At 39.6% G+C, this 143,144-nt stretch overlaps 9 protein-coding genes and 1 long non-coding RNA gene across 16 annotated transcripts in view; 8 read left to right on the forward strand and 2 right to left on the reverse strand.

The window, feature by feature from the left end:
- The window catches only part of chrna8 (cholinergic receptor, nicotinic, alpha 8), a 35,563-nt gene extending 34,666 nt beyond the window's left edge, over positions 1–897 (forward strand). Inside the window, exon 12 of the mRNA XM_042098789.1 lies at positions 503–897. Coding sequence (XP_041954723.1) covers positions 503–694 — 192 coding nt within the window. The 3' untranslated portion in view covers positions 695–897. The remainder of the gene's footprint in view (positions 1–502) is intronic.
- A 23,584-nt stretch (positions 898–24,481) lies between these two features.
- On the forward strand, positions 24,482–35,301 carry bpnt2 (3'(2'), 5'-bisphosphate nucleotidase 2). The gene is made up of 5 exons (XM_042103494.1): positions 24,482–25,342; positions 26,795–26,951; positions 31,473–31,568; positions 32,806–32,967; positions 33,642–35,301. Exons 1-5 carry the CDS (start codon positions 25,004–25,006, stop codon positions 33,908–33,910), a joined length of 1,023 nt encoding a protein of 340 aa, XP_041959428.1. The 5' UTR covers positions 24,482–25,003; the 3' UTR covers positions 33,911–35,301.
- A 13,772-nt stretch (positions 35,302–49,073) lies between these two features.
- Positions 49,074–53,433, forward strand: penka (proenkephalin a). Its single transcript, XM_042102498.1, has 3 exons — positions 49,074–49,241; positions 49,622–49,756; positions 52,388–53,433. Exons 2-3 carry the CDS (start codon positions 49,625–49,627, stop codon positions 52,982–52,984), a joined length of 729 nt encoding a protein of 242 aa, XP_041958432.1. The 5' UTR covers positions 49,074–49,241; positions 49,622–49,624; the 3' UTR covers positions 52,985–53,433.
- Positions 53,434–56,644: 3,211 nt separating this feature from the next.
- sdr16c5a (short chain dehydrogenase/reductase family 16C, member 5a) lies at positions 56,645–80,185 on the forward strand. Of its 3 annotated transcripts, XR_006032709.1 has the most exons (8): positions 56,645–56,769; positions 57,071–57,408; positions 60,103–60,234; positions 60,404–60,503; positions 62,951–63,095; positions 63,934–64,059; positions 79,336–79,506; positions 79,858–80,185. XR_006032709.1 is itself a non-coding variant. In XM_042097172.1 (7 exons), exons 2-7 carry the CDS (start codon positions 57,088–57,090, stop codon positions 79,430–79,432), a joined length of 921 nt encoding a protein of 306 aa, XP_041953106.1. In that variant the 5' UTR covers positions 56,645–56,769; positions 57,071–57,087; the 3' UTR covers positions 79,433–80,185. The 3 variants fall into 3 exon arrangements, 2 of the variants coding, with proteins under 2 accessions (XP_041953106.1, XP_041953097.1); XM_042097172.1 differs by having other exon boundaries at positions 79,336–80,185; XM_042097163.1 differs by lacking the exons at positions 79,336–79,506; positions 79,858–80,185 and adding an exon at positions 75,825–76,199.
- Positions 80,186–82,500: 2,315 nt separating this feature from the next.
- On the forward strand, positions 82,501–103,572 carry slc44a5a (solute carrier family 44 member 5a). 2 transcript variants are annotated; one of them, XM_042097089.1, is made up of 23 exons: positions 82,501–82,673; positions 87,180–87,228; positions 88,991–89,064; positions 91,108–91,192; positions 94,305–94,389; positions 95,192–95,320; positions 95,451–95,511; positions 95,956–96,079; positions 96,278–96,361; positions 96,664–96,776; positions 96,865–96,996; positions 97,316–97,415; positions 97,499–97,591; positions 99,073–99,160; positions 99,272–99,534; positions 99,711–99,805; positions 100,069–100,172; positions 100,373–100,446; positions 100,568–100,638; positions 100,780–100,868; positions 100,983–101,067; positions 102,785–103,051; positions 103,229–103,572. In XM_042097089.1, the coding sequence occupies exons 1-22, from the start codon at positions 82,637–82,639 to the stop codon at positions 102,898–102,900; spliced, it is 2,151 nt and encodes a 716-aa protein (XP_041953023.1). In that variant the 5' UTR covers positions 82,501–82,636; the 3' UTR covers positions 102,901–103,051; positions 103,229–103,572. The 2 variants fall into 2 exon arrangements, with proteins under 2 accessions (XP_041953023.1, XP_041953033.1); XM_042097099.1 differs by lacking the exons at positions 102,785–103,051; positions 103,229–103,572 and adding an exon at positions 101,434–102,778.
- On the reverse strand, positions 88,076–92,489 carry LOC121713020. Its single transcript, XR_006032717.1, has 3 exons — positions 91,988–92,489; positions 88,475–88,633; positions 88,076–88,378 (listed from the first exon to the last, which is right to left on the reverse strand). It is a non-coding gene; the product is annotated as an uncharacterized LOC121713020 (long non-coding RNA).
- A 462-nt stretch (positions 103,573–104,034) lies between the features above and the next one.
- On the forward strand, positions 104,035–109,601 carry cryz (crystallin, zeta (quinone reductase)). Of its 2 annotated transcripts, XM_042097138.1 has the most exons (8): positions 104,035–104,399; positions 105,100–105,252; positions 106,468–106,631; positions 107,458–107,509; positions 107,612–107,761; positions 108,524–108,625; positions 108,736–108,831; positions 109,205–109,601. In XM_042097138.1, exons 1-8 carry the CDS (start codon positions 104,292–104,294, stop codon positions 109,364–109,366), a joined length of 987 nt encoding a protein of 328 aa, XP_041953072.1. In that variant the 5' UTR covers positions 104,035–104,291; the 3' UTR covers positions 109,367–109,601. The 2 variants fall into 2 exon arrangements, with proteins under 2 accessions (XP_041953072.1, XP_041953081.1); XM_042097147.1 differs by lacking the exon at positions 105,100–105,252.
- Positions 109,602–128,706: 19,105 nt separating this feature from the next.
- On the forward strand, positions 128,707–135,533 carry si:ch211-113e8.10 (E3 ubiquitin-protein ligase ZFP91). Of its 3 annotated transcripts, none has more exons than XM_042097059.1 (12): positions 128,708–129,499; positions 130,174–130,208; positions 130,315–130,431; positions 130,547–130,586; positions 130,836–130,946; positions 131,194–131,280; positions 131,386–131,541; positions 132,480–132,530; positions 132,773–132,851; positions 133,003–133,117; positions 133,571–133,670; positions 133,905–135,533. In XM_042097059.1, the coding sequence occupies exons 1-12, from the start codon at positions 129,087–129,089 to the stop codon at positions 134,983–134,985; spliced, it is 2,385 nt and encodes a 794-aa protein (XP_041952993.1). In that variant the 5' UTR covers positions 128,708–129,086; the 3' UTR covers positions 134,986–135,533. The 3 variants fall into 3 exon arrangements, with proteins under 3 accessions (XP_041953000.1, XP_041952993.1, XP_041953008.1); XM_042097074.1 differs by having other exon boundaries at positions 129,128–129,499; positions 130,179–130,208; XM_042097066.1 differs by lacking the exon at positions 131,194–131,280 and having other exon boundaries at positions 128,707–129,499.
- Positions 135,534–136,002: 469 nt separating this feature from the next.
- Positions 136,003–138,221, reverse strand: si:ch211-113e8.11. The gene is made up of 2 exons (XM_042097213.1): positions 137,894–138,221; positions 136,003–137,733 (listed from the first exon to the last, which is right to left on the reverse strand). The coding sequence occupies exons 1-2, from the start codon at positions 137,965–137,967 to the stop codon at positions 137,037–137,039; spliced, it is 771 nt and encodes a 256-aa protein (XP_041953147.1). The 5' UTR covers positions 137,968–138,221; the 3' UTR covers positions 136,003–137,036.
- Positions 138,222–139,034: 813 nt separating this feature from the next.
- The window catches only part of cntf (ciliary neurotrophic factor), a 4,314-nt gene continuing 204 nt past the window's right edge, over positions 139,035–143,144 (forward strand). The window contains exons 1-3 of the mRNA XM_042097246.1: positions 139,035–139,454; positions 140,778–141,098; positions 142,787–143,144. The exon at positions 142,787–143,144 is cut by the window's right edge and continues 204 nt beyond it. Coding sequence (XP_041953180.1) covers positions 139,338–139,454; positions 140,778–141,098; positions 142,787–142,963 — 615 coding nt within the window. The 5' untranslated portion in view covers positions 139,035–139,337 and the 3' untranslated portion in view covers positions 142,964–143,144. The remainder of the gene's footprint in view (positions 139,455–140,777; positions 141,099–142,786) is intronic.

The following is a 143,144-nucleotide window of genomic DNA, read 5'->3' on the forward strand; positions in this document are numbered from 1 at the left end:
AGTTGAGAAATGGAAATCTCTCTCCCAACCAATGGGGGCGATCCCCTAACCTCTGTTCGTCTTCATCTCATGGGTGCCTTTCTGTCATACAGGCCACTCTTAGCTTAGCTGATCCCTAGCTCACTGTCGTGCACTCTTAGCTGATCCCTCTTAGCTTACTGTTGTGCAGCCAGACAAGTGGTAGTGCCAGTGCCATCACAACAGGCCCTGTTGTCACTGTATGTCACCACAGACGTATTCCCTGTCACTACAGTCCCATTATTGAGCCACACAGTATACATTCATCAGAAAAAGCAGGTCATATTATGTCATGGCTTTGCAAAACAAATCTAAAGCTACATCTATGAAGTTGCCAAATACAAAATAGAATGGCATGAAATATAGGAAGTTCTGTCTCACTGTGTGGATTCATTGGTTAGTGGTGCTTCATATGTTTCACTTTCAGTGTGTTAACTACTGTGTGTGTGTGTGTGTGTGTGCGTGCGTGTGGGTGTTGTGGCAGGTGTCTTACATTGCCCAGCGGTTCCGTGAGCAGGACGAGGGCGAGGCGGTGTGCAGCGAGTGGAAGTTTGCGGCGGCCGTGGTGGACCGCCTCTGCCTGGTGGCCTTCAGCCTCTTCTCCATCATCTGCACCTTCACCATCCTCATGTCTGCGCCCAATTTCATCGAGGCTGTCTCCAAGGACTTCACTTAACTACAACACCTCCTTTTTTGGTTCTCTCTCTCTTTCTTTCTTTCTCTCTCTGTCTCTCTTCTTTGTCTCTATCTGATCAAATGCACACATTAAGTGTTTGGAGTGGAAAGAAACATTATGTCTCTCAATTAGTATGAATGGAGATCTTCAGATAAGGTGTGTGTGTGTGTGTGTGTGTGTGTGTGTGTGTGTGTGTGTGTGTGTGTGTGTGTGTGTGTGTGTGTGTGTGTGTGTGTGTGTGTGTGCGTGCGTGTGCGTGTTCATGAGCGTGCACGTGTTTCAGTTAGAAACAAGCTACTGCTGCCTTTGGTGTATGTCTGACTTTAATCATGTTCTCCATCACATTGCCTCTGTCCTTATATGATCAAATCAGTTTGGACATGTTTAGGTTATGTTGTTTAAAAGGGTGTGCGACTCTAAGTGTAAAAATGAGTGAGAGCGTCTTTGTTTCCTATACAGAGTGGCTCTCTTTAGCACTCACTAGATCTCAAATAGGTGTTAAACTTACCAGACAGAATAAACAGTGAAATTATTTTGTAAATCATTTGGGCTGCCCACTGTTCTTGCCAGGCGTCAAACCCTCTTGGGAAAACCTTCAGACACAAGACAGGCTCTTAGGAATGTTGGTAGGTGGCCATTAGTTGGAGAGGATGCACACTGTGAACCCAACACTCGTCCAAATGCAATAGACTCACTGTGAACTCAACAACACTGTGAACTCTGCAATCAGAGTGCTCTGCTCCAGTCGTCCTCTCCCTGGTAGATGCAGGTGCTTTTCCTCACGGCGTGTTTCTCTGGGGGCAAATCAGGAAATGAAATGGCCTCTGTGTGATGAGGACGGGCGCTCAAGCTGTCTCCCACACTACAAGATTGTAGCCTGCTGTTGTTCTGTTGAGGACGTCTATTTGTTGGCAATGTAACATACTAAAATGTATTACAAATTCTACTTGTTATTTTTCTATATGTGTACATATCCTAGTTATTTAATCCTCTGTTCCTCCATTGACCCTTTGTAAAATAGCAGAGAATCACATGAAGACCATAAGGATGACGTATCAGCTGTATGATATCCAGAGGTATGGTCTTCTGGGCTGGAGAGCCGTCCGTCTCTATTGTGTGTTTGTCGTTCTGTTGACCTCTCCTGTGTAAAGTGTGCTGTGTCCTCATCAGTATGGTCAGTACTGGACATACTCTGGCGCTTAAGCGTGTCCTTGCGTCTCTTTGCTTACATTTCTTTTCGTGGCCTCTTTGTATCCAGCTCTGCTATACATTGGTCTCAGAATCTGGGGGTAACCACCGAGGAGTACAGTACACAACACAGGATGTTTTGGTAGAAAAACTAGACTTTAAAAAGAAAACCAAATAAATTTTCTTCTGATGCACAGTGTCTGAAATGCCTTCTTTACCAAAAATGGGTGGTCTGAAATTGACATAGCATTGCATTAAAGGAGAATTCCGGTGTGATATTGACCTAAGGTGTGTTGAAACATGATACCGAGTGTGAACGTATGTCTCATAGCCCATCTCAGCTTGTCCCCTGCACTCCAAAATCTGGCGCTAGTTAGCCGATGCTACCAACAGCTTTTTCAATGGTGGTGCTTCGGCATCGGGCTAGCCATGCAAATAAATCACTGTTTTACACCATTTACGAGGCTCAATGTATCTCCACACTTCATTGGTAGACTTCCGAGGGCCCTGACATTTAAAACGAGACATTGAGAACTTTAAAAAAGCACTGGTAGTTTACTTACGAGACGATTTATACAGACAGTATCTTCACGAAGTTTAGCGTTTGCAGCCATCTTGAATTTAGTCACGATAAGTCGAGCGAGTCAGATTCCAAAAATAATTCCGTGGAAATGCATGGATTCCAGTTGCTGCTACTGGAAGAAACTGGAATCCATGCATTTCCACTAAATTATTTTTGGAATCTGATCCCTTATCATACCTGTTCATTCTTACTCGTCGCTCGACTTATCGTGACTAAATTCAAGATGGCTGCAAACGCTAAACTTCGTTAAGATACTGTCTGCATAAATCGTCTTGTATGAAATTCTTAGGCTAAGTGCCTGGTCAAGCTGGCTGTAGAGGTCTAGCTCAGTCCCTGTGATGTGGTTGTGCTTACCTGACCACCCTCTTCAGAGCCATACCAAGTGGTGATGCTGTCACTCAGAATACTTTAATGGTACAGCGGTAAAGGTCAGCGAGTATTCTGGAGTTCATGCCAAACCTCCTTAGCAGAGCCGCTGTCTCGCTGCCTTCATGCCATTCACACCTATGCAGTGTGACCAACTCAGAGCCTTGGGAATCTGAAGCAGCTGACTCCACTGCTGAACCCCAAATGTGTATGCGGGTGGTCTCATCCCTGCAGCCTCCTGTGGTCTCTGATCAGCCCCTTTAACTGCACCTCTTAGTGTAATAACACAGCTGAAATAAATGCAAGCCATCATCACTGACCTCAGAACAAAACACTTGAAATAGAGCATCACAGGAATTTAAAATTCACACAAAACAGGCATATCAAAATGCTCTTCTCTCTGAAACAAAACAGCACTTATGCCAGCCTTTGGGCAATTTCCTTAAAAGCATCAGACGTGCCGCACTCAATACACATACAAACACACACACACAAACACATAGTTGAGTTGTGTGTCTTACATGAGTGAAAAAGAAGTTTGAGGTGAATTCACGTTCACAGTTGTCACGTTCACAGTCTTCAGTCTGACATGCACAATTATTGTACCCTTTACTATACCCTTTATTATACCCCCTGCCCGCCCCCCACCCCCATGATCAACCTAAAGGGGCCATTTTCTCAATTATTTTTAAGAACTGTGTGCCTACAACAAGACCAAATCCATAAAAGCACATGAAAGTATAAGAATACATTGATGACATCTATTACATTAATCACAATTAGATAATTTTAAGAAACCGATTGAGCCAGAGGAAAGTTTCTGTTTCACACGCACTTCAGAGTCTAAGCCCACCCCCGCATAAGAACCTCAGGGAGGAATAACAAAGGAGATGCGGAATGCTAAAACATAAATATACTAAAAATAAAGATTCAACAAACGCATCCCAACTTCTCTCTCTCTCTCTCTCTCTCTCTCTCTCTCTCTTACACACACACACGCGCACACACACACATACACATACACTGATAAACCCAATTTTCCACACATATCTAATCTGATAATAAGCAGGAGTTAATAATATTAAGTGGGCTACTCTCTTCCTAGGATTGGGCCTGCTGGTGTTTCTGCTGGCAGCCAATTCTTGATAGATCTCATTAGGTAACACACACGCACACACACACACCTTGCACACCTCACACAAACACATGCTATATCTCTGGCACACACACACACACACCATGCACACCTCACACAAACACATACTATCATTCACAGACACGCACACACATCTCACCTTACACACGCTGTCTCTCTCTCACACACACCATGCACACCTCGTCTTACACAAACACACGCTGTCTCTCACTCCCAAAATACATGCACATTGTGCACATATAATGACAGCAATCATCTTATAAAATTTGACTGCTTGAATGATTGGGTTAGTGGATGGGCTTGAGGTCTGTTGAACATGCCAAACCAGTCACAAGGCATCTGTCAGCTTCTGATACAGCAGTGCCATCTCCTCTCCCCTAGTCACGTCCTCTATAGAATAGTGAGTCAGTTCTTTCACAGACAATAGCAAATGTCACATCTGAAGTCATATAAATATGGGGCTATGTTAAACTGTATCAAAATTAGAAGTTAATCTCTGACAAGTCTTCTTTGAAGGGCACAGATTTCATCTCTCACAGCAGCAATGTCTCCATCCATCTGTGTCTGCCCTGTCCCTTGGATGGATGGATGATGGAGAGTGAAATGCAATCTCTTCTGTCAAATTACTGTGACACACTGTGCTCTGGAGACAGTCTCTCTCTCTCTCTCTCTCTCTTTCTCTCTCTCGCTCTCTCTCTCTCTATATATATATATATATATATATATATATATGTGTGTCCAAACTATGACTGAGATTCTAAATAGTGTAAGTATGAATACCCAGGAGATTCTCACACACCCTGCAGAGAACGAAAACTTTCTCTGTTCCTCTATCTCTTTGTCTTAGAAATGCTGTGGCCTACTGGTTAGCGCTTCAGACCTGTAACCGGAGGATTGCCGGTACGAACCCCAACCAGTAGGAGCGGCTGAAGTGCCCTTGGCAAGTGAAGGGCAAGGCACCTAACCCCTCACTGCTCCCCGAGCGCCGCTGTTGTAGCAGGCAGCTCATTGCGCCGGGATTAGTGTGTGCTTCACCTCACTGTGTGCTGAATGTGTTTCACTAATTCACGGATTGGGATAAATGCAGAGACAAAATTTCCCTCACGGGATCAAAAGAGTACATATACTTATACTTAAACATCATCCATAACTCACTATGACATCCTCTGTCCTATGCAATAAATAAAAAATAAAAAACGTCCACAATCTGAACGCAATATCCCACAGAGCATCTGCTAAACACTGAGCATTTACCAGGCATCTGCCAATCCACAAAGCTGTTTGTCTCTTTCTTAATTACCACCAGTGGGTCTCTCTAAACACAGATGGAATATTGTGGTAGAGGGACAGAGGTCAGATTGCTGGAGGAACGGGCCAGACATCACTGGTAGCAATAGACAGGAGACAAAAAGGGGCAGTGCAATATATAATACAATTCTCCATCAAACCTACATCTTGCTCACCCTTCTGTCCTTGAAAAAATTGACCCACTCTTTCAAGTCCACCTTTATGTGGTCAATAATAGTTACTATGACAACGCAAGCCTTGCTTGTCCAGGTGACCAGCAGACCTTGAAAGTCTCATCAGATTGGCTGGGCACCAAGCTTAGGGTTTTATTTTTATTTCGACACGTTCTTTTAATGCAGTTGGCTGGAGGTGAATATGATGATACATGATATATAAACCAGCAGTGGAGTACTGAAGTGTGTGTGTGTGTGTGTGTGTGCCTGTGAGTAGAAGGGAGAGTTGATGAAGGTAAGCGATGAGGTGTGGGGAGGGAGATGTTAGCGTTGGTGTGTCATCAAGCCCTGGAGGCCCCAAGACAGACATCATCTATTCTTGTCAGAAAGCACACCTTAACAGGCATGGTGTGTGCATGCTTCTGTTTATGCGTGGGTGAGGAAGACTGAAATAGATAGCACCAGGCTTGGCTGGCTCGTCCGATTACATCTACACACCAAAGTCAAATGATGGCAAAATAAACACAGACATGCGCACACACACACACACACACACACACACACACAACAGTGTCAACAGATTTTGTTTGTGGAAAAACAAAATTCTTTCATTAATTCATGCACCAGTATTTTCAGAAAAGGTACTGATATGGAGCAGAATTGAACTGATATGGAGCAGAATTCTTTAAAGGGCAGTATGTGTAGTATTTTACAGTTTAAAATATTGTAAGGAAATAACAAAATGTAGAGAATGTAAAGAAAGGTTTGTAAACAACAGTTTTGATATAATACAACATCCTAAGTGTTTGGCTCAAATCATGTATCTCTCAGACTGTAGTCCACACAGCCTAGGCATTTCTTTATCAACTGTCCTCTCTTTGTAGACTTTGCGGACTTCATCAGGTATGATATTCAACTGTTTGTCAGAGGAAATGTGCTAGGCATGTCTTCTGTTCTCACTATCCTCTTCCCCTACGGATCCTCACAGCCTGAAACGAGTCGTTCAAAATAGCATCTTGTCACATCTCACTTACTTTCAGTGCAGTTCTCTTTTGCATCTAATTTTTGCTGTTTTAATGAGTATTAGAACAAAGAGAAAACATTTGAAGAATTCAGATGTCACTGTGGCCTAATACAGTCACTTCTATTTACTGTATTTCCAGAATTGAATCGCCTCTTTCTTTATGTGACAGAGAATACAGATGAGTCAAAACAGTTTAATAGAAAAAATGCAGCTGTAATAGCACCCTGACCTGAGAGATTTCATCGTAAATAATAAATATTTTGATGACACTCATGATACTGTAAATCTCTCAAAATGACACAGAACTCAAAATTTGAAGTTTTAAGCAAGTTACGGTAATCATGGGAAAATTCATGAGTAGACGTGCATATGTGTTTGATGAGACATGCAAGCAGCACAAGAAAGAACAGGTTGTTTAAAACTGCAAGGCCATCAGTTCTTCCAACACTTACAAAGATCAAAGTTAAAACAAACTGTTTATAGAAATGACCCTTAAATAGACCACTCTTACTCTCTCTACATCTGTTTCCTTTTATTGAATGTGTGGGATTCATTCGCCTGATATAAAGTGCAAATAACATGTACATACATACAATCATGCGTTAATAAAAATAATGCTATACATTAATGCTATACAAAATAATGCTATACATACATAATAACCATACATTTTCATTATGCAACAATAATCAACCAAGGTCATACCTCATAAAGTCCTTGAATCCTTGAATTTCCCCTGGGGATAAATAAAATCTATCTATCTATCTATCTATCTATCTATCTATCTAAGTTAAATACTTAGTCTAGGATTTGCATTGATTTGGTGAGCCTTATGTGAGTTCCAAGTAACATCTACTTATATTTCATTTTACATAAAGTGGATATGAGAATATAGACACACACACACACACACACACACACACACACACACACGCCTTTGTCTCCATCACATAGCCATGATGCTATAACACTCCTTTTTTAATTGAGATTAGTAGACCTAGCCCCAGCTACAGCAAACAGCCTGCAGAGATCAGTCACCAGTCAACGCTCATTTAATTACAGACTAGAACACAAGAAACAAGGCAGGAAGATGAAGAGGAGGATAGACAGAGAGAAAACAGAGGGAGAAAGTGAAGATGAAGATCATCCAGCACAATGCATGACATAATGAGGAGGCCTGGGGCCCACTGTCCTAATGAGTATCAAAGACAAGCCTCCCCATACTGCTGACACACCACATTTAAGCATCCTGTTATGAAATTACATAATTCAATCATTCAGCGTATGCAGCTGTCAATCTCTGTCATTAATACAGCATCTCAAACTTTTCAGTCGGCCACTGTGTGCCGTTATGCAATCACTTTAATAAGAGTAGACAAGTGAGAGTGGATCATTTCCCTTCTAGCATTTTTTCTATAACATTTTCTCATCTCACAACACACACAGCCCAGGACTAACTGGTTGTGGTACATTGGGGTACATTCATTGCCCCCCCCCCCCCCCCCCTTTATTCAGGGTCAATGTTTATTCAAAATCACATTATTGTGTGCGTGCGTGTGTGTGTGTGTGTGTGTGTGTGTGTGTGTGTGTGTGTGTGTGTGTGTACAGTGTATGTGCACCCGCATGCATGTGTGCGAGGGAATGTTTGCCATGCAGATGGGAAATCAAATATTTTCATATTTACTAGCCATGGGTAGATTTTTGCCAAAGCAAATAACTGAATTTTCTGAGAGCATTTTCAAGACACAAGCCCTTGGAAAGTGGATGCGGAATAGCATGCTCCTTTAACCTGCATGCACATTCTCTACTCCTGCTGCTGACCTCAGAGATAAAGTACAGTTTCTCTATTTTGGTCACACTAAAATTAGATCTCCAGTTTGAATGGCCTGTTTGTAAAAAACAAAACTGACAAATATCTCTTTGTTTCAATTCTCTGTAAAAGTCAGGTCAGAATCTAAGAGCCTTTGTTGCAACTTATTTGATCTTACACATAAAGGCTGATATGAAGGTTGGAAGACTGAATGAAGAGTAGGAAGAATGACATCACACACATGACCAAGACAGTGATAAAATCAGGGGTGTGATTGGCAAAGGTAAAAAAAAAGGAAAATCCCCCCCCCCGATGGTTAGAGTACTCTAGTGTACTATAGTGTTGGCTACCGTATATATTTACATCACCTACACTTCATAAGCCAAATACTAGGGGGGTCCGGCGGCATGCCCCCCCTCCCCGGAAGACACAAGACCAATAACCCTTTAAATGATGACATCTGATGACTTTTATGGGAAGTATTGATACATATATTTCAAAAATTATAGCATAATTACAATACAGCCCATAAGGCCTAAAGCAAACTAATTTATAATAGAGCAAAGTAGCTATAGGCCTACACTAAACCAAATATGGCTGAAATACAGTAGGCCATCATGATCATTTTGCCAACAGTGACACAGAACCATGGATTTTTTCCATTTATAACATGTTTTGTTTATAACTTAAACCAAGATTGAGTTAAAATGTTGACTAAATGATTTACTATCGGCCTACTTGATAATATATAGCCTGCCCCTAACAGTTATCTGAGCTTACGTACAAAATAGTGAATAATGTGCTAGGCCTACTGATATTGATGCTGATAGTGAAGTGGTTGCAACTTGAAGGTTGTTGGTATTTCAGTTCCAAAGGGAATCAAATTATATCGATTCCTCTCCTCCCAAAGTAACACTGTAGGTCCTACACCTCTCCTCCTAAAATAAATTGTAGGCTCTGTTTTAAGCAACTGCACCAGGATTGTCTAGGCTAAGCGGCTACAACACTAGTTTTACAAGCGCACATAAATGGAGAGCTAGGGTTAAAATGCGGACTGCGCCTTTAAATTGGCGACTTTTTATCTATCAGCACAATGCTACAGTAGGCTATTTACACTAAATATTCAGCTCAATATTATGTGCAAGACCAATATTTACTAAGTATGCCAAAGCTTTGATCTCTCACTGTCACCATTAACGTTACGTTTTCTCATGGTGAGATGGCATCCCGAAATATGTTTTAGACTAGTTTGGGGAGCAATGTTCACGGAGGTGAACGGCTGGACAAACACGAAAAGACAAGGTGTTAACTAAACAATGTAGTAGGCCTAAGGTAGACAGGCTTTGTGGTTAAAACTATGAAAACTTGTAAGGTTAGGCTAGTCTGTCACAGCTGACTTCAAGCACAGCTACACGCGCAGAAATTAAAATTCAATATCAGCATCGAGATTAATTATTGGAAAATCCTGACAGCGAACCCGATGCAAAGCCAAAACGAGAAAAAACAACTTCATACATGATGTCTTTTTAAATCAATGTGTTGACCTTTACCGTTTCATGGCTTCTGCTGAAAAACTAGTTCGCCACACACACTGACAACTTGAATCAAGCATTCTTCAGAACACAGCTGATCAACCCGTCTACTGAATAGCCTATAGAAATATAGCCTACATCTGACCGACAGACCCCCCCTAAAAATTCCGTTTAAAAACGGAAGAATCACACCCCTGTAAAATATCTACCATGCGTGTGTATGAGTTCTATAGACTCTAGTCACTATGAAACATGACAATTAGGTAGCCGCCCAACTTCCTTATTTATGTTTCACCTTAAACTTCAATATTTATAATACCTAATCTGACAACACAAATTTCAATAACACTTAATGGGCTACATTCTTAAAATGAGATGTTATAGATCCATCGACCAACAATGAGCAAAAAAGAAAGGAATATAAATTCAATAACAAGAAAAACCCTGTATTTATGCCCTGTACTTTCTTGGGCAGCTGGACATATGTCTTCAGGTCTTGCCTAGGCATTATATTTGTGTCATAAAAACTAACTATTTTGACAGCAGAAAAAAAACCCACATGATACAAACCTGCAGCGACAGGGAGATGGAGGGGGCACCACTAGACATTGGACTTTGGGACACCAGTGGAGAGATACTGCCATCAGGTGGAAAGGCAGTGAAATTGCATTGCAAAAATTAAAATATAATCTTTTAGTCAGGGTCCATTTTCCAAAATGTTTCCAAATTTCCAATTCTTCAAATCTTTTCCAATTTTTCCAGTTTTAGTCAGGGTCAATTTTCCAAATTTTAACTGTAATTCCATAAACATGACAGAGGTTTTCTCGAGACCTGACAGCTCTTCATCTGAGCAGAGGTGGTGGGAAGTAACAAAGTACAAATACTTAAGTGGTGATTCTGTACCTAAGTAAAATTGTCAGGTATCTGTACTTTACTTTTTTTTGTACTCCCCTACATTTTTACAGAAATATCTGTACTTTCTACCCCTTACATTTTGCAAAACTGGCTTGTTACTTTTGTGTTACTGCGTTTGAGGCGAGTTATCAATTACTTTTATTTGAGGTCATTGTGTGCTTTCCCAACAAAAAGGCTGATTTCAACCTAATGGAAGGGAAATAGAAAGCGACAACAACAGCGATGCAGAAAGGGGGCTGACTTCTGTAAGGGTGCCACCTAGGGCAGCACCAAAACAGTGGTTACATGATAATGGAAAACATCTTTGTCGAATTCAGTGTTTTGTATACAGATAACAAAACATCCTATTCTTTGTTTGCTTTTCCTCCTTAAAAAATTGTGGGAGAACTGTCATTTTCCTACCAGGCCTATTCTGTCAGTGAGATTACCTCAAACAGAATGTTTGTTTCTCTGCAAGTATCCTTGGCTTGGTATAGGCAACAAGCTTGCTTGAATTTTTCTATGAAATACCATAAGGACAGTGAAATAGTTGTTAAGGAGTTACAGTCATTAAATTAGAATTATCATTTTAGGCTACAGTCCGCAGTTCAGAAACAACTGGTAAAATAGTCCTGCGAAAAGGCTAGCATACTTTTTCATATATAATTACTTGAATAAACAAGATAATTCACTATTTATTCTTTTACTAGTCTTTTTTTACAGAAGTATACTTCTACCTGAATGTGTGTAGACCTACTTTTAGACCCTTTTACATCTCTGTAGGTGATTCTGAGACATGACTGACTGCAATTCCGTAAACTTCACAGAGGGTTTCCTGAGACCTGATGTCTTTTCATCGGATATCTGGGGATATCTGACCTGACATTTGAGGATAACAGTTAGAATAGGTGGCATGGGTAGTTTTATATAAAGAGACACAAAACACCACAATAAAACAATACAAACATCCCCTTCCAGTTTCAGTTTCTTCAGTCAGACCACAACTAATACTATCCACAACTATAGCCTTAATGGTCCGTGTAAGGTCCGTGTAACGCTTTGCAGTGCTTTGTTCTATTTGCTCCATCCATCTGATCCAAATAAAAACTGTGTTCAATAATCCAATTTTGAATTTTTTTTAACTGGTCAGCAAATAGGGCCTAGATAATTGCAACTATTTTCTAAATGTGTCATTAGTCACGCAAGATAAAGAAAACAGAAACTGGATTGGAAACAAAAGTAAAATTCAGTTAATATTGGATTTTTGCCAGGTTTTTTTTACTGTTTTTGTTGGGCTGAACCACGCGTGGGGGGGGGGGGCTGATACATATTGCGGTGGTGGTAATCACATTTTATCAGCGGATGTAGAGATAGAGGGCTATCAAACACAGTTCAGCTTGCATCAAGGTGCCAAGCGATTGATAATGTCAGCTCGAGATCAGAACCTTAGATGCAGAGGGAGACATTGCTGCATCCTGACACTTATGAGTAGGCCTACGTGTTCTAGCCTATGTTCTGGGAGGCTTTGAAGACCTACATGAGCATTACCAATGGACTTGAGCCCTAGCCTACAGGCCAATGTAGGCTATTTGCTGTTGAAATTAATAACTGGATAAACTGATAAATTAGGCTCACTGTTATGTCTTCGTTTAGCCTAATGAAACCTAGTCTAGCGTAAAGCGTTAAATAAGCAAAAATGCCATGTCAAACAGTGCTTGGGGTAGCCTGTATAGCCCGGTATAGCCAAGACGTCGATGGCAAAGCATTCTGCTCTGGGGAATTTGGTATGGCATGGCCATGGTATTCAAATATACAGTAGGCTAGGGCCTACTGTAGATATGTTCAACATAGGCTGAAAGTTATGTTTAATGTACCTTGTTTTAGTTATTAATCTCTAAAGTAATGTCAAAATCACAAACAACTTCAGGCGGCGCTCTCTTTCACCATCTAGCCTGGCCCAGCTAGATGGTGTTCTCCCCCCGGTGCTCGTGGTTCAGTCCAACCACAAGGGCAAAAAAGGGAAATTAGAAAATTGACGCATCATTTCAATTTTTAACTTCTGAACAGAAAACCGTAACTGTGCTCAATTGAAAATCAAAATAAGCAACAATAACCCATTTACTGTGCCGTCCTAAAGAATGGATAACGGATTTTAAGCCTATTTTTATATTTTTTCATGTGAATTCTGCAAATAGAACATAGCACTGCAAAGCGTATGTTCTATGTTCAATGACCCTCAAGTAGCAAATGAAAATAAGCTAAAATTAAAATATAAATTGAAATAATAGCTAAAATTCAGTATGACGTTTAGAAGCAAAATAGATTCCTTGATAATAAATTGATAGAATAGTAGGTGACTGCTCATTTTTCTGTAGAAAGTACTTTGTCACTATTATCTATTATGTTTGAGGGTTGCTGAACAGTGGTATGGAGATTGCATTATTTGCAAAACATTTAGACAAGATATCCTTTATAGTGCAACAAAAAGAAACATTCTCCAGTGCATCATATGATGCTGAAAGGAAAGTGGACCTAGGACAAATCCTCAGCTATGAACTGATTAATGTCCCTGTACTGTAGCTATTGCAGATAGCGATGGTTATTTATTTAATGGTTATTAATAAGTCTATCCTCACTCACGTGCTGTCAAGCAATGTGGAATGTCCAGTAGTGATCACTGCAAAAACTGCTCATTCAACACTGGTAATAGATGCTCAAGATCTAGTTATGTCTTTAGGAAACCCATCTGACTGCAGCACATTTAAGAAGTGCGGAAAGTTTGTAAGAAACTTTTGTATTGTTATTTGGTATTTGTTATGTGGTAGCAAATTATGTTGACTATCAAAGAAATAGACCTAATGTAGGAATGCACACATATAGGATGTAGAATATTGCAACAGATACGCTCAGGCCAATCCAAACTTTTCTCATCTGTTGTTCCTCGTTGGTGGAACACACTGCCAGTTCCACAGGGCAGGGTCATCCCTCTCCATTTTCAAAAAACTCCTGAAAGACCCAGCTCTTTAGAGAACATCTACTTTCATAGCACCACTTACAACAAGTCTTGCTGATCCTAGCACTTACCACCCATCTTGAACTGACACTCAACTGTTTAAAAACAGCCCTCACTGATGCACTTATTCTTACTCTACCGTTTTTAAATTGTCCTAAAATTGTTGAGAGAATTGCTTTAAAACTTAACTGTTACCATGTTGTTAGTCGCTTTGGTTAAAAATGCGTCAGCCAAATGTAATGTAATGTAATGTAATAATGGTGTAGGCCTATCTGATTAAGACCCAAAGAGTGGTTGAAACGTACTTAATAAATTACACTGGGAGCAAAGAAGACTATCTTCACTTTTATCCCTTTGCAACTGTCAAAGAAATCCCATAAACACAGGAAGGCCTAGGGTATCCTACATCAGATGGCCTAAAGATTAGGCTCTTCTGTATAGCATTAAGTGATTTGCATGCAGTAATTTGAACACTGACCTTGATCTAGCCTACTTTGGCTATTTAAAGGTAATTTATTGCCAAAACATCACACAATATAAATGAGCTATAACAAACAATAAAGGACTTAATCACACACAAACTACTATTTTACTGACTACAAAAATAATAATTATGTAGAAAGTTTAGAAGTTTAAAACCCAGAATAGACTAAAAGTGCACCAAATCCAACACAAATGACTCAATACACTTGGAGGAGGCCTGCGTCCTTTCTTTTCCAGATATTTTAGGATTTGGATATAGTTTCAGTATCGAGTATCAAGATATTTATGGCAGGTATTGTATCGAAGTCATAATTTTGGTATCGTGACAATACTATGACAGAGCCATTCTGTTTTCTAGATGTCGAGGATCGGAGGCTCTACCACCAACAAGTGATGCTGCTCAATGGCATATTAGAAGAGCACATTATCAAGCTCTAGTATGGAGGCAAGCACACATACCAAATCCAGTGTTACTAGAAGTAAAATGTTTTTTGTCGGTTGTTGCTGACGGTAGATGCAGTTATGCATTAGGCTTATTCCCGCTATCTAAGTTCATATGTACTGTAGGATATATTCTGAGTTGAAGGTTATCTGTGCAATTTGTTATTGTGATGAAACACCACGAGTGACTCACTATGTTAGCAATAAAAATATGGTTGTGTTTTGATTAGAATTTCCGAGTTTATTACATGTTAACTGTAATCATGTTATGGTTATGGTTATGGATTTAGCAGACGCCTTTGTCCAAAGCGACACATAAATACAACACAACATAATAATATTTAAAATTGAACAGGGAACAGATTAGAATGTAGGTCAAATATAATAAGGAGAATAGTTATAATACACAATAATATCAATTCAATCAATAGCCTGATAAAAAACAATAGAAAAAAAGGGGAAAGGCAATAATAAAACAATAATGTCCATTCAATCAATAATATAAAAACAATGACATGCTAAGACTACATTAAGGAGAATATCAATAAAAACAATAATGTCAAATTAATAAAATTATTAAAACAATAATTAACAGCCCAATTAAAATAAAACAACATTATGCAAACCATACCACATAAGCGCTTAAACAACTAAGTATATGTTGAATAGGAATGTCTTTAGACCCCTCTTAAACGACCCAAAACTACTACAGGAACGGAGAGCACTGGGCAATTCATTCCACCAACATGGAACCACTGAAGAAAAGAGTCTGGAATTAGACCCAGTTTTCATGACTGGTCGACACAACAGACACTCACCAGAAGACCGCAGTGGGCGGTTGGGGATGTAAGGCTTGATTATTGAATTAAAATAACTAGGAGCAGATCCAGTTAGTGTCCTATAGGCCAAAGTGAGAGATTAAATTTAATTCTGGCTACTATAGGGAGCCAATAGAGAGTAACTAGGAGAGGAGTTACATGTGTCCTCTTTGGCTGATTGAAGACCAGGCGTGCTCCAGCATTCTGAATCAGCTGTAATGATCTTGTTACACAAGCAGGTAAGCCAGCTAATAGTGAATTACAATAGTCCACCTTAGAGATGACCATGGTCTGAACAAGAAGTTGTGTGGAATCTTGTGTCAGATAACGTCTGATCTTCCTAATGTTGTAAAGCATAAACCGACATGATTTTGCAATAGAAGCTATATGCTCAGAGAAGTTAAGTCGGTCATCAATTACAACGCCCAAGTTTCGTGCCGATCTAGTTGGGGTCAGTGAAGTTGAGTCAAGCTGGATGTTAATCTGTTGGGGAATAGCTGTTTTAGCTGGAAACACCAAAAACTCTGTTTTTGAGAGATTAAGCTGAAGGTGCCGATCTTTCATCCAGGCTGAAATATCCTTAAGGCATGCAGAAATCCGGTGGGAAACACTAGAGTCATCAGGTGGGAAAGACAGGTAAAGTTGAGTGTTGGGAGCGAATGGTATCACCTAAGGAAGTGGTGTAAATAGAGAAAAGCAAGGGTCCTAATACTGATCCCTGAGGCACACCTGTGGCAGGGCCGTAGTCACCATAGACATTGAGGGGGACGTGTCCCCCCCAATATTCAAATATGACCAAAATGTCCCCCCCAATATTTGGACATAGAAAAATAAAGAAAGAATAAAGCGCTATACTAGGAAACCAACACGTATCTGAAATGTAATCAAACGTAAATAACGCACAAATTAGTGACCTATGGTTCCAGAGTAGCCTACACCCCTGAGTGGTTTGTCCTGGTGATTTTCCGTTTTTCGTTAGTGGCGTGCGCCATCAAAAGCTTCCATTTACTGCATTTACTGCACCCTACTGTGGTGAGGTAGGGCTGTCAATTGGTAGGGCGGTACAATTTTCACAAAACTTCTTGGAAAGGTGTAGCACAGGCTAAGGAAATCCCATACATGTTTGGACCCGATCAGACTGAAAGGGAACATTTTCCATATTGTAGCCTATTCTCGCAATGATGGCAAAAGTGAAACGTTTTATTTTAAATGATGAATTTGTGCAAGCCTGTGTCATTTCTTTCATGTCTTTCAACATAAATAATGCATTCATATGCTAGTAGTAATGCCAGAAATTACCGTGTATAGGCCTCTTAGAAATGATTGTTGCATCTTGCATATTTAGATGCGCACTCAATCACGCATCCATGCAGGAAAAACGTGATCAAATGTGGCGACGTTTACAATACGTGATAGCCTGTTAATGTGAATCGCGGACAATAACCAAAGAAAGGAATTTGCACCTCCATTCACCTCCAAGTATACATTTTGAACACAAATGGAGTCACGGGTCCAGGGATGGACCAGTGAAGTTGCTTCTTCTCCACCCTTCTCTTTTCACAAAACTCACCGGGGGGGGGGGGGGGGGCATCTGTGTCCAGGGGTTCATAATCCATGCCATGCCTATGTCCGTCAAAAGTTTGGGATAACCTAATTGACTGACCTAACTAACAACTTGTTTGTGATTTTTAATAATTGTTTTGCATGGTAGGAAATGTATCGAAATTCTGTTTGGGGGTCCCTCAGACCCCACCACAGATTTGGTCCCCCCCAATGTTGACATCATGACTACGGCCTTGACCTGTGGTGAGGTCATGAGACTCAGATACCTGTCCCTGCCAAGACACGTTGAAAGAACGCCCTTTAATGTTCCCATTAAATATGTTAATAAACTATAGTATGGCTTCTTTAATGCTCAAACATGTATTTAGAGAACACTTTTATTTGGGTTTTAGTGATTACTTTTGAAATCAACCCAATTTAGAGAAAAATAAGCAAAAATAATAGCTATTTTATGTTAAAATGCTGATTATGCGGCTCAGAACTCAGAATTGAGCTTGGTAAACAAAATATTCAGAATCAGCACCCTTAAATTAGGTAAGAAGGGTGGTTTACCAACTTTTCCTCAAATTTGCCGTCAGAAGTTCTCTTCTGTGAAGTTGCTCTTCCTCTGGAGCTGGTAAGTCCCGCTCTTTCCGATATCCCCGCTGGACCTCTAGATTGAAAAATCGTTAATGCAAGCAGAGAATGTCTAATAAAGGGCTCTGATGCAAGTGAATTTGAGAAAATAATTATTTTCTGGTCCCGTTTGAATTTTGACATGAATGTGAACATATGTTGTCTGTGAATTTTTAATATACATTTTCGTGTAAAGAATGCTAGAGCGGGTAGAAGTTTGATGCGGTTAAACTTTGTGTGAGAGCACTTTGTGGACTAGCTTCTACAACTTTCCGCTAGACGACAGGTCACTAGTTTCCCATAACAACCATCAGTTGGTCGAGATGTAGAGGGTTATTAAGATCGACTTTGAACACAGTGAACCATACAACTTTACAATCACACTGTATCATAGTGTTAATGTGTTGAGTGAAGCTAGACATGTTTCAAATATTTTTGTTACCATGTGTGTTTATTCCTGCCGTTACAAAAACGAGCATCTCAGCTAATAGCGATTAGCTCACGTCACAGGCGACATTTAGTCTTTCTCGTGTCCAGTGACGCCACTTCCATTTGCCTCCATGGGACCTATCTTTCAAAAAATTTTGAACGCCAGTCTATGGCGAAAAAGAAATTATTTTCTGGTCCCGGTTGACTTGTGCCTTGAATTACCCATATGATGTTTGTCAATTTTAAAGAGAATTTTTCATGTAAAGACATTTGCAGTTTGTTTCGTAACTATTGAATTACAACATTGTGAAAGATCGTAATTCCCACGACTACAAACCCATCAGTCGCGCAAGTGACGTTAGCTCATTCACAGCCACACTAGATTGTACAAGCATACCAGCAACAGGTCTTAATTGGGCTTTCCTTGCCGATGAAAATACCATGAGTCAGAGGATTAAACACATCAGGTAAGTTGTATTCGTCCATAGACTGTACATTAGATACTGTTAAGTGATATTGCAGGCAGCGAGATGCAACAGTTAACTAGCATAACAGCTAATCTTATAGTTAATTACGTTGGTGATGTACATCGTTCGAGACGAGAGATGTAGTCAAAGATCCTTGATTATTAGCTTTAACCCTCTCTGATGTAGTCCACTGAGCGGATTCGCACAAAACCAACATAACTTTTGAAGTCTATCGAACAACAGTACTTTCTTGACGTGAAAAATTATCTTTTAAATTCACACACATCATATGTAAAATTCGTGGTACAATTCAAACTGGACCAAAAAATAATTGTTATCTCTCCATTAACTCCCGTTCATATTTTTTTGAAAGATAGGTCCCTTGTAGCGGAAGTAAAACGGAAGTCACTGGGACACCAAAGATCCTTGATTACTAGCTCCGCTTTAACCCTCTCTGGGGACACTCTATGTCTTTTCCACAACTGATAGCCGAAGAATCATAGCCTAGAAATCTAGACGCGCCCCTAGCGGCAGCAAATTACAAATTACATTACAACTACATTTTAATGTGGGTTGTGGAAAGATGGCGGACTGGGCACATATCGTCCGTTAAACGAGATTTTATTTGTCCCAATTATTTTATTTAAACACTGTCCAGCGCCTATTCAATGGGTTCTCCTTAACTGCCAGTATACCACCTATGCCTAGATTGCAATTTGAACGAAGAACGGCACCATGATGTCAAAGAAACAGAATGCTGCGAAACAAGTCAATGCTGCACATGAAGGTGCAGCTAATAACGGACATAACTATGCTAGCAAGGGCCACATTTCCACCGACTCCAACAAGAGAAAAGAGTGCTCCTCCCCAGCGAAGATTTTACCTGCTGCTAAAAAGAAGGGCGAAGACACCGAACAAGTTGAAGGTATGACTGCAGTTTTGGATGCATTAAAAATGTTGAGCGAAAAAGTGGACACAATTGGTACGCAACTGCAACAGAACTCTATCATGCTAACAACAATAACTAAAGCAGTTGAATTCAACGCAGCAGAGATTAAAGATTGCAAAGATCACATTAAAGCAACAGATAATGATGTCTCTGAATTGAAGAAAGTTAATGCAGATCTACAAGAGCGTGTTCTGGAGCTTGAGCGTTATAAACGCAGGTGGAATCTTAGGATCAAAGGGATGAAAGAATCTGACAATGAGGACACACGTGCGATGGTCCTTAGCTTGCTGGTGAAGATTTTTCCATCGTGGTCTGCAAACATTAACCACATCGTCGACTCTGTGCACCGCCTCGGCAGACGTGAAAAGAACAAAACAAGAATGATCATCATCCAGTTTACTCAGAGGCTTCACCGTGACAGTATTTGGAAGATGACCAAGGATTGTGAAGTCTGCCAGAAAGAGAAGATCCACTTCATGGAAGACCTTTGCAAACCTGACAGGGAATCACGAGAGAAGCTGTGGCCAAAGATAGCTGCAGCCAGAGAGGCTGGAAAACGGGCATACTACAGAGGTGGTGATGGTTATATTGATGGAGTTAAAATTACTTAGACAAAAACCGTTATACATTGGTTAGGTTCTCCATACTACCATTAGTTCTATCTTTAAAATGGGTTGGATGGTTTTCTCATTTTGAATCAGTTGGGACAATAATTCCTCATTTTGGAATTAAGCTAACCTTAATTCTTTGTTACCTTGTTGGACTTACTTCGCTAGCAATTGCTAGCTTTCTATGTTTGTTTCTTTTTCTTGTATTTCACTCAATGCTAGGGGCTTAAGAGATATTACTAAAAGAAAATCTATTTTTTTATTTTGTAAGGGCGAAAAAGCTAACTTTATTTTATTACAAGAAACTCATTCAACTACAGAGGACCAAAAATTCTGGGTCAGTCAATGGGGTGACAAAATTTTGTTTGATCATGGCTCTTCAAGAGCTGCTGGCGTGGCAATTCTGTTTCACAAAATTCAAGCCAAAGTGGTAATGTCTAAATCAAGCAATTCTGGCCATTGGTTAGTATGCGTCTTAGACCTTAATGATCATTATAACATACTTGTCAATGTCTACGGTTTCAATAACCTAACTCAAAATAGACAGATGATATCTGACATTTCTGCAACCATTGCACATTGTAAACTCTCTTATCCAACAGCTACTATTGTTATAGGCGGAGATTTTAACATGGTCCTTGATGAACACCTTGATAGATACCCTCCCAAACCTCAAAACCACTCCCATAACTCTATTCTATCAGAAATCTGTCGCTCTTATAATCTTTTGGATCCATGGCGACACAGATATCCAAACACCATGCAATATTCCTGGTTCAAGCCAAACCACACTGTCAAATCAAGAATTGATTTCTGGCTGGTCTCACTCTCCATGATTGACACCATTTCAGATTGCTATATTTCAGCTGCTCCACTCACAGATCACGCAGTTATTAAACTGAGTGTAAAACCCTCTAATGTCAGCTATTGCAATAAGGGTTATTGGAAATTTAACTGTAGCCTGCTAAAGTCCCAAGCGTTTGATAATGGTGTGAAAGCCATCATTACACAAGTGATATCAGATTACTCCATAGCATCTTATCTTTCTAAATGGGAATTCATTAAATTTAAAATAAGAGAGTACTGTATATCCTATGGAAAAAAGATTAATAGAGACAACAAGTCATTAGAACTCAGTTTAATTAAAGAAATAAACTTGCTCTGTCAAAGTACGCCCCCTACTGATGTGGACAGACAAAGACTACAAACCTTGTCCTCTGAACTTGATCAAATCTATCTCAGAAAGGCAGAAGGAGCCTATGTAAGGTCCAGAGCAAAGTGGATAGAGGAAGGGGAGAAAAGCACATCCTATTTCTGCCAGCTAGAAAAAAGAAGGCAAGAAAAAAACTCAATAAAATCTTTACTAATAAAGGGAGAGGAGAATAAAGATCCAGTTGTGATCACAAAGGAAGTGGTTTCTTTCTACCAGAAATTGTACTCTTCTGCATATTCTTGTGCTGATGCAAACTGTTTCTTCAGTAATATCCAGCATCTTATTCCTCGTATAGATACTGATTTTGCTGAATTGTGTGACTCTGACTTTTCTGTTGAGGAACTTGATAAAGCGGTAGAAGGTTTATCCTTAAACAAATCTCCTGGAATTGATGGTCTTACTGCCAACTTTTATAAACACTTCTGGGATTCACTGAAAGGCCCTTTCCTTCTTATGTTAAAGGAAGCGACAGATATTATGACATTCCCCCCCACCATGAAACAGGGTATAATAACCTTAATTCCCAAACATGGCAAAGACCCCAAACTGCTAGATAATTGGAGACCAATTACTTTATTAAATAATGACTATAAAATTATAACTCTTGTTTATGCTAACAGATTAAAAAAGAAAATCCACACCATTATAAGTGATTCCCAATCTGGTTTTATGAAGGGTAGATCTATCCACAATAACATTCGCTTGGTACTTGATGTACTAGACTACAAACACTTGATTGAGGATGAGGGCTTCTTGTTATTTCTTGATTTTTACAAGGCCTTTGACTCTATTGAGCATCCTTTTATTTTTCAATGTTTAAAACTATTAGGTTTTGGTGATAAATTCAGAAATAGTATAGCTTCCCTATATAACAATACTAACAGCTCCATCTCCTTACCAGGGGGCACTTCACCCCGTTTTAATATCGGACGTGGAATCAAACAAGGCTGTCCTATTTCTCCCCTTCTTTTCATAATTGCAACAGAAATGCTCTCTATTCTTATAAAAAACTCAAATATTGCCCCACTTGACGTTTTAGGATTGCCAGTTGTAATTAGCCAGCTGGCAGATGACACAACTATTTTTATGAAGCATCTGGCCGAGACACCAAAAGTTTTGAAGACGATTGAGTCTTTCTCTAAAGCCTCTGGTCTGAAATTGAATTTAAATAAGTGTGAGTTAATGCCTATCCACCAGTGCAATCTAACCGAAGCCTATAACATTCCCATAAAATCTACAGTTAAATATTTAGGTATACTTATTTCTAGTGATCCAACAGAAAGGGAGAACATGAATGTGTCAAGGATAACCAAGGATTGTCAGGCTAAACTTAATTCATGGTTACTGAGAGATATTAGCTTACTGGGTAGAGTCTTTCTAACAAAAATGGAGAGTATCTCAAGGTGTATATATCCTGCTTATTCAATGGCTATTTCCAAGAGAGCCATTAAAAAAATCAATCAAATAAACTTTGACTACATATGGAAGAAAAGGGTTCACTATGTTAAAAGATCAGAAATCATAAAAGACATCAGAGATGGAGGGTTGGAGGCCATCGATATTGACTCCATAAACGGAACATTAAAAATCAAGTGGTTGAAATCATTTTTAAACAACAGTACCAGCTTCTGGTACCATATACCCCATGAAATATTCAAAAAAATAGGTGGTATAGATTTTTTCCTTAAATGTGACTTCTGTATTCAGAAACTGCCCATCAAATTATCCCTCTTCCATCAGCAGGTTGCTCTATACTGGAAGATTCTGTACAATCATAATTTTACCCCTCACAATACACCTATCTGGAACAACAGATACATTACTGTAAAGAAGTCATCCTTGTTTATCAAGGACTGGCTAGAGAAGGGCATCTGGTCAGTCCTGCATTTAATTGATTCTAATGGATGTCTCTTAACATATCAAAGCTTTTGTTTGAAGTATGAGTTAACCTGCAACATTGATACATATCATTCTGTATTTGATGCCATACCTGACTCCATTTTAGGCCTAATAAGAGGAATAATTTCAGATCCCAATATTTGTCCTTCCCTACCACAGCTCTTTGTTGAAGGTTGTGACTTTAAGAGTTTTAGATGCTCCAACAAATGTCTTAGAAACCTATTTATCAACCGGTCTTACCCCTTATTAACATATAGAAATTCTATTTTAAAAGTTTTTCCAAAGAATCGTATACAGCTTTTGCGAACTAAATACATGAGATATCCCATAATGCCTAAGGCCAAAGAGCTACATTTCAAAACTTTGAATGGAATATACCCCTCCAACGATTTAATCCAAAGGCGCTTTGGGATTGAAACTGATAATTGTGTATTTTGTAATGGGCTGGAAACCGCTGAGCATCTGTTTGTCGAATGTGTTTATGTTAAAACCTTGTGGCTTGACCTTCATAACTGGCTCAGTCCTAAATGTTTTATGTTAGATAACTTTGACTTGAAGGACATTATATATGGACTCTTTACTGTGAATGATAACGATGATCTCTTAGTAAATGTGATTGTTATTCTCTGTAAATTTTTTATACATAAATGTAAATACTCAAAGGTTAAGCCCACTTTTAGTGGGTTTTACAATGATTTCCTTTATTATACAAAAGCCCTTAAAGCTATGAAGTCTAAGAAAGCAGTACAACTTTTGAACAGTGTTACAGAATATGATTTAATGACTAAGCCCTAGTTATATGTTTTTTTTTTTTTTTTTTTTTTTTTTTTTTTTTTTTCTGTTTTGTTTATTATTTTATTTTTTTTTCTCTTGCTTCCTCCTTTTAATTACACCTGATCCTGTACATAGATGGATTCCTTATGGATTGTTTTGACCCATGCTTATTGTACTTGAATTACCAATAAATAAAAAAAAAAAAAAAAAAAATGTGGGTCTGGCTCGCCAGGCTAGAAGAATCATATAATATACTGTCAAACTCGTAACATGAAAAATTATATTACAAATTCACAGACAACATATGTTCACATTCATGGCACAATTCAAACGGGACCAGAAAATTATTATTTTCTCACATTCACTTGCATTGACGATTTTTCAATCTAGATGTCCACTGGGGGTTTAGCGGATGGGCGGGACTTGGTTGAAATCACTGACTAATTGCAACAGTAGGGATGTTCACCAGCCCAGACGATGGCGGTAATGCACCGATTAGTTGGTCTCCCAACCACTATTCCTCTATTCAAGAACAAGACATGGTTTCACCTCTGACCCCCATGTAGGCTATCTACCGGGGACGTGGAGCAAACAAGTCAAGTTTACGTGGCAGCTATGTAACGTTATTTTATACTTCCCTTTGCTTAGTTTTCATTAGTTGGTCATTATAACGTTAGCATAGCGTTGCGAATCGAAGTGTTTTTGGTCGCAAGGTAACGTTAATGCCTTGCTACATAACGTTAGCTATCTATCCAACAAACAAACGTTAACGTTTGACGGACGGTCGCCAAAGGCTCCTCAATAAGTTTCGTTGACTCTGTCAGCTTCTTAGCGTTAACGCTACAATTTGGTCTTTAATATAGACCTGTTGGGTGATGCCTTGGTAAAATTAAGATGTTTACTCAAAGTCAAATTCAGTGTAGTATCAGCTAGCCCTAGCTAAATTGTTGACAGCCACCGAGTCTGTAAGTTAGATCTACGCTAGTATAACTTCCAGTTAACGTTACGTTGCCTTTCCTCACCAATGGCACCTATGGGTATCCGGTTGTCCCCCCTTGGAGTGGCTGTGTTTTGCTTGTTAGGGCTTGGTGTGATCTATCACCTTTATGCAGGAGTGATCTCAAGCCGAATAAATTCCTTTAGACAGCAGAAAAATGTGGATTTACGCGACTTATTAGCTCTTTCTATCGAAGCTGCTGTCGAAGGTGGACGTGAAGTAAAAAAAATCCGTGAGGACAACACTCTAGAGGAGAGATCGAAGGGGAAAACTAAGGAGGGGGTCAGTGAAAAGCTGACGTTGGGAGATTTGAATTCTCACCGAAAGATGTTTTACCTCTTTAAAAACACCTATCCATTTCTGCAGGTAAGATCTGGCTCCACCCGTTGACTTCGTGCTCTTGTCCTTAAATCTCTGAAGGTGATGATTGCAAGCCACCTTTTTGAGCATTGTTGCTGTTGACAGTCACATAACCAGTAGGCTATTTCTCAATGACAGGAACGTCTTTCTGTGTATTTGTATGGGTGTTTGTATGTTCGTATCTATCTATCTATCTATCTATCTATCTATCTAGTCGCATATCTGTGGAACCGTTCGTCGATTTCAAACTCGATAAGGCTTGAGTGCAGTGCCAAGTTCACGTTGTTTGAATAAGAAAGTATTATTCCTAGCCTGCCCCAACGTTGTAGGATGGGAGACAAACAGGTTATTGTATGACTGGACCAAACTTAAGCTTGTAGACTAGCTTCTACTGGTGTGAAGGGAATGTTGGGAAGTTTGGTCCCGTCATACAGAGAACATAAAAAAATCTAGACCAGAGTAACTCAAAGATACTTCGGCTACTTAGTTGCTGTATAGTTATGCCTTTTCATTCCCGTCACTGAGGTAAAACAATTATTTTAACTCTTATCTAATATATAGTAGGTACAACATTGGCACTTTGTTCCCTAAATGTCTATACATAGATTTCCATGTGTCTATTAGCTTATACTAGATTAGTATAGTTTGTACTACACTTAATGTCACTTTTTACTAATCCAGAGCCTCGTAGAAAATCAATGAGCATGCTAAGCTTTTAATGGGTTTAGTCAGACTTGAGAACATTTTTGTCTTCTATTCTACAAAGTTTGGGCTGGCTATGAATAATACCTGTAAAACATTGCTTTTACATTTACATTGCTGTAAAATGAAGGGCTGAAAAATCTGAAGACAGATTTGAACAGAATTTATTTTACATGCTTTGGTTTTGGGACCAATTCATGATATAGTTTGAGCAAAATATAAGATGGTGCAGCAACAACCTTATCCGATTGACATGGGATGATCCCTACAGAATTCTCTAAACACAAACACAATGCAAAGAAAATGGTTGTTTACCAGAGCTAGAAATATTGACTGCAATAGTCTGCATCTATCCAATGCAGAGGGTGTCAATATTGAGCGAGTAGCTGAATATAAATATCTTGGCATGATCTGTATGTAATGGTAGGTTAAGGTTTAGGTATACAGATTATCAATCTGTAGCAATAGAGATTATTATCTTCACAATAATTGAGACAGGAGATTGGTTTCTTACAGAAACAAATCAATCTTTCCATTGTTCTGCAGAAAAAGGATTGTTATTCCCATGGTGGATTATGGTGATGTGATGTATTGGACCGCTGCTCCTTCACCCTGAAGGTCTTAGGCACAATCTGCCATCAAATAACCGAGAATGAAAGAAAGTCTGAATGAATGATTTCTGAAATGACTTGATTAAGAGTTTATTATTCGACTGACGATGCTGGAGGTTGATTTTGGCTTGGGCTTCCCACATAGGTGAATTCAGAGGAGCATGACGAAGTAAAGGAAAACCCTGCCGTGTGGTCCCGTGAAATTCCAGAAGATGTCCTTCAGAAGGTCAAAGTAAGGGAGGTGGCTGCAGATAGGATCACTGTTTGGATTGATCCACTGGATGCCACACAGGAGTACACAGGTAGGAGTCTATTTGCAGATAGCAATATTTATGTCTACAGTAGGCTACAGCATCATTATCAGTTACATTGATAATGATGCAGCCAGTGAATATGTTTACAGGCACGCTAATCTTATCATGTTTTATTATTATTGGAACAGTGTTGACATGGAAACAGTGTAACCCAATCATTCTAATCCTACATGATTACTGCCTATTAAAACATTAACTGCACTGGCTGACCATACTGTACGTAACTCCATTTCTTAACAACATCAATACAAAGGAACCTTGTGTTGCATTTTAAACTGATATTCTAAGACATGCGAGGGCTATCCCTTCAATCACATTGTGAAGAATCTTACGTCTTTATCATCTGTAATTAACAACCGTAAACAGTAAAAAGTAAGGTTCAGTAGGTAAAAAGTCATCAGATCAATTGTATTCAAGAGACCACGTGTCACATACCTGAAGTAGAATAAACTAAGTTGATCCAGGCCACCTTGCCACAACATTGCGATTTCATCATATTCCTATAGACCCTTTCAAGAGTTCCATTATCAGCATCATAGTTGGCCCCACAAGACTTCCTTTTTAACATTCCATATGTTATCTTAATGCAGAGGAAGTAGATTGAATGACGTCATTGACACATTTGAAAGGCTTTTTAGAACAATTAAGTGACTTTAAAAAATATAATACTCAACCAAGTGTATTTTCTTTGCCTCCCTTTTCAAATACAATACTCAAATTACTTGAAAAAATAATATCCCGAGAAAAGTGGATTTTGAGGGGTACAGCTCCATAGACCCCCATGCATTCTGCACTAGTGGATGAGCGCCCTCATGTGGAACCACAGAAGGAACTGCAACCAGTTCAGAAACCGGACGTTTTCCGAGAGTGGCAGTTCTCCCCTTATTAGACATTCTCTGGCTATAGTGATGATGCGTTGTAGGGCCTTCCTGTTGTCCACGGTGCAGCCAGGATACCAAGTGGTGATGCAGTATGTGATGATGCACTCAATGGTACATCTGTAGAAGTTGATTAGCAGCTGTTTTGGGAGATCAGGCACCTTAGGAAGTACATTCTCTGGTGCCCCTTCTTTGCCATGGCTTTGGTGTTGGTAGACCATGTCAGGTCACAGCTGAGTTGTACTCCCAGGTACTTAAATGCCTGAACCACCTCACCGTTGATGCTGATGGGACGGTGACAATCTTTTCTATGCCTCCTGAAGTCCAGAATAATTTCTTTTGTTTTCCTAGAATTGAGAACCAGACTGTTGTTTTGGCTCCATTCCACTAGGTTTTCCACCTCCCTCCAGTAGGCCTCCTCGTCGTTGTTGTTTATATGTCCAATCACGATGGTGTCATCTGCAAACTTGATTATGATGTTGGAGTCATCAGTGGTTACAGTTTTGCGCGAAGAGGGAGAAAAGTAGTGGGCTCAGAACACAACCCTGGGGGGCCCCAGTGCTCAGTGTTATGAAGGAGGAGAGGTGCTTACCCATGCACACTGTTTGTGGTCTGTTGGTCAGGATGTCTAGGACCCAGTTGCACAGATGAGAGTTGATTTCAAGGTTTTTGAGTTTGACAGCCAGGGTATTGGGGAGGTTGGAGTTGAAGGCAGACCTGTAGTCCACAAACAGCATGTGCACGTAGCTGTTCTGCTGTTCAAGATGTGACATTGCAGTGTGGAGGGCCAATGAAACAGCATCTTCGGTTGACCTGTATGCTCGGTAGGCAAACTGGTGTAGGTCCAAGAAAGAGGGTATTTTGATATCAACTGTGAATGTGAAAGATGGCGTACTCAACATTTTTGTGCGTACGCAAGCTTTGTAGCCCCCTGTTCTTTTTAAACTGTTCACAGATTATACACAATAACTAAAAAGGAATTCATAGAACATTTCTTGTAGCCCCCAAACATGTGGTAGTGTATATTCATACTCAACACGTTCCAGGAAGATTGCTCGGTCTGGGATTGATTGATTTATTGAACAAACTGACCACTATTGCTTCTCAACATTTTTGTCCATTTTCAGGACCTATAAAACACACTAATAGCATATTCAAAAAATCTGATCTTGATCAGGGCTTGTATGGTCTCTCTAAATTGTATGGTCTCTCTAAATCTCTAAACCTATTTATAAAACTGATAAAATCAACTTTTACCTAGAATAACTCAAGTGTCAGGCATGAATTGGCTTTCAGTGACCATGGTGATTGGTTGATGAGAGTCTACTTACTACTTGCACTACTTGCTGCAAAGAGTAAAGTAAGCAAGTAAAGTAAATCTAAAAGTGTGTGTGTATGTGCATGTTAATGCATTTGTTTGTCAGTGAGTTGCCTGTGAGAAAGTCACTAAATAGGATGGTAACAAACCAGTAACTTTAAACCACCTGCTTTATAAATGAAAAACAAAAACGTACCAATGAAGCTGTCTATGTATTGACAATGGAAGCCAACTACAGTAGATAGATTGTATAAATTGCAGTGGTGAGTAGAATACCCAGACTTCGTTATAAAGCGTGTGCAGAGAGATAAACAGAGTCTAATGAGTGCAACACCCCGACCAGTAGGCACGGCTGAAGTGCCCTTGAGCAAGGCACCTAACCCCTCACTGCTCCCCGAGCGCCGCTGTTATTGCAGGCAGCTCACTGCGCCGGGATTAGTGTGTGCTTCACCTAAATGTGTGTTCACTGTGTGCGGAGTGTGTTTCACTAATTTACGGATTGGGATAAATGCAGAGACCAAATTTCCCTCACGGGATCAAAAATCAAAAGAGTATATATGCCTACAATCTTTGAATTTCTCAACATCCCCTACTGGCAACCCTCTGCTTAACACCACCATCTACAGGCAGATGGGTGTATTGCATGACCCCCCCCCCCAGCCGCTTTAATCACTAGTGGTGATCACATCGGCATGTTTCATGTTTTTGCTTTTTTTGTCATTTTTGACTGGGGAATGCAACACCACAAATGAGTGGTTATGGGCTAAGTTGATGCAACCCCTTGAGACCAACATACCACAAACAAATCGTCATCTTAGATGCAACGCCTCTGTAGTTATTCAGCAAAAACTGCATTCAACTTCTTTTCCATATCAGCCTAGTGGGGCTACATTCCCAAGATGCATGTGCAGCGGTCATAATAAGGAAGTAAAGTAGTTTAAATATAAAATACAGAGAGTAGCATATCTCAGAAGTTTCAAAATGTAACTTGTTCCAAATTCAACATGGCCATACACAAGATCAAGAATGTAGTTGTAATAGGTCTTATAGGAGCATACTAGGTGTGTGTTTTTTATCTGATCAGATAAATCTTGTATAGTGATATTAGCATTATCTTTGTTTTCAGTTTCATTTATGTGATAATTATATAGTCTGTACAGTAGGACAGCCTTGTCATATTTTCTTCACTCCTGAAAGATATTACGGCTTCTACACACAGTTGTGTTCCGTCAAGGCATGTCAGTGGGTATTCCCGACGATAGCTATGTAAATGACTTGAAGTATAACCGTAATTTGATTGGTTGGTGCCGTCCGTTGATTGGCTTGATTGGCCGGTGCCGTCTGTCGATGCAGCAACAGCTGAACTTCTCAACGCGAGCGACGGGAGAAACGCGATGCAACAGACCCACAATTCAGTTCGGCAACGGATGACGTGAGCCTATGTAAAGTGAATGGGATGCGTCTCCAGCACTGCAACGCACACAACTGTGTGTAGAAGCCAAAGTTACTCTTTGGCTGCTAATGTAGGATAAATATACCCTCTCATTAACTTAATTTCCAAGAGGTTGCTTGTATGTTGGACTGCTGTGTATGTCTGAGATTGAAGGTTAAATGTCAGTTTATTTATAAAACACATTTTAAAACAACAAAAAACTACCTTGACTCGTCTTCTAACTTCAGGAAAAGTATGTACAAATCAATGGACTTGGTCGACTTTGTGCCCCACTGTGCAGATCCGGCTGAATGTTGCGTTTTGCATTGTAAACATGCATCACGTTCAGCGTTTTACAGCATGCATTGTAAACATGCATCACGTTCAGCCAGATCTGCACAATGCTGCATAAAGTCAAATATACTACATACCACATACTACATACGTATTTACTTTTCCTCAAGATGATCAAGATGAATTAAGTTCTCCCAGTTAAATTGTGGATAACTTTCTCTACCTTGCTTTGGATGGAAGCATTTGCTTAATGAATAACGGTAAATTAATAAATGAATAACAAATGAACACCCCAGCACCGTGTTTAGTCCCAGTTGGCTGTGTCAACAAAGAAAGATGCACCTGATTATTGGTTAGATATGAAGATCGTATCAGATGTTGGAGAGTAACATGCCCCAGCTCTGTCTTTTTAAAGTTGTGTTTTTATGATGTAATTGGATTGCTTATGAGCATTTCCACTTAGTTGGTAGACCCTAGTTTTGGTCAAGACATGTCAAAATGGGATCCTCTCATGTTAAATTTGTGATGCACTGCTTTGTCAGGTGCCAGTCAGTTGCCATGGTCATATGCCCTTTTTTTCTTTACAGAGAACCTCAAAAAGTATGTAACAACAATGGTCTGTGTAGCTGTGGATGGCGAGCCTGTCATTGGTGTTATTCATAAACCTTTTACGGGATACACTGGTAGGTACTGGCTATAAATTTCACACATATAATACTATAAACTATAATAAATACATTTAGCAGACAAACAGTTAATTTTCATGGTAGTCTTTTTGTTAAGGTTAACTTGGCTTATGACTTTTGTCAACTTCAGCAGAAGTAAAATTTAAATTTTGTTGATATTCTGGGTTTTACCTTCCAACGACACTGACAGATTTACTGTTTAGTGTTACTCTTTACTGTTAGTATGTAGCACACTGTTTTATATACCGGTACTTTTTATTCTGGGAATCTTCATACATTTTAAGCATCACATAACAAAATGATCAACAACTTTTGCTTGAAACTCATACCTTCGGGGTTTTTTTTATAATTGCTTTCCCATGTGAATTAAGAAGTACATCAAAAACCCATAGGAACTAATTGTTAGTCATCAGCGTCATATATATATATAGGGGCCACTTAGAAATGTCCATTCCACTCCATTATAGACAGAATACCAGCTGAGATCAGTTGCGGTTTTTTTTTTATCAGGGCAGCAGTTTTCAGATTACATTATGTGCATTATTGCAAAAAGGTTCTCGGCTGTTGTAGAAAGACATTTCTGATCTTTAAATGCAATATCTACATTGCCCATATTCAGCAACCATGCATCCAATGTTCCAAAGGCACATTCTGTTTATCAAATTATTTATAATTTGATCTCCTTTTAAAGGCTAACTGAAAAAAACATTGGAGAACCCTTGCAATTATGCAAGAATATGATGTAATCTGAAAGCTGCTGCCCTGATTAAAAAAACAATGCAACTGATCTCAGCTGGTATTCTGTCTATAATGGAGTGGAATGGAAATTTCTAAGTGTCTCCAAACTTTTGACTGGTAGTGTCTCCAAACTTTTGACTGGTAGTGTGTATGTATGTGTGTGTGTGTGTGTGTGTGTGTGTGTGTGTGTATATACACACACACACACACACACACACACACACACACACACACATACATACACACTACCAGTCAAAATTACGCACTAATTTTTTTAATCAGTTATTTTTTCTCAAATTAATTAATCGAAATTAATCAGTTATTTTGACAGCCCTAATATATATATATATATATATATATATATATATATATATATATATATATATAATACAGTATATGTATATATACAGTATATGTATGTATGCATGTGCTGTACATATCTTTATAACTGCTGTAAATGAATGTCCAGATCAGTGTTGTATTTGCTTCTTTTCAGCTTGGGCTTTGGTTGGTGACGGTGCCAATGTGGCCCCGCGTTCTGAGTACAGCATCAGTGCGCCCAAGGTCATCGTTTCCCGGTCCCATGCAGGCAAAGTGAAGGGCATCATTGAGGAAGCATTCGGAAATAATACGGTCATCATCCCAGCAGGGGGAGCAGGTACATCACCTTTGCTCACACTTACTTTTTACTCTACACCCTGGAGCCATCAAATATAAAACATAAGCATGGTAGTATTGACATAAACCTAATAATTCCACTGTCAAATGCAATTGTTGTTTAAGTATATCAACAACATGTGTCACAACAACCTGTTTTCTTATTTGAAAAATATACCCATATTTTCCCAACCTTTTTATTTGTTTTTTAAAGAAAAATCTCTGTACACACTAGAACACAAAATTGACCTCAAACTATTGTCTGTCTCATGCTCAAACTATCTTGACCCATCAGTAGGTGGTGATGAAAGTTACATTAAAAACTAGAGAAGAAACTTTCTGAGATAAAATTTGAAAATAAGTAGCCTTTAGTTCAGACCGACGGAACAAAGAGACGAAACAAAACATGTCAGAAACTAAATCAAAATGTGATTTCTATGTATGGACGGACAGGTGACATGGTTGAATTATTATTGAATGTCATGTTACAGTTCAAAACCCAAAAAAGCCCAGGAGGTTATGGACTGGAAGTCAAATAAATAATAATAATAAAAAACTATCAGAGGATGCCAAAGTGTATTATGTGCCTCCCAACTCTAGAGTTTAAGAAATGCCTTTGAAATATTTTACACATTGTGGAGAGATATATGTTGATGGTGTCTGTGATCCTTACAGGTTACAAGGTGCTTGCGCTTCTTGACCCTCCTGATGAGGATTATGAAGAGGCAGATATCTACGTCCATGTCACTTTTATCAAAAAGTGGGACATATGTGCAGGCAATGCAATTCTAAAGGCACTAGGTGGTCACATGACCACTCTGAAAGGAGTAGAGATTGACTACTCGGGGTCTGAGAGAAATGATGGTGGATTGCTTGCTAGTGTCAAAGTGGACCATAAAACGCTCGTGGAGCGGCTATCTAGCGTTGAGAAGGAGAAACACTAGATATTCTGAGCACACACAAGATGGATAAAAATGTCTGATAAACTGATGAAGCAACCACCAAACACTCTTGAGCCTATACATACATATTAGTCCTTTTGTATAATGATAATGTAACATAGAGATTACCCCTACATGATCTACATGTTCTATATTGATTCTGTGAACTGCAAGGGTGAAAGAAAATTATTAATGTTTTTGTCTTTGTTTGTCTGGATGTTTGCTTTGTTTGTGAGTGCCTTTGGCATACAAAGATGGAAAGGGGTTCAACTGCATTAAGACTGGTACTTATATACACATATTGAGTTGGTTGTAGAATCTTGAGAACTCTGAGAAGTGTTTGTTTCAGAATTTGAATAACTGAAGAAAACAAATAACCAGGCATGCTCAGAGTAGGCTAGTTGCTAGCATTTGATGCTATGTTGCATTTGGGTCTTAAAACATGACATACAATTATCTGGACATCTATACTCTGCCAATGTTTGCTGTAGATTATTAGCTGTATCCTGGAGGTAGTGTTTTATGTTACAGCTCTGAATAGAAAAAAAAAATGATTTGATTCATTTGGCAATACTCTTAACTCAGACTTCACATCCATATCTTCAGAGGGTTTAACTTGTGGGTATTTGTACCTAATATGAACATGATTGGGTGAGAGACATTAATAAGGCTACTTCCTTTAAAATGTGTAGGGTGTTTACATTCATGATAAAATGTGCAGTTACAGAATGCTTATGTCTATTGGTGGATGTTGCCTAACTACTGCGTTAGACCCTTGTTTTTTCAAGCTGTCTGTAATTTCTCTCCCTACCCATCTGCGGCTGGATGACTTATGCTGTATGTATGCTTTTTAGATGTAGCACTCAAGTGAAGAATACGTCTGCCAAGTAAACACAAATTGAAGGATACCTGTGCACATCAAAACTATTGACGACGCTTTAGATACACTTTTCTCATTAGCCTAGCAGGTACAGTGCTTCTGTTGCTGTTTCAATAGTGGCTTCAGCAGCTTTCAGGAGTTTCAGTATTTGTAAATTATTTCATGCAATTATAATATAATATGTTTAATATATTTGATCCATTCTCACAACAATACAATTAAAGTCTGTTATTTGATCATTCTGTTGATGTAACGTATAACCGTAAACATAATAGGTCAATCTGATGTCACGGCACCTTTGAACACATAAACTCACTGTGATGATTATGATTTAATAATGTCAAGCTTTTTTTTGGAGCATTTTTGAACATCTGTATGTCTGCATTGAAGCTGTGGTGAATATATAGCCATATGTATGTCTTCTGTGTGTTGTGTGCATGAAATATGAATGACAAATCAGAGGATGTAGTGTTTTCAGTTTTTGATTAAAAAAAATATTTAAATAGTGCATGAACTCTTTGAAGATACAAGCGTGTTGAAAATCACAGAATGCCACCAACCAATTATTTTAGTAAACTAACATCATGCATGTCTTTAATTGTCAGTTAAAGGTGTACATCAAATTTAAGATTTGTTTAGCTATTTTTGCACATGTATTTTAGTGAAGCCTTGTCATGCCCTGAATATTTCTGGCATGTTGACAGGAGTATAGCCTGATTTGTGTTAAACGAAAATGAGCACAACAGATATGGTTATTATGATCGTTCTCAATTGCCTTTTTAATGGCTTAATATCATTCATTCTCTTTGACCTTTTTGTGATGTGGAAGGTGAATTATATTGTAGTAGAGTGTGAAGGACTGTGGGTGGAACGATGTCCCAGCCAGATATGGGCTCGCGGATGCCTGTAGTCCTAAAACAAACACCGTATGCCAGAAAGAAAGTCATAGTTTGTAGGCTTATCATGGTGAAACTGAGCATCCACATAGAAAGCCATTGAGGAATCAACCCATATAAATAGTGCTGCTTTCTCTACCGCCATTCTGTCACTGTCACTGCACAGACTGTTGAAAAAGGATGAGGAGGAGGTTGAAGGTGAACATTCAATTGCTTAAATAGCCTTCTGCAGAGGCTGTAGAAGATGATTGATAGAAGTACCGTTTTTGTTCGCTTTCCTTTTGTATGTCTAATCGTTCTACGTACCTCCAATATCTTTCTTAGATGAATTGTAAAGCAGCTTGGATAGGCACCACTGATTTCACACATATTTTATTCACCTCTTACATCGTTCCAGATACATTCCATTAATGAGCCCTGATGAAAATCTCAACCCGTAAGAGCCAATCTTATGTTGAGAGCTTTCATTATTTGACTCAACAGTGTCCATTGTGACTGCTAGAATAAGAATTCATGTGATGAGATGCTGGTGGAGGAAATATAATATGAAGTATGCATATGAAACATGAGGTGAACTGATTCACTTTTCCTGTCTATGTCCTCTCAGTTCATTTTTAGATGTTGATGTCTAAAAAATGATATTCCATAATATGAGTCATTTTGTGTACACTAATGCAAACACTGTGCAATATATACTGTAATAACTGTAAGGTCATCTTTGGGGAATTTTTTGTTTATTGTCAGCTGACCTGATTTAACCAGAAATGCAACTGAACATTGTACTCTAGAATAATTCTACAGGTAGATATCGCATAGTACACCAATACTTTACACCCCTCACAGAGGTTAAAAATTATCTTAGCTAAACTTTCAACTGCAGTCTGGTGATCAAAATGGTTCTGTATTTTGTGTACACCCCAAAAAAACATTTCATACACAAACAAATCTATCAGACTTATATTTTATTAATTTCAGTGATGTTTTTGTATTATGCATAGAACTGATTGGAGATGGACTTTAGGGTGATCTGTGCTTCCAGAGCTCTACAGAGGGCCAATAAGGCCATCTTCAACTCAACACTTCAAAGACCAAGGAGATGGTGGTGGATTTACGCAGGTCTAAGCCCACTCTGCTACCAGTCCACATTGATGGGGTCAATGTGGAGGTGGTTAGCACCTACAAGTATCTGGGTCTCCACCTGGACAATAAACTTGACTGGTCAGCCAACACTGATGCACTCTACAAGAAAGGGCAGAGCAGGCTGTACTTCCTGAGGAGGCTGCGCTCCTTCAATGTGTGCAGCAAGCTCCTCAGGATGTTCTACCAGTCTGTTGTTGCCAGCGTCCTCTTCTATGCAGTAGTATGCTGGGGAGGAAGCACAAGGAAGAAGGATGCGGGGCGAATTGACAGGCTGGTAAGGAAAGCTGGCTCTGTAGTGGGAGCTGAACTGGAGTGCATCACTTCACTATCTGACAAAAGGACCCTGAACAAACTGATCAACCTCTTGGACAATGAGTGTCACCCACTCCACAGCACTATTGTTAAGCAGAAGAGCTTGATCAGCTGGAGACTTCGCTCACTGCCTTGCACAACAGACAGACTGAGGAAGTCATTTGTCCCCAGGGCCATTGAACTGTTCAATGCTTCACTTAAGGGAAGATGAGAGATAGACTTCTCTGCATAGTCTGTCTGCCTCTTCACCCCCTCCATGTTTGGATACTGTCTGTCCACTAGCCACTTTTACCACTGTCTTTCTGCCTCACTGTTTGCGTGCTATATTAGCACATATGCATAACCCCTCCCTCCATGCCACAGCCGAACTGTGGCCACACTTATACCTTTTCTTAAAATAGTTAAATATATAGATATATAGACTTTACTTTACTTTATTTCTGCATTGTTGCACTGTTGGACTGACACTCATTCACACAGAGCACCTTACCTTACCTTACTATGCACAGAGAATCACAGGCTCAGTCCCTGCCTCAGTGATTGCAAGCGCCTCTGATTGATTAATCACCACTATGTGGATACTGTTTTTAGAATTGATTTAGATTAAGTGTTAGTTAGTATAATTTGTATTTTAGTATATTTAGCATATTCTTTATCTTCTACTGTCCTTATTGCTTAGTTGTGTTTTTATATTATATACTTTAATTACTTTTTCTGCTGTTAAAGAATGTGTTTGTGTTGTTTGTATGCTGCTGAGACCTTGAATTTCCCCTGGGGATCAATAAAGTATCTATCTATCTATCTATCTATCTAAGGCGATCTGGTTGGCATGGTTATGGTTATGGGATTTGGCAGACGCTTTTGTCCAAAGCTGCTATGTTCAAGAACTCCATGCTGGTTCCCATGGATGTCTCTGGAAAGTGCTTTGAGAAGTGTCTGGAAATGTCCCTTATAAATAAAATACTCACTTGCAATACCAATAAGTGTCTACCGGACCACAATTTGCCACACCAATGTAGAGGTATTTCTACCATGCCGGCCTCTATAGGGGTATGACATGGCTTGAGAGATGTTTTATGAGAAACTTCACTACAAATTCTGTAGTGATTTGGGGTACTGCAAGCTCCACATAGACTCTATCAGTGAATGTTTTGATTCTTCTCAAAAGAGAGTACTTGTTTCTGCTAGTTTTATAAGCCTATTTTATGCAATAGATGTTTCTGCATGAAAGAAAGCCTGTGATCGTCAGTCTCCCCTGCTGAAAAAAAAAATAGAAACCAGCTTATGCTGGTAGCTGGTTTTAGCCAGTCGATGGTCATGCTGGTGACCAGCCTGCCAATCTTGACATTGTTGGTGTAAGATGGTCATGCTGGTTTTCTAGAATGACCAACATAAGCTGGCATGGCCAGTTAATCCAGCAATGTAAGACCAGCAACACAAACTGACGAGGTTGAAGTGGTACGACAAGCAAAACAAGCTGAATTACCATCGTAAACTAGGTAAACCTAGTTTAAGCCTAGTACGGTCCAGCTGGTCAACCATCATAGGGTGGTCAAACAAGCTGGTCAACTAGCAAACCACCTTAAGCTGGTCAGGTTGTATTTTTTAGCAGGGTCATGATCTGAATGTGACTTTACAGCAGATTTTGTGTTTTCCTATTGTTTCTGTGGTAAATGTGATCGTCCTTTATAGTGACAGAACTTGGAACCTTGTGTTGCCAAAATGTACATATCTGTGACATAGTGAGAGAACAAAATAATTACCTGGTGTGGTTGACAGAAATTACATTGGAAATGGAAAATGAAATACAAATTAAGGAAATAATAATGCTGAAACACTGTTAAGGAAACTTCAAATTAAATGAGAGGTAAAGGAAATTAGACAGTACCCAAATGTATGTTGGCTTTGCTATGAGCAGCAAATTATTAGCAGATTTGGAAGTATCATAGCTTGTTTGGGCTTTTCAACAAGGACAGATTTCTCTCCCTGGATGGAAAAGCAAAGATTCAATAAGCCATTCTAAAGACAATGTGCTTTTATTGTGAGCAATTCCTTTGAAATACAAACAGTGACACTGTTCAAAGGTAATTACTGTGTTCATTCAGGGGCCAATAAAAAAATGGAGATGGTTGTATCACCTGTACCACCAATTATCCTGAAATGAGTAACGTGGCAAATTAAACTGTCACTTCTGTCACCTTCCCTGTGATTGGTTTCCATCCATGTGTTTTTCTTAGGATACACTCCTAATAAAGCTGTGACCACATTACAGGAGTCATTATAGGAGAGCAGAATTTAATTAAGCCTGGATTCGCTATCTGCTTACCTGATGAAGGTTCATTTTAGATGAAAGGCCTCATATAAACAAGAAGCAGATGTTGAAAGACTTAATAAGTGTAGCCTTCTTGTAATATATTGATGCTTACCGGTACTTATGTAATAATATGACAGAAAACAAAGAAATCAGGCTCTTGACACCTTTTATACACATATTTGGATTGCCATTCAGGTTATTATGTAGTTATGCTCGTGGTGTATCTTGAGGTGTATGTGTGGGCCTGGGATATCAGACATCACTGTTGAACCCTCTTGGGGTGTTGTGTTCACTAAGACAAATGGTGGTGCACCCTGATAATGCCTAGACAGGTTTGGTCGCAATGCTGACAAGTAATGTAACATTCCCATGTGTATTATTTGTCCATTAATTTGTTTAATCATGATGTCCATGGTGATTAAAACTCAGTTGTATAACAATTTGTTAGATTACATGCTAAGCATTCACTATGAGTTCATACTTTCTCAGTTCAGTTTCACTAAATCACTCTGGATTTTAAGTTTCTGAAAGTAGGCAAAAGAAAAAAGTTCTGCCAGAAAGAGAGTGACTCATGTTTGGCCCAGAGGGAGGTGTCAGAGATCTTGATGCCCTCCTGAAGCATCCTCTCCTCCTGCTCCCTCCCCTGCAGCTCTTAATGGGTTTGAGTCCATGCCACACAAGTTTCAAGGAGGCATGGAGAGGATGCACTTCAACCCACTTCACTTTCTTGAAGAAATTGATTTTAATTCCTTTTCTCTGAGTATTTACGTATATCTCGTATAATAATGAATTGCTCTGGATCTTAAGCCAATTTCACATAGAGAAAAACATTGTGTGGCTTTAGAACACTATGTTATACAAAATTTGAACATTTACATTTTACAATTTACATGTACTGTATACATAAGTGGAAATTTGAGATTCAGCCATAATTGAGCAACCAATTAGTCCATAAGACTTGCAGTTTGCAAGGAGCTGCAGTATGAGGATGTGGAGAAGTTGGGAGATTTTCTTTAGATGGACATGTACTACTTGCAGCAATATACGTGAGTCATATGCAAATATGCAGTAACTATAGTACTCAGCAGGCATGTGGCAAATTTTAGTCTAAAAGCAGTAGTTAGCTAATATCTTAAAACAGACAGAATGGTAACTTTCATTTTCTGAGTTCCACAAAAACTTCTTATTAGTTCTCATCTTCACTCCATCCAAAGTACATGCTACATAGAGCCTCATAGGGGGCAGGCTAAAGTATAGGATAGAGCCTCATAGGGGACATGTTAAAATATACGCTACATAGAGCGTCATAGAGGGCATGCTAAAGTATAGGATAGAGCCTCATAGAGGGCATGCTAAAGTATAGGATAGAGCCTCATAGGGGACATGTTAAAATACAGGCTACATAGAGCGTCATAGAGGGCATGTTAAAGTAAAGGCTAATGCCTCATAGGGGGCATGTTAAAATACAGGCTACATAGAGCGTCATAGAGGACATGTTAAAGTAAAGGCTAATGCCTCATAGGGGGCATGTTAAAGTACATGCTAGTGCCTCATGGTATATGTATTGTAAGGGATCTTATTGAACTCAGGCTGTCTCCTGAGGAATAAGAATAATTGTGAAGATTAAGGACAATGATTGATCAACCATGTACTTTGAGACATTCTTTTTTTTTACTCTATTTTATTGTTGGAACTAGAGTTCATGAGTTCGTTTATCTATGCCCGTGCTCATTGTCAGGTGCAATTACCAGGGCCCTTTTACAAGTTCTTCCCGATTAAAATGCCATTCTTACAAAAGTAAGGGAAAAACTTTGATGAAACTAGTTATCAATGCCCTGTCTTCAAAGAAAATTAATACGCAATTTCAGGGTTGTCATTGACCATGGCTTATTATAAGGAACTTCTTTAATGTTGTCACTATGGATGATGCAGTGGTTCTCATACATATTCATTTACACAGTGCAAAGTGCATACACTGAAAAAAACATGCTATTCAATTACACTTTTGTCAGACAGAAGTCATTACTGCCCCATCCCTATTTATACAAGAATATGCAAATACACTTTCTATTTCATTACCAATCTTGAAATGGCACTTCCAAAAGTTCAAGTCATTGACATCTAATGTTGAATTGTCCTGTATATTTCTATGGGTGGTTTCTCTCTCTCTCTCTCTCTCTCTCTCTCTCTCTCTCTCGCTATCAATTAAATTATATTAAACGAATAGTTATTTACAAAAAGGCATGTGTATTGACATGCAATATCTATTTATCTATCTATCTATCTATTTATCTATCTATATCTATCTATCTCTCTCTCTATATATATATATATGCAATTTGAGGGTTGTAGATAGATAGATAGATAGATAGATAGATAGATAGATAGATAGATATACACTTTTTAATGACTCATTATTGGCTTTCATAATTACCAACATATCTTTTCAACGGCCCCGCTGCATGCAGAACTGACAGTTAACCTTCCAAAATGTCAAGGAATTAGAGTTGGGCTACCCATTTGATTAAAGGTTGTACAGTCCGCTTTGCTCCATTAATCAGAGAAAGGTCACTGAAGTTGGTTCTACCACAAGAAGTGTGAAAAAACATGAACTGAATTGGTCATAGTGTAAGACTCTCTTAAATGTCTTCTGGGAAACAAAAATACATGATCAATACTCTCTAATTGTAAACAAAACATATTCCATAGGCTATGTTGTTGCTGAATCCATAGCCTATTACACAACATTGCAGCATGGTGCTCCAGATACTAACTTTGACATTTTTCGTTTTTAAATGGCTGAGGGATAAATGTCACATTTGGTAACTTACTCTTCATGCAGGGCTGGCTTAAGCAGCACACCTGGCAGCATTAGTGGAATTTATTCTTTCAAGAACAGCCTTGACTTGTTTTTGTTGTGTTGCAAATACAGTGTATGGAAATTTAAATGAAAAAGGAAAATACGATGAGATGAGATGCACTTGAGATATCACTGTCTTTTTCATTCATTTTAAATATTATGCTATTTTGACAGATGACTCAACAGCAATGCAAGTGCAAAACTTTTTTGTTATACTTTTTTGTTATGCTTTATGCAGAATTACTAAAATGCAAATACTTCATGTCAACACAGAATTATGCCCTCTTTGGTATAGAATAAAAGACTCTGTTCCTGACTAGTGAGAGAAGAGAGTGTCTGGACAGTTGGTTCTTATGTGGTATAAACCAATTACCCCTGTTTTCCACAAGTCATATTTATTAACACCAGATGCATTATGTCTCATTTTGACAGCATTATTTATGTAAATATTGTCCTTTGAATTAATGTATCAAAGGGTTCACACTATCAAAACATAATTTTGAATAAGCATTCTAATTGCTTCTGTGCAGCAAATGAGACCGTTGCAGATGTACCAAGTTTTACAAATAAATTGAGCTATAATGTTTGAAAAAGGAAATATTCTGTATTTAAAACAAGCCACCTTCATTCTGTTGAAATACTGTATTGTTCAACAATCACCCCCATTGTCTTATGATGACATAATAAAATGCTGAATGTTAACATGTACGTATGCCAACAATATACTGGAAGATGACATTGAATGGTGGTAGAATGGTGGTTCTATATGCCCTATGTGAAATTTGACTATCTGGGACTGGCAGAATAGTTGCTTCTGCAATATATGATGCAGAATGTGGATGGCTTTAATTACCTCTCCTGTCTTATGCCACATTAAAGCAGTGTTTGAGTAAAATGAGTAACTATGAAATATAAACACCTTTCTCACCCTGAAGGAAATTTAATAATAAGGACTGATTAAAAAACTGCTTGTGCAAACTGCCACGCAGCTATCATTTAATTTCGCCCCTATCATTGCTCAGTGGTGTTGATGATGTGCTTTTCTTCCTATATGACCATTACTAATTACATTAATGAAAGACAAAACATAGGAATTATTACAGAGGCAGGCTGCTATGTGGCTTGTGGCTTAAACAAGACCTAGTGTTGGGACCTTTTGCTTGGGCTCAACGGTGGAACCTTTGCAGTCTTCTCCCCCATTGGTTCCACTACTGTAATGACAATTTGTGAGAACTTCTAAGGCTCAGGTTAGGTACTTCAGTGCGGCCCCGAAATGATATAACGTGAGATATAACGAGGCATGAAGGAGGCAGGAGTGGAAGATGGAAAGTGAAACCCAGCAGGGCAGACTTTACAGCTAAATTTGGCTACATTAGTTGAGTTGAGGTACATCAACAACAAACTAATATCTTATAAAATAAATAAGCTTTAACTAATCAAAATAGATAGATAGATAGATAGATAGATACTTTATTGATCCCTAGGGGAAATTCAAGGTCACAGTAGCATACAAACAACATACACACACACATTCACTAACAGCAGAAACACTAATTAAAAGTATATATAAATATAAAAAACACAACTAAGCAATAAGGACTGTAGAAGATAAAGAATATACTAAATATACTAAAATACAATTTATACTAAATAAAACTGAATCTAAATCAATTCTAAAAAACAGTATCCACATAGTGGGTGATTAATCAATCAGGTGCTCTTGCAATGACTGAAGCAGGGACTGAGCCTGTGGTCCTCTGTGCATAAGGTAAGGTAAGGTGCTCTTTGTGAATGAGTGTCATGGTGATGGTGCAAATGAGTAAGTCAAACAGTGCAACAGTGCAAGAATAAAGTCTATATATCTATATATAAATAACTATATTAAGAAAGGTATAAGTGTGGTCACAGTTCGGCTGTGGCATGGAGGGAGGGGTTGTGCATATGTGCTAATAAAGTACGCAAACAGTGAGGCAGAAGACAATGGTAAAGTGGCTAGTGGACAGACAGTTCAAGACATGGAGGTGGTGAAGAGGCAGACAGACTATGCGGAGAAGTCTATTTCTCCTCTTCCCATAAGTGATGCATTGAACAGTTCAATGGCCCGGGGATGAATGACTTCCTCAGTCTGTCTGTTGTGCAAGGCAGTGAGCGAAGTCTCCAGCTGATCAGGCTCTTCTGCTTAACAATAGTGCTGTGGAGTGGATGACACTCATTGTCCAAGATGTTGATCAGTTTGTTCAGGGTCCTTTTGTCAGATATTGAAGTGATGCACTCCAGTTCAGCTCCCACTACAGAGCCAGCTTTCCTTACCAGCCTGTCAAGTCGCCCCGCATCCTTCTTCTTTGTGCTTCCTCCTCAGCATACGACTGCATAGAAGAGGACGCTGGCAACAACAGACTGGTAGAACATCCTGAGGAGCTTGCTGCACACATTGAAGGAGCGCAGCCTCCTCAGGAAGTACAGCCTGCTCTGCCCTTTCTTGTAGAGTGCGTCAGTGTTGGCTGACCAGTCCAGTTTATTGTCCAGGTGGAGACCCAGGTACTTGTAGGTGCTTACCACCTCGACATTGACCCCATCAATGGAGACTGGTAGCAGAGTGGGCTTAGACCTGCGGAAATCCACCACCATCTCCTTGGTCTTTGAAGGGTTGAGTTGGAGATGATTGAGTTTGCACCATTGCACAAAGTCTTCCACCAGGCTCCTATACTCCTCCTCCTGCCCGTTCCTGATACACCCCACAATTGCAGTATCGTCAGAAAACTTCTGCATATGGCATGACTCAGTGCTGTAGCAGAAGTCAGATGTGTACAAGGTGAACAGGACTGGAGAGAGCACAGTTCCCTGTGGCGCTCCGGTGCTGCTGATCACAGTGTCAGAGAGACAGTTCTTCAGTCTGACGAACTGTAGTCGCTCCGACAGGTAATCTGTGATCCAGGTTACCAGGTGAGCGTCCACACCCATCTGCAAGAGCTTGTCTCCCAGTCTGAGGGGTTGGATGGTGTTAAAAGCACTTGAGAAATCAAAGAACATGATTCTCACAGCACTTTTCCCCTTGTCTAGGTGAGAATGTGTCCTGTGTAGAAGATAAGTGATGGTATTCTCCTGGTATGCAAACTGTAACGGGTCTAGTGCATGGCGTACCTGGGGTCTGAGCATAGTGAAAATGTCAATGGTATATTAATTTCACAAGTAATTACAAATGAAATCAACATAATGCAACCTCTAATTTGGAACAGCTATTCATAGGCAGCCTATGGTGTCTATTGACTCGATTTGAAGGTATTTGCCTAAAATCTAGAATAGGGTAGCTGTTGGAATATGTTGATGTTTAAAACCAGCACAGATAGTTTTAGCCTCCAAGGTGGATCATTTAGGTAATAAGAATGTTTAGGTTACTAGGTAACTTGAACTTGATTCTTGAATTTCCCCTGGGGATCAATAAAGTATCCATCTATCTATCTATCTATCTATCTGAACACGTATAGCAAAATGGAAAACTGAAATACCTGGGCACAGGAAACCAGGTTGATAGGAAATAGACACTTTTTGTTCTGGGGCGGGGGGCCACCCCCCTCTGCACTGGCCCCTTCGAAAGCTGGAGACACACACACACATGCACACATGCAAGCATTCATGCACTGTAGCACCAACCAAAATAATAACTACCCACCCACCAACGTAATAAACCACCAATGTAATAATCTGCACGTTTTAAATGTAATAATCCTGCCAACGTAATAATTTCCCACTAACGTAATAACTGATGCCTACTGCCAACATAATAAACCAATTTCTCACCAACATAATTAATACGTTTGCAGGAAGTTATCACATTGGTGGGAAGGTTCAAATGTTATTACATTAACTTCCCAATGTAATTACAGATGCAGTGAAATAATATGTTTTATCAGTTGTAAGGGTATTGGTGTCAACAATTATCACCATCTAAACTCCTGACCATACAGATTTGTACCCCTCCCCCCCTCTTTACTTTCTACCTTTACTTATTATTCATCGCCTTTACAAGGAGCCAAGCAAAGCTACATGGACAGGTCCCTGACTCTTTATGCAGAGTTGCTTTGGGATCCAATGTGGGTATACTTGCTGTGTGTATGTGTGTGTGTGGGTGTATGCTTCTGTGGGAGTATATCTGTGTGTGTGTTTGCTTTGCCCGTGTTTATGTGTATGGTTGTGTGCCAGTTACAGTAATAACTGTGTGTGTGTGTGTGTGTGTGTGTGTGTGTGTGTGTGTGTGTGTGATTTACCAACAATTCTGAAAAGGTGACTTGTTAATATAATAAATATGCATCTTTGTAACAAACTATTTAACATAATTATCTCAAATACAATATAGAAGGAATGCAGGGGACAGCAGTCTGTAGAAAGAGAGCTCCGAATTCCTGCAAATAGCCCATATCTATTTGTACTACAGCCTACAGAATAGCAGTGTTCCAACCTGGCATGCCAACTTTCTATATTAGAAGCAACGCGACCCGCTCAGAGTGCGGCAGAAGTTAGCTGTTCACCTTGGTAAGACTTTATCTGACATGAAAATGATTTTGGAAACATTATTTTAAGGCAGTGCTCCTCAAAGTGTGGGGCGGGCCCCACTAGTGGGGAATGGAGACATGACAGGTGGGGCGCGACAAACAGGAGATATATGCACACATAAACATAGGAGTCATAAACAGGCCCACATATAAATTAAAGCACCATCAGATCCAGGGAACTGAGAATCAAACCAGAACCAAAATGTGAAAATAATATTTTAACGTTTCCAATTTGATGGGGTCTGGTGGGGCTTGAAAGTTCCTCACCTCCAGAGTGGGAGTACTGTTTTAAGGTAAATAAATTCTTTATGGGGCCTTTAACTTACATTCAACCTTTATATGTTGCTTACTAATGCAAATTACTCATATTGCCTATATACAAATTACTCATATTGCCTCCTCATAACAAAATAGTGGGTGAGGTTATTACAATTTTGAAAATTGATTCTTGGTGGAGGAAACCGCATTGTGGAATTCTTTGCCTGACAGTCCTGTTTTTCCAAAAAAACACAAGGTGTCACTCTGTTCTGTATTCAGTCCAATAATGTTTACCACATCAGTCAGTGAACTATGGGGCATCACTATCGCCTTTCCATTCATAAAGGATTCTCAACTGCCCTATGCTAAAGTTGATTTGAAAGGAAGCATTGAAGCACCCTTCCTATAACCTGACTCTAGCCAGATGAATTTCGTTCCGCCTAGCTCCACTCATCCATCTGGGATCGATCCATTGCAGTGGTGTTTCAGAAGGCTGGGCCTTATCCAAAATCCTTGCATATAATTGGATAAGCCACTTGTCCGTCATCTATTGACGTGCTACTTCAACCACTCACATCGAAGCTATCCCGTGACGCTGAGAACAGTCTCACAGTCGCTTCTACGCTACGTCACATCTATAAAACTCACCGCCCTGCGTCCTGATTGGCTCTACCATAAAATCTGGTGATGAAATCACTCTCAGCGATCCTAGATGGATGTGAGTGGAGCTAGGCGGAGCTTAGCGCAACGAAATTCATCTGGCGAGAGTCAGGTTACCTTTCCAAAATTACATTTCCAGTACTTACAGCTGTGGGGCAGCCGTGGCCTACTGGTTAGCGCTTCGGACTTGTAACCGGGGGGTTGCTGGTTCTAACCCCGACCAGTAGGCATGGCTGAAGTGCATGGCCTGAGCAAGGCACCTAACCCCTTACTGCTCCCCAAGCGCCGCTGTTGTTGCAGGCAGCTCACTGAGCCCGGATAGTGTGTGCTTCTGTTCACTGTGTGCTGAGTGTGTTTCACTAATTCACGATGCAGAGACCTCACGGGATCAAAAGAGTATATATACTTATATACAGTAAAAGAACAACAAAACTTGGAGCTTCTGTTCACTGTGTGCAGAGTGTGTTTCACTAATTCACGGATTGGGATAAATGCAGAGACCTCACGGGATCAAAAGAGTATACATACTTATATACAGTAAAAGAACAACAAAACTAGAGCGCCATAATGTGACTCATCTTCAGTGCCCGAGTATAGGAGGAGGAGAGTCATTCAACAACTGAGTACAGTCCATACTAAAACATCAATAAGCAACTAAAAAAGTGTGATCAAACCTAATCAAAAATTCCCAGATTTCAAATAACATACTGATATTATGTTAAACAATATAGTAAATGGACTGCATTTATAGCGCTTGCTTACAATTTCACGCCTCACATTTACCCATTCACACACACACTCATGGCGGAGGCTGCCATGCAAGGTGCCAACCTGTAGTATTTTAGGGTTCAGTGTCTTGCTCAAGGAGGACACTTCGACAGGGGTAAGGAGGAGTTGGGCTTGAACCAGAAACCTTCTGGTCCCTGCGACTCCTCATACCTTCTGAGTCACTGTTGTCATTCTGTTATTGCCCTTAGATCTGATCATAGTATGAAATAATAACTTCTAAAATAAAATATTCTTGCTCACAATCAATGAAATATACCCCATTTGGTTATATTAAGTGTACTTCCCCTTAGTATTGAAATGCACTTTAAAATACACTATTTGAACATTATGTTTCTGATACTTAAACGTTTAAATAGGCTACGCTACAGCATAGGCCTACCTATTTTTTAGACAATAGAGACACAGGAATTCATTAATGGAATCATGTGCGTCACTTTCATGCAAGGGTTTTCCCCCAGCGTGACGTTATGCATAACTTGTTTTAAAAGCCCTACTCCTGATGCACCATATCCATTGCTGAAGAGGTAGGATCACAGTGTGTTGCTGTATTCATTCTGTGCCTCATTGGGTAATCGACAGGGACAGTCTAACCGGGCTTTGGTTAAAAGGAGCTGTAGCTGGTTGGTATTGTACAGCCTAGATTTGGAAGATAAACTGGCAACGAGAAGAAACTCGGTAAGGACATGCAACGGAGTTTATGGACACAACAGGATAGCCTAGTTGCGAACACCATAGCCTAGGCTACTTGTCTGTATCGCACTGTAACAAGAACTTGAGGGATAACGTTTGATTTAGCCAAGATTTGTTAAGACTGAATGTGAACCTATTTAGTGCTGAACCATCAAGCCGATGTACTTTATATTAACTATAGGCTACTTTTACTAATACTGTTATAGGCTACTATTACTAATACTAATAGTAAGTATGTGGTAACCAAAATGTGTGGAGATCATCGGTAATGTCATAGGCTAACACAACATGAATGAGGGCTACTTTAACTAGTAGGCTACGAAAAAGTCACACATTTTCTTTTCTTTTCTTTTTTTTTTTTGCAGCCGATGGCAGTGACTGTGAACTTGTTCCGAATATTGGCTGTTTGTTCATGCCTCGCGCTGGCTGTTGGCATATGCAGGAAAGACTGCGCTCTCTGCATGTATCGCCGCGAAGGAACCACCAAAGCAAGTAGTTTGGTAAGTCACATCATATCTTCCAAAATGTTGAACTCCAACGAATTATTAATTTATTTAATGAATATGTCGGTGATTATGTTGGTTAAGTAGGCCTAGGCTATAAACTTGGCTGTAGCCTACGTCACCATTTGAAGTTACAGTGAGTAGACTAGGTTACCAAATGGCTAGTACCGGTCAAAAGTTTGGGGTCACTTAGAAATTTCCATTCCACTCCATTATAGACAGAATACCAGCTGAGATCAGTTGCATTGTTTTTTTGTTTTTTTAATCAGGGCAGCAGTTTTCAGATTACATTAGATTACATAATTGCAAAAAGGTTATCCAATGTTTTCTTAGTTAGCCTTTTAAAATGATATCAGATAAGTAAACATAATGTGCCTTTGGAACATTTTGACTATAGTGTAATTATAGCCAAGAATATTTCATTTGTTGAATTTATTTAGGCTATGCATTTAGCTGATGTTTTTGACCAATGATAAGAATAACTAAATGTGTAAACGTTATTTCATTACAAGTAGGCCACACCACATATGCCCTATATGTGCTTTGGCTACTACATTCCAGTAAAGTAAAGCGCCATTTGTAAAGACAAGTAAACAGAGGTAAAGAGTAATTTTTTTTATCTTAGTTTCACAATGAAAAATCTAACCTTGAGGGGAAACACATTTATTCTGCGAAGAAATCCTCATAAAGAAAATCCTCATAAAGAAATATTTTTTAACAGAAACACACGGCAAAATTATTACTGCCACTATCAGTATTTTATAAAGAAAGATCCAGAAGGCAGCATTATTTATATTGTGTGGTATACAGGGGCGCAGCTACCCATTTTTTGAAGGGTATGCAACAACAAATTGCCCCCCCCCCCCAAAAAAAAAAAAATAAATAAATAAAAAAATTGAAGTATTGTTAAATTGTGCATTGTCACTTTAAGAGAGTCTAAACGGTTCTCATAACGTCCTTTTGCCAGCTGTTGTTCACAAAGGATAAGGCTGATCCTGCTCTAGCCTTTGTTTGCCACATTATCAGCACAATATTAAGCTATTAATATTTGGATTGTTAGGAAATGGAAACATGATGAGTTGTTGCTAGCGTGACATTTCTGTTTGCAGTTTGCCATTAAAAGTTCAGTATGAGCATGGTAGCCACCTAGCTATCTTAATGGAATAGGTTATGTTTCAATCAGCATATGCTTAGCAAACGCTAGTTAGTCTGTTAACATGAATATTTGCAAGCCTCAAAGCACAGGCGTCACACTTTAAATCCTACCTGTTGCTTTTCACCATCCACTTATTTAACTACTGTCGCATCCCTTGGCATGCCATCTCATTTTCCCTCTATCTTTTTCTATGTTTAGCCCCCGACAGCTTTTTTTGCTGTATCCATCTTTATCCATAGACGAAAACTCACTACTCGTACCTGCTCACTCAGCGCTCACGGCGCCCCCACTCCCTTTTCTATGTCAAAATTCTATGATGGAATTATAAGATAGGGCGCCTACTCTAGCCTGTTAGTCCTCTAAAATGTTATTTAACATTGAGGAAATGCAGAAATCATTTAGAAACGTACAACAGTAGCTACATATAGAATATACCAAATATATTATGATTATTATTATTTTTTTTACCATCGCTTTGTCGCCCCCACGGTGCTGCGCCCCTATGCGCCGCATATAGCGCATACCCACTTTTTGCGCCACTGGTGGTATAGCTGTTTAAAGTTACACAATATTTTGTGGTGGGGATTCATTGCAAGAGACTGGATGTGTTTCAATGTTTTTACTGTACGGTTTGTACTGCAATTTGTGGACAGACTTGTTACAGTAAAAAGAAAACAAAGCCATTTATCGTGCAAAGGGAGAAAAGGACTATTCGGCATGGAACTAGTACAGTGCATTTTTACCAACATGACAGTAGCAGCAAATGAAAATGTCAAAATCAGTTGCTTGGATGTACTAAAGCATTTGCTGTCGTACAAGATTAAGAGAAACTGCTTGCATGTTTTGCACAAGATGATGGAGTTTGAACAAGCAATTTTGAGAATTTGAATTGTAAGAGAAACCATAAACACATAACCCAGAGCTTATGGTGCCAGGTGAAAAGATGAGTCTTTAAACACTCGAAAGTTCCAAAACTACCACAGGAATGCAGAATACTATGGCAACTATTTCATTACGATAGTCATAAGACACGGAATCATTTAACAGTTTTTCAAATCCTTTCATACTAAAACAAATACTGTAAAATTTACAATAATTAACTTGCAATTGTAGTTGCAGCAATAATATTACTGTAAATGCACAACATGGCACTGTAATTCATTATTACATTAAACATTATATTGTAACTATAATGCATTTCGTTGTTGTAACTTTACACAACAATACAGTACACAATACAGTAGTTACAGTAAAATGTTGTATAATTAAAAATTGCATTTATGATAAGTATACCCTACATATGTCTTGAAAAATAACTGTCTATCCAGCTGCCTACCCAAATTCATAGTAAATTACAATAACACTATTTTATATCTAAAAAGCAATACCATATTATAAATATCTACTGTAAAACGATTTGTTACAGTGCATTCTACTCACCTGTCATTCTGGCTTCTACGTTGATTCCATAGAGCTGCACACTAGAATGTCAAGGAGGGGTAGACAACCAGAACCTGGACATGTGTAGAAATGTCCTGACGGAGGAAGAACGCACAGCTGCCCTCCGCCTACAGGGGAGTGAGGGTGAAGCAGAGCACCAACACCAGCTCACTAAGAAGTACGGTGGCTTTATGAAACGCTATGGTGGCCTCGTCATGAAAAAGACAGGGGATGACACCGGAGCTCATTTTGATGGAGAGGCCACAGAGCTGATGAGCAAACGTTACGGCGGCTTCATGAAGAAGGACGCAACAGCCCATCAGGAGGGAGGAGAGGTCAGGCAGCTTCAGGCTTTGAGGGAGATCCTGAATTTGGGTGTCAGGGATGCCCAGTATAGTGAGGAAGGTTCTAAGCACTTTGATGATTTTATGAGAAACCCACAGGAGAGCAATAAAGATTTGGTACGGGATCTGCAAAAGCGCTATGGGGGTTTTATGCGTAGAGTGGGCCGACCAGAGTGGCTAGTTGATAATAAGGTGCATGGTGGATTTGCAAAACGTTTTTTGGAGGAGACTGCAGAAACCAGCGTTCCTTATATAGAGAAGAGGTATGGTGGCTTCATGGATTAGGCATCTGCGGTTGAGTGAAAGAATGGACTGCAAATTACCTGTTATTTTTCTGTTTAGAACCAGTATTGTACCTCTTTTTGCATTCCCTGCTCTGATTTATCTTTGCTGCGTCAATATTCCTTGTAGATAGTTCATATAAGGTGTTTTTGTTGTTTGCTCTTAATAAATAATTCTGGTGATGTTGACAAGTTCAAGCACATAAATTACATTTCTTATACCATTGCTTTGAATTCTAGAGTCAATTGAATTGAATATAGAAATGAGTTAATGAACTGGTTAACATGATGATCTTACAGTATTTCAATTTGATTCTGTTTGTTTTCTACCCTTATTTGAGTGTTTTAAAGCTTTTTGCACACTGTTGTTTGTGTTTGTGATAAGTTAAAACAATTTGACAAAGCACAATAAAGGTTTATTTGACGAAGCACAATAAATCAAGTGCATAAATAGACCTTGTGTACTTGTGCCATCGTAATCAAGACTGTGATTATTGCCAGGTTTTAACACATGGCCAGAGGGCCGCAGTAATTGTCAGGCCAACCCGAGATGAAGCCTCTATGACCACAGCTTCTATTTCATTTGCGACAATAAACTCTCTATCGTCTGCCTGAATTTAACAGCTCATAGGCCTACCGTGAATACAGGAAATGGGAGGGCTCACAGAGGATTCTGTCTATTTGTCTCAAAGCACACTGGTCAAAAATAGACTGACGGTTATGAAACCCTTTTTTGAGCGATTATTTTTTATTATTGTCAGGACCAGATGAGTTTTGATGTTAAAATCACAGGAAGGTTGTTCTCTAGAAAAGCTTGCTAAAACATTCTTTTGATAGACTCAGGTGCAATCTACAGAAGAAATACAGTCTCTTGTGTGGACGAGCCAGTCAACATGAGTATTCCAGGGTGTAATCAATATGGACACCAAGATATTCATAGGATTTTAGTTGTAGGATTTTACTTATGTGATTGGCTGGTTGGGAGTATGAACAGAAGACTGTGATTGCCAACTTATTTTAGGGTAAAACCTTATCATTATTATTTTTGACATTTAAAATTATTAGAGTCACACCAATCAAGAAACTCACTTCTGAATGTTGTTCAAATCATCATCTATAAGTTCAAGATTAGCATTGCCGAATCATCTGAGTATTTGAAAGTATAGTTCTGTGGATGTTGAACAATGGTGGATGAACAAGTATACAGTGTGAAATGGACATGTGAGCTGACACAGCCTTAGTCAAGTAATGCACTATCCTCAACAATTAAAAGAAAAAGACGCATGGTGGTAGTAATAGCAACTTTGGTAACGTTAACCTCATACATACAGTGTGTCTTATATGGCAAGTATCCCATTGACTTGCATTGTCTTTAATACAGCATTATGTAAGGTCGGCTAAAAGTGGTATTGAAGAGCCTGGTTTTAGCTGGTTTGCATGATGACTTTAGCGGGTATCTTGGCACAGGGCCTATGTGTTCTGGACATTACAAATGTTACTATTTCTTGGTATTTTTTTGAACGATTTAAGCTAAAAAAAAAAGAAAAAAACTACACACGTCAGCCTTAATACAAAGTCAAAAGGTCACAAAGGTCAAACAGATGCACTACAGAATGTCTCTTTTAAACCAGTTATGGAACAGTGTGCCTTCCATGGCACACCTCCCCCCCCACACACCTCCCCCCAACATTCTAAATCAATTTTATGCACCATATTGTTATGTAGCATAGTAATATTATGCACCATTTGAAAGCTTGGACTTTTGGGAATACATATATGACAACCCTTTTCATGGACAATTTGTATGGTCCTTTACGTTGTCGGATTAATCAAACTATGTCTCATTTAAATTTGATAAAAAATGCCCCCCTCCCCCTCCTCCGCTTTTAGTGCTTCCCTACTTTCTAGCTGCAGTGCAGCTGCAGTTCAATTTTGGGTCTTTACATATTTACAGGAATCCCTTGAAATGGAATATTCACGTTGGTTTATCCAATATTAGTTGTGCAGATGTATAGTCCATCTTATACACACCCATTGAAGCAACAAAGAAAATGCAAAAAAAGAGACTTTTGTGTAATCATTCCATATTTTGTGTAGTCATTCTATATCAGAACCCCTGACATACATCCAAATAGTCTACAAGAAACCTCAGAGTGTTACCTTTCATTTGAGACCAGGATTATGCTTTTACACCAAGAGGTTGCCACACAGTAAGCCTTTTGTTGTCAGTATGCATTTTGGGAGCCCAAAAGTCATATGGGGAGTTTCCATATATAGGGCATTTTACAAAACACATGAGCATACCTTGGCAAATAATGGTCCAAAGCACTCTTTTTTTTATTCTATATTGATCTACTTTTGCACACAGACCAGGGCTCAGTTGTGTTTCTAAGTCATCTCAAGTGACCTAGAGGGCTGAAATGTGGTCAGTTCAGAGGTACTTGTTATCCGGCAGAAATATAAAACAGTATTCTAGCCTCTGTACCTCTGTGCCAGTACTTGAAATAGCTATTCTGATTGTTCCCTAAGAAATGACAAAATCTCAGCTTTCTAAAGAGACCAAGCATTTGATGGTAGGCCAAACTAGGTGGGAACAGTGGCCTCTGAAGTAGGCACAGTGCAATTTCGAGGGAGAAAAGTCTAAAAATGCCCATCCCATATTGGGGTTGAATACTTATATTTTAGGATATTTTAGTTTTAAATTAATTTACTTTTAATGTTTACAACAAGCGGACATATGTATGAAATGGCATAGTCAATGCTAAGAAGAAATTTAGTTGCCCTATACAAAAAACATAGTAGAAAACAAAATCATAATTACAATCATGAACAAGTTTGGGCACCCCTGCTAAAGTTGACTAAAACGGCTAGTAAAAATCATCTTTTGGAAATTAATCTTAATGCCTTAATTAAAAAACAAAAATAGTAGAAATCCAACCTTAAAGGAAACCGATTTTCTTTGTGAATGAACAATGTATCGTTAATAAATAAATGTTCCTACAGGGTGCATAAGTATGGGCACCCCTGTGTTAAATTCCCATAGAGGCAGGCAGATTTTTATTTTAAAAGGCCAGTTATTTCATGGACCCAAGATAATATGCATCCTGATAAAATTCCCTTGGCCTTTGGAATTAAAATAGCCCCACATCATCACATACCCTTCACCATACCTCGAGATTGGCATGGTTTTATTTCAGTTAGCCTAATAGCTGGTTTGATTTTCATTGAGAGATGATCATATGGAAAGTACCCCATGCCAATCTCTTGGTATGGTGAAGGGTATGCGATGATGACCTACACTGTCCTAAATATCAGGAAGAAAGTCAACCTTGATTAATCTCACAATTGCAAGAAAAAAATATTAAACTTGAGGACATACTACAAAGAAGCTCAGGTGAAATGTTTTAACTATGTATTTAGCTTCCTGATGAATATAGGACTAATTAAAATAATTTAGTTTTCTTTTTTGTTTTTGTTTGTTTTTTTGTTTTTTCCCATGCTTTTTTTTATTTTTTTATTGGTAATTCAAGTACAATAAGCATGGGCTATTTGTTTGCTTCATACTTGGAAAGGTTAGACTCAAGTGCCACACCCCAGTCCAGCTGGTGGCGGTAATGCATCATTAAAGTTAGTTGCCAACCGCCATAAAACCGAAAGAAGAGGAAGGAGGCAAACACGGCTGATTATTAGTTCCATAGTCAGAGCCCGTCTACGGACATTCTCTGGTTCAGTTTAGTTTATAAACGCCGAGCAGGTCGCCGCTGTCGTCGTCTTGGATCCTGGCCACAGGTGAGTTAGGCTATAGGCCTATGACATTTATGAGTTTTGATAGATAGGTCTACTCACAATGTAGATCTACTCCCTAATCGCAGACGTAACCGGAATGGAAAGTTGCATTGTTTTTATTGTTTTTTTTCCCGTTAGTGTCAAAGAAAGGCTAAAGAATGAATATTGTAATCATTTGCATTTGCATGTTCCCACTGTCTGGAAGCGCTTGCAATTTGGGCTACTTTGTGGGTAGTTTTTGAAGTAGCCTAGACTATTTGACTCCACTTGCATGGTTAACGTTTTATTTTATGGTTTTTCGTAGGTTTTACAAACTTAAGAATGAACTTTTTGTTGGAGACACTCCAGCTGATAGTATTGTCTGTCTATTACAATGTTGAGGCCATCATAAAATGCATTATCCCAACAAAGAAAAAAGATGTGACTGGAGAAATAGTCCTCATCACTGGCGCAGGCAGCGGGATTGGGAGACTGATGGCACTGGAGTTCGCTAGATTGGATGTGGCTCTTGTTTTATGGGATATTAGTCAAGAAGGTATGAAGGAGACTGCCCGTCTGACGAAGGAAAAAGGGGCCTCACGCGTTCACTACTACCTTTGTGACTGCAGCGACAAAAGTGAGGTGTATCGAGTCGCGAAACAGGTATACTGTACAAATCTACTGAGCAACTAGCTGAGTTCGTATTATGCATGTGTATCATGATGGTGGTCTGTTCCTAATACAAATGCTATATTTAGTCTACAGACAAATCCAAAGAGCAGTAGGCTAGGTTGTTCAACTCCCCAACTAGTACAGTACGCTGTGTTTGGAAAATAGGGTCCCGCTGGATTTTCATGTAAAAATTGATTTTTTGTTGTTGCATATTTTGCTAATATAGAGTCTGGAACAAGATTTTTTTTTGTCTTCAAATTTTCACGATCCATCTTTAGTGTTTTTTCTGTATGTTTTAAAATAAGCGATTATATCTAGTCCGAAGTGATTTAAAAATTTTCTTCAAATCAAATTGGTTGACAATTAATTCCACTTTTTGCACACAAAACCCCCGGATAATGTAGAAAGGTTGTTGGTTCTGAAACAATATCCATAGTTTTCAAACTTTGAGTGTCTGAAAAGTGTAAAAACACCTCCACCCTTGTTGCCTATGTCAAAAACGATTTCTTAATCTTTGCTTTTCTTGATGCTTTCCTTGACCTGCCATGTCATTCTATTGTCTACCTTAAGAGAAATTTGTCTTGGAAATGATATATAATAGTACAGGCAACACAGTAGCCTACACCACTAGGTGTCAAAGGCATGGATAGTTGAGTAACAGAAGGCAAAATTAACAAACAAAAGAATATAAGGTACAGACAAACCACGGATGGCCCTCTCACAGCCTGAACTAATACAAAAAACGAATAACTCAAGGGAAAACATTGCTCAAACACTAAACCATGTGCATTTACTCTCTTTAAAAGCAACGGGTTATCCACAGCCAACTGGCCGGGCATGCGAGAGAAGCAATGAAGTCTTAGAATTAAGAATAAAGCCATGTTCTTCCAACAACAACAACCACAAACTTTTCACAAACCAAAATTTTAAAATGACCGGCATTGTTCTCCCAGAGAGGAAGCTACGTATATCATCACCACCCACGGGTGGGCGTGTGCGCCAGCACTGCAGGTCAGCCTTTCCACATACACACCTGGCTTTAAAGTTCTCCATCCTGGTAGCATACCTATCTACTGCCAAGGCCTGAAGGGGACGGGGAGAATATTTACTTCTGCTACACTGGAGGAGAACTCATGTGAAACAGACTGTGGGGGGTGGAAGGGGTTTGCATGCTGTCCGGCAGTATTATGAGTGGAACGTCTTAAGGGGGCCCTCTTCCCCATACAGCCTGATCTTATAGTGTGTGCCAATTCGATAAAGACAATCCACAATTTCATACATGGGAGACACCCATGTATCCTGGATTTTGTGTCGACCGTGAAAATGGTTCTTGCAAAAGAGTTTACATGTACTATTTAGCAGACACTTCTTGACCAAAATCACTTACATTCTGTATGTCAGCTATATTACAAGGGATCACATTGTCCCCGGAGCAACTTAGAGTTAAGTGCCTTGCCCAAGGGCATAACAGTGAAAGCCGGGAAATGAACCGCCAACTTTCAGGCTACTGCACGCTAGCCCAGCTCCTTAACCACTACACTACCACTGCCCACTAGAAAAAGACTAGAGTGCCAGGTGGTAATATGGGTACAGTGTCAGGACCGCACACTGCAATCTTCCAGAAGAACTAAATTTATTGAGTTAAAAACATAACGCAACGTTTCGACCCACCAGGGTCTTAATCAGGCCTGATGGGTCAAAACGTTGCGTAATGTGTTATGTTTGCAGTGTGCAAAGTGTGCTGACTGCAGGTATTGGAGGGGATTGTTGTCAGTGTACACGGTTAACGTGTTGCCCATGATTGTAGGTTCCAAAGCTGTCAACAGGCTGGGGATGAACTAGGGAAATGTAAATGAGCGGAAGTACATAGACAGGCGGAGTCAGGGGGATGAACTGGGTGAGCTGCTGATGGTCTTGTTAGACAAAAGCTGCCTGTCAATCAGCAGCAGCCTCTGCATACTTGCAGGGAACTTCAGATGATTTGGGTGGGGATGATGATGAGTCAGATGAGATCAAGGGTGTTGTGGTGGGAGATTGGTTCCACTTCTCCATGCTCACAGTCTCCATTTGACTACTGAGGTCCTGGTGAGTTTGTCACAGATGCTTCACTTTGAGTCATTCCAGCAGTGTCCTTGTTATCTTTTTTCCGGTAACAAGGAGACTGGGGATTCAGGTGGGATATTGGCGAGTCAGCCTTTGGATGACTTTTAGGTTGGGAGTTGAACAAACTAACTCTCTGGATTTGTCTCCTAACATAGATAGGCTACCAGTCTTCTACAGCTTCCACAGCTATTGTAGATGGCAGTTTTTAGAGCCATTGAAGATGTTCTGATGCAGATGTTAATATCCAATGTAATATGGAAAAGACTAATGGTAAACCTGTGTGTTGATTAAGCATAATGTCCCTCCTAAGGTCATGCTTGTCAATTAAAGTTTGAATTTTCACCTAAAACATTGTTTTCATCATGTCTGTGTGGATGGAGCCTGAACGTAAATTAATTAGGCTTTTAATGTAAACAGGTCTGGCAACCTTTGGTTATCCCTTGCCTGGGATGGTTCTCAAAGGCCCATGCCCATATACACCTCAGATTGGGTGGGACATCTGAGTTTGGTAGAAGCCTACCTCTTAAGAGTGTACTGCAATGAAAAGCCTGCAGCTTCGATCATGTCCAACTTCTGTTTCAGGTTAAAAGAGAGGTTGGGGATGTCAGCATTCTCATTAACAATGCTGGAATTGTGACTGGCAAGAAATTTATGGATGCACCAGATTCTCTCATTGAAAAAACTCTTGAGGTCAACACAATGTCACACTTTTGGGTATGCCAAAGATCCTACTATTTGTTTTTCTTTTTTTTGTTTGTTGCTATACTTGGTATGGGATGCATTACATGAATCTTACTTTTACCTTGCATAAGGACTTAATTTACCATCATGCATTTCATTGTAAGGCCATCTTTAATTCATTGCTTTGTTCTTTTACTTTCAGACCTATAAAGCATTTCTTCCAGCAATGGTAGACAACAACCACGGGCATTTGGTCTGCATCTCTAGTTCTGCTGGCTTGATCGGTGTGAATGGGCTGGCAGGTAATGGTTGGGCAGCAGTTAAGGGTTTGGATTCACCTTTAGCAGCTCATGTCATTTCCCTGGTACTCTTCTTTTAGTCAAATGAACAACATGTTTGGCGACACAGTAGGCCTACCTGTTAGACTATACATATTGCTGACCTCAGCAAGAGGAATGCAGCAAACAGAAATGACTTCAGCACAAATAGAGGTGGAAGCTCACTGTGATTTATAATTTCAGGGAGTGGTCTGTAATGATTCTATTGCTAATATCTTCTGATGTAAAGGTCCAATTCAGGTACAATCTCTACAACATTCAAGTCACTAAAACAAATCTGGACTAATTGCTATATGAACTGCCTAGTTTTATGTTAGATCCAGGTCTTCAGGCTGCTTTTGAAATAATTTTTTAAAACATCACATTATATAAAGGAGTCTACCTTGTGAATGATGCTTTATTTGCATGCTAGCTTGTCAACAGCAAAAGATGTCAACAGCAACTGCTGATATTATGCTTGAACTTCCCCCGCTTTATCTGGGTATGATGTCAACCTCGAGCTGGCATTGTGGGTGAAATTGAGGACAACAAGAGGGGCTACCAGCTTGATGATGGAAAAGCAAATGTTTTTTGATTCTGTGTCAAGCCTGGTCACAACCTGTAAGCTTGAATGTTGCCTTATCTTGGCTTGGCTCAACAGTGGGTTTAGGGACCACGGCTCAGCCCTGCACTCTCCCGGACTCGAACCTGCAACTTGTTGCACATTGGATCATGGGTTGATAGCGCTAGCAAGTGAGATAAAACCCCAGGGTTCTAGCATCTCAGGCCATCCTTAAAAATATTTTTGTTTGCAGTAACAGCCAAAAAAAATTAAAAATGGGTCGGTAGGTAGGTCAATATTTTTTTTTTTCAAGATTCAAAGTAAAAAAAAAAGTTCAATTTTGGTCATGATTACGTAGGAATGAATTTACACAAATGTGCATATCGTGACGTAACTGACTGGGTCTTCAAACCGTGCCTTCAGGCGCACCATTGCAAACATCATTCTGATGCAGGTTATATAGACCAGCCTTTCTCAAACTTCTTTGACCTGAGGCCCGGTCATGGCAGACTTTTGGGTCATAGGGCTCATCTACATGTACCCAGAAAGAAGGCTACAATAGCTCTTGGCCACGTTATATTGAAATTTGACTATACAATACTCAATGCTATACAGTGTATTATACAGTCTCTGCTCTGTTTCTAAGGAAGTTCCAAAAAACAACGTCGTTCTATTAAGTTTCGTTAAATAAATAAATAGCCTTCCAACAGGTTGAAGCGGAGCTTTGATACCAACGTTATCGATTAGTTTCAGTTTCTCTCGCGCAGACGCGCATTGAATGAATGCTCATACCACCACTTAATTGTAGGGCTCCATGTTTAATGACATCGATAGCAGAAACGTTTGTTTTCTTTTTTCGTCGATCCGCGGTTTCTTGATCAACTGCGCAGCAAATTATCAGATGAAGCACCGGGCCTAATTTCACTCCACGACTCCGCGAACCAGCAGTCTCCATGTTGCGGACCCATATTTCGAGAAATGCTGAATAGACCACAACCAATTTCAATACTCCGACACGGTCACCGCTAGACTAGGGGGAGAAGGGATGAGAAAAGATCTGGCCACAGTTCTTCCAGAACTTCGTGCCAAGTAAAAGCGTTATCAGTTTGTGTGAATGAAACGAAGCGTAGGCCATATAGTGTGACATGCGTAAAACCAATGGTGTAGAGATGACGCCACAGTTTTTTTTTTTAAGTGAGCCACGTTTGCATGTAGGCAATTTATATTCACAATACTTGGGCCTACTAAAAGAAATATTATTTTATTGCATTTGTATTGGTTGTTTAGAGTAAAAAAAACAATCGGTCGGTATTAACGCAAGTTTACAACCGGCAAGTCGGTCGGACTAAAAGGGGAAAAAAATAAATATTTGGGTCGGTTCTAAATTGACAGGGTCGGTCGGGTTACGGCAAACGAAAATATTTTTAAGGATGGCCTCACTCAATAACAACTCACCCCGACCTGACCCCGCCGTAACGATCTGTGCCCGGACTCAAACATGTAACTTGCTGCACAGCTGATTGGAATTTGAGCTCCCTATCAAGTGAGCTAAAACCCCAGGGTGCTAGCATCGTTTACTAGCACGTCTCATAAGACTTTGGGAGGGAGGTTGCCTAACATACCTGCAAGTGCAACTTCTGCATTACACTCTGTCAGTATGGGATGTATATTGCCATGAGTAGAACTAAGACATGAACTCTTTCCTTCGTTTTTGTACCTTGTTTAGATTTGTTGTGGGCAATGGCAGATTAATAATGGCTTTAAAATTCAAGTGCAGTTTAAAATATGTTGTTAGGTATAGGTCTCCAAAATTGATTTTTACTACTTTACTTATTTACTTCAAGTTCAAGTCTTTCCTCTTTAATTTCAGATTACTGTGCTAGCAAATTTGCTGCCATTGGCTTTGCAGAGTCTGTTGCTCTGGAGCTGTTAGCCACAGGCAAAGATGGGGTAAAGACTACAATTGTGTGCCCTTACTTCATCAACACTGGCATGTTTGATGGGTGCAGTACCAAGTAAGTGCTTTTATCTCCAAGTTGATTTGCTACTTAAAGAATTGTGTGGGCTGATAATGTTACATGCTTCCATAGTTAATAAATTCTGAATATAATTATTGATCATGTTGATCAGATTGTATTTATACAACGACAATAGAAAACAGAGTAATTTAATAACATCTAGAAAATTGAGCATTTTTTGTAGTGTATGTCTCGTCTCCTCTCAGTGATTGTCTAACCCCTTGCTCACACCAGCTGCAAGAGACAGAAGCAAATTTTAAGCGACCATGGCGTTCATTTTTAATCAGACGCTTTTGTCGTTATACCACCAGATAGGCAAGGCCAACATGGACAAAAAGTCTTTTTAATGCAAATGTTGAGTGATTTGACAAGACTACTGCCAATCCAAGTGAAGGTAGCATGATGTTGACGTTGCTTGAAACTTAACTCGGAAAAAATTATCCAAAATGGCTGAGCTAGCTCATGGATGGCAATATTTTTTATGAAACAAATAATTTGGGAATTTGTGCCTTTATAATTTGCAAAAGGTAGGTGATGTATGATATATTTACTAGCCACCTACTTTGTGTTAGCATTTTAGCAAGCAACTACCCGCAAAGCACAGGCTTGTTTACAAACTTGTACGACTATTCCGCAGCAAGTTGCTGAAGTTATCACCCTCCTGTGTTGCTTGTCTAACTAAGGGGTAAAAAAGGTACACTACCTATAGATAAGATAAACCCAGATTGCCTTCCGTACACAAAGATGAGCTAAACTCAGATTTCCTTCTGTACCCACAGATGAGGTCTGCAGCCAGGCACTACTGGGATTTTCACCTGATTTTTGTAATTCACAGGTGGCCCACCCTCTTGCCAATCCTTGATCCTGTGTATGTAGCCAAGAATGTGGTGAATGCCATTTTAACTGAACAAAGTTACCTACTTTTGCCAAGGAGCATGAATCTATTAATGGCCTTAAAAAGGTAAGAAATGTACAGAACCCAGGAGATGTTACTGCAAGATTTTTTTGGTGTGTCTGTATCGAGAAAACGTGCACTCATTTTATTACATTTTGTGCTCGTTTTACTAAATAGTGATCTGTGCACATTTTACGAAATTGTACTCTCATTTTGTGCGCTCGTTTTACTAAATAGTGTGCTTGTTTAACTGAATTGTATGCTGGTTTTAGGAAATAGTGTGTAACGGATGCCAGCTAGCTTAGCTGTGCTTGTGGAACGTTGGTAAACCTCACTCTCCGACGCCTCAAGAGTGCTGCTGGCATGCGAGCCAGTAGCCTGGGCTATTGGCTATGGCAAGCCAAGAGTGCCACAATTACGTCTGGTTCTTGCACGTTTTAAGACAAACGGCGTTAATAACGGCGTTTTTACAGCTTTTACGCCGCTTTTTACGGCGCGATTAGAGGTGACGCCGTGAAATGCGCCGTTTTTTACGCCGTTCTGAAGCTATTCAAGAGTGGCGTATAATACGCCGTTGTGTGCATTCATTACGCCGTCTTTTACGCCGTATTTGTGTGCACAAAGCGGTGTCAAAGACGGCGTTTTCCTCATATGATAATTTCTCCTCCCTTGGCCCCTCCCACAGTCACTAAATTTGAACTGCTTTCGCCAAAACAGACGATACAATTCAGCACAGATCCCAATGCTGCAAAGTTGACTAACTTTTATGTAGTTTGCCATGTATTTTGTTTGGGTAGCCTAAAAACTACCCCCTGTATGCACTTTGCTGTCATTCTAAATGTGTCTGCGATGCACTGTTTCGTCTAATATACTTTTATCTTCGTTTAGATGAAGCACACCGTAATAATATTAGCCTACGGTGTGCTTCATCGAAACGAAGATGGGGGCTGTAGCCTATTGCCTTAATAATATTACGGTGTGCTTCATCGAAACGAAGAAAGTATTAGACGAAACAGTGCATGGCAGACACATTTAGAATAGCCTAGGCCTTTTATCTTTCGTTTTGCTGAACCACATCGTGCTTAAATCAATGACTCGTAAAAATAAGGGACTGTTCGTTATTTATTTAAGGGGAGCGTTAGTCAAAAAAGACGTGACCCTCCCTCGCCAGCAAGAATTTTTTCTATCACCCTCCTCCAAAGTGATTGAGAAAAAACGCATGACCCTCCCCAACAATTTATTGATGCCTTGGCCTACTGGGTCAATTGGGAGCTTGCTACCACTCCTTCCTTGAAATGCCTTGAAAAGGCTGTCGTTTGCACAATTTCAAAATAATCACCGGGACCGCAACATACCAACCTGTCAACTTTTTCCGGGATTATCACGTATTTGAACTTTTATCTCGCTGTCTTAGGGGGAGCTGCAGGGCCGTCGCGAACTTGACAGGTGCGAGGCCCTTTTCACTTAGCCTACGTGCATGAACTCATGCGATAGCCTACTTTACACGTACCTGTCGGTGCATTTTAATAGTAGGCTAATAGGCTACACCAGCTTGTCTAAGAGGGGGGATTGTATGGCCTATGCTAAACGCTATGTGTCAATGAGCAGAAACGCACTCGACATTCAAACTATTGATAAGATGTGCACTATGGAAACTGGTCTGTAGGCTAACATTGGACAAATAAATGACATTGACTCGCCATATCCTGACTCAGAATAAAAAAAACATTTTCTTGCTTACTTTGCCGCAAACTCAGCCATGAATTCATAGGCCTTTTTGAATTCATAGAAGGGCGAGCCTATAGTCTCTCCTGTGACATGGAGGTGCGCAAAGCTTCGTTCACCCGATGCCAGTCACTGATCGCAATTTAAAAGTTCGGGAAGGTTCATCTTTTTAAGTTTTAAGTGCAGTAGCCTAGGCATATCTGTCCCCTTTTTGAATTATATCTCGAGCATATTATGAGGTAGCTACAGTGCGTTATGTCCTGGGATTCGGACGCGCTCCAAAAGAAAAAAAACTTCGGGATAGATTTGTATAGATGGTTATGAGGAGCAATATGAGAGAAATTTGATGATCATTGTTTTGGGACGTTAAGCCTTTTCCATATGTGTCAGTGAAAGAGATTGAAGAAACATGCTGTCACGTCAGGTAACCTAAAGGTTCTTAGTGATTATGAGGAACAATATGAGAGAAATGTGGTGATCACTGATTGTTGTTTTAGGACATTAAGCCACGTTAAGCTTTTTGCTTAGGCTACAGGCGTTAATGAAGAATAAACGCTTAATGTCATGTTGTGCAAGGCCCATCAGATGCGAGGCCATGGACGACGGCCCAAATATTGCTGTTTTCATGAATACAAAAGTTGGGTGACCCTCCCTAGAATAAAAAAAAATGGTTGACCCTCCCCTCAACAAAGAATAAAAAGACATGACCGTCCCCTATTTTCCTCCGGTGGTCCATTCCATAAATACCTAACGGTCCCTAAACTGCAGGGGACTTTTATAGGGAGTCGAAGTGGACGGTCCAAATCCCGCTTTTTTATGAATTCGCCTACAGCCTCCAGTAGGCTACAGTTGCTGCAAATGTGTGATTATAGGCTCACTGGTGGTCAAATTTGACTGGTGGCCTTTTCCTTTCGTGGACATAATGCTGAATGCACTATTCACTGTCGTAGACGAAATAAATTTATTTATTTATCTTTGGTCAAAAGTAATTCAGTAATACGGAATGCACCCTATTTCAATTTAGTCCACAAAAGTATTGTGGTGTTACAGAAGGCATTCCGTCCACGCAATAAATAAATGCATAATAGAATCACGTACAATGCATTTCGTGCGTCAGCAGTTTACAGAATTAATTATATGTCACGATAATGTCATTACGTGGACGAAATGCATAATAGATTCAAGTAATCAGCTTTGTGACCTGCTACAATAGGCTACATTACGTGAGTCAGCAGTTTACGGAATGAATTATGTGTCACGATAATTTCATTAGGCCTACGTGGATGAAATGCCTAATAGAATCACAAAATCAGTTTTGTGACCTGCTACAATAGATTTCGTGAGTCAGCAGTTTACGTAATGAATTAGCCTACAGTGGGTCCCATTTAGAAGTGGCCACTTCATTATCTTCACTTCATAGCTATACTGTCGGGACCGCTGCATCGTTCCACATTCTTTCTCAGAGGTAGCCTGCCCAGTATTTTCTCTGCATGCCGACTTGTGCCTCTACTTCGCCCAAAATGCTTGATTTGTATTGCATTTTCCATATTTTCAGCTGAATTTCCATGTACAACATCAGCACTTTTGTTCAGTGAATGTTTTGTAAATTGCTTTACAATTACTGTCGGACATCACACATTTACATTCGAATTCACATTTAAAAAATGACTGCAAAACAAAATTAAGCGGGATTCGAACTTCCACTCAAAAGCCTTTCGACTCCATGGGCTATAGTGCATTAGGCCTATCCTACACTAACATTGCTGAGTTTTACGAGTCATTGATGTAATCAACCACTACGGTGTGGTTCAGCAAAACAAATGATAAATGGTGTTGTTCAGCGAAACGAAGATAAAAGTAGGCTAGGCCTATATAAATAGACGAAACAATGCATGGCAGACACATTTAGAATGACCGCAAAGTGCATACACAGTTTTTAGGCTACCCAAACAAAATGCATGGTAAACTACATACATATAGCAACATGAAGATCTGTGCTGTATTGGTATGGTCTGTTTGGGCGAAAGCAGTTCAAATTTACTGTCAGTGGGAGGGAACGAGTGGGGGGAAATTATCATAGGAAAACACGGTCTTTGATGCCGCTTTGTACACACACATACGGCGTAAAAGACGGCGTAATGAATGCATTTAACGGCGTTTTATACGGCACTCTTGAATAGTTTCTGAACGCCGTCTTTGACGCCGCTTTGTGCACACACATACGGCGTAAAAGACGGCGTAATGAATGCACACAACGGCGTATTATACGCCACTCTTGAATAGCTCCAGAACGGCGTAAAAAACGGCGCATTTTCACACATTTTACGGCGCATTTCACGGCGTCACCTCTAATCGCGCCGCAAAAAGCGGCGTAAAAGCTGTAAAAACGCTGTTATTAACGCCGTTTGTGTCTTAAAACGTGCAAGAACCAGACGTAATTGTGGCACTCTTTGCTTGCCATAGTGGTGCTGCTGTTCGCGGATTTGAGTCCGGGCCTGTGCAGGAATGAATCGCTCAGGTTCAACACAACGCTGGTTACATAGTGCACTCTTTTTCGAAAATATTGTACTCATTTAATTAATTGTGAGCTTGTTTCACCAAATTAAAACGAGACCACTGTTTTTAGTAAATTGTATAATTTAAGAAAAAGAGCCCACTATTTAATAAAATTACACATTTTCTCGATATGCAACAAAAACATCTTGGACCTCCCGGGCGCCGTAAAATTGCCCTTTATTACCTGTGTATTATTTTGATTCTCTGGCAAAAGAGAAAAGTATAGGTTGGTGATATAGCCTCACATTGTGCTGATGTTTCATTACCTCACTGATTGTTAAAGTGATGTGCCGTTCTCTTGTTTTAGTGGTGTAGCGTTCTCTTATTCTAGTGGTGTGGCGTTCTCTTATTCTAGTGGTGTGGCGTTCTCTTGTTCTAGTGGTGTGGCGTTCTCTTAGTGGTGTAGCGTTCTCTTATTCTAGTGGTGTAGCGTTCTCTTGTTCAAGTGGTGTGGCGTTCTCTTGTTCTAGTGGTGTGGCGTTCTCTTAGTGGTGTAGCGTTCTCTTATTCTAGTGGTGTGTGCGTTCTCTTAGTGGTGTAGCGTTCTCTTGTTCTAGTGGTGTGGCGTTCTCTTAGTGGTGTAGCGTTCTCTTATTCTAGTGGCGTGGTGTCCTCTTATTCTAGTGGTGTCCTCTTGTTCTAGTGGTGTGGCGTCCTCTTGTTCTAGTGGTGTGGTGTCCTCTTGCGATTTGTGAATTCTCTTGTTCTCTTGCTCTAGTGGTGTGGCGTCCTCTTGTTCTAGTGGTGTGGCGTCCTCTTGTTCTAGTGGTGTGGTGTCCTCTTGCGATTTGTGAATTCTCTTGTTCTCTTGCTCTAGTGGTGTGGCGTTCTCTTGTTCTAGTGGTGTGGCGTCCTCTTGTTCTAGTGGTGTGGTGTCCTCTTGCGATTTGTGAATTCTCTTGTTCTCTTGCTCTAGAGGTGTGGCGTTCTCTTGTTCTAGTGGTGTGGCGTTCTCTTGTTCTAGTGGTGTGGTGTCCTCTTGCGATTTGTGAATTCTCTTGTTCTCTTGTTCTAGTGGTGTGGCGTTCTCTTGTTCTAGTGGTGTGGCGTTCTCTTGTTCTAGTGGTGTGGCGTTCTCTTGTTCTAGTGGTGTGGCGTCCTCTTGTTCTAGTGGTGTGGTGTCCTCTTGCGATTTGTGAATTCTCTTGTTCTCTTGTTCTAGTGGTGTGGCGTTCTCTTGTTCTAGTGGTGTGGCGTTCTCTTGTTCTAGTGGTGTGGCGTTCTCTTGTTCTAGTGGTGTGGCGTTCTCTTGTTCTAGTGGTGTGGCGTTCTCTTATTCTTAGTATCTTAGTAATATTCTTAGGGCATTTGACTGATTTGATTTAAAAATGAAGAGAGTGCCAGCCAGTGGTTTTGAGTTGGACTACTTTGGTTTGTATACCTTAACAAAGTTTAAGCTCTCAAATCTAATCCAATTCACTTTGTCAAATTCCACAAACTAGTGCAGTGCCTGTTCAAACATGCCATTCCTGTAGAAAACCCATAGCCCAATTACATGCCCGCAGGGATGCCTGCTTTAGAATTAGGATTGGGGGGGGGGGGCGACACCATTCCAGCTAAGCATTCAATAATGAATACTGAATATTATATTAAAATATATAAGCCTATAATTAATGTGCAGTGAAAAGAATTTAGGCATGGCTGCATGGGACATTTTTACAGTACCTATAAAAAGTCTTCAGCCCCATGCTAAAGTTGACTAAAAAGAGGAATATATATATATATATATATATATATATATATATATATATATATATATATATATATATATATATATATATATATATATATATATATATATATATATATATATATATATATATATATAAAACAAAATCATCTTTTGGAAATCTTAATGCCTTAATTTTAAAAAAAAAATGAGGAAAAACCCAACCTTTTAAGGACACCAATTTTCTTTGTGAATGAATAATGTATCGTAAATAAATAAACATTCTTCGTTAAAATACAGGGTGTATATGTATTCATACCCCTATGTTAAATTCTCATGGAAGCAGGCAGAAGTGAAGTGATCTCAGCAAGGAAGTGAAGTGATCTCAGCAAGGCTTTCGCGTATCAACACCAAACTCGGTACAGGGTGTCCGTATCCAATTAGGAGGAGGCTCAATAAATTTGATGACTTTTGACCTATAGGTGGCACTATAATTATTAAAATTACGTTTTAGCCTGTAACGGGTCATGTGTTTGGAATTAAAGCATTTTAGTGATATCTGTTAATACCTTGAGAGGTCCTTAGGCCGACACAAGCCAACATGTGACGTCAACATAATTGATTCGACCACCATATTGGATTTCACCAAAAACATTTAAAAGGTATCAAAGGTCATAAAGTGTCTCCGATTTTCATGAAACTTGATGCAGATGATCGTCAGACCATGACTCATAAACGCATTGCTTTTTGGAGACATATTCAAAACTTGTTGCCTGTGACGACCAATCACGTTTGGCGGCAAAGCCGCCAAACAGGAAGTGAAGTGATCTCAGCAAGGCTTTCGCGTATCAACACCAAACTCAGTACAGGATCTCAGGACCCAATTAGGAGGAGGCTCAATAAATTTGACTTTTGACCTAGAGGTGGCGCTTGGAAGGCCAGTTATTTCCATGGATCCAGTGTACTATACATCCCGATAAGGTTCCCTTGGTCTTTGGAATTAAGATAAGAGAACCCCACGTCACATACCCTTCAACAAACCTAGAGATTGGAATGGTTTTATTTCAGTTAGCCTAGTAGCTGGTTTGATTTGCATTGAGAGATTATTGTATGGAAATTTCCCCATGCCAATCATGAGATATGGTAAAGGGTATGTGATGATGATCCATGAAATAACTGCCTGCCTCTATGGGAATTTAACATAGGGATACTTATGCACCCTGTATTTTAATGAAGAGCCTTTATTTATTTGCGATACATTCATTCACAAAGAAAATTGGTGTCCTTAAAGGTTGGGGTTTTCCTCTTTTTTTTTTTTTTTTTAATTGAGGCATTAAGATCCATTTCCAAAAGATGATTTTTGTTTTATATATATTCCTCTTTTTAGTCAACTTTAGCATGGGGCTGAATACTTTTTATAGGTACTGTACTCCTTTCGGGGTGTACAAACAATGATCAGAATGCCTCAGTTAATGATTGGGCTCATTGGGGACACAGTGAATGAGAAGGCTTCACCTCCCTTATGTTTGTTTGGAATTGATTAATGTTTAATCCAGCTGTTCAAAGGTTAGGGTGCAATTGCAACATGCAGTGGGTGAAACGTGCATGCTAAAAAGTATTTTAATTTAAGTTTAATGTCTATTCTGACATTCTCAAGGTGTAGGAAAAAACTTGGACATATTTAGTCTTCATAGATACATTATTGCACAAATTAAGTGATAAAATTATTAAAAACACAATTCTGTAGGCTACAATACAATACCACCAAGTTTCATTAAAAAGTGGGTAGTAGTTTTCATGTAGTCCTGTTAAGACAAACAAAAAAAGCCAAATGTGCCATTTTATGTCTGATCTCTGCCTCAGGGAGCTCCGATATTTCCATGGCCAAATGTAACCATTTACAACGAGTCTGAAAGTGGGCCTAGGGTCAAGTTTATTTATATAGCGCATTTCATACACAGAAGTCATTCAATGTGCTTTACATAAACAAAACCAACCAATAATAGCAAATAAAAACATAGAAGAGCAATGTAGTCAAATAATAGTTCAAAAGGTAAAGATCATAATAAAAAGAAAACATAAAACACACAAGGTAAAATCATTTAAAAATAAAGAATAATTACTAAGCAAAAAAAAACAAAGGCAAAAGGAGTAAAAAAGTAATAAAAGACAAGGTTATTATCAAGGCAGATTCAGAATTTGTAACTCATCGCAGTTAGCAGAAAGCAACTGAGAACAGTTTGGTCTTAAGTCTTTAAATTGGCTACAGTTGGGGCCTTTTTGATGTCATCCGAAAGTTGGTTCCAGTTGGTTTAGTTCTAACAGTAGGTTTTACTAACAGGTTTTTCACCTGGGACCTGAGAGGACGAGAAGGTGTGTACTGCTGAAGCATGCCTGATGGGTATTTAGGTCCTGCTCCATTTACTGATTTATAAACAAGCAATAGTACAATGTCAATTCTGTGACTGAGCTGTTTAATAGTCTTTTTAGGAAGGCCTGTGAACAGTCCATTGCAGTAGTCAACCCTGCTGGAGATAAATGCATGCATGAAAGTCATGCTTTGACGTCAGCCCTTTAAGTTTGGCAATATTTTTAAGGTGGTGAAAAGCTGATTTAGTTATCGCTTTCATGTGGCTGTTGAAATTTAGATCACTGTCAATTAATACACCAAGATTTTTAACAGTATCCTTTGCCTTCAACCCTTTTGTGTCAAGGAGAGTGGCAACCCTAAGTCTTTCCTCCTTTTTACCAAATATAAATACTATATAAATATTAAATTAAAATAATAAATATTTTTTCTTTGTTCAGCTGAAGAAGGTTTTGAGACATCCAGGTGTTGATTTGTTCTACTGTATACACTGACACATATATTCTAATGTGTCTAATAATGATAAGAGGACCATAGTCGTTTGGTGACGGAGCTAAGTAAATTTGTGTGTCATCTGCATAGCTATATGATATTACATCAAATTATTTTAGATGATTAATCCAAGTGGGAGCATAGAGGTTGAATAATAGTGGCCCCAAGATCGACCCCTGGGGAACACCACAGGTCAAGGACGTTGGTGTTGAGGTACAGTTTCCGATGGCAACAAAGAAGCTCCTTTCTTGTAGATATGATTTTAGCCAGTGGATAACTACAGTATGCCTGGAAATCCAACCCAGTGTTCTAGTCTGTGTACTAAAATATTATGATCAACTGTGTCAAATGCTGCACAGTAGCACTAGGACTGATGTTTTACCTGAATCTGTGTTGAGGCGTATGTCATTGAAAACTAATGATGGCTGTTTCAGTGCTGTGATTTGCCCGAAAACCAGACTGAAAGTAATCAAAATACCCATTTGATGGTAGGAAGGTGGTTAATTGATTAAAGACTACTTTTTCAATAATTTTCCCAATAAAAGGTAGATTGGATATGGGCCTGTAATTGTTTAGCATGGAGGCATCCAGATTATTCTTCTTGAGTAGAGGCTTTACAACAGCTGGGTAAATATTTTGAGCTGCTCAGTGATGAGTGTTTATGAAGTTTTTCCTTTGTTGCATATAGATAATTTCTTCTTGATTATTAGCACGAAAACAAACAAGACCAAATATTCGGGTTCCAGGCGGGGATCGCGCAGCTATCGCTGAGACCCGCCCCTTTAGTTGGGATAAGGTAATCATTGCAGCCTCACAGATAGCAGAAGGACACCGTACATGTGACGGAGTACATGTGCAAGTGAAATTCTTTAAAAGCAATCAGTCATTTGCATTAGTCAGCATGTAAGAATTGAACATTGAATGTATTTTTGAAAAAAAATATATTGATGGCACATAACCTCATAGCATGACTAACGGCACTTCTGCCATTCTCTGAGCGGCCTTCTCTAGGCCCTAGAGAAGGCGGTCTAGGCGATTACTGACCTAGCAACTTTGTAGTTGATAGTATATTTTATATTTTTACTACCATATTTCTCTTAAGACTCAATCAGGACGATGCAAGATCAGGATCCAGGCTTTATTCTTTTCAATGAGGGGCCAGTGGCCCTCAAGGGAGAGAAGTACATGTTTGTTTCACCCCATCATGGATTTCACCAGATTCTCAGTATTCTCTGACTTCTCTGCCTATACAGAAACAGTCTACCATATTTAAAGTTACAGACAAAGAGAAGGAGTGACCTCTAGGTCCAACCCAGTTTGAATATGCAATAGAAAGGGAGGATGAGGATTAGGCCTTCATCAGGTCTGGTCAGCTTCTATTGTCTTTTAATTAAAAACTACCCCCTTTCCTGGGAAGTCCCTCAGAGGCCTGGACACATGCTGTTCTACAAACATTAACATTTCACACCTGATAGGCAAAAGGCTATAGACAGGCAAAAGACAGGCTTTCATTGAATTCAAGGATAAACAAAGGATGCTTGCATAGGACAAGGACAGGAGAAATACAGTAGACTATAAAGCTTATTCACAATTCTTTCATAGTTTCGGGTAGGAAACTGCCCCTTTGGCTATCCCCTTAAACTGCCTTTAAGGGATAGCCTTCACAGTGTATATTCAGGTGAATTAAATATGTTGGCATAACATGAGGGATAGATAGCCTAGAAATCTATACGCGCCCCTAGCGGCAGCAAATTACATTTGCTGCCAGGGCTAGTCTAGCAACTCTCCGTTGGCTTGTGAGCTCCAGAAATCAACTTAATCAGGCCAATGAAATCGTGCATAGAGTCGTTAGGTGGGCTTAACATAATGATTGATGGCAGAGTTGCAACGGTTTGGCTTGAATTCCCTGCTACTTGAAAACAAATAAGATGGATGTTGCTGCTGGCGAACAGTGTGACACGAGTTAAGCTTTTATTAAGTTGGCAAACGTTTGAACTAGCCAACTAGCTCCGCTGGTGGGAAACGCATGGGACTCATAGCGCTGCCGCTGTCCTATTGCGTGCAGAGGGAATTTGAAAGACAACTGATTATCCCGCCCCTTGGACTGAGCACTGCAAACGGTGAGTGCCCAGACCCTACATTTTAATGTGGGTCTGGCTCGTCAGGCTAAGGGATAGATGTATTTCTTTACAAAAGAAATATCTAATAATAATGGATTGAAAAGAGGTAATAATAGACCAGACATGATTTGAATAGATATAAGAAAATGGACAACATATCCACATCAGTCCCCATCAACACAACCGTTTTTCACAGGTCAAGATTATATCGATACGGCGCCATCTACGGGTTTTTACTTTTTTTGTCTAGGTCCCAAATATAAGACGACACCACTTTCAGACATATTTTGAGAAACTCGTCTTGCATATTTGAAAAAAAAAAAAACGTGTTATATACGGGCCAATACGGTAATTCAAGTAAATTGGGCTTAAGTAGAAAATGAGGTTTCATATGGAGGGGCTTTTAGCATATGGAAATGAGATTGCAATTCAGGAAATTGCTTTGTTTCAATTCATTTGTACAAGGTTATATGGTCAGAATATGCCCATTTTCTATTTTTAAAGCTATAATCTGTAGCCTTAGTGGCAAGGTTGCTGAATTGTAACTAATTGAATACCACTCCATTTCCAAGCATATGGGATAACTACCCCTAGTAGTTAAATAGGCCTCTAGTGGCATGGAAGGCCCTCTGTACAGACGGTGTTTTGGTTTGTCCTTTTTGGGCTACCATAGCAAAATAATGATGTGGGACCCACTTGTGTAGATATGAATGGCTTATCTTTAGCTAATCATTGAAAATGCATTTTTTAATGAATACTGTTTTGAATACTATATTCCATTTCTGGTCATAGATTGCCTTAAATGCCACACTAACTGTAGCTTTAAAGGTTACGGTCTCTCCAGTACTACCTATTGTGACAGGAATGTGTCATAAATTCTGTTTTTATTATTTTTTTAAAGCTCTCTGGAATGGAAACGGGCTGCTCTCTGGGGACGATATATTGGGCCTTATAAGTCCTTCTGGTCACCAAAAATACCACTGAAACATTCTGCCTGTGAAAAGAATGTGTTCAAAATCACAAGTTTCAAAGTGAAATCTGTTCATTGAATATTATGCTCGTCTGTCATATAATTGCATAATGGGAGAGTTATGGGGGGGAAATCCCTTACAATGCATTGGACCTATTTATCTGTGTAACTTAAATGACCATTACATCTGCTGTTGTTCATGGCTGGAACGTTTTTAGTCTTGAGCTGGTTTAGCTTGTGTCTTAACAGACAGTGTACAAAAATAAAGATGTTGTATTTTTGTTAAATGCATAGTGTTCATGTTCTCTAGGACAAACGTGCATTAAAGGGGAACTATGCAGTTTGTTTAGCTTAATTTACCTTAACTTTGCAGCTTCATTATTGTTTTTGGAATAGTTATATGAGTTTTTCTGGGGCGAATGGTGGTCGTCTCGCTTCCCCCTAGCATCTTTGAGCAGAACTTGGGCCAGCGGTCTCCGAGACAGAAAGTCTCACAGCCTCGCAATGTAACGAATTGCTTTACTGCACTACACACGCACCTGCTAGAACAAGGTAGCGATATAGTTTCTCAGACATTAGTCATGGCAGATCCAAATCAATCGTATCAATCAATAAATCTTGTAAACAAAGCTTTTAAATGCAGTTGTTTACTCAATTTCAAAGAAATACACGTACATGCTAGTGTTCTGTCAAGTTATGCTACTTTGTCGAGATGAGCTACCATAGCGCAAATCAATAGCTTTTTTGATGAATATGCCACTGTTCTACGAGCTGAAATGCTTCTACCAGCCACACACTATCCAATGTTTGATAAAAGAATTTTCGGTGGTACATGACCGCAGTAGGTAACACATACGGAGAGGTGAAATAAACAATCCAGAATATGTCTTTTTTTGTTCTTAGCTTAGTGATTTTAATTGACGTGAAATATAAAATATTGTACGTTGAGGTAACACAAAATTACACTAAGTGTACTTCTTCTAACAGTGGATTGACAGAACACCGGATTAGCAATTGTACTTCCAACAGTGGATTGACAGAACACCGGATTAGCAATTGTACTTCCAACAGTGGATTGACAGAACACCGGATTAGCAATTGTATTTCCGTGCCTGGGTTTTAGGGACATTTGATATGGGCTTCAATGGCCTCTTGGCCAGAAGCTTTAGAAGAATTTTTAATAGTGTGCATTTTGATCTGAAACTGTGAAGTAACCCTTACTTATGCAGTTCTTTAATTACGGTCCTGCTCAGTACAAGGTTATAAAGAGACACCTGTTGTTGAGTGGGTACCAAGAGGAGATTTGGCTGAATGAAATGGCTACTTTATTTCAGACCTGTACAGTCAGTTGAGTGGGTTTAGGCAGACTAATTAAATGTTCCTGTTTATAAATGGGAAGGAGTCTTCTATTATTCAAATATTGCTGAACAGGTGTAGAAAATGTAAAGAGATGGGTTTTCATAATTATGTAGTCAGTCTCCCACTTTAAATGTCCTTTTAAGGCGTGATGGCTTTAGCTTAGCAGGGGTATGATTGACACCAGGACCAAAAGCATACCAAGGATGGTCAGTAACCATACATATATATTATATGAGGACAGAAAGCAAAGAAAAGAACACTGGCCCTATTTTCATTGCATGCAGAAAGATGGCCACTGTTTCTGGAAAGCAACATATCACAGGGTTCCTATGCAGTATGGAAAACCTGGAAAAGTATGGAATTTGATTTTAGTAATTTCCAGGTCTGGATAAGTATGGAAAAAAGAAACAAGGGTATGGAGTAATATTATATCATATATATTGTGTTTCCAGACTATTGCATTTGCAGTACTAATCACTTCACTCAGGTCATAATGAACCATTCCTACTGTTGTGTAGCTTAACTGTCAGTCCCCATCGTCAAAATACAACTAAAAATGACCCAGCTAAATGGATGAATATTAAGTGTCATTTTTTTAATTCACTTCAGTTGTCCATACCTTTGTTTTCACCGAGTTATCCCAAACCAGATGTGGCCGCAATGTCGAGAATATGGTCAGAAAAATCTACCGAGAAGTTTGGAAATTTGAGTATGGAAAAAGTATGGAATTTTGAAATGGAAAATGTGTAGGAACCCTGATATCAGTGTTAGTAAATCAGAATAGTAGTGTTTTCTTGATGCAATTACCCTGTACCATACTAATGTGTGGATTTATTCCCTGTACCATACTAACATGTGGATTTATTCCCTGTACCATACTAACATGTGGATTTATTCCCTGTACCATACTAACATGTGGATTTATTCTCATAAGTGTTCAAACTCTTAGTCATTACACTGCAAGATGCATATTATTATAACTTAACTGGAGTACACAGGTAATTATTTGAATTCTCATTAGGAATTTTTAGGAAGGCATCTAACTCTATATAAGGTCTACTGTAAGAGGTGATGTATGTCAGAGTGAAAAGCAAGGGATAAGGTTGAGAGAATAGTCTATAGATCTATGTGACCAAATTAGGTCAAGACAGATCTGGGGAAGAACGCAAGAACCTATCTGCATCATTGAAAGTGTCTGGGAAGACACTAATAACAAAGGTTGCTAAGGAAAGAAAAGCCCCACTGTCATAAACATTTGCTCAAATTGTTGAAGATGTAAAAAACAAAATATGAGAATTTAATTGAAAAACAAGACATTTCTATGAACCTGATCCTCAAGAAATAGAGCTGTGTTCTAAATTATCCCATTGTCATGCACACCATCAGACAGTGACAGTGGACTTTGATCAATTAAAAATAATGAAGTTCTAAACTCTGCTGTCTCTTGATGTGACACTTGCGATGCATTTCTATTGCAGGTTTACCACTGGTGTCTGTGCGTAAGCATGGTCAGGGATGTGCTAGACGATAAATACGATAAATAAACTATAATCGTGTGTGTGTGTTTATGCATAGGATTTGGTGATGCACAACTGGCCCTGATAAAAAATAAATAAACTGATATATTGTCATACCTCGAAATGAGGTATGACAAATAACAGTCTAATCAGCTTTTTAAGGAAACATGATATGCAGGTTCCCTTTTCAGAACCTTCTATTTTTCGACTTCCAGGGGCATAACCAACAGTGACATTAAACTTGAATTGGCGCATTCATCTCTTACCAAATCGTTTAAGAAGTACAGCAACACACATTTCTTGTACACAAAGGTTTTAAATGCAGTTGTTTACTCAATGCCAAAGAAAATACACATCCCCAGGTTTTTGGTGATTCAGAATTGGACGTCAATGGGATCCGTTCTGACAAACCTGCAGGTTTGTCTGGGTTCACACGAGCTAGTGGAATGTATAATTAGTATACCTAATTATACCTAATATAGTCTTTTGGAGTACATGCTGGAGAAGTTTTAATATTTTTCTTTGTTAGTCAGATTCTGACTGTGATTTTATACATCTGTCCTCAGCTTTTTACCATCCAAGCAAAGTGTCATCTTGGGAAAGTACCTGGGTGCCTTTAATTTCATGGACACATTCCAAGGACACCAGAAGAAACGGAATTAAAGCTCCAAATGGACACCTTTTATCAATCAAAATACGGTGGGGGAAATAAGTATTGAATGCATCTTTTTTTTTCAGTAAGTATATTTCCAATGAGACTATTCACATAAATGTTCACCAAACATTAGTATTAACTCAGGAAATACACACATATAAATAAATCCAAACATTAAAGTCCATAAGTAATGTTATGTGTAATAAAGTGAAATGTGAAAAAAGTATTGAGCACACTAAGAAAAAGCAGTACATCAAGGCTAGGAAATAAAAGGAACCAGCTGAAATCTATTAGTAGTTAGAATGTAATTATACCTCCTATCTGTGCAAATCTACTGATGGGTAAAAGCAAAGAGCTCTCCCAAGACCTTTGCAACCTTATTGTTGCAAAACATATCAATGGAACTGGTTACAGATGTTTTTCAAAACTTCAGAATCTTCCAGTAAGCCCCTTTGAGACCGTTATCTGCAAGTGAAAGGAACATTACTGCATCATCAACTGGCCACACACAGAAGCTCCTCACAAGATTTCTGACCAGAGAGTCAGAAGAATAGTCGGAAGAGTAGCCCAGGACCCAAGGACCACTCACAGAAAGCTCCAGAAAGACTTGGAGGCAGCAGGTACAATTGTCACAGAGAAAATCATAGGCAATGCGCTCCATCACCATAGCCTTTATGCACTCTATCTAGCCTTTATTTTTATTTTTTATTCTTTATTAAGTATTTAAGAAATTTCAGTTTGAGCATTCAATGCTTTTTCCTGTGTCATTCCACTTTATTACACATAACTTTACAGTGCCTATAAAAAATATTCACGCACCTTGGATATGTCCCCTTTTACTGCAATTTTGGGCAGGAGTGAGTTCAGTGCCAAGTTTGATGATGTTTTGATACGAAATTCAAAAGATATTGTTATAAATATTAAAAGAAGTACATCAAGCTGTAGCCGCTGTGTCTGTGCGTTTGTGTGTTATTCACATATCTGTCCTGCTCTAGGTAGATTTGCACATTTGCTATTTTCCTTAATCATTCCTTAATGATGGATTTCACTGAACTCCAAAGGATGTTAAATTTTTTTGTATCCATACATCCCCTCACTTATGCCTGTCGATAACCTTTTCTCTGAGTTGTTTGCAGTGTTCTTTTGTTTTCATGGTGGAATTATAGCCAGACATACTGATTGACCAGTGACTGGACCTTCCAAACGCAGGTGTCTATATATTACTATACTATACACATTCACTGCACTCAGGTGATCCCTCTATCACTAATTGTGAGACTATTAGCACCAATTGGCTGGACTGTTGTTGATTTAGGTCAGTCACTTTAAGGGAGTGTTCATCACTTATTTTGCATTATATATTTGTAACATTACTTTGTAGAAATTTGCTTTCATTTTTACATCTAAGAGGAGATTTTTGTAAATTATTGTAAAAAAGGCCAAATTAAATTGAAAAAGATTCCATTTATTAAAGCGGTAAAAGGTGTCTGGTGGAAATGTCATGTGAATTGTCTTGCCTCATTGGAAATATACTTACTGAAAAAAAACATTTGACGCGTTCAATACTTATTTCCCCCGCTGTATATTTTATGAACTTAAGTTTAAATGTGTAATTTTACGAACTACCTCATCAATTAAACGACACCTAACAACCCCGTCCTGAATTTATCAAGCAAACACAGATTGTGATGGACACATCACAATTGTTTACCATTGTCCATCCAATGTGAGCTAGTAATAATGTAATGCAGTGTGGGGATGAATAGTGTCACATTGCACCATATTTCATACCCATGTGCAGTAAATAAAACATGGTTTTCATCAGAATGTTACATGTTTCCAGTCATTCACATCCACTACCCTTTAAAACTACCTGTTTTTGTCTGTTTAAGATACCGGATATCTCTTAATGTGACTTTAGTTCTCATTTTTTTTTATTTCTGGTATTATGTAATGATATGGCTCCTCTTCGAAAGTGACTCAAAATGTTTGAGAGCATATTCATTATTAATGAAAATGCTTTATAGCTTTTTTAATCATCACAGTGTGGGCATAGTAACACTGAGACCGATTCCTAGTAAATTAATTTTGATATGTGTCTGCATTTGATATCATAGTGTTTCACTATCTACTTACTAGCAAGTAGGACATACACATACACGATCACTTGCAATTTCAACCGTTTTGTCATAGGCTAAAACCTGGCAACCCAAAATCCAAATAAGGAAGCGGGTGCCGACTGCGCAGCCTGAGTCTCGTCGTAAGCAAGCGGGCTAGTTGAATGGCCTACTCCAGAACTAGCTGTTGTGAAATTGTTTAACTGATTAACTAAGTTAATTGATTAACACATCACATAAACTGTGTTGTTGATACACTGAACTTGTGCCCTCGGAACCAAATCTGACAGCAAGCAGTTTTGGAAGTAGGCTGCAGGCAGGCAGCTGGTGGATACATAACTTGCATGCGTAAGGTAAAAGCAACGACCGAAATGCAGTGTTGAAACACGTGTATGAAACGTATTAAATATGCAAACACAGATCCGGTATAAACACTGCCCCCCCCCGAAAAAAAAATCTCCCGTTTTTGGAAAGCTAAATGTTGACAGGTATGAAGTAGTACTACCACTAGGGAGTGCTGCAATACTGTTGGCCAGTAAGCCCACTATCAAATTTAGACAGCCATAACCTGAGTTGAATTCAAGATTTTGAGTCAGGCCTGTGTTTAACACTAGCAACATTCGACTGAGGGCCATAACCTCATGCATTAGAAGGATTTGCAAGGATTTTGCATGTGGCAAGAGATGGGACTGGAAAGTTCTGGGAGTTATGATTAGTCCAGATCATGTTCACAAGAATAGTATGTAAGTCTGAAGTAGTAAGGTTACTCCTTAAATTTATCCAAACTCCCTACAATGACATAAGTAAACTATATGACGCACCACAATGGTCTGGATTTTGTGGGATACTCTGTGATTGGTCTATTCATAGACACCCAACGTAACTTCAATAACGTTGGTCCATTAGGCTACTGTAAGCAGTATTGAGTGCTCTGTCCATGACAAGTAGCCTAACGTTTAGCGACCCTGGGATGCATTCAAGAAGAGGTAGCCTACAACACGACGAGTGGACATCATTTCATATTTCACTACTAGGTCGATATTTGCCAAAGGTTTTCTTCATGCCATCTGAAATATTGTGGATTTAATTCGCACAATGGCAAGGAAATCCGAAGTACTTTCGTCTTATTACGGTAAATTGTCTGAACTGTGGATAGCATTTTACAAAGCCTATACGACTTAGAGCCAATAGTCACTCAATTGATTATTGACTCACATGTTGTTTCACGTGTTTCAGACTTTAATGATTGTTTCTAATGCTTATTATTAATGTTTAGGTCTATTTTATTAGTCAGGCTATTTCTGATCATGAAAGTTCCAATTAGGCAATTGGAACAATTAGGCTATTTGACAGGCTATTTGAAGATGACCGAGACGTAGACTGAACTACACATTTTTTCTTATGCATAGGACTTTGAACATAAAAAGCTATATCAGACTTCTGCTGTGAGGATAAAGCACAGTGGACTTGTAACTTAGCCTATAAGGAGTTACAAGGCGAAAACAGCATTTATAACTAGGCATCGTCTCCTATTGGAATGATGACTCGATACCCACACTTCTTTTTTTCAATAGGCTACCTCTATACCAGCGCCTAATGTCATTCCAGGCTATTCACAAGTGATGTAGGCAATTCTGTCTTTCCCTTTTGGTTTAAAATGGTGCTGAATATCAGTAGTGGTGGTTTTGCTTAATCTATCAATGGTGATGATGGTGTGGTATATCATCCCGAAGACCTTTGTTGGCTTTGGTGTAGGGGTCTTTGTTTTTTCCAGTGCTTAGGTTGAGTCATCCACTCTATGCTGCACTGGTCCTAAAACCCACTCGATGGAAGTGTGGACTTTGCAGCCTGGTGTTTATGGTGTCAGGACACCATGAATTTTAGTCTACCAAGAGTGTGGAAAGATGTATCAACATGTAAACTCAAATTAACAAACAAGAAAATCATGGACCGTCCTAAATCTTAAAAGGATCTTATAAATGGTGCAGAAAATTATTAATAGATAACAGATCATAATAAGATTTCATGTTTTGTTTGTACACTACCATTCAAAAGTTTGGGGTCACTTAGGAATGTCATTCACTTAGAAATTTTCATCATTAATGTTGTAAATGGCTTGTAGAAAGAAATGGCTGATCTTTAATGCAATATCTACATTGCCCATTATCAGAAACCATTCATCTCCCGAGCCACATTCTGTTTACTAATCTGATAGCCTATCAATTTTAAAATTCTTGAGTTCATTCTTCCAACTTTGCCTATTTTCAGCCCTTCACAACGCCCTATAAAATGAATCACCAGCTGTGTGCACTGGATTTCATTTTTAGGGGGCTGAAGTGAGTCGGCATAGTTAGTTAGTTTCCTGCCGTTATCACTGCTGACATAGGGGCCAGTCTCAGACCTGGTTTAGACCTTATGTCTCACCATTCAAGAACAGGTTACCTTGCACTGGCCTGTCCCAGAGACAGAGGGTGTTCACAAAACAGAGGGTTGCTGCCTTGTTGCAACACTTCTGTAATAGACAGGTGTCTTGTAAGCCTTATAACTTTCAAGTGACTGAGTGAAATTGAGTCTTGTGAAAACGTTGGTTCAGAGCAACCTAAAATAACATTTATGGTACTGTATGACAACGGTGCAAGAATGTCAGGTTAGCTTATTTAAGTTAACATGCTATCGTTAGATCGCTAGACCCCAACCTTAAGTGTTGTTAAACACATCAATTGTTGGTTTATAGTGTTATCAGACACAGTGTCTGTTTAAAAAGCTGTCCCTTGAAGTTCCACACCCTGTGTGAAGAGTTTGATTGCAAGAACAGATTTCCTTCATTTTGTTGAATTTAGAAATGTCATAAATCATTATTTTTTATTTTGTTTTCCATGTAATATCAGCCTATTTGACATATTTCTACTTCAGTACAGTTCAACACAACAGCAGTTTTGTTTATATTATACCTGAAATACAATAAAACATGATTTTGTAATACCCTGAAAATGGAGATGTCTGTTTTTGAATTGAACTCTTCATACTGTGTATATATACAATCATGTGGCAGCATATTTCAAACAACACCAGCAGATGTTTTGGATAGGAAGAGTAAAATAGTTTTTTTTATTATTATTAAATATTCACATCCAGTTGTCATCGACAATGTGCACTAAGCAATATCTCTATGATATAAGGAATTAATTTAAACTAGCACTACAAATCATCCTCAAGAAGGAAGATACAGAAAGGATGAATGTGGTTGGCTGCACCGACAACATTATGTTGGCGTAGCTATATACTTATTCTGGTGGAAATGAAAAACACTGACAAGGAAGGCAAGGTCAAGAAAGAAAGGAAAGTATCTGACAGCAGTACATGATGAACCTATATGCCTTGTTTGCTCATAATTGGGTGTAGTAAAGGAGTATATCATCAAACAACAATCTGATGAATGCAGAAAAATGATAATAAGCATGAGAATGACCGAAATCACCAATAATTGAGGCAGTTTTGAAGGCCGCTGTGGGAAATCCATATAGCACAAGGAACTTCTCATCTGTATATCTGTAATAGAGAGAGGAGCAAGGCACGTCCAACATAAGTTGATATTAAGACAAAAGGAGGAGCACAGCACTAAGAGGGCGCTCATTGGTGAGGATTAAGCAAAGAGCATTTGCAGAGTGGGGGAGAGTGTGGTAATCTGCACTCTGCAAAATAAGCCATTCTTTGTAAGCAATTTGTCATTGTCAGAAACCCACAAGACTGTTGGACAAAGACCAAGAATGCCAAAACGTTTGTAAACCCTGTTTGTAGGTGAAGTCCAAGTTTGCTTTCCAATACATCTGGTATTGAATAAATTCCTTCACATGGTCCTCTAGCTGTCCTGTCAGTGTGTGCATTCAAAAAGCCCATTCACACACACTCCTGGCTATTGCAAATCAATGTGAAGTAAACAGTGGACCAAGCCATTAGCAGTTCTGGTCAGTCAACACCAGTGTTGGGTCAGATTACTTTGACATGTAATCCATTACTGAGTACAGACTACGCGCCAATTTTTGTAATCAGTAACGTAATCCATTGGATTGCAAAAATACTGTAACATAATCTGAATACTTTTGGATTACTTCAAAATAAAATACTCAAAAATGAAATACCTTGAATAAAAAAGACACTGTCAAATTTTTTTCCACCAATATTCTTTTTCATTTTCACTTTAAAGCAACACAATGTACTTTTTTTACCTTAAAAATAATGCCATCAAGCTCATTTTGATACACTGACTTAAAATACATATGGAAAATAGCATGTCTGACATTTCCAATGCACGCCCAGCATTATGTAATGTTATTCTCATGGGTAGGAACATAACCCTTTTTGTCTGTTTCAGACAAATTGATAGAGTGAAACGTGTATAGAAAAGGCTCTTGCCTCTGTGTGTATTGGGGGTGCAAGATGGCCTACTTGATAGAGAAAATACTGGCATTGTGTTTTGCAACATTCAGTGTGCATTCACTCCAAATTGGATCCATCTTAATTTTCCGACTATTAACTACACTGTATGCTGTAAAGCTGTGTTATTTATTGAAAGCCATTAAAAATGTAATCATCTTCGACAATGTAACTATAATCTGATTACAATTTTTTAAATGTAATCTGGTCTGATTATGGTTACTTGTTTTTTGTAATCTGATTATGTAATTCAGATTAATCAGTTACTACCCAACCCTGGTCAACACTGTGTTGGGTGCACAGATATGTGTGTGTGTGTGTGTGTGTGTGTGGGGGAGGGTGGTCATATTGAGAGCTCAAATATAGACAACCTGTTGTCAGAATCACTGGCTGTTTTTTTAAAACTAGTCACCCTCTTTCTTATCACTACTTTACTTATTCATTTGGCTAATGATTTGATCCATACATCGTCTCCCCCAGGTAAAGTGCCTTACTCAAGGGCACAACAGTGGCAGCCAGGATTCAAACCCACAACTTTTTTCTGGCTATACTGCATGCTAGCCCAGCACTTTGAATAATCTTTGGTTTCAGGTAGTGATCTGCCAAGGAAGTTTAGGGTTGTTTTAAATGGATAGGAATTGAATATCCTAACCCATGACTTAGGCCTTATGTTTATTTTATTATTTTAACCCTTTCTTCAAATATGATCACCATTGTGACTCTATGTACAGGGTTCTCACATTCATGGAAATACTGGGAAAAAATCATGGAATTCAGTACATTAATTGACAGTTTTTGTAAAGTCATGAGATTTCGTCAAACATGTGACTAATGAAATGGTGGCGTAGATTGGAGGATGTTTTCCTGTGAGTTATCTACCGTATATGATAAGTGATGGTGCGAGAGGAAGGTAGACTGGCTGGGTGTGTCTTATTTTGAACAACCAGTATTGAATATGCTATTGTTACTGCATATCCTGCTGTGAAGCAAAGCTAATAAAATCCCTTTGTACAAATAATAACATTTAGACAACATTGCATCCTCTTGGTTTCAGACAGTTGGCCCTTGCCTGGAGAAGAGGCATGGTGAAAAAACATGTCAAGAGAAATTAAACAACAATTAAACATAGCCTACCAGAACAGACAGCAGGCAAGGAAAACTATTACCTCTGTGGCTGATATTTGAATATACTCTCTCTTCATAGGTGAACCACGCAAATTTGACTCAACATTCAGAGGTCCAATTCACAACAGGTATGTATAACTGTTAAAGTAAGATGAAATCCTGTTTATTCATTCTTCCAGTGAGGTATTATGTTATAACATGATTACATCCCTGGACAATAGAATTCTTCATCTTGTAACAGAAGGTAACAGAAGGTAATTTCCTTGTTCCCTCAAGTTTGTGTGCAATGTTTCTCAACAGAGTGGCTCTATTCTCCAAACACTAATTAAAATGTAATACTGAACTTTTGACAATTGAAAAATCCTTTTTGCAAAAGGTTCCTGGAACCATATGAATAGTTCTTTAGGTTGCCTGGATTTATTTGTGGGCACAACATGCAGCAGACATACTGCCTCATTCCATAGCCTTCTATTTGGTTTCCTAAATATACCGAAAACACAAAAAAACTAAACTACACTGGGCTAGGATTCCAGCTTCAGGTTTTGCTATGATCATCACGCTGGAGGAATACGTGTTGAAACATCCTCTAAGTATTAGCCCTTGTCAGTTAGGTAAGAGATCGGTCAAAAGATGCTGGTTAAAGTCTGCTAGTTACTGCTGGGAACAGTTAGCAACTTATGTGTCCTGCTGCTCAGACCAGACGAGGCAGCAAATAGCAGCAACAGTGGGTCAACATAGTGAATGTAGTATGTTGAATATGAAAGTCATCAGACAGTTAAAGATGTAACTCTGCCTGACTCTGTATCTTTCATTGTAATATCCATGTAAGCAGAGGTATCAAAGTTGAATAAAAATATGTAATTGTTGTAATAGAACCAGGGCTATGTAGAATGTGTTTAGTTTACTTCTGGAGAACACTGAGGATTCTACTGACAAGATAGCCTAAGTTTTAATTGGCTTACATGTTAATCAAACCTTTCTAAATCCCTTCGTGGCCTGTAGTCGCTATATATAGTTCCTTGGTCTTGAAGGTGTTATAGCTGAAGGGATTAACCTCACTGTATGTTTGTTGTACTGTATACAGTTGGTTCGATTCATTCACACACAACACTCAAGTATATTTATAACTTGAAAACAGTTCAGATAAATGGGCCCTCTGGCTTGTTTTAAATGTAAAGCAGTGTGCAACACTCATGTTGACCTTGAGCATGATGTAACCACAGTTGTACAATATGTCAAGCTAATTCAGATATCCTCAGATGCAAGGGGAGAACGTCTCTGTGGGAACAGGGAGGAGAAGAAGAAAGGACATTGCTATGATACAAATCTTTGTAAAAATTATTTGTTGACAAAATGATAAAATCAATGGCATACTTATCAGTCAGCGAAGAAGGCCTCTTGGGACTGTTGTGAAGGGCTTTGTTTTCCTATCTGATTTTTAAAGACCTTTAGGAATTAAGATGCATGCCATGTTGAATCCATTTTGTCCACCATTTTCTCAGCTGTGGTCTTATTGAAGATCCAGCACATGTTCTGAATGTGTATGGTAAAAAAAAAAAATGGAAATCTTTTTTAAATGTATAATCTTAACAGTCTCTCAGTCTTCTTACTGAAAAAAACTAATGTAAAATCTGAGAGAATCTGATCATATTTTGTCACATTTAGTTTTCATTACTGTGGCTATTATCATACATTGCTCAGTAAACTCAGTCTCTGTGACATTCAAATGCATAGTGTTTATTTTAAGGGTATAATAGAAGTTCCTTGAACATATTCTTGATGAGCACAATGATGCATGCAATACAGCATGTAGGGGTCTGCTCTTTTTGGATGTTTCTCAATATTATCCATTGTATGATTTTTCTGCCTTTTATGTCTCTAACCCTCTAGAAGCTGCACAGATGTGCTTTGCTGTGTGATCTTCATGATTGTTATCATTGGCTACATTGTGCTTGGAAGTGTGGGTAAGTGAGTATAATTGTACCTCACATCATGAATTTTCCCATTTTCTAGTAAACAGTAGTGCAGTGCAGCACATACATCAGTAGGGGGGGCAAGGCAACTGGTGATATTAATGAAATGACAAAGAGTAGGTGGGTGTATTGGAGTTGTGCTTAATATAATGCCAATATAATACGCATAAAAAAGGGTTGTAATTATATTTTATCCAATTATATTTCATAAACTATCATCCTATCATCCCATAATAAAAGGCTTTTATCCCTTCCACCTCCTCAGTTTCAACTTGCAACAAGCAACACGATGAAACACTCTATTCATGGGTTTCATCAGGTCCCTTTCCACAGGTGTATAAAATCAAGCATCTTGATTATCAATGCAGACTGCATGGTGCTTGATTAATACACCTGTGGAAAGGGACCTGATGAAACCCATGAATAGGCCAGTTCAGGAACTTTGAGTGACTACAACTATAGCACTAATTATGCACCACCAACTCCTCTGATATTCTCTCTCTCTCTCTCTCTCTCTCTCTCTCTCTCTCTCTCTCTCTCTCTCGCTCTCTCTCGCTCTCTCTCCATTGAGATCATTTTGATATAACTCAAATTGTGGTGTAATTACTAGTTAAAGGTGTGGGATATAATAAACAAGACAAAAACAAGACAACCTGTGTGTGTGTGTGTGTGTGTGTGTGTGTGTGTGTGTGTGTGTGAGAGAGAGAGAGAGAGAGGGAGGCAGAAAGAGGGAGGCATCTGCTGCTGGTTGGGAACATTTTAGAGGTAGAAACCCACTTACACCAGACACGGCTGGTTGAGAACATTTCAGGGGTAAAAGCCCAGTTATACCAAACACAGCTGATTGAGCTGGATAAATATTTGATGGCTCCTACCATTCCATCAGGCGATGCACTCTACACCTACAACTGCACCAAGAACCAGTATTGGTACCAGATAGCCAGATAGCATTCTTTTAGCGGAACAGTAACTGCATTTCACATATTGACATACAGATAGAACACTGAGGCTGTCTTCATGTGTGTGTGTGTGTGTGTGTCATATCTACTGTTATAAATTCTAACATTAAATATATGATATTTTCACTCTGTTCCAAGGTAAAACAATTGTATTTGCCTCTTTGCTCATCCCAAAACCTTAGCTTATTTAATCAGGTAGTCTGTGATACATATCCTTCTCCCTGAAAGATTCCATTCCTGTGACAAAGTTTTTTCTAATGAACTTACATTTTCGCGTCTCATACAAGATTAAGCAGACTCAGATCATAGTGGGGGCCTGTTTCATACGGGTTAAAACACTGCATCCTCATATTGTAGTATGATCTCACTCTTGAGGGAATAGGACTGTGACCAGGGGAGTCTAATGGTTTCAGAGATGGTGGTGTTGGTGGCAGCATGATGATGTCATCCAACCATCCCCCTATTATACAGGGGGAAAAAAATTCCCCACTCAGGTCCAGACCAAAAAGGTGAAATCATTGATGAAATCATCTACTCAAGCTCTCATTGGTTCACTTGATCATGCCCTCATTTCAAGGCATATGGCTACTACTCTCTTATAGCCTGTCTATGGAGATAATGATAAAATATTAAAGGGCTTAGGTGGGGATCACATTGGCCAGGGGCCAACGGCAGCGTCAAGTGTAACGCAAAGCTCAGACCATAATAAGTTCTATCTCGTTCCTAAGCAACACAAACGGTTTCGGTTTGTCAATTGAATACGCTAGCATTGCGCTTTGAAAGTTGAACCAAGTTCAACGCTCAGCTTTTTCAATGCTAGCGCTATGCGTTCCGCTGCCGAACCATAGAACAATAGGACACCTGCCGCTTGCCGCTGGTCAGTGTGGCCCCCGCCTTACTGTTCATCTTCAGTAGGCCTATAGTTGGTCATTTCGCTTATGGGTTAATTTCCCACTTGGAAATAAAAGAAATGTCAATAAAATTATTTCTTTATAGTTGTTTTACTAGCTTGTGTAATAGGCTACGAGTTGGTTTCTTTAATGCCTTTGCTCTTGTTTTGTCTGTCTCACCACAGCCTGGTTTCACGGAGACCCGAGGAAAGTGATATATCCCACAGACAGCGTGGGACAGTTTTGTGGACAGAAGGGGACTGCTAACGAGTAAGGAGAAATATGATTTGGTCACCGTGTGAACTCACCCAAATTTTAAATCTTCACACAATGTGAAAATTTCTTCTGTATCCTGTGTATGCTGAAAGTTGTGTATATGTTTTGGTTATGTACATTCCTTAATCAAACCTTCTCAAATCCTTCTCAAATCACCAAACATGACCATCCTCGCTCAAACTGTTAATCAAAAATCCATAAGTGAATGGATAAAAATTCATGTGATGTCATATCACAACATTAAAAAGGTGGACCCAGAGGAACTCACTTCTCTAATTGCCACTTATCCCTCCCCTGCTTTTAATACTTCATTGGGGGATTTAGTTGACCACTATAATGCCTGCATGTCTACAGCACTTGACAGACTTGCTCCTATGAAGACGCGAACTGTTTCATTTGTGCACTCTGCTCCTTGGTTTACACCTGAACTTCGGCATATGAAATCCTTGGGCCGACGCCTGGAGCGGCTGTCAAAAAAGACTGGTCTTAATGTACACAAAGACATGTATTCTAAACACCTGCATCAGTATAAAAACGCACTCTGTGTTGCAAAAACATCATACTATGCAAAGATAATCAGTGAAGGACAAGGAAACACCAGGGCTCTCTTTTCTACTGTTAATGGTCTCCTTAAGCCACCTGATCACATCACCCACCAGGAACTCTCTGATGAACGCTGCTCCGCCTTCCTGAACTTTTTCAATACCAAAATTGAGGCAATCCACCAACAATTAGAATGTTCCATTACTCAGTTGAAACAATCATACTCACTGAGCACTCTGGGCTCACCTTCCATCAATGAACTCCGTGAATTCAGTCTCCCTGCTGAAAGTACCATCTGTGGCCTCATCAAAAAGTGCAATTCCTCCACCTGTCAGCTGGACCCTCTTCCAACAAGCCTGGTTAAGAGCTGCCTGCCATCTATTGCTCCGATGATTACATCAATATTTCACACCTCTCTTCTCTCTGGCACTGTACCACCATCCTTTAAAACTGCTATTGTCAGACCAACACTGAAAAAACTTGGATTGGATTCTGACAACTTCAACAATTACAGGCCTATTTCCAACTTGCCTTTTCTCTCCAAAGTTCTTGAGAAGATAGTGGCAACTCAACTCCAGGATCACCTGAAGGACAATGACCTCTTCGAGCCATTCCAGTCTGGATTTCGTCCTATGCACAGTACTGAAACGGCCATGATTAAGATTACTAATGACCTCCTCTGTGCAGCTGATGATGGACTTATTTCCATTCTGATTCTCCTTGATCTCAGTGCAGCCTTTGACACCATCTCCCACCATCTTCTCCTGGAACGTTTAGCCAATATCGGAGTGCGGGGCAGCGTTCACCAGTGGTTCACCTCCTATCTCTCTGGAAGGACACAGTTTGTACAAATACAGAGTTGCAAGTCTGAGAGCAGTGTTGTGACAAGAGGGGTACCCCAGGGGTCTGTGTTGGGCCCTCTGTTGTTTATTATCTACCTCCTCCCACTTGGCACTATCCTCAGACAACATGGTATTCAATTTCACTGCTATGCTGACGACACCCAGCTCTACTTATCTACAAAACCTACTGCCACTCTTCCTCCAGCTGCAATTACTGCCTGCCTGCATGACATAAACTTGTGGATGACACAAAACTACCTGAAGCTGAATAGCAGTAAGACTGAGCTCTTAGTGGTTGGCTCCAAATCAGCTCTTGCTAAGATGGAACCTTTCTCCCTTTGTATAGATGACAGCACCATCCCTTGCTCCAACCAGGTCAAGAGCCTTGGTGTCATACTGGACAACACACTTTCATTTAGTGCGCACATAAACAGTATGTCTCGAAGTGCTTTTTTCCATCTAAGGAACATTGCACGGCTTCGCCCAGCGCTCACCCAGCAGAGTGCAGAAGTCCTTGTAAATGCGTATGTGACATCGCGCCTTGACTACTGTAATTCCATCTTGTCCGGAATGCCTAACAAGCTACTCCATCGGCTCCAACTAATTCAGAATTCTGCAGCAAGGATTATTATAGGCTCCAAATCCACTAGTCATGTAACACCATTACTGATGCAACTGCACTGGCTTCCAGTTGCCTACAGAATACATTTCAAAGTCCTACTCCTGGCATACAAGGCCCTACACAATTATACCCCCACCTACCTCACTGACCTCCTAGAAGTCTACACTCCTGCCCGCTCACTGAGATCCTCCTCAGCAGGCCTACTGCATGTCCCTAATGTGAACCTCAGCACCCAGGGAGAGAGGGCTTTCAGCTACATAGCCCCCAAGCTGTGGAATTCACTGCCAGACTACATGAGACATTGTGACTCAATTACTGACTTTAAAAGCACACTTAAAACATATCTCTTCAAGATGGCTTATGGACTGACTGACTGACTGATTTTTACTTTTTTATTTTTACTTTTACTTTTACTTTTAATTTATTTTTTTGAGATGACTATAATTTTACAACCTTTTTGTTTTTGTTTATTTGTGAAGTGACCTTGGGTGACATGAAAGGCGCTCTAAATAAAATGTATTATTATTATTATTATAAGTGTGTGGGTATGATTACTTCTTTTGCTCTGGACATTTTTTTGTTATAGCAGAATTGTATTAGATTTTCTGCAGTCACAGTTCAGTCAGAGAAATAATATGATTAATCATAATTAGTCAAATGATTGGATCAGCTCTCTGTCACCATGCACATCATACTAAGCCCTGTAGATCGAGTGAGAAACTATGGGCACTTCACTATTCACGCATGCTTATTCTGACACCTGCTGGCGGGAGTCACTTAGCAAAAAGCCTTGTCTAGCCTGTACCTTTTTGTGTGTGTATGTATGTGTATGTTTGGATCTGTATGAGTATTCTTGTACTGCATGGGTTTAGGTGGCAACGTGTGTATATATTTGCATCTGTATGGTGTTATGTTATCTTTAGCAAATACCCACTCCAATAGTTAAATCAATACCAATAGTAATGCTAACATCAGTATGACCCTGTCTATATCTTTTCTATACCATTTCTATATTACTGTGTTTTTATTTCATTGTAATGAGCCATACTTATAGTAAATGTAATCAGAATTATCAACAGGCTCTCTCTTATCTTTCTAGAAAGAAAGCCATTCTGTTCTATTTCAACATACTGAAATGTGCCAGCCCTGCTGTTCTTATAAACCTCCAGTGCCCCACTACACAGGTGAGCAGAACATCCTCCTGAAATCTGTTCTTTTTTATCCTTTTAATCACAGCTGATTTCTAATCTCATTCAGTTAATGTATTATTGTTTATTGTGTTTATTTGTGTTTGGTAGACATTTTCCATATGTGTACTATTAGACCTATGTAGAACTATAGTAGTTAGACCACGTTTTAGTCTCCTAACTAGGCTACATCTGTTAGCATGCCTTTTGATGTAGTTAGACCACGTTTTAGTCTCCTAACTAGGCTACATCTGTTAGCATGCCTTTTGATGTAGTTAGACCACGTTTTAGTCTCCTAACTAGGCTACATCTGTTAGCATGCCTTTTGATGTAGTTAGACCACGTTTTAGTCTCCTAACTAGGCTACATCTGTTAGCATGCCTTTTGATGTAGTTAGACCACGTTTTAGTCTCCTAACTAGGCTACATCTGTTAGCATGCCTTTTGATGTAGTTAGACCACGTTTTAGTCTCCTAACTAGGCTACATCTGTTAGCATGCCTTTTGATGTAGTTAGACCACGTTTTAGTCTCCTAACTAGGCTACATCTGTTAGCATGCCTTTTGATGTAGTTAGACCACATTTTAGTCTCCTAACTAGGCTGCTGTAAGACAATAATATGTGTTATATGAAAATATATTCCAAATACTGCTATGTGTTATTATTATATGTGTTTACTGTTTACATATATATATATATATATATATATATATATATTACAAATATACTGCAATATATGTTAGTGTCTGTGTGGATTATTATTTATTATTTGTCTGGTAATATTTCCATTCTCTTCTCTAGATGTGTGTATCTAAATGTCCAGACAGATTTGCAACCTTTGCAGACATGCAGATTCGTCACCAACTTGATCATAACCACTGGGAATACTACAGACAATTCTGCAAGCCAGGATTCAACAACCCCAGAAAGGTGTAATAGATGAGAGAACATTTTTGTCAGATATATTTAACACTTCTCTCTAACCCTATCCTATCATCACTTTCAGTAGAGATGTTCAAATAGTCCAATCTGACATATGTATTCCCTACTTCCCCCTCAGGCTGTGACCCATGTATTGCGTGATGAGGACTGTCCATCAATGATAGTACCAAGCAGACCATGCAAGTACACAGAACAAACAAAACACTGAGCAAAAAGCTAAGCAAAAAAGCAACATCCAGTGACATTATGTTTATGCCATGGTTGTGTTCTTTTGAACACTCTCACAGCCAGGATACACCAGGTGCGAAATGGAAGCATTCTGTTTGTGGAGCAGAAAAATAGTTTTAGAAGACTGCTCTAATTTTTTCAAATGTATATGCCATTATCACATCTGGTGTAGTCAGTTCCATTGATTATAGTGAAAGCTAATTGTTGCAGCATACCCTTCACGAACAGAATGCTTCTATTGCGTACCTGCTGTTGCCTGCCTGTTACACACACATGTAGGGAAATGATGTGTACGTCATAATTGTGACTCATTCAATGGTTAAATTTAAAAGTATATGTAATGTCTAGTGTGGAGCTTTGTGAAATCCACTCACATAAAACAATGTGATGTGTAGTTCTACAGCGCTGCTTTCCAGACTTCATCACCCGCAATGGAACGCTAACAGTTGCCAATAGGACTGCCTTCCCAGACTCCCTGGATACAGCAAGGACCGCGACAGAACTGAAAGATGCAGCTAAGTGTGTTCACCTGAAAGAAAAAAAATATTGATCAATTAACTGTCCAAAAACTTGTTTGGCTTCATTTGTACACTGTTTTGGATAAACAAACCCAAATATACCCTTAATGGACTTGCGTACTCGCTCTCTCTCTCAGTCATTCTGACTGTAGGGCACCATAGCTCTCTCTTTCAGTCATTCTATAACTCTCTTCTGCAGTGGGCTTACCAATCTACTTGATGGCAAAGACATGGGGGCGAAAATTGTTGAGGACTATGCCAGATCCTGGTGCTGGATTTTAATGTAAGACACATTATTTGTACAACTGTGTTTTAGAATGAATGTTTTGTTTCACAGTCTAATAAACAATATGCAATATATTCTAATAGTTGTATTACATAGCACCTCCCTAGTCCCCCATCCCCTAATCCTGCAACTGCTCTGTTATGCTATTTTTGCATATCAGTATTGAAAATCCACATCAGCTGTAGCTGAGACACTCTTCTGTGTTGCAGTACCAGACATAATGAATTAAATAAATGTGTACATTTTTGTGAACTTTTTGTGGAATCTACATGTGGGTTAACTGTGCTATATTTTAACAGAGGTCTGGTCATAGCTCTGGTGGTCAGCCTGATCTTCATTCTGTTGCTGCGATTCACTGCCAGCATCTTACTCTGGTTCGTCATCATCAGTGTCATCACAATGGTGGCTTATGGTGTGTATTGGTGTTGACTAGTTTATGTACAGAATTCATCAGAATAGACTGGTGTATGTGATCATTGATTTTGTCTCTGTTTTCAAAGGCATCTGGCACTGTTACAGAGAATTCTCCCTGCTAAGAAATACTCCTGGAGCAGATGTAACCATCACAGACATTGGCTTTCACACAGATCTCCATGTCTATCTACGACTCAGTCAGACCTGGCTTGTTTTCTGTGAGTGAATATACATATTAGAACAGCTTTAACTTTGCTTAGCTTTGCTTTAAATTAGCTGTTCAGAGATAACCATTATGCCATTTTGTGTACATTACATTTGAAGAATTCCTGACTGTATTTCTCAAATCATTTTGCGTGATTTGCCGTTGAAAGACACCATTTTCATGTTGTGTGTCCTTAGATCTTAGGAGTGTGATCTAATTTTGTTCTAAAAGCAAAATGATTTCAGGAAGTGTGTGGACACCCATAAATGTTTTGGAAACCTTTTTCATTTAACAGCTGCACAGCAGGTAAATCGTGTCTTTGATTCTCTTAGTGATATCCCTGGGTGTAATTGAATTCTTCATCGTTGTGACGCTGATCTCCCTGCGGAACAGGGTTCGGATCGCCATCGCCCTGCTCCAGGAGGGCAGCAAGTAAGCGGAAGTTGTATACTAAATGACAAATTAATTATGGGATGGGCATATCTATTAATATGTCCGTGTCCATTTGTTTGTAGGGCAATCAGCTATGTCATGTCCTCCCTCTTCTACCCCATTGTCACATTCTGTCTGCTGGCAGTGTGTATGGCCTACTGGGCTGTGACTGCTGTGTATCCTTCACCAATCATAACCGAGCCTTGTTCGTTATCCACAGATATACTTGTAAATCACTACTGGTTACACTGAGTAAATACACAACTAGAGTAACGTTGTATAAGTGTGCATTCTCTGTTCTCTCTGTAGTGTTCTGTACCTGATTGTTTCATTTCAATATTTTGTTGTTTATGTCTGTTTATGATTGTGTTACAAATAATAGGCACAGATAAACCTCACTGAAAAGCTTATTCTAGTTTTTTTTAAATCAATTTTTATAAACAAATTAAACAAATTTGCACAATTTCCATTAGATATTCCTTAGTATGTTTCTTTCAACACTGGAATACTACATTCTTCCATACCACAAAATATGTGGCACCCTATTTCAGCATGTCATTTATATATCTGTTTTACAGCTTGTAATATTATAGATGCTGTGCCCTCCACATTTATTGGCACCCCTGGAAAAGCTTATATAGGGTAGAATTACTGCCCGGAATTATCCTGTGGTTTGTTGACATATTATCATGTATTGTATTATTTCATGTTCGCTAAACTTTTGATGCCTTTTAATGTTGTTGTCAGTTGACTCCATTCAACTGCACCTGTGACTAAATGATACTGTTCAGTTGTGGGCATCGTTGCCTGATGAAGGCAATGCTTAGTAAATTACCCTGCACTTTCTGCGTACTGATAAAGGCAGCGGCGCTAATTACACTTTCTTTATACATCTGCCCCTAAACGTGGGTCATGACTGAATCATTCAGCAGGTCAATGATCCAAAATCTATGTATGTCCAGATCAACGCCAAAATGGTTTATTACTGAACACAAAATCAAGTTTCTCCGATCTTAACTCCATACAAAACCAGTGTGGTGATCTTAAAAGGTGAATGCTCGAAAGAGGGTCTAGGAATCTAACCTGACTCTCGCCAGATGAATTTCGTTCCGCCTAGCTCCACTCATCCATCTGGGACCAATCCATTGGAGTTTTGCTTCAGAAGGCTGGGCCTAATCAAAAGCTAGTGAGTGAAGCTAGGCGGAGCTAAGCGGAACGAAATTCATCTGGCGAGAGTCAGGTTACTAGGAATCTGGACAAGGGGGAGATATTCTGTAAACATGAATGCCCTTAAATCCCCTGCTTTGTATTCAATATTATGAAATTGTATAGGCAAAGACTAGCAGCTCCTTTATTAGCAAGTGGGGGCTTTACAAATAATTAAACACTGGGGTGCCAACAGTTGTGGCATGTGTTTTTTGTTAAAAAATATTTAAATAACTTTTTTCTTCTCAAAATAAATGTTCTTCCCTTCAATGATGTTTTTTTCATTGTTTCCATTGTGCAACTAATATAAAACACCCAAAGATGATTTTGTATGTACCTCTTTTTGCTCATCTTAACCAGGGGTGCCTATAAATGTGGAGGGCGCTGTACATGCTATGTGTATGAGTTAGTATTTCTATCTCTGTGAATATCCTTAATTTGTTTGTCACAGCTTTTTAGCCTCATCTGCAGAACCAGTCTACAAAGTGATGTCATCTCACCCTAATTGTTCGTATGCTAATCGTACTTGTGACCCAGAGGTTAGTCCTTTCCTTGTTACTTGTATATGAAAAAGCTTACTAAAACAATCGACTGCAAGTCCGTACTAGAAGTGTCCAATGTGTTGCATTATTTTACCTTCTCTTTGACAGACCTTCAACAGTACCAACATTACTCAGTTATGCCCTGGCTCCCAGTGCACATTTGCCTTCTATGGAGGAGAGAATTTGTACCATCGCTATATCTTTGTCCTGCAGCTGAGTAATCTTCTGATCTTCTTGTGGCTGGTAAACTTCACTGTGGCCTTGGGTCAGTGCACCATTGCTGGTGCCTTTGCCTCATACTACTGGGCCCAGAGAAAGCCTGCAGACATCCCCTCTTGCCCAGTTTTCTTCTCTTTTGCCAGGGCTATAAGGTAAAGTAAAGATGCTTTGTTCCATCTCTGTTATTCTCATAGAGAGTTTGATCTGAAAATCTAAATCTAAATCTAAATCTGATTACGCAATGTTGAAAATACATGTTTTAGCTCTGACAATCATAGAAAAAATCATTGAATGTTTGTTTTTGTGGCTGTCTGTGTAATGGCTGCAGGTATCATACAGGGTCACTTGCATTTGGCTCCCTCATCTTAGCTGTGGTTCAGTTTGTTCGTGTGATACTGGAATATCTGGAACAGAGACTGAAGGGTGAGTTATGACTGTCAGTTCCCAAACTTTTACCAATGTCCTTGTCCCACTGTTATTGAGATGTTTTGCTGCCAAACCAACCTACAGCCTTACCACAATGGCAAAGAGCCAGGCTCCTTGGTAAGGCAGTCAGAGTGCATACTCAACCGTAGTGACGGCACTTAGTCACGTCATTCTGTTTTTATTTATATTTAACACAGTGTCCCAACTTTTTTGGAACGAGCGTCGTGTTTCTGACTATTCTTGCATCTGCCTCTTCCCAGGAGCCAACAACATGGTGGCCCATTTCTTGCTGTGTTGCCTTAAATGCTGTTTCTGGTGCCTGGAACGCTTCCTCCGTTTCATGAACCGCAATGCTTACATCATGGTGTGTTTACAAACAGAAGCTTGTGCTAAGTTTTGTGGCATATTAATGTGTTTACTGATCACAAGCATAAAAGCATTACACAGAGCCCTTAGGAATTTCAACATTAATTGTCAGCATTGCCACTGCTCCTTAAACAACTGTAATTTAATGTAATTTGTTGTAGTAATCTTTGAAGATCATAACCAAAGTTTTCTCTCTAGATGGCAATATATGGAACAAATTTCTGCACTTCAGCACGTGACGCTTTCTACCTATTGATGAGAAATGTGGTGAGGTAAGCCTGGGAGAAGACATTCCCGTCACACCGCCATAGGAATAACGCTGAGTGGTGATGTGGTGTCTTATGTCTCATGTCTCATTCAGTTAGAATTCTCAGGCATATCATCTCTGTGCAGGGTAGCAGTATTAGACCGAGTGACCGACTTTCTTCTCTTCTTGGGAAAGATTTTAATTGCAGGGAGTGTGGGTGAGTTTCTTCCTCAAATGCCATTCATTTTCCTGATTATTTACTCTGTGCTTTTGATAAGCCTCCTTGTCTTTTCCTGCATTAGCGGACTCTATAATGACATAAATCTGTAGCATAATGATGTTTCTCTTTCTGCAATAGGTGCCATTGCTCTCCTTTTCTTCACACATAAAATACCCATCATTCAAGAAGAAGTGCCAGTCTTGAATTATTACTGGATACCTCTGTTGGTAATGCTATACCTGTGTATATACTCTCAAATAATTGTATCTTTCGCCATTGATTTTGTTATACATATACACACACACACAGTAGTGGTGCTCTCTGTTCTCTTTCTATAATAGACAGTGATATTTGGCTCCTACTTGATTGCTAATGGATTCTTCAGTGTCTATGGAATGTGTGTGGACACCCTGTTCCTCTGTTTCTGTGAGTCATGTTCATTAACACATCATGCACAACTCCATGTTACTGCCTGGATTAGACTGCCAGTTAATCCCATTTGCATCTGATAAATGCAATATAGTTTCTTCAGTCAAGAGTTTCATGCAGTACATTTCATGCGGCACACATTCAGTTCCGTTTTCTACACCAAAACTATGTATGAATAAAGTTAAATCCTGACCACATACATCCTGCACGTTTACAATACCAATTACTTTCATTTTGTGCTTCTCACATGATAGACTGCATGATTTTGGCCATCCTCATTCTGCTTTACTTTCCTCATTCACCCATGTTTTAACCTGTTCTTCCTCTTCACAATCTGTTTCCCTCTGCACACGCTTCCTGTAGGCGAAGACTTAGAGCGTCATGATGGGACGACAGATAAGCCTTTCTTTATGTCCCCTGAGCTCCACAGAATTCTGGGAAATCCTCAGTACAGTCCTCAGAAATTCAAAGAATAGTTTCTACTTCTGATGCTTCTGCTCACACAGCACTGAAAGAACAGCACTGTGTCACTCCACTGCAACTCTGGACTATTATGAGACTGAAATCAGAGAAAGGATATTGCCTGCTGGATCCAGAGCACTATGGACTATACTTTTCTTGCATTCACAGAAAAGTATTTCTCACTAGTAGCTGATGCCTTACTTCATGACATTTGATGGCAACAAGGTTTCACCATCAGCCCCTAGTTGATTATTTCACGTTTATTAATAATATTCATAAAAATATTGTAGACTTAAGATCGCAATAGCATGAACAAAAGTATTTTGATGTTGGTGTGTGTTCAGGTAGACTGTGGGTTCATCTTTCAAAAAGTTTTGCATTTAACACAACAGGATTCACCCAGACTAACAGTAATTACAGTCTCACAATCATTTATTCAGGATAAAGAATTATTCCCAAAGAAATGTCTCTGGTATCTGTATTTTAATTACTGCATTTACTAGTGTAAATGTTGCATATGTTGGAATTCAACTAATTGATTTGGTAAATATATATTTTTATATACATTGTGTTAATAGATTGTTTTTTGTATTTTGGTGTTTCACTGCCAAGATGTGTTTACAGTACAATGAATGACATGACAAACATATGAATGAACAATATGAATGGTGTCAGTGTTCACATTAAGCTCATAGGGTATGCACATAGCCTGTGGATTCTATAATGTGCAGAAACAGTTGCATCTTTGCCACTAGAATCTTCTAAATACTGAGCAATTTTTGAATTTTTGTTTACAATATACAGTAAATGTGAAATGTGAAAGTATAATAGCACTGCGTTAAACCCTTGGAGTGCTGCAATTTTATGTCATAATTTACTCTTTTTTTGTGTGGATGTATTTTTATTTTTGTGACCATTTTTCCCTAATAAAAAAAAATGGCTCTAAATGCCTTTAAATCTATTGAATTAATTCCCATAAGATATAATTAATGTCAATGTTGCCAGGATAGCATGTAGGTAGGTTAGGTTGGTAGGATGGCATGTGTGTGATTCATCTTTGAAAATGTTCATCTTTTGGAAATGTGCTCATTACACATCCTGGGAAAGGCTCAGAGAAATTTTCCGCAGGTTACATTTTAACTTATGGCTACCAGGATGTAAAGAGACTTTAGACTTACAATTCAGTATTGGGTCTGTATACTGATAGGAATGTTTGCCATTAATGGATATGCATATATTGTCTTCATGCCAGTACTAGACCTGGAGAGGAATGATGGCTGTCAAGCACAACCCCTCTCCAGCTGCAGCTCTCTCAGGAGGATCCTCCGTAAGCACAAGAAGAAGAGGGATGGGAAGACCTCTGCATGAAGGACAACTCTAACCTGGTTCTTCAACATGAACATGGGATCACACATTTTAAAACTAATATTGGATAGAAGTCTTGGGTGAGCTATAATTATTCTTAATTCAATATGCTCTCTGATGTGTCATTACGCAAAAGGCTTTTTAAATAAGATATGTTTTGTTGCAGAATGTTGTTTGCATGTGATTTCATTTCATGATCTGTAGCCATACATTTGACTATTGCATGTGATTTCATGATTTCATTTCATGATCTGTAGCCATACATTTGACTACAAGCATTTTAGGAAATGTTTCAAAAATCATGGTGCAAAAAACTTTTCCGATGTCTTAGGCTGTATTGTGACTGATTTTGGTAATGCCTACAATTTCAAAAATGCAAAAATAAAAAGGGAACCAATTTACTTTTTTATGCTAAATGCAGTAGACATGTGTTCCAGTGATTGTGGCACACATATGACATGGTAAATGATAAATCTGAGAAAAGCCAGTAGGCCCTATTGGTTATTAATTTCCCATCATCAGCTAATAATGCAACATTGTGATCCTAGACTGATGGATATGCTGCTTGTACACCTTAGCTCACACATTTGTAATAATGAATCATTGACAGTTGTGTTATAGTTGTTGCACTGATTAACTCTACTTACATCACAGCTTTCCTATGGATTTCCACAATATTATATCTAGTAAATGTAATTTTTACCTTTTTTATATAAATAAACATTTTTATTGACAGCTAGGCTACTCTCTCTCTCTCCCTGTGTTACCATCACATGTATTCATACATCTGCCAGTGCCATGCAGTGCATTCACAATGTGATGAATGATTACCCCCATGTCATGTGCATCACTGATTAGAGTAGAAGACTGGGATATGAGTCCAAAGCATGCTTCACTGTACTGTCTCAATACAGTCAGGACCTTTCTAAAACGTCATGCTCTCCCTAAGCTATAGCCATGGATTTTGCCTTGCAGTGCTCACATAAATACCATTTTACCCACTGTTTTAATGGTAGATTCATGCGTAATGGGTTGAGATTAGACGGGTTATTTGTAGCCTAGCCTGCCCTGTCTGTCAAAAGACATCATTTCCCAGCTACCCTGGTCTCCATTTAAACAGGAAGTTGACTAGCCGACGATAGTTGGCGAATGTCTCTAGAAGGAGGCAGCTGGTAGTAGCTTAAATACATAAGAACAGGTGAAGCTATTTAAAAGAATATATATATTATTATATGGAATTATAATTTTGGGAGTATAATAGATTAGTCCAAATCTACGTTACATGCGTAATACTTCCGCTGCGTCTGGGTTCATTTGAAGAGTCCATGTAAAATAGCCTACGTGAAATTGGCGAGAACTTCGTTTGCAATACAATTGTTGTAGGCTACTTAAACATGACTACAGTGAAGCTAATGCGAGCCATTCGAGTTGCAGAGTTTGGTGGGCCATCTGTTTTGAAACTTTATTCTGATATACCCGCACCATCTCCTGGACAGAAACAGGTAACCGGGTCAAACTAGGACAAAAATTGTGGTTATGGTTATGGTATTTAGCAGACGCTTTTGTCCAAAGCGACATAGGCCTACAAATAACAACAATACAATAGTTATATTTAACAGTAAACAATTTAAAAAGTTGATAAGACTACACCAAGAAGAACAGCAATAATACCCAACAATGTGAATTCAATCAATACTCTGAAAATAAATACATACTATAATATACAAACCATAACGCATATAATTGCATGTATCTTTTCTTATGGAAGGATTTATTTGATCAGTTTGTGATTTAATACAACGTGTATGGGTTGCTTTCCGTGCAAGTTGGACATTTGTTGTCTGCAAAGTGCATTGCTATTGAGATTGCATCCTCAAATGTGAGATAGCCTTTGATAGGGAAAAAAGCCTCTTTGGGCTCCAGTTGCTCAATTTCCTTGGCTTTGAACACTAACAGCTTCAGCTTAGAATGCAGAGTTGCATGGAAAATCAATAACCGCTCCAGGTATTTTCCTTGTGCATGCATTTTTAAGGCACAGCTTATCAACAATATTTTTTCATACATTACATTACATTTCATTCATTCATAGTAATTGTAAGTGTATAACAATATTGAAATATATTCTTACATTGAACTGCCATGGCCTGTGACAGCATACCTGGTCAGATGAAAACACAGCCCCAAATAAACCAATTCTTTCAGGTATTAATTCGGATTTATGCCTGTGGAGTGAACCCAGTAGAAACTTACATTCGGTCTGGATCCTATGCGCGAAAGCCAGCGCTTCCGTATACCCCTGGATCAGATGTTTCTGGAGTTATAGAGGCTGTTGGGGATGGAGTTCAGTTTCTTCAGGTACATATGCAGTATATTGTTTCTTCCTCTCAAGTCATAACTGAATCATACCCATTCTTATGCAAATATTTTGTTTTCAAAAAAAATATTTGCAGTATCCAGCTGTAGTGGTAATATTGTAGTAGTAGCATAACAAAAATGCATATATGCATATGACATAGCATATGACAAAAATGTCCAGGTTGTAGGCGCAATCTGGATTCTACACATGACCATTTGTGCCGGTAACCCTGGAAAACCACATTAGTGTCCATTTACCCTTAGTGATGTCTCCCCCCACTGATTTGACACCTGGCACAGTGGTCTGTCCCCCCAAACTTAAATTGAAATAGAATTGTTATTTTTGGGTGTAGAAACTTTTTCCAGATAAACATAAGTCTCAAGTGGTGGGCATGGTGGAGCAGAGTTACCGTCACTGACTGACCATTGGTCGACCCGGGTTCGATTCCCACCGCTGCAAGTCTGTGTCGTTTTGGATAAAAGCATCTGCTAAATATCAGTCAATGTTAACTTTGGGTGGGCAGCCATGGCCTACTGGTTAGGGCTTCGGGCTTGAAACCGATGGGTTGCTGGTTCGATCCCTAACCAGTAGGAAAAATGTGGACGGGGGAAGTGGTTGAGCACTGCTCTCCCATGCCCACATCCACGGCTGAAGTGCCCTTGAGCAAGGTACCTAATCCCTCACTGCTCCCCGAGCGCCACTGTAGCAGGCAGCTCACTGCTCCGGGTTAATGTGTGCCTCACCTCACTGTGTGTTCTGTGTGTTCACTAATTCAAGGATGGGATAAATGCAGAGACCAAATTCCTTGTATGCGCAAGTATACTTGGCTATAAACCTGATTTTTTTTAAATAAAAAGCGTATGCACATAAGAATTGTTTAATATTATCTACATGATTTTGGTATTCCATGTTAGAACAATATTGTTAATATCTGACCAATTCAGTAAGAAAACCAACATTGAGTATGCCAACACCAACCAACTCAGACTTCTATGGAGGTGGTTTAGTGATATACGTTTGGAGTTTGAGTGCATGTCAGCATGGTTATATGGGAAAGTGGCTGCCACACTGAATCCCACGTTAGTAGTGCTATTGTGATGGACAAGGTCAGAAGTGCCATAAACAGTTTATGTGAGGTTCATATTTTCATATGACATAGTTAGTAAATAGATCAATAATTAATATCTCCGCCATGCCCACAACTCTTTGTGTAGACAGGTGACCGTGTCTTTGCCACAGCCACTGAAACTGGAGGCTATGCTGAGTATGCGGTCGCATCTGAAGATGCTGTCCATCGACTCCCTGACTCCTTAGATTTCTGCCAGGGGGCAGCCATTGGAGTCCCTTATTTCACTGCTTATCGTGCCCTCTTTCACAAGTAAGGCGCAAGTATTTCCAAAGCATTTTGAACCCTGTAGTACAATCGATGTTGATACTAAAATAAGATGTAGGGAAGAATAGTGAAAGTTGTCACTGTGGTGATTTCTCCAAATTAAGCAATATGCCCCAAGAGGCCATATATTCCAGTGATTTTAAAACAGCTAAGGGCCGTTGTTTGGCACAATGCGAAGCAGAGTGCACTGGAACCTACGGCCTTGTGGGGCTTATTGCTTCTCTAAAATGGTTACTATATACACCTGACAAGATTTCATAAAATAAAGGCACAGCAATGAGAATTTTAATGATTTATGCACAGATAATCATTCCTCCGCCAAAAAATATATCTATTTTTCTCAGAATGGCTACCAAGCAACGTCGAGACACAGCAACACATTTTAACACATTTATTTAATAATGTTTAATTAAGTGATACATTATTTGAACATCCCTCCATTGACAGAGAAATACTAGTGCAGGAAGGGAAGAGTGACATTCAAATGAGTTGACGGTCATATTAAAAATTAAGAGTCACTCAGCAACCATAAGAAATTGTGCAGTGGTTTCTTATTTTTTTCCAGAGCTGTAGATTTATCATTGTTGGCAGGCATGATACTATTTCTTTAAAATAAATTATTGTTTATGTTCAGTTGAGGTACTGAGTTCAGTTAAAGACTTAAAAACAATCTACATTCATGATTAATTATTTGTTGTTATTGGCTTGACAATCCAAAACAATTGTCCATCTCTCTTCCTGCATGGGAGCATAGTTATTTGTTTTCAATCACAGTGTGTGTTTTTAAAACACTGTACTTTTTCTCCAACAGGGCTCATGCAAAAGCTGGGGAGACTGCTCTAATCCATGGAGCCAGTGGTGGAGTAAGAATGACTTGGATTGCTGTGCTTGTGTAATTCTGTAATTTGGAGAAAGTGATGTGTTTTGATCGTTTGGTCTTTTGGTTTCTGGTATTCCTTTGTCAGGTGGGTATAGCGGCTTGTCAGCTTGCGCGTGCTTTTGGGCTGAAGGTACTTGGTACAACTGGAACTGTGGAGGGAATGGAACTGGTGCTGAAAAATGGAGCCCATCAAGCCTTTAATCACAGAGAAAATGACTATGTCTCCAAAATAAAGGTTTGGGTTTGACTGCATTGGGCTCTATTTTGACAATCTAAAGCACATGGTCAGTGGCGAAAAGCTTAAATACATTTAGGGGTGTGTCCAGTTCACATTTGTGGTGGTTTTGTTATCAAATGTCGGGCGCATTGTTCAAAAAGGTTGTTCTTCTGTTTCTTAATCAGTCATGGGTGTGTTTTGGGCGTAACATCCTTTCAACCAATGAGAGTGACATTTGTCATTCCCTTTAACAGCAAGCAGCGCAACTTCAAACAGCGCAACGGTATTTTGCCAGTCGGCGGCGCATTTGAAGGAATCTGCTTGCATGCGAGACCGTGTAAAATCACCGTGTGATTTTTGGATCATGCGCCAGACCACACCTTCTGCCACACCTCTGGGCGGCGCAAGGCTTAATAAAAGTGAAGCGTATGGTGCAAAATCTGCCACTGACTGGGTGTAAGATAAGAATAAGCTTTGTGTCAGACTTTTCACCGCGTTTCTGATCATCAAAATAGAGCCCATTATGTTTTGAGTCAGATGTTGAGAACATTCATGAAAGGAACCAAGTCAAAGACAAAGTCTATTCGAACAAAGTCTATTCATTTTAGGCAACATCTGTTTGTTCAGTCATTTGCTGGACTTTGGTGCACAGATCATCAATAGTATGTTGATATTCAAACTGTGTAATGAAACAATCTGATATGCATAAAAGGCAAAAGCTAAATATACAAAATATACAAAATAATGTAACGATTAATACTTTAACCTGTTACATTTTAGGAAGCCACCAATGGGCAGGGTGTAAATGTGATTGTAGAGATGCTGTCTAATGTCAATCTCGACAACGATCTACAGATGTTGTCCTACGGTGGTCGAGTAACTGTGAGTGACTGACCTTCTTTCAACTCTTATTGGTGCTTTTGACAAGCTTATTTGTGGTTTTGACATAAACTGGGTACTACATATGGTTCATCCTAGAATGATCTTTGCAGATTGTTGGCTGTAGGGGTCCTATTGAGATCAACCCCCGAGATACCATGATCAAAGAATCCAGTATCATTGGAGTGGCATTATTCTTTGCAACTCAAGTAAGATGCCTCTAACATGTCATGTCCATGTCATAAAAACAATGAAATTGCTTGCCATCAAATTGAATGAATAATGTTACGGTTACGCTTATGGTTTTTCCATAGTTACTACTTAACTACTATAGAAACCAGACTAAAAGGGACATTCAAATGGCGTATTCAGTGTTTCAGTAAGAGTTTCTACTCAGACCCAAAAGTGGTGAGAGCTGTCTGTGAGGCAGGCTCTCTCCACACCATTAAGACCCCTCTGACCTGTGGGGTTACTAGTAGGCCTCCCTCTTTAGCTTTGCCCAGGTACTGTAACGTAAACATGCACTCAGCCCTGTAAACGCTTACTCATAAGCTGTGTGTGTTTTTGCTCCCTCCATTCCAGGAGGAGACAGCCGAATGCGCCGCTGCTCTCTTTGCGGGAATGGAGGCGGGCTGGCTCAGACCTGTTGTTGGGCCTAAGTACCCTCTTGAGAAAGCATCTCTGGCCCATGAGGACATAATCAACAGCCCTGGCGCAGCAGGAAAAATGGTCCTTATGATGTGACTGCAGAAAATGACACAAAATGTCACCTGAGGACTTTTTCATTTTGATTTCATTATAATTACATATTACAGCATTACAGTTTCATGATTACACAATGTAGCTCTTTAAGCAGTAATCTACACTTTACATGAGATGATACCTAAGAGGTATAGCCTAGATTATCACTTTGACATTTTCAGTATTATAATGACATTTACGACAATAAATATTTTTTTGTGGGTGTGCTGGTTATAAAGATTTGATTCAATGATATGTAACATCAGTAGTGTAAGGAGAATACATTTCTGGAAACCAATGGGTAACTAACTTTGACTGATTAAAGACCAGGGCCCACTTCCCCGATAACGACGGAGAAACGCTCTTAAGAGGGTTTTCTACGATTCATCTTACGATCGTTCGTTTGGTTTTTCCGACTGTTTCCCGAACATGCTCGTAGCGTGAACGCGCATGCACTGCTCTTAAGGGGAGCTGTCCACGTTATTAGTTCTGAAATATCCTCTGATTTGACGTTGATGTCAGGTGACTGCACGTCACAGCTATAGGCCTACCATTTAAACTTCGGATCTACACATTAATTCACATCAATACGAAAATAGAAACACTTTGACATCTGCATGTAAGCATCCCAAGTAGGTTATATACCACACAGAGACATAAATAATTGTAATTATTTTAAGATTAGATTGTTGCACCATGCAATATTTTTTCGAGGTGCCACTTAAGAACACGTTTGAAGATAAGAAAGAAGTCGAGTAAGAAAGAGAGGAAATGTGTAGGCTTAGATTTTGATGCAGTAGGCTACAGACTAAACCACATGTTGCTTTCTCTGCTTTTTACCTCATAGGCCTAATAAAGTATTCACTTAGCAAAGATAATGTCAAACTATTCTGGCAACGTCTCGTTTCATAACTTGATTGCATTTTTGTCCGCTTTTCATCACATTATTATGACCATTAAATGTAGGCTATTTTGCACGCTAAAATCTGATTCATCACAGGTAAACACAATAAAGAATGGGAACGTAAATTGGATTATGTATTCTAAGTTGTAATTCCTCTGTATGTCCTGTTGGTGACCTCAGTGAGAAGTACTGTTAAGACGCTCTTAGCCGGTAACGAGTACTCTGGAGCACTCGTAGATCTACGAGTGTTTTCACGATGCTCTTAAGCTACGATGGTTTCGGGAAACAGTCGGCAAATCTTAAGACGTTCGTAAGAGGGACTTTACGACGCTCTTAGGCTTAAGATGCTTTCGGGGAAGTGGGCCCAGGGCAAAACAGCATAGCCTACATTTAATGGTCATAATAATGTGATAAAAAGCGGACAAAAATGCAATCATTAAGTTATGAAACGAGACGTTGCCAGAATAGTTTGCCATTATCTTTGCTAAGTGAAGGCTATAGGCCTATAAGGTAAAAAGCAGAGAAAGCAACATGTGGTTTAGTCTGTACTGCATCAAAATCTAAGCCTACACATTTCCTCACTTTCTTACTCGACTTCTTTCTTATCTTCAAACGTGTTCTTAAGTGACACCGCGAAAAAATATTGCGTGGTGCAACAATCTAATCCTAAATAATTACAATTATTTATGTCTGTGTGTGGTATATAACCTAGCCTACTTGGGATTTGGATGCTTCATGCAGATGTCAAAATGCTTCTATTTTCGTATTGATGTGAATTAATGTGTAGATCCGAAGTTTAAATGGTAGGCCTATAGCTGTGACGTGCAGTCACCTGACATCACCGTCAAATCAGAGGATATTTCAGAACTATTAACGTGGACAGCTCCCCTTAAGAGCATCTTAAGAGCAGTGCATGCGCGTTCACGCTACGAGCATGTTCGGGAAACAGTCGGAAAAACCAAACGAACGATCGTAAGATGAATCGTAGAAAACCCTCTTAAGAGCGTGTCTCCGTCGTTATCGGGAAATTGGGTCTTACGAGGGTTTTCTACGATTCATCTTACCATTGGCGGTTCTAGACGGGGGCCAGGGTGGGCCGGTGCCCCTGTAAAATTGCTCTTTGCCCCTGCACCGATCAGCCAATGATTTAAATGATTAACTTCTTACCGAGACATGCGCTCATTTGAAGAACGGAACTAACGCGAGTAGCCTACGCGACGTGTTTCTAGACGGACTCATTAACGCGTTATCTGCAACCTGAAGAGACCAGCAGCGGCGCGAATTGTGAACTTTGCTTCTGACAGGAAGCTGGAGCCCTGAACGGACTAACCTGCAAAGCAGAGAAGGTAAGGAAAACGATTCATTTCGTAATGTCATTGTTTGCACAGATTCGTGTTTTACTGTTATTCCTCACTGCAATATTTTTATTACGCTCAATCACGCATGTTGCTGTTGTTATGTTTGTGAATAAGCAAAGACAGTGAAGTCAACCTAGCCCATAGACTGGCCTAGCCTATGTCAGTCATGTTCACTAAGAACCTTCATCTTTCTTAAAAGTTCGTTGAGCAGCAATATGTAACTTAATATTTATTTGTGAAATGTATGAAATAACTGAGAGTAGCTTACAGTATTTAGCTTATTTGTGAAATGTAAAATGCCAATGCTTTGCGAGACATAGAGGTTACAATCCTCTCCGTTTTCTTTTTAGTAGGCTAGGCTATCATCATGAAAAGGAGCAGGAAGGACATTATGTCCTTTTTTGCACCTGTAGGCAAAAACCAAAATAGAGAGAGTGAGGGAGATGAAGAAGAGCATGAGAGAGCTGAGGAGCAGGAGGAGAGAGTGGAAAGTGAGGCATCTGAAAGGCAGCCTGAAAGTGAGGAGGAAGACATTCAGAATCAGATTGAGGGACAGAATGAGGGACAATCAAATGACTCATTGGGACAACCAGATTCACCATGCATGTCAAGTAGGCCTACAGCACCATCAGGTTTGTGATGTTTTGTGTGTGCAGTGTGTGTGTGTAAGCAGTGTAGGCCTAATTACAATACTCTGTCCATGTAAAGGGTAAACTCTAATTGTAAATAATAATTAATAAGTAAACTAGATATATTAATAAATTAATAATGATACATTAATGTTGTCCTCAGTTTCACTCTCATATTAACTGAATTCATCTTTCTCCAGATATCAGCAAGTGCATGGATGACACTCCAGTGTAGCCACATCTCAAGACCTTCCCCACCACACTAATGGGGGGCAGGAGGCGCAGCTTCCAAGCCAGCTGGTATGACAATCACCCCTGGATAGAGCTGATGTGTAGTATCCGATCTCTCAATCCCAAGAGTGATGCCTTTTTTAAGAGACACCACTTTGTTTGACTTTGGCCATTTATATGGTGCTAATATTGAGGATCTGGGCCATGAGCTGCATCAATTTAAGAGACTTTTGGAAAGAAAAGTACAGGTTGGTGTGATTGATAAGCCATCAGACACAGTAGCACTGACACGTTTCACTGAGCCATATAAAGAAGTATTTTTTGAGCTCTTTAGACTATGCAAAATAGCTGTAGCACTCCCAGTGAGTTCCGCCTCTTGTGAGAGGAGTTTTTCCACCTTGAAACTAGTGAAGACCTACTGGTCTACCATTAGTGAGGAGCGTCTGAGCAATCTTGGGGTGCTCAGCATTGAATCCAGAAGGTCCAAGGCTTTGAACCTTGATGCATTTGTAGACCGTTTCTCAAGGAGTCACAATCGCAGAATCTTGTTGTAGTGTTTCAGCCAAGTGCACATGCAAATGCTTTATGGGATTTTGAGAGCACTCACAGCATGTGAATTTCTTTTTTCTGTCTACTCTTTTTCATTTCTTTCTATTCCTTACTAGAGTAAGATGATGACGGTTTGATTTTGAAAAGTCTTTGAGATTTTAAGAATTTATTTTTTCTGTCTATTCTTTTCATTTACTTATATTCCTTACTAGAGTAAGATGATGACAGTTTGATTTTGAAAAGATTTTGAGACCATTGTGAATCTTTTTCTTTCTATTTTTCCTTGTTACTAGAGTGAGATAATGACCATGTGATTTAAAGAGATAGTGTAATGTCATGCTGTGAAAAATAACTGTAAATATAAAATAAAACGTAAAAAATAAACTGATGACCTTTTTTGCCGTTATACAGTATATGGTTATAAATGTGCCCCCCTTAAAAACACACTGGCCCTACCTCGGTCCCCCAGGGCCCACTTCCCCGAAAGCATCTTAAGCCTAAGAGCATCGTAAAGTCCCTCTTACGAACGTCTTAAGATTTGCCGACTGTTTCCCGAAACCATCGTAGCTTAAGAGCATCGTGAATAATTATTTAATTATTTTAATAATTATTTAATTATTATATTGTAATTATTTTCAGATTAGATTGCACCATGCAATAATTTTTCGCGGTGTCACTTAAGAACACGTTTGAAGATAAGAAAGAAGTCGAGTAAGAAAGAGGAAATGTGTAGGCTTAGATTTTGATGCAGTAGGCCACATAAAGCACATGTTGCTTTCTCTGCTTTTTACCTCATAGTCCTAATAAAATATTCACTTAGCAAAGATAATGTCAAACTATTCTGGCAACGTCTCGTTTCTTAACTTGATTGCATTTTTGTCCGCTTTTCATCACATTATTATGACCATTAAATGTAGGCTATTTTGCACGCTAAAATCTGACTCATCACAGGTAAACACAATAAAGAATGGGAACGTAAGTTGGATTATGTATTCTAAATTGTAATTCCTCTGTATGTCCTGTTGGTGACCTCAGTGAGAAGTACTGTTAAGACGCTCTTAGCCGGTAACGAGTACTCTGGAGCACTCGTAGATCTACTTAGAATACATAATCCAATTTATGTTCCCATTCTTTATTGTGTTTACCTGTGATGAATCAGATTTTAGCGTGCAAAATAGCATAGCCTACATTTAATGGTCATAATAATTTGATGAAAAGCGGACAAAAATGCAATCAAGTTATGAAACGAGACGTTGCCAGAATAGTTTGCCATTATCTTTGCTAAGTGAAGGCAATATTTTATTAGGCCTATGAGGTAAAAGCAAACATGTGGTTTAGTCTGTAGGCTACTGCATCAAAATCTAAGCCTACACATTTCCTCACATTCTTACTCGACTTCTTTCTTATCTTCAAACGTGTTCTTAAGTGACACGGCGAAAAATGATTGCATGGTGCAACAATCTAATCTTAAATAATTACAATTATTTATGTCTGTGTGTGGTATATAACATAGCCTACTTGGGATGCTTACATGCAGATGTCAACGTGTTTCTATTTTCGTATTGATGTGAATTAATGTTGTTAAGACCGCTTGGCTCAAGGCAGACTCAACATAGGGGAGACCGCTCTTTAGCGTAACGTTTTAAATGATATTTATTAACATAAAAGTAGAGAATGTCAGAGAATGAAAGCTGCATATCTTTTTTTCACGAGCGTCTTACACTATATTTTAAGCAAATACCGTTGTTTGTTTAGGATTAGTGAGTGTATGTTTTAACCTTTGTTGTGGCATCCGTGTTTGTCACACATTCCGACGGTAAAGCAAATGAACACTTGCTGTCGGAAAAACAAATGGGGGCGGTCCTTGTCATTCCGAAGTGCCCTGAATAATACACCCAAAGACCCACCAGGTCGTAACAATAGGCTTGTTCGACTTGGACTGAGTCTGACTTGGTCTGGCTTTCTACGTAAACGTGATCTTCAGAGGCTAGCCGGGAGGAGCTACAACAGAGGGCAGCTCATCCCGGACAGACAGGCTACCATAGACATAATATAGACGCTGCATCGACCGCTACTCCCTACTAGCGCTGACGAGACGTGGAGCCACCATCTTGGATCGGTCATATCGCGGAATGTTGTTTGCAATAAACACAGCAGAACTTTCATTCTTACTCATTAAAATGAGCATGATGACTAATAAATAAATTCTTATGATGTAGTTTAAATAAACCACTGTTGTCATACAGTTAACAGGCCTGCATTGTAGCACATACATTCAATATCAAGTGTTTCCCCTATATGTGTGTCTATCTATTTAGCCAACAGCAGAAAATAACAGAATATCCAAACGTTTTCAGTAGGCTAGCCTACCATTGTTGCAGAAATCACATATAAGAAGGTATCCCTTCGATTTCTGTTTATTTTAGCATATTCCAACATAAGGAAGCAGCATGAGACTCCCGTCATAATCGTCATGAGGACATTCCTCCCAAATGGCCCTATCACGTCTTTGAACTGAGGTCATGAGGGCGTGTTTTAGCTCGTGCAGCTCGTGGAAGGCAACTGCAGAGCCCGTCTACGGAGAGCCTCACTCTATTAATCCCATACAAACCGAATTTGGCTGCAGTTCACCAGAGTTCACCTAGATGGCGATCGCGGGCGAGTCCAAAATACATGGGGTCCTATGGAGCTACATGGCTACATTTATTGTTTTCACCAACTGAAACCCTCAGATTTTATTTTATTTTTCGAAAAATGGATATAGATTATCAATCAAAAGTGAAATAATCTGGGAGTCATGTCCTTTCGTTTTCTTACAGGTTGGGTCGTTGTTGCCCATAACACGCTAGCATTGATGCTATGCTATGCTATGATCATGCTAATGAATGACGTCATTGACACGTTTGAAAGGCTTTTTAGAACAATTAAGTGACTTTAAGAAATATATAAATACTCAACCAAGTGTATTGTCTTTGCCTCCCCTTTCGAATACAAAATTCAAATTACTTGAAAAAAAATTATATCCCGAGAAAAGTAGATTTTGAGGGGTACAGCTCCATAGACCTCCATTCATTCTGGACTCGCCGCGAGCGCCCCTAGATGCAGTACCCCACCGGAAGCGTTCCGAGAGTGAAGGTTCTCCCCTTATTAGACATTCTCTGGCAACTGCAAGATCTGTCTGCAGGCTAAGACTCCCGCGGTATTTTAAGGTCATGTGACATGGTGTCACGATGGTAAGTCCCTCCCCGGCTGACAGAAGTCGGACAGAATTTCTAACCAGCAAGCATTGCGTCCATCCCAGTATGCATTGTGTTCAACCCAGCATGCATCACATCAAGTCAGATCTGCCTCATGTCGAACACGCCTAGTGTGTAGATCAGAGGTTTAAATAGGTTTGAATCCTTGCATTCAGGCATTCAAATTAAATGTAATTAAATAGCATATAAATATTCTATCAGTGTATGATGCTTGCATTAGGGAAACATCCCAAAACAACGGCACTGCTGTTGTTTTGAGAAGTATTTCTCATGCAAGCATCATGCAACAATGCAAATGATGGATTCCAGCATTTCCATGGAATTATTTTTGGAATCTGATCCCTTATCATACCTGTCAGATTTCGCCAGATTTCGGAGTGCAGGGGCCAAGCCGAGATGAGCTATGAGACAAAAGTTCACACTCGGTATCATGTTTCAACATACTTTAGGTCAATATCACACCAAACCTCTCCTTTAAGCCTACACATTTTCTCACTTTCTTACCTCTTTCTTATCGTCAACGTCTTCTTAGTGACATAAACAGTCGGGGAAACCAAACGAACAATCGTAAGATGAATCGTAGAAAACCCCCTGAAGTGCGTGTCTCCATCGTTATCGGGAAACTGGGCCCTGATCTTTTAAATACATATGGCAGTGGTTAGTTGATGTATTAAACAACTGTATGGTATAAAAGGGAACAAGTAGAGTGACTTCAGTGAGGCGCTCACACTAACCCATCTCAAATTTCCTAATGCTGAAGTGAGCATGCTCACTCCAATGGTAATTGTATACTCTGACCCCCTTTTGTGAGTAACCTCCTCCATTGTCAAGATCCGAACTCACTTCTGGAATAACAGCAACAGAAAATAGTCTTAGCTAAAATACCTGTATTAGAGCCTGGGAATCTGTAACCTGTGGGAGTCATCATTAGGGGTGAGTGTTAATTTGCCTGTCTGTATAATTCACTATAGGCCTACAAATTACACAGACCTACACACAAGAAACAAGTCTCCAAAGAGTCTTTGCACAAACAGTTTTTTTTAAATGCTGCATTTAATTCTTCATTCTTGTCCTGTTTTTACATGATTGTGATTGTTAATTTTCTAAAGATTTCCCTGAAATAGGCCTATTGATTTTATGACTTTAAATTCATACCTGAACTGCCTTATAACATCTTCCGCTATCCTTCTGAAGAGAAACTGCTGCTGAACAGTTTCTGTGTCAGTGATCATCCCATCAGTTGAAATAAGATACTCATGTCTTTTATCCAAGATGCGTTAATCAGTCACTGAATCCCTTTTGCAGCTGTTGTCATACCTGGAGACAATGCTCCAGCACACAAGGAAATATTGAGCTTGGTAAAGAAGAACCCTCATTTATTAAGTTGAGCTTGGTAAATAAGAATCCTCATTTATTATGTTGAAAATATTGAGCTTGGTAAAGAGGAATCCTCATTTATTATATTGAGCATGGTAAAGAGGAATCCTCATTTATTATGTTGAAAATATTGAGCTTGGTAAAGAAGAATCCTCATTTATTACGTTGCATGAAGTAATGTATCATACAAAGAACACTGACAGCTATTGCAAAAGTAGATGGCCATGAAGAAAATAAATATTTTGTCTCTTTGAGGTTCAGTAATCTGTAAGTTTCAGTAGGCCTAGTCTTCTAGGACATTCATATCGGTACATGTCTGTTGCAAGGTTGTTTTTTATAAACTATTTCTAATTAATTGCTAATGGTATGTGGTCATGTGATGTCTAACCACAACAAAGTGATTGCTGGATCTGCTCCCTCTTGAACTGAACTGCTCTCATCAGGCTAATGTTACCCCTTGGACTCAGCATTTCCCCAAGGAACACCATCTGGCACTGCTGCTGCCCCTAGTACACACACAACAATTTCAGACTACTTTTATTTAGTTCCCTTCCCTGCTGGTGGAACAACCTACCAAGTGCTACCAGTCAGAGCAGGGGCATCTCTCTTTATCTTCAAGAAGCTCTTGAAGACCCAACTCTCCTGAGAGTACCTCCTCTTAAAACACATCTAACAACCCAACACACCTAACATCCTTCTAGCACTATCTCCTATATATTGGTATATTGTTACCTAAGGTCTCCTTTGCAGTATAGTGTGAATGTTAATTCTCATTTGGTAAGTCACTCTGGATAAATGTGTCTGCTACTTGAATAAATGTAAAGGTAAACACACCTGTCATTCCCACTAACAGGCTAGACATATTTCTCCTGTCAGTGTGTGGGTTCAATAGACAGTTGATGAGTATCACTGACAGCAAATCATTTTACAAATGTGCAGCACATTGAAAGTACTATGTGTTATCCGTCATAGTCTGTGTTATCTGTCGTAGTCTGTGTTATCTGTTATTTGTCAACTCATTGCTGATGTTTCTGTATAGGGACAAATGACAGGAAAACATGACACTTGAGGACCATCGACTACAATGGAAGAACCAGCAGAGTTCCTCAACCTGTTCAGTAACACACGATGATAAGTAAGGTCGTCTCACATATTGTTATGAATAGTTTTAATCTGTAGTTTTAAAACTAACCAGGAAAATGTATGTATTTTTTCAGGAATATTTTTTTTGTTACTTTTGCTGGCAGAGGCATACAGCCAAGCATCAACATCATGCCCTGCTTCCTGTATAGTCTGCTCAGAGGATGTCATCATATGCCACAAGCTGTCTACTGTTATTGGTGAGTAATGTCAGAATGGGTCCAAACTGGGCATTCAGCAACTCTGGCTAGTGCCAGTAATGCAAGTATCTTCGGAGGCACAAGGTGATAGCAGGTTGAAAATAGTGTATGAAGCAGGATGAAATAGTGTTTCTCATAACATGTTACTTTGAAATTGCATTCAAGTCAGTAATGTGTAACAAATGTGCCGCCTATTTCCAGGTGTTCCTAAGACTATTCGGGCCTTGATGTTGACAGATGGTTGGATTGACCTTGTGGACTACACCATGCTGTCCCATACTATCAATATGTCTGTGCTGGGGCTAAGCAACAATGCAATTACCACAATTAACGAGAATGCCTTTCAGAATCTCATTGAACTAAAAACGTTATTACTTGATCATAACAATATCCCCAGCCAGACCTTGAATAGCTCAACCCTCTCTTGGCTTCCTAAACTGGAAACTCTGCTATTGGGCAATAATGCTCTTCAGGAGATTAATGGTTATTGGTTCAAGAACAGCAGAAAACTGAAGATCCTTCGGCTGGAGGGTAATCTGATCTCCACACTGAATTCCAGAACCTTCTCCATGTCTGATCTAAGCAGCCTTGAGACACTTGACCTCTCAGAGAACTTCATCACACATGTGGGACAAGATAGTTTTAGAAATCTACCACAGCTACGAATGCTGGACTTATCTCGCAATAGGCTTGATAATGTCCCAGATGCTTTCTCATATCTGCCCAGGCTCTCTGATCTTAATCTAGATTTGAACAGATGGAAGTGTAGCTGTGAGCTGCGTGAACTTGTCTCTTTTCTTAATAGTTACATCCAGGCCCCAGATAAAATACTGCATAATGGCCAACACATGATGTGTGTCAGCACTGACAATCCAGCAGTGAACATTGTGCTTGAGCTGACTGATGCCAACTGTGTCCCACCAAAAATAAATATTACAGTGAATGTAAAAACCAGAAGTGAGATCACTGCCCAGCAGTACTCAAGAGACATAGCACTGGCATCAATCCTGTTTTTCACTGGTGAGTTAAGTATCCTTGTGAAATCTGTTCTTTATAAGTATTAGTCGACTATTAGATTATGATGAATTATGAAAATGCTAGTTGCTAGGTCTTCAATGTAAAAAATGAAATCTGTGATAAAAGTGAAATCTGCTATTATTGTCCAGTCCACTTTTTGTGACATTCAAACTTTCTGTACTTTAGCTGTCTTGTTTGAGTTGGTGTTCATACACAGTCCTGGCTCTCTCTGTAAATGGAAACAAACAAAAGGACTTGAACCGAGCCATACACTATTCCAGACAATCAACATGTCAGTCAGCACAGAAGGGAGGGGTGTAATTCGATTAGCTGCTGTGAGCTTTAATATCAACAAACCTTGTCCAGAACAGTGGACTGTACCTTTAACAGCCTGTGTTTTTTAAGCCCATTTTTTCTGTGTAACACCTTCTTGGTTTATTGATCCTAGGTGGAGTCTTAGTCACTCTGGCAGTCTGGTGTATTGTTCATCACAAATTGGTAATGAGGAAGGGTTCAAGGCCTTTGCAGAAGGGCAGTGAGATTGATGACCTGAAGCACTCTCAGGGGTCTGTTAAGTGGAATGTCACTGAGGAGAAAGAGGCCTTGTCAGAGATGCACAATGCTAACCACCTGTGTGTTAACTGTGCAAAGCACAAGCATCAGCCAGTCTGGGAGAAAGAGACACTTGCATTACCCAACAAGGCCAATAAGATGGAACCACATTTCACCTGTCAATCCTGCAGGTCAGCTGCCCTCATTCCAAGTATGGGACATGGAGAAAGTAATCACAGTAGTGAGACAACCCTGCATCTTGAGGAAAGTCAGACTGCAACTACACATAAATGGCCTTTTACTGATGAGGGGTTGCTACGCACTCAATCAATGCTTAGAGGTAAATATACGAGTCTTTAGACGCTTTTGAAATATTGCTAGAATGAAGTGCATTAGGTAACAAGGAATCACAGTAGAAAAGTGTCTCAACTGTGACTTATTAGTGTTGAGGGAAGGCCGAGATAGCAGCTCATCAGAGGACAACAGTCGGTGAGAAGACAGGGAGAACAGAACCCCGACGCGCAGTGGAGGGGTTTTGCTTCGACCTGAAGGGACTTATTTTCTGATAATTACCGGCGGACAATACATTATCCCGCGTATTACACGGCTTGTCAAAACGAGAAAAGAAACCTAACACAACGGGTCTTTAAAAATGATTTTGCTACCGCGTTTCGTGTCTTCCGCTGACAAAATAAATAGTTCGCCACACAGATAAAACTTGGCAGTTTCAGGTGTTGCGTGGCAACGTCTTACTAGCTTACTTTCACTTTCAATGAAATTCCATTGCAATAAGCGAACGGAATTCTTGTGGAGGGATATGAAAGACGTTAATCAACCCGTTGCCATTGACAGCGGTGATTATATACTTTGCCGGTGATTTATATAGATTTAACATAGGCCCGAACGTTGGGAAGGCCCATTCATGTGAATGGAACTTTCTGCAGCACTCTGAAGAGCCAGTGTAATAAGTGTTAGATAAGGTCTGATCATTCAAATGTTGAAGATACACGGATCAGAAAGTTTATCAGAGGCCAGTGAAGATGAGCCAAGTTGTATTCTGGTCTGTTGGGGAATAGCTATATTAGCTGGGAATAGCAGAGGCGAAAGATTGAGCTGAAGGTGTCGATCTTTCATCCAGACTGAAATATCCCTGAAAGATACAGAAATCCTAGCAGAAAAGAAATAGCAATAGGTGGTAAAAGACAGATCAAGTTGAATATCATCCGCATAACAATAACCAAACAATGAACAGTGGCAAATCCGTGGAAGTGAATGTTCTCACCTAAGCAAATGGTGTAAATGGAGAACAGAAGGGGTCCAAGTACTAATCCCTGAAGTACACCTGTGGGTACACCTTTGATGCTCTCCTTGCCAATGCACACTAAATTAACATCCTTTAAGGTAAGACGCCAAACAATTTAAAGCTTTCCCAGAAATTCCTAGCTCAGATAGAGGATAATGTCATGGTTCACTTTTTCAAAGGCTGCATATTCATGGGTTTCATCAGGTCCCTTACCACAGGTGTATAAAATCAAACACCTAGATTATGAATGCAGACCGCATGATGCTTGATTAATACACCTGTGGAAAGGGACCTTGCTTCAGTCACAGATAAAAGCCATGGCAATATAATGGCCACTATTGAGACCAGGTTGCTTAGGGTCTAGTAGGTTGTTCTGAGATAGGAAATCATAAACTTGCTTGAATACAAATTTCTCAAGAACCTTTCACAAGAAGGGAGACAGGGCTACAGTTTTTCATATCAGCTGAATTGAGTGCACTTTTCTTGAGCGAAGTTTAAACCCTTGCTTGTAAAGGGAACTTCTTCAGAACTGAGTGATGGATTAATAAGTGTTATCACTGGTAAAATAGTGGGTGTGATGGATTGGAATGTCTAATGTTATTATTTGATATTTCCTCTTTAGACTTACTCCTACATAGACAGATGCAGAAGCCACCGCTTGGTCGAAATGGACAAATTCAAAACCCTGACATTCTGTACCATGGAAACCTACAACAAAACACATCAGTAAGACGAGATGGACATCCTTCAAATCATATAAAATCATATCAATTGTCCTCAAAAATGTTAGCAGATAATACAGTTAGATCTCATGGACACCACCTGAGTGTGCCTCCTCATCCACCCATCAGCTGTGTGCACTGTCATAGAACATTTGAACACAAGCAAGCATGGACCAAAAGTAATAGTCTGGAGGAATTCAGAGCAATGTTACAAAAACAGACCTTAAATTATAATCAGTCAGGCATGCCAAGACAGGCCAAAGACCATGGAGGGAAACCAAGCCTTCACAGAAATGTTACGTTTGATCTAACAGAGTCTGCTATGCCTACGAGTGATATGCACAAAGTAAAGTATTGTGGGAAAAGTCCTAAATATTACCAAAAGCTAAGCCTCAGTCAAGTCTCAGCCAAATCTATGAAAGCAAATGAATTTGAAACATATTATTCAAGAAGTTGTGCATGTAAAATCCATACCAAAAGGTCATTGAAGGTCAAACTAAATCTTAACCCTCTCAAGAAAGGTAAGGTTCATCCTAACTCAAGCCCTAGACATAACAAAGATAATCCCAAGAATATAAAAAAGGTGTACAAACATAAACTAAGAGCCAAAGTGACAAGGAGTGAAGATGTAGAACAGCAAAGCCATAACATGTCCAAGAAAGGGCGCAAATCTCAAGGTTCTAAGGACAGTCCAAAAACATCTTCAAAAAAGAACTCTCGACTGAATTTAGATAGTGGAGAGAAAACTGACACAGAGGGCACTGTTTGTAACCTTGATAATAAAAATCAAGATAATTTGCAGCAGCCAGACCCTGCCGTGGATCCCCAAGACCCAAATGAAGCCGTCTCAGAGAGTACTACAACTCTTATCCAGCAGGGAGTTTCCCTAGACCAAAGAGATCTGAAAACCAATGGAAGCAGTTATGAAACACTAAATACGGATGCTGATCTTCTGCTTGCTAAAGGAATAGCTACAGGTAAGAATGAATCTAGCACACCATTCATTAGTCAATCTGACCCAAGTAGCTCATACCAGCTGCCAATTCATCAGCCTCATGCAGCCAGTGTAACTTTGAATGAAGATATTCATTCCACTGGCGAAAGCCTAAGCCCAGGGATATCAAGAGCTCCAGCTGTTGTTCAGGAATACCTGTATTCTCCTGAGGGCTCACCAAAGAGAAAGATAAGGCTGATTATGCCAGAGAAGACCACTAACAGACCAACATCTGCTCTTGATAAGAAAATTCGATAGCATTTGTTAAATAATGCAGGTGGCAGATGGTGTTAATAGGTGTTGTGTTAGTGTTGAAGAAATGAAGAAGATGGTCTGTACCATCTGAGGGGATTTCAAATGAAGAAACCTTTGGAAACCATTGGATAGTCAGGTTCAAAATTCTTCTTTTTGTTTTTCATTTTGGTGACATATTCGAGTGAAAGTTTATTCTTGAAATGCTATATTTTTGAGAATGTCTCAATACATCCTCCAGCTGAAGTACAATAGAAGTGGAGAATTCTGATTCGGAGTTGTGAAAATGTGAAATGTGAAATCTTTAAATGTATGCAAATTATTACATGTTTTACTAAATGATGGCTCATTTACATACTTAGGCTATACATACAATTTCAGAAAACCTCCAATACAAAAAATTATTGACTTAATGTAAATAATCACCTGTGGAAGTTTTGTGGGGATATCTACAGTATTAAAGTCACCTGTAATACATATATCCCTGCATAGACTTATGGTAAACATAAACAGACTTATAATAAACATACAACATAAACACAATACCTGTAATATATCCCTGCATACTTATAATAAAAACCAAAAATCTACCCCAAATGCAATGCTATATCATCAATATTTTCTATTTCTAGGGTGGTATACCTTGTCAAAAATCACTATGATATTTATTCCTCTCGAATAGTCGGCCTACCGATTGCCCAAAATTAGAGTGTCTGGCTCAAGGACTATAGTGGACACTTCAAATGTCATTATTATATGCATCTGTAGTGGATAATTCAAATGTTATATTATATGTATGTTTTTAATGTGTTTTTAATAAATTCAATATTTAAACTTAAGATGAAAGTGTACATTCATTTGCTTTCAATTACTCAATTCAATGACATTGAACATGTTTTAAAAAACAATATGACCAAAAACAGAATTGATTGTAATCGGTTGCTGATTGCTTCCGACAGCCATATGTCTTCAACAGCACATCAGTTTGGCGCTTAGCCTCTTTGACTTGATCTGTAGGCTACATCACTATCATTAGTGAGGTTCACTCTTCTGTTAGGATTGCTAAAATGACATGCAAATATATTATTGTTACATCAGGGGTACTCCATAATCTCGCCTCAGATATGTCAATATGTGGTCATCTAACACCATCTGTTTAAGAGAATAGCTGGTTGTTTAGCAAGCATTGCTTGTAACTCTAATGATAAACATTCTGAGATTTGTTTTTATCTATGTTTTTTATACAGTGCCAAACTATAATTGGTGCTTAACATGTGTTAGTCGTTGTAGTAAGCTAATGTTTAACTAGTTAAGCTAACGGTGTGCTTCTAACTTAGCCACAAAAGGCTGATACATAAATCATGACAGGGGAAAGAAAAAAACATTTTAATATGATAAACAAATGAATGGTTTGGTTTGTTCTGACAAGCAGCGTGTCAGGTCGAGTGTAGTGGCTGAGTTGAGGAGTGGGGCTAGGTCGTCATACATTTTTTTTATAGGAAATGTTACATTGTTTTAGCTTTAATGTGGGAAACAATGTGATCGGAAGAGCCCTCAAGAACAGACCAGACTCCAGGAGGGGGCAATGCATTACTGCTTGAAAGTTTGAAAGTATTTAACATGGTCCAATTAGGAACACGTTGGATTTTGAACAGGATCCAAAACATGGGTTGAATCCAGGAATTCATTCTGTGCCATCACATTACAAGATTAGGCATTTGGCAGAAGTCTGAGCTCTCTGTCTGCCCTCTAGGTGTTTTGAGAAGTAATAATTAGGAAAGCAAAATATCAAATGAGATCTCACATGAGGGACCCTTAGGTGAAATAAGGCAAACAGTTCTTTGCCTCTACCTTTTATAGCAACTGAACTCCCAGTAACAAAGATTTTCACTTGAATTTTCGTTCATGTCCATTGTTATGAGGTGCACTGACCACAACATGAAATGACCAAAAAGTCACTTGAGCTCGTTTTGTCTAGAGGTTTATTAAGCAATCCACTCCAATTCACATTCACTCACTCCACTTTCAGACGGTCCTCCTGTCCTTATATGGCTTTATGTGACACAGCACTGCCATCTACTTTTGAACACAATGATATTGGCTTTGAGGGACTATAAAACATAATTGAAGGACTGTAGACTGTCAGACTTGGTGACTGCATTTGAGAGAATCACAACGGGGCAAATGTTCATCGGCATCGGTTTCCTGACTGAACAAAATATTTGGTCATAACTTTGTGTCACAATGTTTAACCGGCTTTTGAAGTAGTTTCCTCTCATTTGGTGGGTGTTTTCCTATCATTATCCTTTTCGCATCAATACACAAACCTGCCTTACTAAAGAGGCAATGAGCACAGTGTGTCCATCTGAAGTCATTTACAGATTAAAGATAATGAAAAGTTAAAAAGAAAATTAAACTAATATTTAGATTGATTCATTAGGCTCAGAAAATAATTGAAAAGAAAGCAAACAATGGCCTTCTCAGTTGCACTAGCGAGGAACAACAGCCACCACTATATATATGTACCACTATTTGGGTTGAATCATACACTTTGCAACATGTTGTCTACCTTTAACCCACCCCAGCTGAAAACATTAAGATAGTCACATTTCGTACCGAAACTTTTAGATGCAGGACATTATTATGACTGCCGCCATGGCGATCAAATAGAAGCTGTAAAAGCTTTTTTTTTGTTGTTCCGTCATTATAATTTTTGGTCAACAATTTTTTATGGTATGTTGGTCAACATTTTTTATGGTATGTTGGTCTCAAGAGCCTGCAATCAACCTAGCCCATAACCACTCATTTGTGATTTGCACCCCCAATAAAAAGTGAAAATGCAAAAACATGCTGGTTTAATCGCCCGTATCTTTGGTTGAGATGTTCTGAACTGCACCAAATGTCATGTGAAAGGACAGTCAGGAGACAACACAGAAGGCTCAGGAGGAACATGACTGCCAGCAACACCAATACCATGTTTACATGACCCACCTGCAATAGAACCTGTGGATCCAGGATAGGACTATTCAGCCGTCAGAAAACTCACTGTTAAAAGACAGAAGTGGACATCATCATCGGATTTGATGGACAACCACAAGCAAGCAAGTACACCCACCGGCCCATAGATGGTGGTGTTGAGAGAAGGGTTGCCGGTAGAGGATGATGATGTTGAAATGTACTATACTGAGACAAAAGCCATGACACACACACACACACACACACACACACACACACACATAAACACACAGCCACATGTGCACACACACACACACATACACACACGCATGCACACACCAATGCACGCAAACACACACACACACATACACATAAAGACACGCACACGCAGGCACACACACATAAATACACTCACACAGGCACACACAAAGACACATAAACACACACACACAAATGCAGACTTCATCAACAGTAGGCCTTATTGTGTGTGGACCATGTTTCAAATTTGTGTTAACACACAAACATGTTCAGTAAATTAACGCAAGAAATAATTTGACACCTTTTCAAAATACTATTCCTGCTTATGTGATGTTATGTGAGTCAGCATTATTGTCGGTGAACTTTAGGCTAGCAGTACTTTAGCAGTACTGATAAGAAAAGTCTCTCTTTGTGTTGATGAATGTGATGGCTAAAATCTGATGGATTCTGATTGGCTGTCAACTTTTTATCATTCTCAAAATCGCTCTGAAAGTTGATCCCCAAGGATTTCGTTCTTCATGTCGTTATAGTTATAGTTCATGCGTGGACGTCGTCATTTGATATTTTTGGCCATTATTAATATAGTTACGGTTCTTGGTGTGAATGGCCCTTTACTCTACCGAAAATTAACCAAACTGTGACTTCAAAACTGAGGAAGCATATCACTGAATCGTGGTATTGTAGCCTACTTTTAGCCCCCACTCCAGTCACTGACAGTCTATACTCCTTAGCCTAAAGTGTTTCTGGTCTGTTATCCATCAGGATGTGTCACAGAAGTTGATCATTTTTGTGGGAACAGAATGACTGATCAATGACGTTTTATTATTATTATTATTATTATTATTATTATTATTATTATTGGCCATCAAACATACAGGTGCTAAACATAATTAAATGCTGGATGCAGGTGCTATGGTGTAGCCTGTTTCAGCTGCATGAAATGGAAATTAAATACATAATTTGACTACTTTGGCTACTCCTTTTCTTTTTTAGTTTTCATTACAGTAGGCTACCTGCTTAAAAAACCGAGGCAACCAGAGCAACCAGCCGTATACGGCTCTGAGAGCAACTGAACAATACTGCCTCTTTGTGGTCACATATGGTAAGACAGTAACAGGCTGCACAACGTCGCTTCATGTCCATAATGAAGGACATTCAAATGTCATCCTCAACATAAAAAATGGCTTCTGTCGACTACTCTAGATGACTAATAGGATGTTACAGGCTATATGAGACACTGACCAATCAAAGTCCTGTCTTTTTAAAATTTCTAAAACAGAATTTGACTAGTTTGGAAAGATGTTCATCTGGAGGAGGCGCCTAAAGAGGCTATTTACTCGTTTTAAATATTATAATAAGCTTTATTTGTATTATGCAATACAACACATTTAATAAATGACATGTGATGTGATTGATATGACGATGAAACAAAACTCCCCTTTATTTCAATTAATCAACTGAATGGAACCATGATTAAAACACGCACATGAACATCAAGTTTTAATCTGTATGTTATATCCTGCGCTGGAAAACTGACTGTATGTAATTTGGATAGGCTGGTGGCATGGCAATTACTCGATACAGATCTTATATAGCCTATCCCTTACATCTGCTCTCCCCTGCTGGTGCTGCATGGGTGTTGCTCATGAGGTCAGCCTTGCTTTATTTTTGCTTAAAGGAGACGCAACAAAGCGCACTGGAAGACGACGGTATATGGGCGTGCAAATAGTGTGGTTTGCTATAGCTTTAAGAACATAAAAATAGTGTCGGGTTCTTTAAAAATGGATTTTGCATAGTTATCATAGCTATTAACTAAGTTTTGAGTAAATGTTAAATAAATATATGCATCTGATTTTCAACAGAGGCTGAAGCCCTCAGTGAAACATGTTTGCCAATCGGATTAGGGCCTCAAACAATCAAACTGTTATTTTATTTTACATTAAGCCTTTCAGCCTTCTCAAATCAAGAAATTATAATTAACTCTTCTGGATTAAAGGTAGGAATCATTATAATATATTCGCGGTTATGGAACCGCCAATGTCCGAAATAATCGGCAACAAAGAGGAAAGACAGCTAGCAATTGCTAGTGAGGAGGCCGCGCAAACATCCCCGTCACAGGGTGCAGTGTCCACCCCGCGGAGGGCATTGAGAGGACGCGGAGCATATCGCTCAAAGACCGAGGTTTCTAACTCGCCAAATAGGAATGGCGCTGCATCGAGCACCCCTACGTCAGGTCGGGTTTTACGGGATCGTTCAACTCGAGCAGTACCGGCTTGGCGGCTTAACGAAGCTTGTGAGGATACGGAAGAGCCTGGCTGCGATGCCGATTCCAATCGACGGAGAAAACCTGCAAATCCTCGGCGGCGAAGAAACACTGCAGCTGCCAGCGCCACAGAGGTGGTCAGTGAGACAGCGGATCATTCCAGGCCAGCTACAGGGTAACAATAGTTTTATTTACTATATAGTCAGAGGAGATGCAAAGTTAGCGTTAGGATGTGAGTTGTTTTATGGAACATTTGATTGTCTCACGAAATTTGTATCAGATAGTTAATTGGTTTTCAATTGCCAGATAGTGCCGTTTTCATGTAACATTACTTAATTCAGCCTGCCTGACCTCTAATTTGCATGGTCCACCTCTTCGATGAGTTGCGTCCGACGGTAATACCCCACCGCACAATTCCTTTAAGATGGGAGGGTTATAAACTTGAGCAAATGAGTAGGTGTGTACATCCATCCTAGGTTGGGCAAAGTTATAGGTACAAGACATGGGGCCACAAAAGCAATGGGGCCGCCTTTGTATCCAGAGATATGATATGACACGTTTTGTAGAAGTCTACAAAAGTCTACCATGGAAAGTTGTGACCAAGTAAGCCTACATAGCCAACTGGCAGGGTATAATTTCAACTGTTAAATCACTTAAATCACCCATTTCATTTGAGCTGTTCCTGAGGTGCACGATTGGCTGTGCACGATTCCCTCAAATATCTTGCTTGTAATAATCATCAATAAGATGTGTCAATAATGCATTGGTATTTCTATTCAGCTAATCACAGAACCCCCCCCCCCCCTCCCTTCTGCTCCTCTCTTCTTCTGCCTTTCATTTTTACTGTAGTGTAGATAATAAAAGGGATTCTGCAGTTACTCGAGGTAAGTATATTTCTATCACTTCCATCATTCACATTAAACATATAGGCCTATGTGGACTTCTGGACTTTTTTTTTTTACTAATTTCTATTGTGATATTTGTTTTTAGCCCCACGCTCAAGGCGAAGTCAGGCCCAGGGCCGATCCAAGACACCATCCACTCGGCAATCTGGTGGGTCACCCAGGATGGTCTGCAAAAGTGAGCCAGACACTGATGCATCCTGTGGTAAGTTTTGATTAAATGTGTGTTTTAAGGCTAACGTCTACTCGTTATGTTAGTATGCATATATTTGGATTTAAAGAAGTTGTACGCATTTCATTGACAGTCTTTGTTTGTTTAGTTGTGACAGACAAGACTGCTGGGAGGAGAGCCGTAGGAAAGTAAGTGACTCCTTTGTGTATATACATGCACACACATGTAACGATAGCTGTGCAGTATAATTGTTAAGTAATGAACGTTGACGCCTCAAGAAATTTGAAGAGAACTTGTGAGTTCAAGTTTGGGCAGAAGTAGGTCTGAGCCACAGGGTCAGGCAAACACAATGCACACAAGTAACATGGAGTTGTTTGGCTTTAAATTTGTAGCTGCCATGATTTTACCCCGGTGACTGTCTTCACTGGTCTATGCAGGGAAAAGAAGGAGAATGAGGATGGTTCTGAGAAAGCACAACCTGAGGAAGAAGAGGAAATCTCACTTCAAGCGGACTCACAAGACCAGAACCTTCACCCTCAGCCTCAAAGGTATGAGACCATCTCAGAGAAACTAGAGATCCCATTCTCATCCATCAGATCCTACTTGAATTTTTTAAGTATGTAACTCTTTTTTATGCATCTGTACATAAATGGGATGCTTTGGATGGTGTAATTGATCCATGGTGCTCAGGGCAAACTGAGAAGGATATTTTGCAATGGATAAAAAGGGACAGACATGTGCGCTTTCTTCTGATGCCCAGCTGTAACAGAAAGTACATGTCTGGTTTCTTTACAGTGGGGGAGAGGAGGGGTTAAGCAGTGATGAAGATGTACCATTCAGAGATGACCTAAATGATCAGAGCTATGACCCTAAGGCTGAGAGGTACTCTGTATGTGACTGTATGCACATGCAAATGCAGTGTCTGTGAGCACACTTTCAACATTTACATGATTGCAACCTTTCTCATCTATCTGCTTCACACGTCAGGGACCCTCACAAGCCAAGGCGCAAGCCCCCCTCCCGAAATAAGGAGAAAAAAGAAAAGGCTCCACCCAAGGAACCCGAGATCAAGACAGAGGGTGGAGAAAGTGGAGATGTGAAGCAGGAAAATGAGTTTGGAGAGGTTGCAGAGCCACCCAGGAAGTGAGTTTGAAATCTGCTAGACACATTATTTAGTGGTTTAGTGCTAAGACCGCTATTATTACATGTTGCAAGCTTTTGTAAACACTTAAACATGAACGGTCAGATGTAGGTGTATGCAATGTAGTACGGGCCTCAGGCAATTTCACCTCACAGATTCTATATTGTTATATTTAAAATACATTAAACATGCAATTACACCCCCATCCCCAATAATCCCATCTTTTATAGTCAAGTAGAGGCTCTTGGCTTTATTGGCACAGTTGAAGAGGCAATATAGAGTTATGTTTAAAGCTAGCAAACAGACATCATGCCTGCCTCAGGCTTGCAAACACCACCAACTACACACTACACATAGGGAATACTGAAAGCTAGCTATCTGTTAACTGATTTATCTAGACATTATATTGGGGAACATCATGGTTTTAAAGCAATTCATACAGTTTAGAGAATCAAAAGTTTGTTTGTTAATGTAGTTTGTTAATATTGTTCACACAAAACCATAATATTTAGGGATGCTCTATAAACTAGACGCCTACAAAAATTTACCTTTAAAACAGTAATAATCTGCTTCATACTGCTTTAAGTTTAGACTCTGTTGAACTGCTGTTAATCTAAAGCCAATAAAGATTCATGAGCCACTCGGTTATCAAACATTTCTGCTAATGGATGGCACTGGAGGAGACACACTGGTTTTAAGTGAAGGCAAATTTCCATTTTTGGAACAGAATGGTCAGTGCATTGTTTGAAGTAGTAAATCTGTAGAGCCTTGTTTTGTGTCTTGCGAAGCTCTCAAATTCATGAGGCATATCCCTCACAGACATGTTAAATTATAACACAAAAATGAGAACTTTCAGGTCACGTCATGTTCAGAATTATCTTGGTATGATGTAGTCAGTCCACTGAGCGGTCAATTATAATAATCCAACTTCTCCATTCAGGAGGGGTAGGCGGCGAAAGGATGACAAAAGTCCTCGGCTTCCAAAAAGAAGGTAAAGTTGTTCCCATCCCTCTCCCACCTGTTTAAAAGACAATATGTTGGAAAATCCATTTCGAGAGCACTAATTGGTTTCCGAAAAAGAGGAAAACTAAAGCCCACACAGTCTGAAGTGGTCATCTATTAAACCCACGGTGTCTGATTGCTGTCTCGATTCAAACCTCTTCAACATGTATTTTTTGGGGGTGTGGCACCTCAGTGATTGACGTTGCCTCTCATCTGTTTGTACCCACACAGGAAGAAGCCACCAGTTCAGTATGTACGCTGTGAGATGGAGGGGTGCGGGACGGTGCTGGCTCACCCTCGCTATCTTCAGGTTTGCCATAGGAACCACCGCAATTAGACATGAAGCTATTCTGACTTAATTGTCGCTTTTTTTTGTTTGTTTTGTGATGGTTTGTTGGTGTTTTCCTTGGTGGCGCTCATATATTTTTTCCTCTGTCTCCCACTCTCTCTTCTCTTCTCAGCACCATATTAAGTATCAGCACTTGCTGAAGAAAAAGTATGTGTGTCCTCATCCCTCATGTGGTAGGCTGTTCCGGTTGCAGAAACAGCTTCTGCGTCATGCCAAGCACCATACAGGTACAGTGCACTGGAGAATTCCTGGATCTCACGCATGAATGAGAGAGGCCTAGACATGCAGCCTTGAAGGGCTGAGTTCCATCATTTGGAATACATTTGCACAACTGGTCAACTTGATGCAGATATGAATGTAGAAATGAAGTCTGCGTGGCCCTGTTCATATGTTGCTCAAGTCAGAGTTTGAATTACACTATGACAATCAGGGGGGTCGACTGCGCATTAAAGGTCCAGGTTTGGGGGGGGGGGGGGGGGGGGGTCAGACTCCTTGTTTGTGGATATCGTTATTTGCAAAGCCAGTGCTGGATAAACAAATAGCGTACGTGCGACAGAGGGAAAGTTCTTTGGTGTTGCTTTAAAATAATCTTAAATCTCAAGACAAGATGTACATACATTCACAAATGTTACTGTGGGGGTAGCACTTTGTCAATTTGAGCATTCTGTATTGTGTCACAGATCAGAGAGACTACATCTGCGAGTTCTGTGCTCGTGCTTTCAAGAGCTCACACAACCTCGCTGTGCATCGCATGATTCATACTGGGGAGAAGCCCTTACAGTGAGTATGACGCAAACACACATGCATAACTTCATAACAAACAGCTGCCTTATAGGTGTTTATTATAAGCTGTTATTGTAATATGTCCATGACCTTCTTAATTTCTAAAGAAAAGAAAATATCTGTACAAAAAATGAAATCCGTCCAACAGATTGCCAGACATCTTCCTTTTGCAATTACACTTTTTCACTTCCTTTTCTCTCCCACTCCTACATCCCTCACTCTCTGTCTCAGGTGTGAAATCTGTGGCTTCACATGTCGCCAGAAGGCATCTCTGAACTGGCACATGAAGAAGCATGATGCGGACGCTTTCTACCAGTTCTCCTGTGGCATCTGTGGCAAGAAGTTTGAGAAGAAGGACAGTGTTGTGGCCCACAAGGCCAAAAGCCACCCGGAGGTGTTGATAGCTGAGGCGCTGGCAGCAAACGCTGGGGCCCTCATCACCACCCCTGGAGCTCTGCTGGAGGCATCGTCCTCCAACCCAGTGTCAGTCGTGGAGCAGCAGCAGCAGCAGCAGCAGCAGCAGCAGCAGCAGCCTGAGACCCAGCAAGTGCTGGTGGTGGGCGAGGACACCCATACCCTCCACACCATGCAGGTGCCAGTCACCCTTGCCCTGCAGACGGCCGCAGAGGACGACGGGGACGTCGGCGTCGCTCAGGAGCACCAGCCGTCTCACGCTCCACAGCCCACCCATGCGCTGCAGATGCCCCTTCAGTTTGTGTCCGCGGTGGCGCCGGCTGTCTCGCAGGCTGCCCAGATCCACCAGCTGACTCTGCACTCGGGCCAGACGCTGGTGGCCCAGCCGAAGCAGCAGCCACAGCAGATCACCCTGCAAGCCTACAGCCCGCAGATGCAGACGCAGATACTGCACATGACCTTCCAGCCAGTGGCGCACGGTGTTTCCGTGCAGCAGCAGCAGGCGCACATTCAGCAGCTCCCCTTGCTCTCGGCCACCCCGCAACAGCAGCTTACCCTCCAGGCAGTGCCCCAGCAGCAGCAGAGTCAAGCCCTTCAGAGGACCCCAGACCCAGGCCACCCTCCCAATCCCACCCTCCTCACCCAAGTAGTGCAGGAGGACCCCACTGACTGCCGGGAGACTTTGGGGTTTAGCCACGATGCTGCACCCCCTTCTTCCTCCCCTCCTCCCTCCAATCCTTCCCCCGGTCAAGAGCCGGGCGACACAGGTGTGGTGTGGGAAGGAGGTGAGAATGGGGAAACCGGGGACATTGGAGGGGTTTGGGAAAGGGGCAGTGAAGGGGGAGGTCCAGTTTTGACCCATGGATCGGAAGGTCAGGTACAACATGGACTCATATAGATAACCGCTATGAATGATGTCTAGAGAAAGATGAGATAAGTACGGAATTCTGTCATGCAAATATTTAACCAACAAACTCACTAAAGATGCAGTGGGATTTGGTCAGAATTGTTTGCCTGATGTGACATTCCGACCAAAATGAAGATGATAGTCCTTCCCCTTACTGTACCCTTGACACAAAACCCTATAGGATCACAAATATCTTCTATGTAATCAGCGTAACATTTGGTAGGTTTTTAGAACTGTCTGTATCAGGGAAATTTGTGCTTAAGTTGTCATTGTTTTTTGTACATAAACCGTTTTAGTCCTCTATAACCATCACAATATTGTGTGTGCTTAGTTGAGTGAAAGACACTGGGTATCTGGATTTTCAATATAAAATATGGAAGTCCACAGACATCTGCCATGTATCCTTTTTTCATTCTGACAGTTTGTTACTTCACACCTGTGGATTACTGTGTACTTATTTGCTATAATCACATCAGAAGGCACAAAAAGAACATATTTATTATTAACCACATCAGAATGAAATAAAAGCTGCAATAGAATATCATTTTGTCTTTAGTTGTAATACTCAGATCCGATAGTATTTAGCCGGCTCCATAACATTTGTACGGAAAAGACATTTGTTTAAAAATGATCGAGTTGTTCAGCATTTTTAAATTTAAGCTTCTCATCTCACCTACAGCATCTTAAAAAACGATTCGAAACAGAATAGAGAAAGAAGGAAGTAAGTTGTTAGGGACAATAGAATGGGTTAAGGAAAGGTTGCCCTTGTTGCTTCAGGCCAACATGTGATCAGCCAACTTGTGCCAAGCTGCTAAGCCCACTGGGACAACTACAACAGGGTATACCATGAAGTGATGTTAGTGGTATGCTGAGCATAAAACCTGAAGTGCGTTCAAATTTGAGGTGAAAGTTCCAGGCGGATGTTTTTTTCTTGCTGTGTAAAAATGGCCAATTGTTAGCTTTCAACTGTAAATAAAATGGCAAGCAAAGAGGAAATAGCAACAAACGTTTAGCCTGTGCTTGCCGACTTTTAATGTACTTTCAAAGCAACATACCACTTCTCTTGTTTTGTAGTATACTCCTCTGGTCAATGCCAAGCAGCAATAACCAACATACAACAGCAAGCAGATGGCATAGGCCATTATGGGATTAACAGTTTCCATGCACAAATATCTTCAAACATGCTATTCCCATTCATCTTTCCACATGATAGTAGATAGCGCATATGGCCATTTGACAGTGGCTTATACCGTTGCAACAAAATGAACACAATAAAACAGTGACCGACTGCCTTAAAGGCCTCTGTGGTCTTGACTGTCTGAATGACTATTATGAATTTAATTTGGTTAATACTACAGCATATTTTAATATCAAGGTTTAATATCTATGAACATCTAACATGCCACCAAAACACCTCAATGACCTGCATGTTCCTGAAAGCCAATGGTTGTGAGATCACACTCAAAGGAACATCCCTGAATACTGAATAGCCACTTCAAATGGACTTAACATCACTGGTCTTAACACATACGTTTTGTTTTTTGTCGTTTGTATTCCATTACAGGCTTGTTATGGTAAATGCGTGATGAAAATACATCTTATATGGACTAGCCTGTCTCAAACACACTTGAGTTCACAGGACCATCAAAGGTTTCTTAGCTGGTTGCACCACTAAAAGGCTTAGGTATGTACAAACATTTTTTTGTACATTTTTTTCTGGGGAACTTGTATTATATTTGTAAAGTTATGGCTTTAGCGCATAACACACAGGAGTGAATCGTTTGTAATGACATGTAAAGTATTTATAATATATAATTTATTATACAAATAACATATTTCACATGTCTGTCTAATACAGGCTTAAATGTTAGTAAGCTCCCCCCCCCCCATCTTGTACGGAGTGAATTCTGTGCCCTTAACCATAACGTAAGTTATTACTGTGTGTTGAAAATGAAGAAAAGTCAGAATTGACAGTTTCACATACAGACTAAGCCTCTGAGATCACCAAACACACACACACAACACAAATACATGCAGTCCTCTCAGAAAGGAGTGGCTCTGTCCTTTTGCCTCTGTATGTCATACTGTTTTAGTGCCCGTTTTGGGGGGATGAGTGTTTGGCTGAGGCCGACTCTCCTCTTCTTTATGCGGCCCTCGTCTGACCCATCTCCTTCTTGCCCCTGTGTTTGGAGCAAGGGGGTCTGACAGTCATGGGTCTGTGATGGTGCCCGAGTTGGGCTGGCCTGGTCTGAACCGGTTTCTGGACCCTCATCAGGTGCCACCATGCTGTCTGGGGTGACTGAGTTTTGGAGATCACTGTCATGGGCAAACTTACAGCGGCTCCCAAAGCGGCATCGTCCATCCTTCCTATAAGATATGCACATTTTCTTACCACCAATCTGTGCAGGTCTAGCCTGCAGTGTAAGTGGTACATGCTTCTGCAGTACATTCAGGCGCTCATCAGCCTGTTCCTTAAACGGATTAGTAAAAACACTACTGCCCACCAGACCACTCGCCCCAAGAGGTGGAGGCGGCAGCTTGTTGGCTTTCAGGGTTGATAAGGCAGGAGGAATGGGCTTCTCGGGTACATGTCCCTGAATGGGTGCATGAGGCTTAGTCCGACCATCATATTTCTGCTCCTGCTCCTTCTCCTTCTCATCATCACATTCGCGTTCAGAATCGCTGGACGCTGAGCCGGATTCCAGTAGAAAGTTGCAACCCTTTCTCGCCTTCTCCGCCCTGGCATTTTAAATAAGCAGACATAATCAAAAAATGTTAGCAAAGCTAAACATATATTTACATGAATCCGCAAAGCACTGTGAAGTTGACCATAGGCTATAGCCTACTCTGCAGATGTCGTTGCAATAGTTAATTTTAGTGAGAAGATTTAATAACTTACTCTTGATCGCATTTTTTCACATCACTGTCACTATCAGAATCAGATGACACTCCATAACAAACGAGAGAGTTCATGTTTGTTGACAAGCAAGAGCTTGTTAGTGTGCTACCGGTTAACAAAAAATCTCCGGAGGCTTGCTATCTGATGGTGGGAACATTAAATACACATTATGTTTTACAGAAGATACGCGTCAGTCAATTTGCAGCAGGATAGGCTACTCTACAAAATCTTAAACTTTCAATTGGAAAAGAATGAGATTGTAAATCGCTTCCAGAGCCCCTTATTAGACATTCTCTGTCGCTTCTGTTATGAGCCAAGATGGCGGCGATCTCATCTCATCTTCTCTGCTAACGGGCACACATCTGCCCTCGCCTGCGTCGGAGTGGTATTGCAAGAAATATAAAGCTGGAAGCAAAATATCACTAGTTTGAACATGTCTGACCTTTTCTTTGAAGATTCTCGAAAGACAGGTTAAGACAACTTCAACAATAGGTAGGCTTGGTTTAAAAATGGGATCTAAGGCCAAATAGGCTCAGCATGTGACCTCTGAATTGTTCACGAAGACCATGATGTCATGCATGGGTTGTTAATTAAACACTGAACTTGCCTACACGTTTGTCTGTTACTATATTTTGAAGGCTACAGTTTGTGAATGACGCATAAAGTGACTTACTGGAAATCAAGTGACTGCAGAAACCTAGCATCAAAATTATAATGCCTAGACTAGCCTAGGCTACTGGTCTAGGGCTAGGCTATGTGAAAACTGCCTAGGCCTAGACCTAGGCTACACGGTTGCAGAGGGGCACAGGTGAAGAAAACATCAGTAATTTGTCACACTCCTCTTGTGACCAGGGGATTTCCTGAGTTTCCTTTTATGGCCTATGTTATTTTTGTTTAGGCCATACGTTTTTAAATATATTGTATCATCGTCATCAATGTATCATGTTGTATTTTATTGTAGGCCTAACCTACACATCAGACCGGGAACTTTGAGATCTTCAGCGTTATAGATCAACATTTCCTTAATTCTCAGTAGATGATCCCATGTTATTCAATTAGAACACTTAAGTGTTTCCTATGTTCACTGTGACTCCTCCCAGTCCACGCTTGCATCCCGTTAAATTCCATACACCTCGAGTAGCCTAAAAGGGGGAGGAGAGTGAAGGTTGGAATTTAATAACAGGGGGCAGCATTTAGTATGATTAGCTTACCGAAAGTTTGAAGGATATTCCACTGGTGATGCATTTACCGAGAGGACTACAAATCAGATCGTTTATTTAACCTACGTTTTAGTTTGACACCTACAGAGAGAGAGTTTAAGCTTTGGTTGAAGACGTTGCGGATATTAATGAGAAGACTGATTAGTTGCCCTGTGGAACATTAGGCGAAGAAGAACTGAAAGTCCGTGTCCGCGTCGCCCGACTTGTGGAGTTCTCCGCTATCTATGGCTGGGACAGGAGCGAACGGCAGACAGCTCAAAGGGGGCTACAGGGCAACAGTGAAGACTGTTCAGCTTGCCCGGCTGTTGTATACCGAAAGTGTCCGACTGCTAGACCTCTATGTGAGTAACTAGTGAGCAGGCCAGCCTAACTAGTGCTGCATAATTAACTTTTATTCGCAATGTTTACCTCTTTCCACTATGACTGCTTCTTGCGTCATGTTAGTCAACCATGTATGCTTATGAAATGAATGAAGTCATTGAAGAGGGTCAGTAGGAAAAAGAAGATGGTCAGGACACTTTGGAGATGCATTGCACTTGAGTGTGTAAAATGTAAAGAATTTACTGTGCATTTAAAGAATTTGCTGTCTTAGGATGTCACACATCCTTGACTCCCACTTCGATCCGTCACCTGAGGGGCAATGTTGGTGCTTGTAAAGGCTGCTGCGAGGGAGCGGCTTGGAATGTAACCTTTTAAGTATGACAATTGTTGTTCACATGTGAATTTCGCAAACCCTTTGTAGGCTGTGGATTTGCAGACCACATTAATATCCTACTGAAGCTGGGCAGTGGAGATTGTACGGTAATGGTTTCCCAGTATGATTTTAAATTACTTCTGATCCTCCTAGAATGAGTTCTTTCATTGGTTCACCTCCCATCCAGGTGGCTAAAGCAGCCTCACTGCTTCAGGCAAGAACATTCTGTGATGTCACTCTAGCTCATGTTACTGGCCACTGGTGTATCCTGTGATGTAGGCCTAAATGAGATGTAGGCTACATTAAAATTAATGACTGAATTAACAAACTTGAACGTTTGATTGGGGGATTAGAATAATTGAAGGCCCCTTCCAGCATAGTCAGGAGTTATAGTAGTTCAACTGGCGTATCAAAAACTCAGTTTACCTTCATCATGCGCTTGGGATTTTTTTAAATACTAGCTACTTCCTATTTTATATGATGGAGAAATGGAAAGCTAGATGTTGTTTTAATAGGTGACAACTTTTTTGTCTGCAGGCCACTTCACTGTCTGTGCTCTTTATTGTTAAGGTTACTGAGGTGAATTGTCTGTAAACTTGAGAGCAGCACAGAGCAGACAACACTACCAAACTCTCTCTCTCTCTCTCTCTCTCTCTCCCTCTGCTCTTCTCGCTCCACACATGCACACACATGCCAGCCTCTCCCTCCCCCTCCTCATAGCCTTTCTGCTGACTGATCCTGTCTCATGTAATTCATTCACGGCTACAGCTTCTTTTTCCACTGGTTTTCCATCACAGATCACTTCAGACACTAGAACCCTCTTCAGGATGCCATCCACATGCCCCATTTCTTCATAATTGTGTGTTTCACAATGCCACCAAAATGGCCATTTAACATGATTTCTGACTTTTGTTTGTTGAAGTTCTCCCCGCTAAGTCGTTGTCTTATTTCCCTTCAACTGTGTCTCCAGAAAGAAAGGGAGAGCTTTCCGCAGACTGCTGTCTCTGGTGACCATCTCGTATCTGTGCCTCGGCCGGCACCCCAACTTCCTGCAGGCGAGAGGGTGTGGCTCGTTCACACAGCCCTTGGGCAATGCCAGGGTCTTCTGGATCGTGCCATAGTTCTGGAGGATACAGAGCTGGGGCTGCCAGGGGACAAAGAGAACACTGAGTACCTGAGCCAGCGTAAAGTGGTCAAGGAGAGGCTGGGGCACCTGTTGCAGAGCACCAAGAGCCTCCTACTGGATGGAGGTGCTACTGCAACTGTGGGGACAGGGCAGGAGAGGACAGTGGTAGGGCAATTATTTGGTGGCAGTAATGCATCATGTTACCTGCTTTATCTACTGATTTTTTTGTAGAATTGGATAAATAGAAAGCAACTTTATACATTGTTATAGTAATTTAATGAATAACACTGTTGTAGTAATTGAATAAATGACACTGTCAAATCATTTACATACCTGGACATACTTACACTCACACATTAGGCTACTTATGAAAGGAAAATAGATAAATGAATTATTTAGCTATAAATGCTAGCTGTGCAGTTTACCTGATTATATAATATTGTAGAGTTATGTTAAAGTAATAGCAATAATAATAATAGAAATTCTAGCCTGTTACGTTAAATAATTAACCTATTCATGGCATGCCTATTTCAGCATGGCACCATGATGACCCATAATAACGTTTCGATACATATCAACAGATAATGAGTTGTCAGTTCACTCAAGTGGTTTATTTACAGTTTTTCTCAGTCGCTTTGGTGCTTTTTTCACATCACTATTAACATTTGCACAGCAGTGCATTTCTCAAAACAATTAGTGCAAATTGCAAAACCTAGTGGATAACTTGCAAAAGCACATCACTTGCTCAAAATGGATAGTCCATTCCTCAAAAGCAAGTATTTATGTCAATGAAACTGCCAGTGTCATCAAAATGAGAAGTCTTGACACCATCGTTTATGAACAATATAGTCAAATGGCTTTGTCATGTTTTCATTACGACAGTTTAGGCTCTCTGTGTTTTCCCATGCAAAAAAAGGTCAGAACTCGGTGACACTACCTAAAATTGCTCAAGACAGCACTATACAGCCATTTGAAAATTACAGTAAAGTTACAAATTGCTGTAGTTAGGGGAGTAATTGAGTACAAGACACTGAATATGTACGTTTCACAGTTTTACTGTATATGCTCTTTGCAATTCTACAGCATTGTGACAGAATTTGATAACTAGTTCACCAATTTTGTATGTAATGACTCAAGCAATGAAATGAAGACTATTAGTTGTATTGGGAACGACTATTCAGCATCCATAAGTATAGTTCATTTTGACTGACATGACAAAGCAACTGATACATGTTCAAAAGCATTTGCAATTTGTTCAGAGGAAGGAGAAATTGCTATGATGTGCACAAATTACTAAATGTTGTGGAGGTTGAATTAATAGTTATCAGAATTTTCATTCTGATCTGAGAAAAGCACCAAAGCGACTGATAAAAACTGTAAAAGAAAGATGTAAGCTAAATTATGCCCCCCTTGCTCATGATATAGCTGGTATTACCTATTGTGTATTTGACTTGGCCATCAATTTTTCAGTTATTTCAATATGTTTCTGGAGTGGTTGTTGCATATATACAGTCAATGGGTTATTGGGACAATGAGTCAGTAAACTGAAATCTGAAACCTGATGAGTGCTTTAGATGAACAGGATTTTGATCAAAGAATTGTGTCTTATGCCATTACTTTGATCCTTCCTAGTTTGCCTCTAGGGGGCAGTGATGTTTGAAGTAATGCAACAATTTAACTAATGTTTGAAAAAAATGTAATAGTGAAGTGACCTGAACATACAGTATATATTACAGTATTATGTAGAGTCATTTACGCATTTATTTTTACAAATTGTTTTAATGTTGTAGTTAAGTATCACCCAAAAGAGAATCTGAGTTCTCTCTTTTTCTATTTTTCTCTCTTTACAACAGGAGCCAGATGGAGGCTTGTTTGCTTTGAAGGTGTGGATCTATCGGATCATTCAAGATGTGGTTTACTGGACCAATATGGCCTCTGAAACGCTCCCTATGGCTCCTGTGGAGGCTGTAAATGAGACAAGGAAGATGGCAAGAAATAGAAGGAAGGGGAAGAGAGTAGGACGTAGATGAACATCTTGAAAGATCCATAGAAGGCAGAGAGAGAGAGGGAGAGAGAGGACAGAAAGACAAGGAGTAGATCCTCACTCAAAGCCGAAGATGGGGATGCAGGGAAATACTGCCAGAAAAAGTATGGGCTGAAACGCCTAAGGCTGTGAACTTTGAACTTTGAAAACCTGTTACATCGCTTTAC

Source organism: Alosa sapidissima, chromosome 1 (assembly GCF_018492685.1).
Source record: "Alosa sapidissima isolate fAloSap1 chromosome 1, fAloSap1.pri, whole genome shotgun sequence".
In the NCBI taxonomy this organism is placed as follows: domain Eukaryota; kingdom Metazoa; phylum Chordata; class Actinopteri; order Clupeiformes; family Clupeidae; genus Alosa; species Alosa sapidissima.

Coding starts and splice junctions, on each gene's coding strand:
- bpnt2 (XM_042103494.1), top strand. CDS start 25,004: ATGGCACCTATGGGTATCCGGTTGTCCCCCCTTGGAGTGGCTGTGTTT. Junction 31,569..32,805: donor ACCTTTTACGGGATACACTG/GTAGGTACTGGC, acceptor GCTTCTTTTCAG/CTTGGGCTTTGGTTGGTGAC. Junction 32,968..33,641: donor CATCCCAGCAGGGGGAGCAG/GTACATCACCTT, acceptor TGATCCTTACAG/GTTACAAGGTGCTTGCGCTT.
- penka (XM_042102498.1), top strand. CDS start 49,625: ATGGCAGTGACTGTGAACTTGTTCCGAATATTGGCTGTTTGTTCATGC. Junction 49,757..52,387: donor CCACCAAAGCAAGTAGTTTG/GTAAGTCACATC, acceptor TTGATTCCATAG/AGCTGCACACTAGAATGTCA.
- sdr16c5a (XM_042097163.1), top strand. CDS start 57,088: ATGAACTTTTTGTTGGAGACACTCCAGCTGATAGTATTGTCTGTCTAT. Junction 60,235..60,403: donor ACACAATGTCACACTTTTGG/GTATGCCAAAGA, acceptor TTTTACTTTCAG/ACCTATAAAGCATTTCTTCC. Junction 63,096..63,933: donor TTTGATGGGTGCAGTACCAA/GTAAGTGCTTTT, acceptor TGTAATTCACAG/GTGGCCCACCCTCTTGCCAA.
- slc44a5a (XM_042097089.1), top strand. CDS start 82,637: ATGGCAAGGAAATCCGAAGTACTTTCGTCTTATTACG. Junction 99,161..99,271: donor ATCGTACTTGTGACCCAGAG/GTTAGTCCTTTC, acceptor TCTCTTTGACAG/ACCTTCAACAGTACCAACAT. Junction 100,173..100,372: donor ACCGCAATGCTTACATCATG/GTGTGTTTACAA, acceptor TTTTCTCTCTAG/ATGGCAATATATGGAACAAA.
- cryz (XM_042097138.1), top strand. CDS start 104,292: ATGACTACAGTGAAGCTAATGCGAGCCATTCGAGTTGCAGAGTTTGGT. Junction 105,253..106,467: donor ATGGAGTTCAGTTTCTTCAG/GTACATATGCAG, acceptor CTCTTTGTGTAG/ACAGGTGACCGTGTCTTTGC. Junction 106,632..107,457: donor TATCGTGCCCTCTTTCACAA/GTAAGGCGCAAG, acceptor TTTCTCCAACAG/GGCTCATGCAAAAGCTGGGG.
- si:ch211-113e8.10 (XM_042097059.1), top strand. CDS start 129,087: ATGGAACCGCCAATGTCCGAAATAATCGGCAACAAAGAGGAAAGACAG. Junction 129,500..130,173: donor CATTCCAGGCCAGCTACAGG/GTAACAATAGTT, acceptor TTTTTACTGTAG/TGTAGATAATAAAAGGGATT. Junction 131,542..132,479: donor GTTGCAGAGCCACCCAGGAA/GTGAGTTTGAAA, acceptor TTCTCCATTCAG/GAGGGGTAGGCGGCGAAAGG.
- si:ch211-113e8.11 (XM_042097213.1), bottom strand. CDS start 137,967: ATGAACTCTCTCGTTTGTTATGGAGTGTCATCTGATTCTGATAGTGAC. Junction 137,734..137,893: donor GTGAAAAAATGCGATCAAGA/GTAAGTTATTAA, acceptor TTAAAATGCCAG/GGCGGAGAAGGCGAGAAAGG.